Here is a 144,179-nt window from a genome sequence, read left to right as displayed (position 1 = left end):
TTATTATTTTTGCTGGGTTTTTTATAACCCATATTAGAAACGCGATTTCACTGCGAAGAGTGAAAATATGTAAAATTTTACAGGAATACAAAATCCTTGTTTAAAATGCGTTTTTATTTTGAAGAGTAAAAAAAAATGATTTTTTAAAAGGAATTTTTAGATCCCTTGTTTGAAACACGATTTCACTGCTAAGAGTGAAAAATATTTAATATTTTACAAGGAAACAAAATCCTTGTTTTAAATGCGATTTCACTAAGAAGAGAGAAAAAATTATTAATTTAGCTGGGTTTTTTATAACCCATGTTAGAAACGCGATTTCACTGCGAAGATTGAAAATATTTAAAATTTTACAGGAATACAAAATCCTTGTTTAAAATGCGATTTTATTTAGAAGAGTAAAAAAAATGATTATATAAAAGGAATTTTTACAATCCTTGTTTGAAACACGATTTCACTGCTAAGAGTGAAAAATATTTAATATTATAATAGGAAACAAAATCCCTGTTTTAAATGCGATTTCACTAAGAACAGTGAAAAATTATTATTTTTGCTGGGTTTTTTATAACCCATATTAGAAACGCGATTTCACTGCGAAGAGTGAAAATATGTAAAATTTTACAGGAATACAAAATCCTTGTTTAAAATGCGTTTTTATTTAGAAGAGTAAAAAAAAATGATTATTTAAAAGGAATTTTTAGAATCCTTGTTTGAAACACGATTTCACTGCTAAGAGTGAAAAATATTTAATATTTTACAGGGAAACAAAATCCTTGTTTTAAATGCGATTTCACTAAGAAGAGTGAAAAATTTATTAATTTTGCTGGGTTTTTTATAACCCATGTTATAAACAATATTTCACTGCGAAGAGTGAAAATATTTAATTTTTTACTGGAATACAAAATTCTTGTTTAAAGTACGATTTTATTTAGAAGAGTGAAAAAATTATAAATTTAAAAGGAATTTTTAGAATCCTTGTTTGAAACACGATTTCACTGCTAAGAGTGAAAAATATTTAATATTTTACAAGGAAACAAATTCCTTGTTTTAAATGCGATTTCACTAAGATCAGTGAAAAAATTATTATTTTTGCTGGGTTTTTTATAACCCATGTTAGAAACGCGATTTCACTGCGAAGAGTGAAAATATGTAACATTTTTCAGGAATACAAAATCCTTGTTTAAAATGCGTTTTTATTTAGAAGAGTAAAAAAAAAATGATTATTTAAAAGGAATTTTTAGAATCCTTGTTTGAAACACGATTGCACTGCTAAGAGTGAAAAATATTTAATATTTTACAAGGAAACAAAATCCTTGTTTTAAATGCGATTTCACTAAGATGAGTGAAAAAATTATTAATTTAGCTGGGTTTTTTATAACCCATGTTATAAACAATATTTCACTGCGAAGAGTGAAAATATTTAAAATTTTACTGGAATACAAAATTCTTGTTTAAAGTACGATTTTATTTAGAAGAGTGAAAAAATTATAAATTTAAAAGGAATTTTTAGAATCCTTGTTTGAAACACGGATTCACTGCTTAGAGAGAAAAATATTTAATATTTTACAAGGAAACAAAATCCTTGTTTTAAATGCGATTTCACTAAGAACAGTGAAAAAATTATTAATTTAGCTGGGTTTTTTATAACCCATGTTAGAAACGCGATTTCACTGCTAAAAGTGGAAATATTTAACATTTTACAGGAATACAAAATCCTTGTTTAAAATGCGTTTTTATTTAGAAGAGTAAAAAAAATGATTATTTAAAAGGAATTTTTAGAATCCTTGTTTGAAACACGATTACACTGCTTAGAGAGAAAAATATTTAATATTTTACAAGGAAACAAAATCCTTGTTTTAAATGCGATTTCAGTAAGAACAGTGAAAAAATTATTAATTTAGCTGGGTTTTTTATAACCCATGTTAGAAACGCGATTTCACTGCGAAGAGTGAAAATATTTAAAATTTTACAGGAATACAAAATCCTTGTTTAAAATGCGATTTTATTTAGAAGAGTGAAAAAATGATAAATTTAAAAGGAAATTTTAGAATCCATGTTTGAAACACGATTTCACTGCTAAGAGTGAGAAATATTTAATATTTTACAAGGAAACAAAATCCTTGTTTTAAATGCGATTTCACTAAGAAGAGTGAAAAAATTATTAATTTAGCTGGGTTTTTTATAACCCATGTTAGAAACGCGAATTCACTGCGAAGAGTGGAAAATTTTTAAAATTTTACAGGAATACAAAATCCTTGTTTAAAATGCGTTTTTATTTAGAAGAGTAAAAAAAAATGATTATTTAAAAGGAATTTTTAGAATCCTTGTTTGAAACACGATTTCACTGCTAAGAGTGAAAAATATTTAATATTTTACAAGGAAACAAAATCCTTGTTTTAAATGCGATTTCACTAAGAAGAGTGAAAAATTTATTAATTTTGCTGGGTTTTTTATAACCCATGTTATAAACAATATTTCACTGCGAAGAGTGAAAATATTTAATTTTTTACTGGAATACAAAATCCTTGTTTAAAATGCGATTTTATTTAGAAGAGTGAAAAAATTATAAATTTAAAAGGAATTTTTAGAATCCTTGTTTGAAACACGATTTCACTGCTAGGAGTGAAAAATATTTAATATTTTACAAGGAAACAAATTCCTTGTTTTAAATGCGATTTCACTAAGATCAGTGAAAAAATTATTATTTTTGCTGGGTTTTTTATAACCCATGTTAGAAACGCGATTTCACTGCGAAGAGTGAAAATATGTAACATTTTTCAGGAATACAAAATCCTTGTTTAAAATGCGTTTTTATTTAGAAGAGTAAAAAAAAAATGATTATTTAAAAGGAATTTTTAGAATCCTTGTTTGAAACACGATTGCACTGCTAAGAGTGAAAAATATTTAATATTTTACAAGGAAACAAAATCCTTGTTTTAAATGCGATTTCACTAAGAAGAGTGAAAAAATTATAAATTTAAAAGGAATTTTTAGAATCCTTGTTTGAAACACGGATTCACTGCTTAGAGAGAAAAATATTTAATATTTTACAAGGAAACAAAATCCTTGTTTTAAATGCGATTTCACTAAGAACAGTGAAAAAATTATTAATTTAGCTGGGTTTTTTATAACCCATGTTAGAAACGCGATTTCACTGCTAAAAGTGGAAGTATTTAACATTTTACAGGAATACAAAATCCTTGTTTAAAATGCGTTTTTATTTAGAAGAGTAAAAAAAATGATTATTTAAAAGGAATTTTTAGAATCCTTGTTTGAAACACGATTACACTGCTTAGAGAGAAAAATATTTAATATTTTACAAGGAAACAAAATCCTTGTTTTAAATGCGATTTCAGTAAGAACAGTGAAAAAATTATTAATTTAGCTGGGTTTTTTATAATCCATGTTAGAAACGCGATTTCACTGCGAAGAGTGAAAATATTTAAAATTTTACAGGAACACAAAATCCTTGTTTAAAATGTGATTTTATTTAGAAAAGTGAAAAAATGATAAATTTAAAAGGAAATTTTAGAATCCATGTTTGAAACACGATTTCACTGCTTAGGGAGAAAAATATTTAATATTTTACAAGGAAACAAAATCCTTGTTTTAAATGCGATTTCACTAAGAAGAGTGAAAAAATTATTAATTTAGCTGGGTTTTTTATAACCCATGTTAGAAACGCGATTTCACTGCGAAGAGTGGAAAATTTTTAAAATTTTACAGGAATACAAAATCCTTGTTTAAAATGCGTTTTTATTTTGAAGAGTAAAAAAAAATGATTTTTTAAAAGGAATTTTTAGAATCCTTGTTTGAAACACGATTTCACTGCTAAGAGTGAAAAATATTTAATATTTTACAAGGAAACAAAATCCTTGTTTAAAATGCGATTTCAGTAAGAACAGTGAAAAAATTATTAATTTAGCTGGGTTTTTTATAACCCATGTTAGAAACGCGATTTCACTGCGAAGAGTGAAAATATTTAAAATTTTACAGGAATACAAAATCCTTGTTTAAAATGCGATTTTATTTAGAAGAGTGAAAAAATGATAAATTTAAAAGGAAATTTTAGAATCCATGTTTGAAACACGATTTCACTGCTTAGGGAGAAAAATATTTAATATTTTACAAGGAAACAAAATCCTTGTTTTAAATGCGATTTCACTAAGAAGAGTGAAAAAATTATTAATTTAGCTGGGTTTTTTATAACCCATGTTAGAAACGCGATTTCACTGCGAAGAGTGGAAAATTTTTAAAAATTTACAGGAATACAAAATCCTTGTTTAAAATGCGTTTTTATTTTGAAGAGTAAAAAAAAATGATTTTTTAAAAGGAATTTTTAGAATCCTTGTTTGAAACACGATTTCACTGCTAAGAGTGAAAAATATTTAATATTTTACAAGGAAACAAAATCCTTGTTTTAAATGCGATTTCACTAAGAACAGTGAAAAAATTATTAATTTAGCTGGGTTTTTTGTAACCCATGTTATAAACGCGATTTCACTGCGAAGATTGAAAATATTTAAAATTTTACAGGAATACAAAATCCTTGTTTAAAATGCGATTTTATTTAGAAGAGTAAAAAAAATGATTATATAAAAGGAATTTTTACAATCCTTGTTTGAAACACGATTTCACTGCTAAGAGTGAAAAATATTTAATATTATAATAGGAAACAAAATCCCTGTTTTAAATGCGATTTCACTAAGAACAGTGAAAAATTATTATTTTTGCTGGGTTTTTTATAACCCATGTTAGAAACGCGATTTCACTGCGAAGAGTGAAAATATGTAAAATTTTACAGGAATACAAAATCCTTGTTTAAAATGCGTTTTTATTTAGAAGAGTAAAAAAAAATGATTATTTAAAAGGAATTTTTAGAATCCTTGTTTGAAACACGATTTCACTGCTAAGAGTGAAAAATATTTAATATTTTACAAGGAAACAAAATCCTTGTTTTAAATGCGATTTCACTAAGAAGAGTGAAAAATTTATTAATTTTGCTGGGTTTTTTATAACCCATGTTATAAACAATATTTCACTGCGAAGAGTGAAAATATTTAATTTTTTACTGGAATACAAAATTCTTGTTTAAAGTACGATTTTATTTAGAAGAGTGAAAAAATTATAAATTTAAAAGGAATTTTTAGAATCTTTGTTTGAAACACGATTTCACTGCTAGGAGTGAAAAATATTTAATATTTTACAAGGAAACAAATTCCTTGTTTTAAATGCGATTTCACTAAGATCAGTGAAAAAATTATTATTTTTGCTGGGTTTTTTATAACCCATGTTAGAAACGCGATTTCACTGCGAAGAGTGAAAATATGTAAAATTTTACAGGAATACAAAATCCTTGTTTAAAATGCGTTTTTATTTAGAAGAGTAAAAAAAAAATGATTATTTAAAAGGAATTTTTAGAATCCTTGTTTGAAACACGATTGCACTGCTAAGAGTGAAAAATATTTAATATTTTACAAGGAAACAAAATCCTTGTTTTAAATGCGATTTCACTAAGATCAGTGAAAAAATTATTATTTTTGCTGGGTTTTTTATAACCCATGTTATAAACAATATTTCACTGCGAAGAGTGAAAATATTTAAAATTTTACTGGAATACAAAATCCTTGTTTAAAATGCGATTTTATTAAATAGAGTGAAAAAATGATAAATTTAAAAGGAATTTTTAGTATCCTTGTTTGAAACACGACTTCACTGCTAAGAGTGAAAATATTTAATTTTTTACAAGCAAACAAAATCCTTGTTTTAAATGCGATTTCAGTAAGAACAGTGAAAAAATTATTAATTTAGCTGGGTTTTTTATAACCCATGTTAGAAACGCGATTTCACTGCGAAGAGTGAAAATATGTAAAATTTTACAGGAACACAAAATCCTTGTTTAAAATGTGATTTTATTTAGAAGAGTGAAAAAATGATAAATTTAAAAGGAAATTTTAGAATCCATGTTTGAAACACGATTTCACTGCTTAGGGAGAAAAATATTTAATATTTTACAAGGAAACAAAATCCTTGTTTTAAATGCGATTTCACTAAGAAGAGTGAAAAAATTATTAATTTAGCTGGGTTTTTTATAACCCATGTTAGAAACGCGATTTCACTGCGAAGAGTGGAAATTTTTTAAAATTTTACAGGAATACAAAATCCTTGTTTAAAATGCGTTTTTATTTTGAAGAGTAAAAAAAAATGATTTTTTAAAAGGAATTTTTAGAATCCTTGTTTGAAACACGATTTCACTGCTAAGAGTGAAAAATATTTAATATTTTACAAGGAAACAAAATCCTTGTTTTAAATGCGATTTCAGTAAGAACAGTGAAAAAATTATTAATTTAGCTGGGTTTTTTATAACCCATGTTAGAAACGCGATTTCACTGCGAAGAGTGAAAATATTTAAAATTTTACAGGAATACAAAATCCTTGTTTAAAATGCGATTTTATTTAGAAGAGTGAAAAAATGATAAATTTAAAAGGAATTTTTAGAATCCTTGTTTGAAACACGATTTCACTGCTAAGAGAGAAAAATATTTAATATTTTACAAGGAAACAAAATCCTTGTTTTAAATGCGATTTCACTAAGAAGAGTGAAAAAATTATTAATTTAGCTGGGTTTTTTATAACCCATGTTAGAAACGCGATTTCACTGCGAAGAGTGGAAATTTTTTAAAATTTTACAGGAATACAAAATCCTTGTTTAAAATGCGTTTTTATTTTGAAGAGTAAAAAAAAATGATTTTTTAAAAGGAATTTTTAGAATCCTTGTTTGAAACACGATTTCACTGCTAAGAGTGAAAAATATTTAATATTTTACAAGGAAACAAAATCCTTGTTTTAAATGCGATTTCACTAAGAAGAGAGAAAAAATTATTAATTTAGCTGGGTTTTTTGTAACCCATGTTATAAACGCGATTTCACTGCGAAGAGTGAAAATATGTAAAATTTTACAGGAATACAAAATCCTTGTTTAAAATGCGTTTTTATTTAGAAGAGTAAAAAAAAAATGATTATTTAAAAGGAATTTTTAGAATCCTTGCTTGAAACACGATTTCACTGCTAAGAGTGAAAAATATTTAATATTTTACAAGGAAACAAAATCCTTGTTTTAAATGCGATTTCACTAAGAAGAGTGAAAAATTTATTAATTTTGCTGGGTTTTTTATAACCCATGTTATAAACAATATTTCACTGCGAAGAGTGAAAATATTTAATTTTTTACTGGAATACAAAATTCTTGTTTAAAGTACGATTTTATTTAGAAGAGTGAAAAAATTATAAATTTAAAAGGAATTTTTAGAATCCTTGTTTGAAACACGATTTCACTGCTAGGAGTGAAAAATATTTAATATTTTACAAGGAAACAAAATCCTTGTTTTAAATGCGATTTCACTAAGATCAGTGAAAAAATTATTATTTTTGCTGGGTTTTTTATAACCCATGTTAGAAACGCGATTTCACTGCGAAGAGTGAAAATATGTAAAATTTTACAGGAATACAAAATCCTTGTTTAAAATGCGTTTTTATTTAGAAGAGTAAAAAAAAAAATGATTATTTAAAAGGAATTTTTAGAATCCTTGTTTGAAACACGATTGCACTGCTAAGAGTGAAAAATATTTAATATTTTACAAGGAAACAAAATCCTTGTTTTAAATGCGATTTCACTAAGAAGAGTGAAAAAATTATTAATTTTGCTGGGTTTTTTATAACCCATGTTATAAACAATATTTCACTGCGAAGAGTGAAAATATTTAAAATTTTACTGGAATACAAAATTCTTGTTTAAAGTACGATTTTATTTAGAAGAGTGAAAAAATTATAAATTTAAAAGGAATTTTTAGAATCCTTGTTTGAAACACGGATTCACTGCTTAGAGAGAAAAATATTTAATATTTTACAAGGAAACAAAATCCTTGTTTTAAATGCGATTTCACTAAGAACAGTGAAAAAATTATTAATTTAGCTGGGTTTTTTATAACCCATGTTAGAAACGCGATTTCACTGCTAAAAGTGGAAATATTTAAAATTTTACAGGAATACAAAATCCTTTTTAAAATGCGTTTTTATTTAGAAGAGTAAAAAAAATGATTATTTAAAAGGAATTTTTAGAATCCTTGTTTGAAACACGATTACACTGCTTAGAGAGAAAAATAGTTAATATTTTACAAGGAAACAAAATCCTTGTTTTAAATGCGATTTCACTAAGAAGAGTGAAAAAATTATTAATTTAGCTGGGTTTTTTATAACCCATGTTATAAACAAGATTTCACTGCGAAGAGTGAAAATATTTAAAATTTTACTGGAATACAAAATTCTTGTTTAAAGTACGATTTTATTTAGAAGAGTGAAAAAAATATAAATTTATAAGGAATTTTTAGAATCCTTCTTTGAAACACGACTTCACTGCTAAGAGTGAAAAATATTTAATATTTTACAAGGAAACAAAATCCTTGTTTTAAATGCGATTTCACTAAGAAGAGTGAAAAAATTATTAATTTAGCTGGGTTTTTTATAACCCATGTTAGAAACGCGATTTCATTGCGAAGATTGGAAAATTTTTAAAATTTTACAGGAATACAAAATCCTTGTTTAAAATGCGTTTTTATTTAGAAGAGTGAAAAAATGATAAATTTAAAAGGAATTTTTAGAATCCTTGTTTGAAACACGATTTCACTGCTTAGAGAGAAAAATATTTAAATTTTAAGAGGAAACAAAATCCCGGTTTTAAATGCGATTTCACTAAGAACAGTGAAAAATTATTATTTTTGCTGGGTTTTTTATAACCCATGTTAGAAACGCGATGTCACTGCGAAGAGTGAAAATATTTAAAATTTCACAGGAATACAAAATCCTTGTTTAAAATGCGATTTTATTTAGAAGAGTGAAAAAATGATAAATTTAAAAGGAATTTTTAGAATCCTTGTTTGAAACACGATTTCACTGCTTGGAGAGAAAAATATTTAATATTTTACAAGGAAACAAAATCCTTGTTTTAAATGCGATTTCACTAAGAAGAGTGAAAAAATTATTAATTTAGCTGGGTTTTTTATAACCCATGTTATAAACGCGATTTCACTGCGAAGATTGAAAATATTTAAAATTTTACTGGAATACAAAATTCTTGTTTAAAATACGATTTTATTTAAAAGAGTTACAAAATTATAATTTTAAAAGGAATTTTTAGAATCCTTGTTTGAAACACGATTTCACTGCTAAGAGTGAAAAATATTTAATATTTTACAAGTAAACAAAATCCTTGTTTTAAATGCGATTTCACTAAGAAGAGAGAAAAAATTATTAATTTAGCTGGGTTTTTTGTAACCCATGTTATAAACGCGATTTCACTGCGAAGATTGAAAATATTTAAAATTTTACAGGAATACAAAATCCTTGTTTAAAATGCGATTTTATTTAGAAGAGTAAAAAAAATGATTATATAAAAGGAATTTTTACAATCCTTGTTTGAAACACGATTTCACTGCTAAGAGTGAAAAATATTTAATATTATGATAGGAAACAAAATCCCTGTTTTAAATGCGATTTCACTAAGAACAGTGAAAAATTATTATTTTTGCTCGGTTTTTTATAACCCATGTTAGAAACGCGATTTCACTGCGAAGAGTGAAAATATGTAAAATTTTACAGGAATACAAAATCCTTGTTTAAAATGCGTTTTTATTTAGAAGAGTAAAAAAAAAATGATTATTTAAAAGGAATTTTTAGAATCCTTGTTTGAAACACGATTTCACTGCTAAGAGTGAAAAATATTTAATATTTTACAAGGAAACAAAATCCTTGTTTTAAATGCGATTTCACTAAGAAGAGTGAAAAATTTATAAAATTTTGCTGGGTTTTTTATAACCCATGTTATAAACAATATTTCACTGCGAAGAGTGAAAATATTTAATTTTTTACTGGAATACAAAATTCTTGTTTAAAGTACGATTTTATTTAGAAGAGTGAAAAAATTATAAATTTAAAAGGAATTTTTAGAATCCTTGTTTGAAACACGATTTCACTGCTAGGAGTGAAAAATATTTAATATTTTACAAGGAAACAAATTCCTTGTTTTAAATGCGATTTCACTAAGATCAGTGAAAAAATTATTATTTTTGCTGGGTTTTTTATAACCCATGTTAGAAACGCGATTTCACTGCGAAGAGTGAAAATATGTAAAATTTTACAGGAATACAAAATCCTTGTTTAAAATGCGTTTTTATTTAGAAGAGTAAAAAAAAATGATTATTTAAAAGGAATTTTTAGAATCCTTGTTTGAAACACGATTGCACTGCTAAGAGTGAAAAATATTTAATATTTTACAAGGAAACAAAATCCTTGTTTTAAATGCGATTTCACTAAGAAGAGTGAAAAAATTATTAATTTAGCTGGGTTTTTTATAACCCATGTTATAAACAATATTTCACTGCGAAGAGTGAAAATATTTAAAATTTTACTGGAATACAAAATTCTTGTTTAAAGTACGATTTTATTTAGAAGAGTGAAAAAATTATAAATTTAAAAGGAATTTTTAGAATCCTTGTTTGAAACACGGATTCACTGCTTAGAGAGAAAAATATTTAATATTTTACAAGGAAACAAAATCCTTGTTTTAAATGCGATTTCACTAAGAACAGTGAAAAAATTATTAATTTAGCTGGGTTTTTTATAACCCATGTTAGAAACGCGATTTCACTGCTAAGAGTGGAAATATTTAAAATTTTACAGGAATACAAAATCCTTGTTTAAAATGCGTTTTTATTTAGAAGAGTAAAAAAAATGATTATTTAAAAGGAATTTTTAGAATCCTTGTTTGAAACACGATTACACTGCTTAGAGAGAAAAATAGTTAATATTTTACAAGGAAACAAAATCCTTGTTTTAAATGCGATTTCACTAAGAAGAGTGAAAAAATTATTAATTTAGCTGGGTTTTTTATAACCCATGTTATAAACAAGATTTCACTGCGAAGAGTGAAAATATTTAAAATTTTACTGGAATACAAAATTCTTGTTTAAAGTACGATTTTATTTAGAAGAGTGAAAAAAATATAAATTTATAAGGAATTTTTAGAATCCTTGTTTGAAACACGACTTCACTGCTAAGAGTGAAAAATATTTAATATTTTACAAGGAAACAAAATCCTTGTTTTAAATGCGATTTCACTAAGAAGAGTGAAAAAATTATTAATTTAGCTGGGTTTTTTATAACCCATGTTAGAAACGCGATTTCACTGCGAAGATTGGAAAATTTTTAAAATTTTACAGGAATACAAAATCCTTGTTTAAAATGCGTTTTTATTTAGAAGAGTGAAAAAATGATAAATTTAAAAGGAATTTTTAGAATCCTTGTTTGAAACACGATTTCACTGCTTAGAGAGAAAAATATTTAATATTTTAAGAGGAAACAAAATCCCGGTTTTAAATGCGATTTCACTAAGAACAGTGAAAAATTATTATTTTTGCTGGGTTTTTTATAACCCATGTTAGAAACGCGATGTCACTGCGAAGAGTGAAAATATTTAAAATTTTACAGGAATACAAAATCCTTGTTTAAAATGCGATTTTATTTAGAAGAGTGAAAAAATGATAAATTTAAAAGGAATTTTTAGAATCCTTGTTTGAAACACGATTTCACTGCTTAGAGAGAAAAATATTTAATATTTTACAAGGAAACAAAATCCTTGTTTTAAATGCGATTTCACTAAGAACAGTGAAAAAATTATTAATTTAGCTGGGTTTTTTATAACCCATGTTATAAACGCGATTTCACTGCGAAGATTGAAAATATTTAAAATTTTACTGGAATACAAAATTCTTGTTTAAAATACGATTTTATTTAAAAGAGTTACAAAATTATAATTTTAAAAGGAATTTTTAGAATCCTTGTTTGAAACACGATTTCACTGCTAAGAGTGAAAAATATTTAATATTTTACAAGGAAACAAAACCCTTGTTTTAAATGCGATTTCACTAAGATCAGTGAAAAAATTATTATTTTTGCTGGTTTTTTTATAACCCATGTTAGAAACGCGAATTCACTGCGAAGAGTGAAAAATATTTAATATTTTACAAGGAAACAAAATCCCTGTTTTAAATGCGATTTCACTAAGAACAGTGAAAAAATTATTATTTTAGCTGGGTTTTTTATAACCCATGTTAGAAACTCGATTTAACAGCCTAGAGTGAAATTATTTAAAATTTTACAGGAATACAAAATCCTTGTTTAAGATGCGATTTTATTTAGAAGAGTGAAAAAATGATAAATTTAAAAGGAATTTTTAGAATCCTTGTTTGAAACACGACTTCACTGCTAAGAGTGAAAAATATTTAATATTTTACAAGGAGACAAAATCCTTGTTCTAAATGCGATTTCATTAAGAACAGTGAAAAAATTATTAATTTAGCTGGGTTTTTTATAACCCATGTTAGAAACGCGATTTCACAGCGAAGAGTGAAAATATTTAAAATTTTTCAGGAATACAAAATCCTTGTTTAAAATGCGATTTTATTTAGAAGTGTTAAAAAATGAGAAATTTAAAAGGAAATTTTAGAATCCTTGTTTGAAACACGATTTCACTGCTTAGAGAGAAAAATATTTAATATTTTACAAGGAAACAAAATCCTTGTTTTAAATGCGATTTCACTAAGAACAGTGAAAAAATTATTAATTTAGCCGGGTTTTTTATAACCCATGTTAGAAACGCGATTCCATTGCGAAAAGTAAAAATATTTTAAAATTGACTGGGATTTGAGAATTCGTGTTTAAAACGCGATTTCACTTAGAAGAGTGAAAATATAAAATATATGACTCGGATATTATAATCCTTGTTTTAAATGTGATTTCACTACTAACAGTGAAAAAGTCTTTAATTTAGCAGGGATTTTTATTATCCATGTTTTAATCGCGATTTCACTGCGAAAAGTGAAAATATTTAAAATTTTAACTGGATACAAATTCCTTGTTTAAAATGCGATTTTACTTAGAAGAGTGAAAATATTTTAAAATCAACTGTAATTTTTAGAATAATAGTTTAAAATGCGACTCCATTGCGAATTGTAAAAATTTTTAAAATTGACTAGGATTTGAGAATCCTTGTTTAAAACGCGATTTCACTTAAGAGAGTGAAAAAATTAAAAATAAGACACGGATATGATAATCCTTGTTTTAAATGCAATTTCACTACTAACAGTGAAAAAATCATAATTTATGTAAGACTAGCTGACCCGGCGAACTTCGTACCGCCTAACAATCAATGAAATTACAGTTTACTTACACCATTTATAAATCAAGAGCGGCTGTATCGTTTTTAATCATGTTTAATTTATTATAATAAAATAAGGATACAAATTCAATAAAACTACGTAAATGAGTACCAAAATTGCTTGTCAGAAAGACATTATCTTTATTGAATCTACATAGGGTGAATCGGAGCACGTTTACGCGGATTTTTTTCAACAAATTTTCTTACGTTTTATCTCAAGAAATTTTGGGCATTGTGGTTTTATAAAGCAGTTCATGAAATAAAAATTATACGCATTCAGTTGTTGGCTATTTGCGTTATTAGCTGTAAAAAAATGTTTTTAGGTCCAAGTCTGTTGCATACACTTGGCCCATTCAGGGAGCAGGTTGACACGACCCCTGACCGACGCTTGACTGATGCTCAAAATCGTGCAAGAAAAGCCCCTATGAAGCAGCATTCGCATTAAATGACTTAAGGCGCGCCAGTTTTAGTATCTCTGTTTGGAAAAAATGCACTGCGTAAACGTACTGCATGCGTAAACGCACCACGGTGAGCCCTTCACATTCGGGTTTAATGTCTTGCGTCAAGCACCTTTTGAGAAACAACAGTTTCTGTTTTGTTATCAGGCGCAAGATGAAGCTAAATAAATATAGCGAAGCAAAGCAGTGACGCAGCGAGGGAAGGTTTTGGGGGATAAACCCCCCCCCCAAGAGCTTAGAGAATTTTTTATTATTATATTTTATAATTTTTTATATTTTAGATTTTGTTATTAATATTTGGGGGACGGATGACTAACAAACAAAACATATTTAACTATTCACACAGCCACAAAACCCTCTATTTTGAACCATTTATCTTAAAAAATTGTCTGGGGGAAGTGCCCCCACACTTCCCGCTTACCTTAGCGAGTTTTCTATACCCTACAGACCCGTGGTATTAGCTGCGCCCAAAACCCCCTATCCTAGCTACGCAATTGAAGCGAAGGAAGAAATACAGAGGATGGTTTATCGACTCGTGAACATTGCACGCTAAATTGACCATGAGAAAATCATGGATTTTCATTAGCACATGAGCACAAACAACACAAAAACTGAAAGAATGACCATGCGATTTTTTAATCGTTATCACGAATGCAAAACGAATTGTAAATTGAATATGTTTAAGCTCAAAAGGGTTGGATTTGAGAATCCTTGAATTGGTAAAAAAGAATTGGTAAAAATATTTTCAATTTGACTGGGATTTGAGAATCCTTGTTTAAAACTTGATTTCACTTAGAAGAGTGAAAATATATAAAAAATGACTCGGATATGATAATCCTTGTTTTAAATGCGATTTCACTACTAACAGTGAAAAAAATATAAATTTAGCAGGGATTTTTATAATCCATGTTTTAATCGCGATTTCACCGCGAAGGGTGAAAATATTTAAAATTAAACAAGGATACAAATTCCTTGTTTAAAATGCGATTTTACTTAGAAGAGTGAACATTTTTTAAATTCAACTGGAATTTTTAGAGTCATAGTTTAAAACGCGATTCCATTGGGAAGAGTAAAAATATTTTAAATTTGACTGGGATTTGAGAATCCTTGTTTAAAACGTGATTTCACTTGGAAGAGTGAAAATATTAAAAATATGACTCGGATATGATATCACAGCTGTACAAAAAAAAATTTTTTTGTTGTTGCCGGAGATATTTCAACGAATACTGGGTATATTTGGTATGCTGAATCTGAATCTGAAATATGACTCGAATATGATAACCCTTGTTTTAAATGCAATTTCACTGCTAACAGTGAAAAAGTTATAAATTTAGCAGGGATTTTTATAATCCATGTTTCAATCGCGATTTCACCGCGAAGAGTGAAAATATTTAAAAATTTAACTGGATACAAATTCCTTGTTTAAAATGCGATATTACTTAGAAGAGTGAAAATATTTAAAATTATACAGGGATACAAATTCCTTGTTTAAAATGCGAATTCACTTAGAGGAGTGAAAATATTAAAAATATGACTCGGATATGGTAATCCTTGTTTTAAAAGCGATTTCACTAATATCAGTGAAAAAATTATAAATTTAGTAGGGATTTTTATAATCCATGTTTTAATCCCGATTTCAATACGAAGAGTGAAAATATTTAAAAATTTACTGGGATAAAAATTCCTAGTTTAAAAAGCAATATTACTTAGAAGAGTGAACATTTTTTAAATACAACTGGAATTTTTAGAATCATAGTTTAAAACGCGATTCCATTGCGAAGAGTAAAAATATTGAAAAAATGACTCGGATATGTAAATCCTTGTTTTAAATGCGATTTCACTACTAACAGTGTAAAAATCATAATTTAGCTGGGATTTTTGTAATCCATGATTTAATCGCCATTTCATCTGCGAAGAGTGAAAATATTTAAAATTTTACAGGGATACAAATTCTTTGTTTAAAATGCGGTTTTACTTAGAAGAGTAAACATTTTTTAAACTGGAAATTTTATAATCATATTTTATAACACATTTCCATTGCGGAGAGTAAAAATATTTTAAATTTGACTGGGATTTGAGAATCCTTGTTTAAAACGCGATTTCACTTGGAAGAGTGAAAATATTAAAAATATGACTCGGATATGATAATCCTTGTTTTAAATGCGATTTCACTACTAACAGTGAAAAAATCAAAATTTACTGGGAATTTTATAATCCAAGATTAGATCGCGATTTCACTGCGAAGAGTGAAAAAATTTAAAATTTTACAGGGATACAAATTCCTTGTTTAAAATGCGGTTTTACTTAGAAGAGTGAACATTTTTGAAACTGGAATTTTTATAATCATATTTTTAAAACACATTTCCATTGCGATTAGTAAAAATATTTTAAATTTGACTGAGATTTGAGAATCCTTGTTTAAAACGCGATTTCACTTGAAAGAGTGAAAATATTAAATATATGACTCGGGTATGATAACCCTTGTTTTAAATGCGATTTCACTACTAACAGTGAGTAAATTCTAATTTTGCTGGTATTTCTACAATCCATGTTTTAATCCCGATTGCACCACGAAGAGTGATAATATTTAAAATTTTACAGGGATACAATTTCCTTGTTTAAAATGCTGTTTTACTTAGAAGAGTGAACATTTTTTAAACTGGAAATTTTATAATCATATTTTTTTAAACTTTTCCATTGCGAAGAGTAAAAATATTTTAAATTTGACTGGGATTTGAGAATCCTTGTTTAAATCGCGATTTCACTTGGAAGAGTGAAAATATTAAAAATATGACTCGGATATGATAACCCTTGTTTTAAATGCGATTTCACTACTAACAGTGAATAAATTATAATTTTGCTGGTATTTTTTTAATCCATATTTTAATCCCGATTTCACTACGAAGAGTGAAAATATTTAACATTTTACAGGGACACAAATTCCTTGTTTAAAATGCGGTTTTACTTAGAAGAGTGAACATTTTTTAAACTGGAAATTTTATAATCATATTTTTAAAAGCTTTTCCATTGCGAAGAGTAAAAATATTATAAATTTGACTGGGATTTGTGAATCCTTGTTTAAAACGCGATTTCACTTGGAAGAGTGAAAATATTAAAAATATGACTCGGGTATGATAACCCTTGTTTTAAAGGAGATTTCACTGCTAACAGTGAAAAAATTATAATTTTTCTGGTATTTTTATAATCCATGTTTTAATCCCGATTTCATCTGCGAAGAGTGAAAATATTTAAAATTTTACAGGGATACATATTCCTTGTTTAAAATGAGGTTTTACTTAGAAGAGTGAACATTTTTTAAACTGGAAATTTTATAATCATATTTTTTTAAACTTTTCCATTACGAAGAGTAAAAATATTTTAAATTTGACTGGGATTTGAGAATCCTTGTTTAAAACGCGATTTCACTTGGAAGAGTGAAAATATTAAAAATATGACTCGGATATGATAACCCTTGTTTTAAATGCGATTACACTACTAACAGTGAAAAAATTATAATTTTGCTGGTATTTTTATAATCCATGTTTTAATCCCGATTTCACTACGAAGAGTGAAAATATTTAAAATTTTAAAGGGATACAAATTCCTTGTTTAGAATGCGGTTTTACTTAGAAGAGTGAACATTTTTTAAACTGGAAATATTATAATCATATTTTTAAAAACTTTTCCATTGCGAGGAATAAAAATAGTTTAAATTTGACTGGGATTTGAGAATCCTTGTTTAAAACATGATTTCACTTGGAAGAGTGAAAATATTAAAAATATGACTCGGATATGATAACCCTTGTTTTAAATGCGATTTCACTACTAACAGTGAATAAATATTAATTTCGCTGGTATTTTTATAATCTATGTTTTAATCCCGATTTCACTACGAAGAGTGAAAATATTTAAAATTTTATAGGGATAAATTTCCTTGTTTAAAATGCTGTTTTACTTAGAAGAGTGAACATTTTTTAAACTGGAAATTTTATAATCATATTTGTTTAAACTTTTCAATTGCGAAGAGTAAAAATATTTTAAAATTGACTGGGATTTGGGAATCCTATTTTAAAACATGATTTCACTTGGAAGAGTGAAAATATTATAAATATGACTCGGATATGATAACCCTTGTTTTAAAAGCGATTTCACTACTAACAGAGAAAAAATCATAATTTATCTGGGATTTTTATAATCCATGTTTTAATCCCGATTTCACCACGAAGAGTGAAAATATTTAAAATTTTACAGGGATACAAATTCCTTGTTTAAAATGCGGTTTTACTTAGAAGAGTGAACATTTTTTAAACTGGAAATTTTATAATCATATTTTTAAAAACTTTTCCATTGCGAAGAATAAAAATATTTTAAATTTGACTGGGATTTGAGAATCCTTGTTAAAAACGCAATTTCACTTGGAAGAGTGAAAATATTAAAAGTATGACTCGGGTATGATAACCCTTGTTTTAAATGCGATTTCACTGCTAACAGTGAAAAAATTATAATTTTGCTGGTATTTTTATAATCCATGTTTTAATCCCGATTTCATCTACGAAGAGTGAAAATATTTAAAATTTTACAGGGACACAAATTCGTTGTTTAAAATGCGGTTTTACTTAGAAGAGTGAATATTTTTTAAACTGGAAATTTTATAATCATATTTTTTTAAACTTTTCCATTGCGAAGAGTAAAAATATTTTAAATTTGACTGGGATTTGAGAATCCTTGTTTAAAACGCGATTTCACTTGGAAGAGTGAAAATATTAAAAATATGACTCGAATATGATAACCCTTGTTTTAAATGAGATTTCACTACTAACAGTGAATAAATTATAATTTTTCTGGTATTTTTATAATCCATATTATAATCCCGATTTCACTACGAAGAGTGACAATATTTCAAATTTTACAGGGATAAAAATTCCTTGTTTAAAATGCGGTTTCATTTAGAAGAGTGAACATTTTTTAAACTGGAAATTTTATAATCATATTTTTTTAAACTTTTCCATTAAGAAGAGTAAAAATATTTTAAATTTGACTGGGATTTGAGAATCCTTGTTTAAAACGCGATTTCACTTGGAAGAGTGAAAATATTAAAAATATGACTCGGATATGATAACCCTTGTTTTAAATGCGATTACACTACTAACAGCGAAAAAATTATAAATTTGCTGGTATTTTTATAATCCATGTTTTAATCCCGATTTCAATACGAAGAGTGAAAATATTTAAAATTTTACAGGGATACAAATTCCTTGTTTAAAATGCGGTTTTACTTAGAAGAGTGAACATTTTTTAAACTGGAAATTTTATTATCATATTTTTAATAACTTTTCCATTGCGAAGAGTAAAAATATTTTAAATTTGACTGGGATTTGAGAATCCTTTTTTAAAACGCCATTTCAATTGGAAGAGTGAAAATATTAAAAATATGACTCGGATATGATAACCCTTGTTTTAAACGCGATTTCACTACTACAGTGAATAAATTTTAATTTTGCTGGTATTTTTATAATCCATGTTTTAATCCCGATTTCACTACGAAGAGTGAAACTATTTAAAGTTTTATTGGGAAAAAATTCCTTGTTTAAAATGCAGTTTTACTTAGAAGAGTGAACATTTTTTAAACTGGAAATTTTATAATCATATTTTTTTAAACTTTTCCATTACGAAGAGTAAAAATATTTTAAATTTGACTGGGATTTGAGAATCCTTGTTTAAAACGAGATTTCACTTGGAAGAGTGAAAATATTAAAAGTATGACTCGGGTATGATAACCCTTGTTTAAATGCGATTTCACTGCTAACAGTGAAAAAATTATAATTGTGCTGGTATTTTTATAATTCATGTTTTAATCCCGATTTCACTACGAAGAGTGAAAATATTTAAAATTTTACAGGGTTACAATTTCCTTGTTTAAAATGCTGTTTTACTTAGAAGAGTGAACATTTTTTGAACTGCAAATTTTATAATCATATTTTTAAAAACTTTTCCATTGCGAAGAGTATAAATATTTTAAATTTGACTGGGATTTGAGAATCCTTGTTTAAAACGCGATTTCACTTGGAAGAGTGAAAATATTAAAAATATGACTCGAATATGATAACCCTTGTTTTAAATGAGATTTCACTACTAACAGTGAATAAATTATAATGTTTCTGGTATTTTTATAATCCATATTTTAATCCCGATTTCACTACGAAGAGTGAAAATATTTAAAATTTTAGAGGGATACAAATTCCTTGTTTAAAATGCGGTTTTACTTAGAAGAGTGAACATTTTTTAAACTGGAAATTTTATAATCATATTTTTTTAAACTTTTCCATTGCGAAGAGTAAAAATATTTTAAAATTGACTGGGATTTGGGAATCCTATTTAAAAACATGATTTCACTTGGAAGAGTAAAAATATTAAAAACATGACTCGGATATGATAACCCTTGTTTTAAATGCGATTTCACTACTAACAGTGAATAAATTTTAATTTTGCTGGTATTTTTATAATCCATGTTTTAATCCCGATTTCACTACGAAGAGTGAAAATATTTAAAATTTTACAGGGATACAATTTCCTTGTTTAAAATGCGGTGTTACTTAGAAGAGTGAACATTTTTTAAACTGGAAATTTTATAATCATATTTTTTAAAACTTTTCCATTGCGAAGAGTAAAAATATTTTAAATTTGACTGGGATTTGAGAAACCTTGTTTAAAACGCGATTTCACTTGGAAGAGTGAAAATATTAAAAATATGACTCGGATATGATAACCCTTGTTTTAAATGCGATTACACTACTAACAGCGAAAAAATTATAAATTTGCTGGTATTTTTATAATCCATGTTTTAATCCCGATTTCACTACGAAGAGTGAAAATATTTAAAATTTTACAGGGATAAAAATTCCTTGTTTAAAATGCGATTTTACTTAGAAGAGTGAACATTTTTTAAACTGGAAATTTTATAATCATATTTTTTTAAACTTTTCCATTGCGAAGAGTAAAAATATTTTAAATTGACTGGAATTTGAAAATCCTTGTTTAAAACGCGATTTCACTTGTAAGAGTGAAAATATTAAAAATATGACTCGGATATGATAACCCTTGTTTTAAATGCGATTTCACTACTACAGTGAATAAATTTTAATTTTGCTGGTATTTTTATAATCCATGTTTTAATCCCGATTTCACTACGAAGAGTGAAAATATTTAAAATTTTACAGAGATACAAATTCCTTGTTTAAAATGCGGTTTTACTTAGAAGAGTGAACATTTTTCAAACTGGAAATTTTATAATCATATTTTAAAACACATTTCCATTGCGAAGAGTAAAAATATTATAAATTTGACTGGGATTTTAGAATCCTTGTTTAAAACGCGATTTCACTTGGAAGAGTGAAAATATTAAAAATATGACTCGGATATGATAACCCTTGTTTTAAATGCGATTTCACTACTAACAGTGAATAAATTATAATTATGCTGGTATTTTTATAATCCATGTTTTAATAACGATTTCATCTGCGAAAAGTGAAAATATTTAAAATTTTACTGGGATACAAATTCCTTGTTTAAAATGCGGTTTTACTTAGAAGAGTGAAAATTTTTTAAACTGGAAATTTTATTATCATATTCTTAAAAACTTTTCCATTGCGAAGAGTAAAAATATTTTAAATTTGACTGGGATTTGAGAATCCTTGTTTAAAACGCGATTTCACTTGGAAGAGTGAAAATATTAAAAATATGACTCGGATATGATAATCTTTGTTTTAAATGCGATATCACTACTAACAGTGATTAAATTTTAATATTGTTGGTATTTTTATAATCCATGTTTTAATCCCGATTTCACTACGAAGAGTGAAAATATTTAAAATTTTACAGGGATACAAATTCCTTGTTTAAAAATCGGTTTTAGTTAGAAGAGTGAACATTTTTTAAACTGGAAATTTTAAAATCATATTTTAAAAAAACTTTTCCATTGCGAAGAGTAAAAATATTTTAAATTTGACTGGGATTTGAGAATCCTTGTTTAAAACGCGATTTCACTTGGAAGAGTGAAAATATTAAAAATATGACTCGGATATGATAATCCTTGTTTTAAATGCGATTTCACTACTAACAGTGAATAAATTCTAATTTTTTGGTATTTTTATAATCCATGTTTTAATCCCGATTTCACTACGAAGAGTGAAAATATTTAAAATTTTACAGGGATACAAATTCCTTGTTTAAAATGTGGTTTTACTTAGAAGAGTGAACATTTTTTAAACTGGAAATTTTATAATCATATTTTTTTAAACTTTTCCATTGCGAAGAGTAAAAATATTTTAAATTTGACTGGGATTTGAGAATCCTTGTTTAAAACGCCATTTCACTTGGAAGAGTGAAAATTATAAAAATATGACTCGGATATGATAACCCTTGTTTTAAATGCGATTTCACTACTAACAGTGAAAAAATTATAATTTTGCTGGTATTTTTATAATCCATGTTTTAATCCCGATTTCATCTGCGAAGAGTGAAAATATTTAAAGTTTTACAGGGATACAAATTCCTTGTTTAAAATGCGGTTTTACTTAGAGGAGTGAACATTTTTTAAACTTGAAATTTTATAATCATATTTTTAAAAACTTTTCCATTGCGAAGAGTAAAAATATTTTAAATTTGACTGGGGTTTGAGAATCCTTGTTTAAACCGCGATTTCACTTGGAAGAGTGAATATATTAAAAATATGACTCGGGTATGATAACCCTTGTTTTAAATGCGATTTCACTACTAACAGTGAATAAATTTTAATTTTGTTGGTATTTTTATAATCCATGTTTTAATCCCGATTTCATCTGCGAAGACTGAAAACATTTAAAATTTTACAGGGATACAAATTCTTTGTTTAAAATGCTGTTTTACTTAGAATAGTGAACATTTTTTAAACTGGAAATTTTATAATCATATTTTTAAAAATTTTCCATTGCGAAGACTAAAAATATTTTAAATTTGACTGGGATTTGAGAATCCTTGTTTAAAACGCGATTTCACTTGGAAGAGTGAAAATATTAAAAATATGAGTCGGTTATGATAACCCTTGTTTTAAATGCGATTTCACTACTAACAGTGAAAAAATTATAATTTTGCTGGTATTTTTATAATCCATGTTTTAATCCCGATTTCACTACGAAGAGTGAAAATATTTAAAATTTTACAGGGATACAAATTCCTTGTTTAAAATGCGGTTTTACTTAGAAGAGTGAACATTTTTTAAACTGGAAATTTTATAATCATATTTTAAAACACATTTCCATTGCGAAGAGTAAAAATATTATAAATTTGAGTGGGATTTGAGAATCCTTGTTTAAAACGCGATTTCACTTGGAAGAGTGAAAATATTAAAAATATGACTCGGATATGATCACCCTTGTTTTAAATGCGATTTCACTACTAACAGTGAATAAATTATAATTTTGCTGGTATTTTTATAATCCATATTTTAATCCCGATTTCACTACGAAGAGTGAAAATATTTAACATTTTACAGGGACACAAATTCCTTGTTTAAAATGCGGTTTTACTTAGAAGAGTGAACATTTTTTAAACTGGAAATTTTATAATCATATTTTAAAACACATTTCCATTGCGAAGAGTAAAAATATTATAAATTTGAGTGGGATTTGAGAATCCTTGTTTAAAACGCGATTTCACTTGGAAGAGTGAAAATATTAAAAATATGACTCGGATATGATAACCCTTGTTTTAAATGCGATTTCACTACTAACAGTGAATAAATTATAATTTTGCTGGTATTTTTATAATCCATATTTTAATCCCGATTTCACTACGAAGAGTGAAAATATTTAACATTTTACAGGGACACAAATTCCTTGTTTAAAATGCGGTTTTACTTAGAAGAGTGAACATTTTTTAAACTGGAAATTTTATAATCATATTTTTAAAAACTTTTCCATTGCGAAGAGTAAAAATATTATAAATTTGACTGGGATTTGAGAATCCTTTTTTAAAAGCGATTTCACTTGGAAGAGTGAAAATATTCAAAATATGACTCGGGTATGATAACCCTTGTTTTAAATGCGATTTTACTACTAACAGTGAATAAATTATAATTTTGCTGGTATTTTTATAATCCATGTTTTAATCCCGATTTCACTACGAAGAGTGAAAATATTTAATGTTTTACAGGGATAAAAATTCCTTGTTTAAAATGCGGTTTTACTTAGAAGAGTGAACATTTTTTAAACTTGAAATTTTATAATCATATTTTTAAAAACTTTTCCATTGCGAAGAGTAAAAATATTTTAAATTTGACTTGGGTTTGAGAATCCTTGTTTAAACCGCGATTTCACTTGGAAGAGTGAATATATTAAAAATATGACTCGGATATGATAACCCTTGTTTTAAATGCGATTTCACTACTAACAGTGAATAAATTATAATTTTGCTGGTAATTTTACAATCCATGTTTTAATCCCGATTTTACCACGAAGACTGAAAACATTTAAAATTTTACAGGGATACAAATTCTTTGTTTAAAATGCGATTTTACTTAGAAGAGTGAACATTTTTTAAACTTGAAATTTTATAATCATATTTTTTTAAATTTTCCATTGCGAAGAGTAAAAATATTTTAAATTTGACTGGGATTTGAGAATCCTTGTTTAAAACGCGATTTCACTTGGAAGAGTGAAAATATTAAAAATATGACTCGGGTATGATAACCCTTGTTTTAAATGCGATTTCACTACTAACAGTGAAAAAATTATAATTTTGCTGGTATTTTTATAATCCATGTTTTAATCCCGATTTCACCACAAAGAGTAAAAATATTTAAAATTTTACAGGGATACAAATTCCTTGTTTAAAATGCGGTTTTACTTAGAAGAGTGAACATTTTTCAAACTGGAAATTTTATAATCATATTTTAAAACACATTTCCATTGCGAAGAGTAAAAATATTATAAATTTGAGTGGGATTTGAGAATCCTTGTTTAAAACGCGATTTCACTTGGAAGAGTGAAAATATTAAAAATATGACTCGGATATGATAACCCTTGTTTTAAATGCGATTTCACTACTAACAGTGAATAAATTATAATTTTGCTGGTATTTTTATAATCCATATTTTAATCCCGATTTCACTACGAAGAGTGAAAATATTTAACATTTTACAGGGACACAAATTCCTTGTTTAAAATGCGGTTTTACTTAGAAGAGTGAACATTTTTTAAACTGGAAATTTTATAATCATATTTTTAAAAACTTTTCCATTGCGAAGAGTAAAAATATTATAAATTTGACTGGGATTTGAGAATCCTTTTTTAAAAGCGATTTCACTTGGAAGAGTGAAAATATTCAAAATATGACTCGGGTATGATAACCCTTGTTTTAAATGCGATTTTACTACTAACAGTGAATAAATTATAATTTTGCTGGTATTTTTATAATCCATGTTTTAATCCCGATTTCACTACGAAGAGTGAAAATATTTAAAGTTTTACAGGGATAAAAATTCCTTGTTTAAAATGCGGTTTTACTTAGAAGAGTGAACATTTTTTAAACTTGAAATTTTATAATCATATTTTTAAAAACTTTTCCATTGCGAAGAGTAAAAATATTTTAAATTTGACTTGGGTTTGAGAATCCTTGTTTAAACCGCGATTTCACTTGGAAGAGTGAATATATTAAAAATATGACTCGGATATGATTACCCTTGTTTTAAATGCGATTTCACTACTAACAGTGAATAAATTATAATTTTGCTGGTAATTTTACAATCCATGTTTTAATCCCGATTTTACCACGAAGACTGAAAACATTTAAAATTTTACAGGGATACAAATTCTTTGTTTAAAATGCGATTTTACTTAGAAGAGTGAACATTTTTTAAACTTGAAATTTTATAATCATATTTTTTAAAATTTTCCATTGCGAAGAGTAAAAAATTTTAAATTTGACTGGGATTTGAGAATCCTTGTTTAAAACGCGATTTCACTTGGAAGAGAGAAAATATTAAAAATATGACTCGGGTATGATAACCCTTGTTTTAAATGCGATTTCACTACTAACAGTGAAAAAATTATAATTTTGCTGGTATTTTTATAATCCATGTTTTAATCCCGATTTCACCACAAAGAGTAAAAATATTTAAAATTTTACAGGGATACAAATTCCTTGTTTAAAATGCGGTTTTACTTAGAAGAGTGACCATTTTTCAAACTGGAAATTTTATAATCATATTTTAAAACACATTTCCATTGCGAAGAGTAAAAATATTATAAATTTGAGTGGGATTTGAGAATCCTTGTTTAAAACGCGATTTCACTTGGAAGAGTGAAAATATTAAAAATATGACTAGGATATGATAACCCTTGTTTTAAATGCGATTTCATTACTAACAGTGAATAAATTATAATTTTTCTGGTATTTTTATAATCCATATTTTAATCCCGATTTCTCTACGAAGAGTGAAAATATTTAACATTTTACAGAGACACAAATTCCTTGTTTAAAATGCGGTTTTACTTAGAAGAGTGAACATTTTTTAAACTGGAAATTTTATAATCATATTTTTAAAAACTTTTCCATTGCGAAGAGTAAAAATATTATAAATTTGACTGGGATTTGAGAATCCTTGTTTAAAACGCGATTTCACTTGGAAGAGACAAAATATTCAAAATATGACTAGGGTATGATAACCCTTGTTTTAAATGCGATTTTACTACTAACAGTGAATAAATTATAATTTTGCTGGTATTTTTATAATCCATGTTTTAATCCCGATTTCACTACGAAGAGTGAAAATATTTAAAGTTTTACAGGGATACAAATTCCTTGTTTAAAATGCGGTTTTACTTAGAAGAGTGAACATTTTTTAAACTTGAAATTTTATAATCATATTTTTAAAAACTTTTCCATTGCGAAGAGTAAAAATATTTTAAATTTGACTGGGGTTTGAGAATCCTTGTTTAAACCGCGATTTCACTTGGAAGAGTGAATATATTAAAAATATGACTCGGATATCATAACCCTTGTTTTAAATGCGATTTCACTACTAACAGTGAATAAATTATAATTTTGCTGGTATTTCTACAATCCATGTTTTAATCCCGATTTTACCACGAAGACTGAAAACATTTAAAATTTTACAGGGATACATATTCTTTGTTTAAAATGCTGTTTTACTTAGAAGAGTGAACATTTTTTAAACTGGAAATTTTATAATCATATTTTTAAAAATTTTCCATTGCGAAGAGTAAAAATATTTTAAATTTGACTGGGATTTGAGAATCCTTGTTTAAAACGCGATTTCACTTGGAAGAGTGAAAATATTAAAAATATGACTCGGGTATGATAACCCTTGTTTTAAATGCGATTTCACTACTAACAGTGAAAAAATTATAATTTTTCTGGTATTTTTATAATCCATATTATATCCCGATTTCACTACGAAGAGTGAAAATATTTAACATTTTACAGAGACACAAATTCCTTGTTTAAAATGCGGTTTTACTTAGAAGAGTGAACATTTTTTAAACTGGAAATTTTATAATCATATTTTTAAAAACTTTTCCATTGCGAAGAGTAAAAATATTATAAATTTGACTGGGATTTGAGAATCCTTGTTTAAAACGCGATTTCACTTGGAAGAGTGAAAATATTCAAAATATGACTAGGGTATGATAACCCTTGTTTTAAATGCGATTTTACTACTAACAGTGAATAAATTATAATTTTGCTGGTATTTTTATAATCCATGTTTTAATCCCGATTTCACTACGAAGAGTGAAAATATTTAAAGTTTTACAGGGATACAAATTCCTTGTTTAAAATGCGGTTTTACTTAGATCAGTGAACATTTTTAAACTTGAAATTTTATAATCATATTTTTAAAAACTTTTCCATTGCGAAGAGTAAAAATATTTTAAATTTGACTGGGGTTTGAGAATCCTTGTTTAAACCGCGATTTCACTTGGAAGAGTGAATATATTAAAAATATGACTCGGGTATGATAACCCTTGTTTTAAATGCGATTTCACTACTAACAGTGAATAAATTTTAATTTTGTTGGTATTTTTATAATCCATGTTTTAATCCCGATTTCATCTGCGAAGACTGAAAACATTTAAAATTTTACAGGGATACAAATTCTTTGTTTAAAATGCTGTTTTACTTAGAAGAGTGAACATTTTTTAAACTGGAAATTTTATAATCATATTTTTAAAAATTTTCCATTGCGAAGACTAAAAATATTTTAAATTTGACTGGGATTTGAGAATCCTTGTTTAAAACGCGATTTCACTTGGAAGAGTGAAAATATTAAAAATATGAGTCGGTTATGATAACCCTTGTTTTAAATGCGATTTCACTACTAACAGTGAATAAATTATAATTTTGCTGGTATTTTTATAATCCATGTTTTAATCCCGATTTCACTACGAAGAGTGAAAATATTTAAAATTTTACAGGGATACAAATTCCTTGTTTAAAATGCGGTTTTACTTAGAAGAGTGAACATTTTTTAAACTGGAAATTTTATAATCATATTTTAAAACACATTTCCATTGCGAAGAGTAAAAATATTATAAATTTGAGTGGGATTTGAGAATCCTTGTTTAAAACGCGATTTCACTTGGAAGAGTGAAAATATTAAAAATATGACTCGGATATGATAACCCTTGTTTTAAATGCGATTTCACTACTAACAGTGAATAAATTATAATTTTGCTGGTATTTTTATAATCCATATTTTAATCCCGATTTCACTACGAAGAGTGAAAATATTTTACATTTTACAGGGACACAAATTCCTTGTTTAAAATGCGGTTTTACTTAGAAGAGTGAACATTTTTTTAACTGGAAATTTTATAATCATATTTTTAAAAACTTTTCCATTGCGAAGAGTAAAAATATTATAAATTTGACTGGGATTTGAGAATCCTTTTTTAAAAGCGATTTCACTTGGAAGAGTGAAAATATTCAAAATATGACTCGGGTATGATAACCCTTGTTTTAAATGCGATTTTACTACTAACAGTGAATAAATTATAATTTTGCTGGTATTTTTATAATCCATGTTTTAATCCCGATTTCACTACGAAGAGTGAAAATATTTAAAGTTTTACAGGGATAAAAATTCCTTGTTTAAAATGCGGTTTTACTTAGAAGAGTGAACATTTTTTAAACTTGAAATTTTATAATCATATTTTTAAAAACTTTTCCATTGCGAAGAGTAAAAATATTTTAAATTTGACTGGGGTTTGAGAATCCTTGTTTAAACCGCGATTTCACTTGGAAGAGTGAATATATTAAAAATATGACTCGGATATGATAACCCTTGTTTTAAATGCGATTTCACTACTAACAGTGAATAAATTATAATTTTGCTGGTATTTCTACAATCCATGTTTTAATCCCGATTTTACCACGAAGACTGAAAACATTTAAAATTTTACAGGGATACAAATTCTTTGTTTAAAATGCGATTTTACTTAGAAGAGTGAACATTTTTTAAACTTGAAATTTTATAATCATATTTTTAAAAATTTTCCATTGCGAAGAGTAAAAATATTTTAAATTTGACTGGGATTTGAGAATCCTTGTTTAAAACGCGATTTCACTTGGAAGAGTGAAAATATTAAAAATATGACTCGGGTATGATAACCCTTGTTTTAAATGCGATTTCACTACTAACAGTGAAAAAATTATAATTTTGCTGGTATTTTTATAATCCATGTTTTAATCCCGATTTCATCACAAAGAGTAAAAATATTTAAAATTTTACAGGGATACAAAATCCTTGTTTAAAATGCGGTTTTACTTAGAAGAGTGAACATTTTTCAAACTGGAAATTTTATAATCATATTTTAAAACACATTTCCATTGCGAAGAGTAAAAATATTTTAAATTTGACTGGGATTTGAGAATCCTTGTTTAAAACGCGATTTCACTTGGAAGAGTGAAAATATTAAAAATATGACTCGGGTATGATAACCCTTGTTTTAAATGCGATTTCACTACTAACAGTGAAAAAATTATAATTTTGCTGGTATTTTTATAATCCATGTTTTAATCCCGATTTCACCACAAAGAGTAAAAATATTTAAAATTTTACAGGGATACAAATTCCTTGTTTAAAATGCGGTTTTACTTAGAAGAGTGAACATTTTTCAAACTGGAAATTTTATAATCATATTTTAAAACACATTTCCATTGCGAAGAGTAAAAATATTATAAATTTTAGTGGGATTTGAGAATCCTTGTTTAAAACGCGATTTCACTTGGAAGAGTGAAAATATTAAAAATATGACTCGGATATGATAACCCTTGTTTTAAATGCGATTTCATTACTAACAGTGAATAAATTATAATTTTTCTGGTATTTTTATAATCCATATTTTAATCCCGATTTCACTACGAAGAGTGAAAATATTTAACATTTTACAGAGACACAAATTCCTTGTTTAAAATGCGGTTTTACTTAGAAGAGTGAACATTTTTTAAACTGGAAATTTTATAATCATATTTTTAAAAACTTTTCCATTGCGAAGAGTAAAAATATTATAAATTTGACTGGGATTTGAGAATCCTTGTTTAAAACGCGATTTCACTTGGAAGAGAAAAAATATTCAAAATATGACTAGGGTATGATAACCCTTGTTTTAAATGCGATTTTACTACTAACAGTGAATAAATTATAATTTTGCTGGTATTTTTATAATCCATGTTTTAATCCCGATTTCACTACGAAGAGTGAAAATATTTAAAGTTTTACAGGGATACAAATTCCTTGTTTAAAATGCGGTTTTACTTAGAAGAGTGAACATTTTTTAAACTTGAAATTTTATAATCATATTTTTAAAAACTTTTCCATTGCGAAGAGTAAAAATATTTTAAATTTGACTGGGGTTTGAGAATCCTTGTTTAAACCGCGATTTCACTTGGAAGAGTGAATATATTAAAAATATGACTCGGATATCATAACCCTTGTTTTAAATGCGATTTCACTACTAACAGTGAATAAATTATAATTTTGCTGGTATTTCTACAATCCATGTTTTAAAACCGATTTTACCACGAAGACTGAAAACATTTAAAATTTTACAGGGATACATATTCTTTGTTTAAAATGCTGTTTTACTTAGAAGAGTGAACATTTTTTAAACTGGTAATTTTATAATCATATTTTTAAAAATTTTCCATTGCGAAGAGTAAAAATATTTTAAATTTGACTGGGATTTGAGAATCCTTGTTTAAAACGCGATTTCACTTGGAAGAGTGAAAATATTAAAAATATGACTCGGGTATGATAACCCTTGTTTTAAATGCGATTTCACTACTAACAGTGAAAAAATTATAATTTTGCTGGTATTTTTATAATCCATATTTTAATCCCGATTTCACTACGAAGAGTGAAAATATTTAACATTTTACAGGGACACAAATTCCTTGTTTAAAATGCGGTTTTACTTAGAAGAGTGAACATTTTTTAAACTGGAAATTTTATAATCATATTTTTAAAAACTTTTCCATTGCGAAGAGTAAAAATATTATAAATTTGACTGGGATTTGAGAATCCTTGTTTAAAACGCGATTTCACTTGGAAGAGTGAAAATATTCAAAATATGACTAGGGTATGATAACCCTTGTTTTAAATGCGATTTTACTACTAACAGTGAATAAATTATAATTTTGCTGGTATTTTTATAATCCATGTTTTAATCCCGATTTCACTACGAAGAGTGAAAATATTTAAAGTTTTACAGGGATACAAATTCCTTGTTTAAAATGCGGTTTTACTTAGAGGAGTGAACATTTTTTAAACTTGAAATTTTATAATCATATTTTTAAAAACTTTTCCATTGCGAAGAGTAAAAATATTTTAAATTTGACTGGGGTTTGAGAATCCTTGTTTAAACCGCGATTTCACTTGGAAGAGTGAATATATTAAAAATATGACTCGGGTATGATAACCCTTGTTTTAAATGCGATTTCACTACTAACAGTGAATAAATTTTAATTTTGTTGGTATTTTTATAATCCATGTTTTAATCCCGATTTCATCTGCGAAGACTGAAAACATTTAAAATTTTACAGGGATACAAATTCTTTGTTTAAAATGCTGTTTTACTTAGAAGAGTGAACATTTTTTAAACTGGAAATTTTATAATCATATTTTTAAAAATTTTCCATTGCGAAGAGTAAAAATATTTTAAATTTGACTGGGATTTGAGAATCCTTGTTTAAAACGCGATTTCACTTGGAAGAGTGAAAATATTAAAAATATGAGTCGGTTATGATAACCCTTGTTTTAAATGCGATTTCACTACTAACAGTGAAAAAATTATAATTTTGCTGGTATTTTTATAATCCATGTTTTAATCCCGATTTCACTACGAAGAGTGAAAATATTTAAAAGTTTTCCGGGAAACAATTTCCTTGTTTAAAATGCGGTTTTACTTAGAAGAGTGAACATTTTTTAAACTGGAAATTTTATAATCATATTTTAAAACACATTTCCATTGCGAAGAGTAAAAATATTATAAATTTGAGTGGGATTTGAGAATCCTTGTTTAAAACGCGATTTCACTTGGAAGAGTGAAAATATTAAAAATATGACTCGGATATGATAACCCTTGTTTGAAATGCGATTTCACTACTAACAGTGAATAAATTATAATTTTGCTGGTATTTTTATAATCCATATTTTAATCCCGATTTCACTACGAAGAGTGAAAATATTTTACATTTTACAGGGACACAAATTCCTTGTTTAAAATGCGGTTTTACTTAGAAGAGTGAACATTTTTTAAACTGGAAATTTTATAATCATATTTTTAAAAACTTTTCCATTGCGAAGAGTAAAAATATTTTAAATTTGACTGGGATTTGAGAATCCTTGTTTAAAACGCGATTTCACTTGGAAGAGTGAAAATATTCAAAATATGACTAGGGTATGATAACCCTTGTTTTAAATGCGATTTTACTACTAACAGTGAATAAATTATAATTTTGCTGGTATTTTTATAATCCATGTTTTAATCCCGATTTCACTACGAAGAGTGAAAATATTTAAAGTTTTACAGGGATACAAATTCCTTGTTTAAAATGCGGTTTTACTTAGAGGAGTGAACATTTTTTAAACTTGAAATTTTATAATCATATTTTTAAAAACTTTTCCATTGCGAAGAGTAAAAATATTTTAAATTTGACTGGGGTTTGAGAATCCTTGTTTAAACCGCGATTTCACTTGGAAGAGTGAATATATTAAAAATATGACTCGGGTATGATAACCCTTGTTTTAAATGCGATTTCACTACTAACAGTGAATAAATTTTAATTTTGTTGGTATTTTTATAATCCATGTTTTAATCCCGATTTCATCTGCGAAGACTGAAAACATTTAAAATTTTACAGGGATACAAATTCTTTGTTTAAAATGCTGTTTTACTTAGAAGAGTGAACATTTTTTAAACTGGAAATTTTATAATCATATTTTTAAAAATTTTCCATTGCGAAGACTAAAAATATTTTAAATTTGACTGGGATTTGAGAATCCTTGTTTAAAACGCGATTTCACTTGGAAGAGTGAAAATATTAAAAATATGAGTCGGTTATGATAACCCTTGTTTTAAATGCGATTTCACTACTAACAGTGAAAAAATTATAATTTTGCTGGTATTTTTATAATCCATGTTTTAATCCCGATTTCACTACGAAGAGTGAAAATATTTAAAAGTTTTCCGGGAAACAATTTCCTTGTTTAAAATGCGGTTTTACTTAGAAGAGTGAACATTTTTTAAACTGGAAATTTTATAATCATATTTTAAAACACATTTCCATTGCGAAGAGTAAAAATATTATAAATTTGAGTGGGATTTGAGAATCCTTGTTTAAAACGCGATTTCACTTGGAAGAGTGAAAATATTAAAAATATGACTCGGATATGATAACCCTTGTTTGAAATGCGATTTCACTACTAACAGTGAATAAATTATAATTTTGCTGGTATTTTTATAATCCATATTTTAATCCCGATTTCACTACGAAGAGTGAAAATATTTTACATTTTACAGGGACACAAATTCCTTGTTTAAAATGCGGTTTTACTTAGAAGAGTGAACATTTTTTAAACTGGAAATTTTATAATCATATTTTTAAAAACTTTTCCATTGCGAAGAGTAAAAATATTATAAATTTGACTGGGATTTGAGAATCCTTTTTTAAAAGCGATTTCACTTGGAAGAGTGAAAATATTCAAAATATGACTCGGGTATGATAACCCTTGTTTTAAATGCGATTTTACTACTAACAGTGAATAAATTATAATTTTGCTGGTATTTTTATAATCCATGTTTTAATCCCGATTTCACTACGAAGAGTGAAAATATTTAAAGTTTTACAGGGATAAAAATTCCTTGTTTAAAATGCGGTTTTACTTAGAAGAGTGAACATTTTTTAAACTGGAAATTTTATAATCATATTTTTAAAAACTTTTCCATTGCGAAGAGTAAAAATATTATAAATTTGACTGGGATTTGAGAATCCTTGTTTAAAACGCGATTTCACTTGGAAGAGTGAAAATATTCAAAATATGACTAGGGTATGATAACCCTTGTTTTAAATGCGATTTTACTACTAACAGTGAATAAATTATAATTTTGCTGGTATTTTTATAATCCATGTTTTAATCCCGATTTCACTACGAAGAGTGAAAATATTTAAAGTTTTACAGGGATACAAATTCCTTGTTTAAAATGCGGTTTTACTTAGAGGAGTGAACATTTTTTAAACTTGAAATTTTATAATCATATTTTTAAAAACTTTTCCATTGCGAAGAGTAAAAATATTTTAAATTTGACTGGGGTTTGAGAATCCTTGTTTAAACCGCGATTTCACTTGGAAGAGTGAATATATTAAAAATATGACTCGGGTATGATAACCCTTGTTTTAAATGCGATTTCACTACTAACAGTGAATAAATTTTAATTTTGTTGGTATTTTTATAATCCATGTTTTAATCCCGATTTCATCTGCGAAGACTGAAAACATTTAAAATTTTACAGGGATACAAATTCTTTGTTTAAAATGCTGTTTTACTTAGAAGAGTGAACATTTTTTAAACTGGAAATTTTATAATCATATTTTTAAAAATTTTCCATTGCGAAGACTAAAAATATTTTAAATTTGACTGGGATTTGAGAATCCTTGTTTAAAACGCGATTTCACTTGGAAGAGTGAAAATATTAAAAATATGAGTCGGTTATGATAACCCTTGTTTTAAATGCGATTTCACTACTAACAGTGAAAAAATTATAATTTTGCTGGTATTTTTATAATCCATGTTTTAATCCCGATTTCACTACGAAGAGTGAAAATATTTAAAATTTTACAGGGATACAAATTCCTTGTTTAAAATGCGGTTTTACTTAGAAGAGTGAACATTTTTTAAACTGGAAATTTTATAATCATATTTTAAAACACATTTCCATTGCGAAGAGTAAAAATATTATAAATTTGAGTGGGATTTGAGAATCCTTGTTTAAAACGCGATTTCACTTGGAATAGTGAAAATATTAAAAATATGACTCGGATATGATAACCCTTGTTTGAAATGCGATTTCACTACTAACAGTGAATAAATTATAATTTTGCTGGTATTTTTATAATCCATATTTTAATCCCGATTTCACTACGAAGAGTGAAAATATTTTACATTTTACAGGGACACAAATTCCTTGTTTAAAATGCGGTTTTACTTAGAAGAGTGAACATTTTTTAAACTGGAAATTTTATAATCATATTTTTAAAAACTTTTCCATTGCGAAGAGTAAAAATATTATAAATTTGACTGGGATTTGAGAATCCTTTTTTAAAAGCGATTTCACTTGGAAGAGTGAAAATATTCAAAATATGACTCGGGTATGATAACCCTTGTTTTAAATGCGATTTTACTACTAACAGTGAATAAATTATAATTTTGCTGGTATTTTTATAATCCATGTTTTAATCCCGATTTCACTACGAAGAGTGAAAATATTTAAAGTTTTACAGGGATAAAAATTCCTTGTTTAAAATGCGGTTTTACTTAGAAGAGTGAACATTTTTTAAACTTGAAATTTTATAATCATATTTTTAAAAACTTTTCCATTGCGAAGAGTAAAAATATTTTAAATTTCACTGGGGTTTGAGAATCCTTGTTTAAACCGCGATTTCACTTGGAAGAGTGAATATATTAAAAATATGACTCGGAAATGATAACCCTTGTTTTAAATGCGATTTCACTACTAACAGTGAATAAATTATAATTTTGCTGGTATTTCTACAATCCATGTTTTAATCCCGATTTTACCACGAAGACTGAAAACATTTAAAATTTTACAGGGATACAAATTCTTTGTTTAAAATGCGATTTTACTTAGAAGAGTGAACATTTTTTAAACTTGAAATTTTATAATCATATTTTTAAAAATTTTCCATTGCGAAGAGTAAAAATATTTTAAATTTGACTGGGATTTGAGAATCCTTGTTTAAAACGCGATTTCACTTGGAAGAGTGAAAATATTAAAAATATGACTCGGGTATGATAACCCATGTTTTAAATGCGATTTCACTACTAACAGTGAATAAATTATAATTTTGCTGGTATTTTTATAATCCATGTTTTAATCCCGATTTCACCACAAAGAGTAAAAATATTTAAAATTTTACAGGGATACAAATTCCTTGTTTAAAATGCGGTTTTACTTAGAAGAGTGAACATTTTTCAAACTGGAAATTTTATAATCATATTTTAAAACACATTTCCATTGCGAAGAGTAAAAATATTATAAATTTGAGTGGGATTTGAGAATCCTTGTTTAAAACGCGATTTCACTTGGAAGAGTGAAAATATTCAAAATATGACTCGGATATGATAACCCTTGTTTTAAATGCGATTTCATTACTAACAGTGAATAAATTATAATTTTTCTGGTATTTTTATAATCCATATTTTAATCCCGATTTCACTACGAAGAGTGAAAATATTTAACATTTTACAGAGACACAAATTCCTTGTTTAAAATGCGGTTTTACTTAGAAGAGTGAACATTTTTTAAACTGGAAATTTTATAATCATATTTTTAAAAACTTTTCCATTGCGAAGAGTAAAAATATTATAAATTTGACTGGGATTTGAGAATCCTTGTTTAAAACGCGATTTCACTTGGAAGAGTGAAAATATTCAAAATATGACCAGGGTATGATAACCCATGTTTTAAATGCGATTTTACTACTAACAGTGAATAAATTATAATTTTGCTGGTATTTTTATAATCCATGTTTTAATCCCGATTTCACTACGAAGAGTGAAAATATTTAAAGTTTTACAGGGATACAAATTCCTTGTTTAAAATGCGGTTTTACTTAGAAGAGTGAACATTTTTTAAACTTGAAATTTTATAATCATATTTTTAAAAACTTTTCCATTGCGAAGAGTAAAAATATTTTAAATTTGACTGGGGTTTGAGAATCCTTGTTTAAACCGCGATTTCACTTGGAAGAGTGAATATATTAAAAATATGACTCGGATATGATAACCCTTGTTTTAAATGCGATTTCACTACTAACAGTGAATAAATTATAATTTTGCTGGTATTTCTACAATCCATGTTTTAATCCCGATTTTACCACGAAGACTGAAAACATTTAAAATTTTACAGGGATACATATTCTTTGTTTAAAATGCTGTTTTACTTAGAAGAGTGAACATTTTTTAAACTGGAAATTTTATAATCATATTTTTAAAAATTTTCCATTGCGAAGAGTAAAAATATTTTAAATTTGACTGGGATTTGAGAATCCTTGTTTAAAACGCGATTTCACTTGGAAGAGTGAAAATATATAAAAAATGACTCGGATATGATAATCCTTGTTTTAAATGCGATTTCACTACTAACAGTGAATAAATATTAATTTCGCTGGTATTTTTATAATCCATGTTTTAATCCCGATTTCACTACGAAGAGTGAAAATATTTAAAATTTTACAGGGATACAATTTCCTTGTTTAAAATGCGGTTTTACTTAGAAGAGTGAACATTTTTTAAACTGGAAATTTTATAATCATATTTTATAACACATTTCCATTGCGATGAGTAAAAATATTTTAAATTTGACTCGGATTTCAGAATCCTTGTTTAAAACGCGATTTCACTTGGAAGAGTGAAAATATTCAAAATATGACTCGGGTGTAATAACAAGTTTTTAAAATGCGATTTCACTACTAACAGTGAATAAATTATAATTTTGCTGGTATTTTTTTAATCCATGTTTTAATCCCGATTTCAGCTGCAAAGAGTGAAAATATTTAAAAATTTTCAGGGATACAAATTCCTTGTTTAAAATGCGGTTTTACTTAGAAGAGTGAACATATTTTAAACTGGAAATTTTATAATCATATTTTTAAAAACTTTTCCATTGCGAAGAGTAAAAATATTATAAATTTGACTGGGATTTGAGAATCCTTTTTTAAAAGCGATTTCACTTGGAAGAGTGAAAATATTCAAAATATGACTCGGGTATGATAACCCTTGTTTTAAATGCGATTTTACTACTAACAGTGAATAAATTATAATTTTGCTGGTATTTTTTAATCCATGTTTCAATCCCGATTTCATCTGCGAAGAGTGAAAATATTTAAAATTTTACAGGGATACAAATTCCTTGTTTAAAATTCGGTTTTACTTGGAAGAGTGAACATTTTTTAAACTGGAAATTTTATAATCATATTTTTTTAAACTTTTCCATTGCGAAGAGTAAAAATATTTTAAATTTGACTGGGATTTGAGAATCCTTGTTTAAAACGCGATTTCACTTGGATGAGTGAAAATATTAAAAATATGACTGGGGTATGATAACCCTTGTTTTAAATGCGATTTCACTACTAACAGTGAATAAATTATAATTTTGTTGCTATTTCTACAATCCATGTTTTTTAATCCCGATTTCACCACGAAGAGTGAAAACATTTAAAATTTTACAGGGATACAATTTCTTTGTTTAAAATGCGGTTTTACTTAGAAGAGTGAACATTTTTTAAACTGGAAATTTTATAATCATATTTTTAAAAACTTTTCCATTGCGAAGAGTAAAAATATTTTAAATTTGACTGGGATTTGAGAATCCTTGTTTGAAACGCGATTTCACTCAGAAGATTGAAAAAACTAAAAATATTACTCGGGTAAGATAATCGGTGTTTTAAATGCGATGTCACTAATAGCAGTGAAAAAATTATAAATTTAGCGGGGATTTTTATTATCCATCTTTGAAACGCGATTTCACTATGAAGAGTGAAATTATTAAAAAATTTACAGGGATACTATAACCTTCTTTGAATTGCGTTTTATATAGGAGAGTGAAAAAATTAATAATTTAACTGGAATTTTTATAATCCTTGTTTAAAACGCTATTTCACTGCGAAGTGTGAAATAAATTTAAAGTGCGACTTGGAATTTAAAAGAATGCTGTCATCCATACATACACTTGACAGTTGAATGAATACACGATACTACTCATTGGATGAGGAATTAACCAATTGGAACACACTTTTATAGAATGTCAATGTTTTTGTATTTCAACTTTTTAAATACTGAATGAACTTTGATTTTAAATGTTTTTATTATGAATTTAGGTATTTACATAGTGTAGTAATTTTTTTTTTTTAAGTTTTAATTTTATACGTTTTAATGTGGAGAAATTCTAATTTTTCGTTATTTTTTATTTTTTTAATTATCAAATACTAATTAGTGTCCGAGTTTCATCCAGGTAACTTAAAAAAGATCGAAATAAATTACGGCGAAAGAATACCGTACTCAAGTATCTCAATTCTTAAGGCCGTTTTACACGGTACACGGAATTGCGCAGTCTGACGTACGTGTGAAGGCGCAATCAAAATTGCGTCGTGTAAAGCGGTGAATTGCTAGAACACATGCGAGAATGCATGGATGCGAGACGGCAAAATAGCCCCTGTTCTAATTTCGTTAATGCATTCGCGCAATTCCGCGCCATTTTAGAAATTAATGCATCTCTAACATGCGCAATTCCGTGTACCGTGTGAAACGGCCTTTATGGAAGATAAGACGGATACGGAAGTTATCAATAAATATTTTTGATGCATCCAAGGTGCACTAAACAGTGCCTCGGGCAGGAATAGGGGGTACGGATATTTTTTTCTGCCTCAGAGTACATATCGTGAGCTAATTTTTGTGAAGGTTCCGCAGGGAAAACGGTGTAACTTTGGTGAAGAAGCATTAGACGTCTGCAGGAATATATTGAACGAAGAGTGATTATTTGTGGTTTCGAGTCCTAAGTACCGTGGTGATCCATAAAACGAGTACCATTGGTTTTTGGAAAATTGAAAAAACTTTTTTTGCGAGCCCAAAAAACGCAGGTAGCTTGTCACTGAGAGACATGCGTTTTTTTCCTAGTTATAACACAATAACCTTTTGTGTTATTTATGGGAATTTCCTTCTAGATTTCAGATTCCTTTAGGATAAGGACATTCTTGTTCAATTATATTATATGGAACAAGAACGTCGTTATATATAAGATATAGTTTTCAATGTTGCATTATAAACTTCTGGATGTTTTCGCTCCACAAATGAGTTTCAAAAGCGCGCCATTATGAAGGATGTTTTTTCAATGCTCGCTCAGCAAAGCACCATATAAACCACCTTTGTGCCGATAAAAAGATATATTTCAACGCATTGCGGCCGGATTGTTAAACAGTGTGAAACATTACGTCCATTCGCATTCGAAACAAAAGAAGAGACATGCTGACTCCTGGAGGTGTTCCGATCCATGGTGTAACGTTTTAAGAATATCCACTAGTAACTAAACAAATAATTTCGGTACAATTCAAAAACAAGCTCTATGTTTTGAAACTTGGGAGCAAAAAAACAACATCAAAAAGTGTTAAACAGTGTGAAACATTACGTCCATTCGCATTCGAAACAAAAGAAGGGACATGCTGACTCCTGGAGGTGTTCCGATCCATTGTGTAACGTTTTAAGAATATCCACTAGTAACTAAACAAATAATTTCGGTACAATTCAAAAACAAGCTCTATGTTTTGAAACTTGGGAGCAAAAAAACAACATCAAAAAGCCACCATTACTATCACAATCCCATTTATATTATCCGTACTACCACTCACTGAACCACCGCCATGAACTGCACCAGTGTGGGGGTCTTGAGTTCTGCCGTATTCCTTTCCTCCCGTTCTCTTCTCCTCTCGTAGTCGCCTCCTTTTCTCTGCGTTCTCTTATTCTCCCTGCCGATTTTGAATTCTGTCGTATTTCTTCCTCCGGTCTCTCAATACACCACTACTTTAACTTATCTCCCAATCTCTTACAACACGTCTATCTCTTCCTTCACGTCCATATCTTCCTTCTCTCCATACACGACTCCCTTTTTTCGTTCACAACAATCTCCCCGTCCCTCACCACCATTGTTAGTTTTAAATTATATACAAACAACATGGTGGCTTGGTTACATTATGTTACAATGGCAACGCCTGTCATCTCAGCGCTGATGCCGCCCAACTGCTCGTTGAACAATTTCAATGCGTTATTTTCGATCACCCCCCGTGAAATACCTACCTCGGGCTGTGCGACTTCCATCTGAAATGAAGATTTTACTCGGAGGGAAATAAAATTGATGCAAAAAACATCTCTGTTTTTGCAAATGTACGCTTCCCTTTCGGTTTCATGTGTTTTTGGTTTTTTGATTCAAATAAAATTATGCACAGTTTAAAAAAAACAAATCGTATTTTTGGCCCTCCTGAAAAGTTTCTAAAAGTTTGAGATATGAGCCGTTAGATTAGCCATCAATACGTCAAGAGGACGCTAAAAGTGTGCTAAATATTTACACATGAAATTATTTTTAAGCAATCACTTCATCTTCTGTTCAATTACCCTTGGGTGGTAATTTTTTTCCACCCTTGTATGCGGATTTGGTATATTTGCCAACTACAGTGAAATGTCTTTGTAACGAAATCCTACTGACAGCCGAAACACACTCGTTAAACTGATATATCGTTAAATCGAATTATACGGGATGGAGAATAATTTCGCTTTACTGAAAATGTCGTCACACTGCCGTTCGTTATAAAGACATTTCACTGCAATTGAGCACACACACTAAGTAAATTTCCATTTTTCAACCTTCTGCACTTACCTCTCATTTACAGTCGGAATATTATGAATTAGAAAAGGAGAATGAAATAAAAATGCAATCAATGTAGAAATAGGATATATATATGAATATATTTTCAAAATCTCATACAATTCAGGATAGACAAAAAAGAGGGTAAAATTCATAGTTTATTTACAGGGGAATAATCACAACAAACATGACTTTCAAGAACATGATGTAGCAAAATCATGTTCGATCGTGATCACGAGGTTACAATGCACAAAAGAAAGCTTTGAACATTTGCCCACCTTCTTAAGTATCGTACCGACACAAATATAACAAAACACATACATCACAGTATACAAAAGGATAAAATGACTCTCGGTAGTGTATCAAACCACTTTTACAATCACACCGCCAATACTGTATATAAAAAGCCCAAGCCAGTCCACACATAAATCGTTGTTTTAAGGTCCTCTGAGACTTACTGCACTGGTAATCTGCAATTTAATTCAATTCACGGTCACACAAAGCCTGTGGCAGAGTAAATGAAAAATAGTAACCTCGAAAAATATATCGCTTATTCTAATTTTTATAGCCATGAAATAAGAGGATACTATAGACTCGTTATTACGAAGTTCACGGGACCGAAAAACCGGAGGTTCGTAATAACGTTGTTCGTATTAACGAGAGCCTACTGTATCAGTTATTTTAGCCAGTCACTCTTAGCTTCTTGCATAGCGTGTTGACACAAATGCAAAAAAACTGTACCAATCACGCATTACATTGTTATAAAACCTTAACAGGTTAATCAATATGATGATTATATATTCTGAGCACAAACAAAATAAAGGTACTCAAATAATATGAATACTATTAACTTTACATGATCTAATCCAGCAAGTAATGCATGTATTACAAATAATAATGCAAACAAATTTAATCGAATATTACTCATAAAAAGTATTCCTATCTTTTGGTCCATACAAATATGATGACTAGTGAACTTTGTAGGAAGGGATATTACTATTATTATTACAATGATTAAATTCCACAGAGGACCTTAATGGATGATACTGTGAACAGTGGTGAATACTGAAGCAATGCATCCCTCAAAGCAAACATGAGCGTGCCATTACAGATTGCTTGATTGGTTAGTTTCCTCAAACAGCAGCACAAGGCACACAATTGCGAGGATATTGGAGAGTTTCCACATCGAATAAGATTCAAAATGAATTTCAAACTCCAAAAGAGTGGTTTCACATTTTTTTAATTGCCTAAATCACACAAAGCTTGTGGCAGAGTAAATGGAAAATAGTAACCTCGAAAAATATATCGCTTATTCTAATTTTTATAATCAGGAAAGAAGAGAATAAAGTAAACTCTCGTTATTACGAAGTTCACGGCATCGAAAAACCGGAGGTTCGTAATAACGTTGTTCGTATTAACGAGGGTCTACTGTATCAGTTATTTTAGCCAGTTACTTCTGGAATATGTAGTCCTCGCTTTCAGATTTTTAAATGACGACATTATTTTTCGGGATTATATGATAAGTGAAAATTTTCAATGGCTCAAAAATGCGACAGGTAAGTATTCATTCTGGGAAAAGCCAATGCGATGTCATCCTGGTTCTGGCTGCCGCCGTGGGAGGTGACCTTGGTGCGAGGCTATGAGCACTGATATGATGCAGGCTGCTAGCAGGTAGCGCTTGGCTTGAATAAGGATTATTAATACCCTATCAATGAAGGAAACTACCCTATCACCCCCCATATGCATTTACAAAGCGTCAGAAAGTCAGTTAACTCCGCACAGCAGACAGCACCTTTCGGTTTTGAATTCGTTAGATAATGCTTGTCAATATGTTTGTACATATACTTTTAATTAATCGATGTTAAAAATTGCACATCAGCTGAAACAATTTAACTAAAATATCACGACTTTGTACTTTCTTGGAAATATCATAAGTTACTCTTATATTTTTCAAACTTTATTCTTGTTACTACTGTTCAATTTTTTTGCTGTGCCATTTTTTTATTTTTTAAGAGTACACGAGTTTGTTTGGGTTGTATCCAATCTGGCTAGGTATAACTCCAATGGCCTTTTTTTTACTTGGGCATTTGTAATGTTTTGAATTGGGAAGACATACAAAAAAGATTATAAAAAATGAAAAGTTTGTCTGATTTTGTAATTAATGATTTGCCCACAAACTCTAAAGTATTATTTATGTACTTACAGACTTTTTTTGGACAGTAATTATTTTTCTATCCATCTATCGATCTTAATTAAAAATGGTCAATCAATCCTAATGATATCATATTATCTTTAAAGTATAGAGTTGGTTAATTCATGAATATATGAGGACTTTCCGAAAAGTAATATTTGGTATTTTGGTTAAAGTAATATTTCCGAAAAGTAATTTGGTATTGTGTAGCAGCACCTAGAGTGCTAGCTTGCATGTCATACATTATACACGGTAGATTGTTAAAAATAAGCGCTGCAATTGAAAATACCACCAGTTGTGCAATGATTCGACACTGATGCTTAACTGCGTTAACTAGTGGTTGAACTTGTAGACGGCAGACTTCTACTACAAGGGTATTGAAAAGCTTGTGTGACATAATGATAAATGCCTTAATTGAAAAGGTGATTATGTAAAAAAATAGCACATGAGTTTACCTTTAAAATTTATGTAATAATCAAGGTTATTTTCACCTATTTTTTCATTTCAAAATGTCTGTTTCTTATGCATTACGCTCATATTTTAGCAAGTGATATTATACTATCTTTTTACTATTCTTCATAAAATGGCGGAGAGTTAACATTGGTTCAATAATCGAGGCAAAATATCGCTTGAACAAAATGAAAGAAATTTTTGATACTCGGATAAGTTATGGTGAAAAATCATTCCAGGGAAATTGCTATGAGCAAGGCAATACAGTCCTATACTACAGTCCGGCTGCCGAAAGTTGTCCGTTGACTTATAGAAGGGTCTAGTTCAGGGTAGGGGGCAAGGTTGCAAAGTTATACGAAAGGGGAACGTCCACGTCAAATGTGAACTGAAGGCTTCTGTGAAGAAAGGAGCCGGAAGGGACGACGAGCGTGAAGGACCCAAAGCAAGAATCCCTTTTATTGGTGATTCGAAGAAAGGACTCGTTTTAGGAAGCTCATATGCACGTGACAACGTTGTACGACTACGTGAGGGAGTGAGGTGCGTTTGGGTGAAAACTATTGGCTGCAAACCGTGCTGGCACAGGGTTATTCACCCCTCCTTTTCCACTGTCATCGGACGACTCTCTCTGGCCAATATTTAAACCAACATCCAAGCCACTACGCCACCTTGGTTTGACAAGGTTCTAACTGACATTTGTGCAAAATTTGGTGTTTTCATTCAAGATAACTAAGTTTATGTTTCTCTATGTGTTGCACCGATTTTTATTCCTCTATGTAAAATAATAACAGATTTAGAACAAAGTTCCAACTGCAAGGAGAAAAAACTAATATTTGGTGTGAAAAGGTTCTAACTGCATTTCACTTATTTTCTTACTCATATAAACGTGTGAAAAAATAAAATAAATAACATATTTTCTTAGAGTAATAATTACTAGCGTATCTAGTGGATCACTAGTGTATGTGCCAAAAATCAAAAATAAATTCCTTTTAATAATAGAAATAGAGCATTTCAAAACTTTGACAAGATTTTTCTCAAAACCAGCTGATGGTCAGTTAGAACCTTGTCAAACCAAGGTAGCGACTATCTAAACTGAAACACTGCTTGAGGAAACTTAACCAGACAAGAAATGAAATAAGAACATGGTCGCTTCCCAGAAACGAGAATAAATACGGATAACTCATCAAGAACAACAAGCACATTGACAGATAAAGAATACAACGAGACAATCGGAAGGGACAATAAAAAAAAAGAATTTAAACAACAAAATAATCAATCTGCGAAGACGAACCCTTTCCAGAGAATTCCGATCAAATGTAATTTTATCATAAAGCGCCACTTCAATTAAAATTCAAGCAGCGTATATTATCTTGAAGTTTGCAGGACACTTTGCGTCAACAATTGACTGCACCTCTAATTCTTAATTTTAACCACGATGTCCATATAATCTAAGTAGAAAAATTCATGCTATAATTCTCGGTTTTCCAAGGAAATTTTACAAAATCCCAGATTAATCTTGAGTGATTACTGCAATGGATATGAATTTTAAAACACCCAAAATAACTTCAAAATATTGTTAAACAATATTATGTTTACTTATTAACAGGGACAAAGAATAAGTTAGATAGCACTGAATGATTATTCTCATAAATGACCTTCACACCAAGAGTTCGAATTTAAATTATGCTCATGCTTCATTGCGGGGAATATTGCAAAATATCGATGGCCAAGTTCTAACGACACGTATCTCAAAAATAGCAAATTTTCTTGAGAGCAAGCAAGAAACGATTTACAGTGGAACCTCGTTAAAGCGAGTACGGGCTATAGCGACACCCCCGCTATTACGAGAGATAGCCGATGCACCGTCAATTGACCCTATAATAAGAATGTTCAAAAATACGTTTTTACGAGACCCTTTCGGTGTTGGCTCTCGCCATAGCGAGGGTTTCACCGTCGGAAGACTTTCATCAAGACTCCTTAACCTCTGTAACTGCTAGCGATCTGTTAGAAATGAAGTTAATGGAGTGCTCAGTCTCAAATTTATGTGGTAAACTGTAGTTCGATAAATATAATGATGACGAAACAATGCTTTGCATGATTTTTATTCAGTGCGGCGCTTATAAATTGTTTGAATAGTTAGTCGTTATTTGAGTAAGGAAATTTAGTGATGCAAAAAAACATCGCCATTCGTCTGGATTTATGCTTACGTTTATCGGATAGATGTTTATCTGTCGCCGCACCACTCCTGTTCCTGTATATCTGTTCGCAACAGGTATATTGGCTATTATTTGCTCCACCTCCGGTAAAGCGACAATTCGCTATAGCGAGTGTTTATTAGTGCACCGTGGGGTGTCGTTATATCGAGGTTTCACTGTATATTTTTAATTGTACACTGAAATTAAAAACCAAAAATTCATAAAACTGAAAAAGAAGCATTAATTTACAAACAACAAGATGTTTTTTTCCTTGTATTTTATTTTTTTAACGTCATTACACTTTCTTTTAGATACCTGTCCCACGCCGGCCAAATTACGAGATGTGTGTTGTGAGAATTTAGCCATCGATATACTAGCCCAGTGAGAAATGGGTGGTGGAGTCCACGTGGAACCCACGTGGAATCCACGTTGAGTGGTGGATATTTGGTGGTGGTGGATATTGAGTGGTTGGACCCACGTGGAATCCACGTTGATTTCAAGTGGATTTGTGGTGATTAGCATTAAATGTTAAACAGAATTTCTAATTTGTGGAACTTAACTTTCTGGTGACATTGCCTCATTTATAATCCTGAAACCACGCTAGTTATGTGAAAATTTATCGCACATTCTATTTTTATATAATTCGTGGAAAGGCAGCCATGAGAGCACATGAAAAATCGTAGACACATATATAGAAGTTTTAGATATAGAGTGGTTGAGGTTTTAATGGTTTTAGGACAGCACCTACTGCTGTTTTAATTTTTCCACCAAATTTCCACGTGGATTCCACGTTGATTCCACGACCAAAAACACGTGGTATCAACGTTAATTCTCCACGTGGGTTCCACGTGGATTCCACCAACCATTTCTCACTGGGAGTGAACCTCACGCAGTTATTTAAAAATCTGAGACACAGAAAATTGTTGAAAAAGACGCTGTTTTCATATCCTGAAAACATCAATAGGACAATGCATGCAAGTTTAAAACCAATAAAAATAAAACATCAAATATGAACGGTCATGAAAGGGAATGACGCACCATCTTAAAAAGGCACACAAATAGTTATGTATCACATTGACACGTCCACCTTATCTACTCGGGAATAGAGAAAGATATATATAATAGGTTTGGGAAAAATAAATCCATTATTTTGCCGATAGGCCTTAAGGCCGTATCACACTAGCGACTGCGACCGCCGCTGCGACCGCGACTGCGGCTGGCCCGTCGACCAATCAGAGCGAGGCAGTCGACGCTGCGACTGCGACTCAGAAGAATAGCCGACCGGCTATTTATCTGAGTCGCAGTCGCAGCCAATCAGAGAGCTCTATTTCAATCTCGCGTGCTTGCGGTAGACGTGTTTGTTTTGGTTACCGTAGCGAGGGAAGTTCAAGAAGGTTATAAGATAACGCTGAGATAATTTCGGACTTTTAAAGTGAAGATGGAAGCCCAGTATATTGGATATTGCACCCGAGTACACAGGTGAATGAAAATGAAGTACGTTTTAACATATTTTATTAGGAACATTTTCAACAATTGCTGCTCTCTATCTATTCTTTGGGCTTTCGTAAACAAACAAGCCACAAGCATAAACGTTCATGCGTGCGCATGCGCGACCGTGGCGTCGGCCGCAATGTGTGATGGGGTGCAGTCGCAGCCGCAGCCGAAATCGCGGTCGCAGCGGCGGTCGCAGTCGCTAGTGTGATACGGCCTTTAGTATCCATATCTCGTGAAGTGCAGGTGGTCCTCGACTATTGAACACTCGAAATTTGTACAATTCACACTTTCGTACGTTCCAAATTGACACCTTGTACTTGACTTTTGTATGCATAATTCGGACTTCCTAATATTTGTCCGTAATTTTTTGAAATTCCTGCGATTTTTACCAACATTCAACAGTTTCATATGGCAGTCTATGCGGACAATACGAATGTATACAATCAAGGTCAGCGTTAACTTCAATCAAGGTGATTTTTTTATAGAGACACTGCCTGCCTTAATAGGCTCCTTTATCAAGAGAAGAAGAAAGCTGTAGTCCCAGCCTTCATTGGAGACATTTTTCAAAAAAGTTGACCAGACGCCATCACACAGCTTTCAATAAAATTACTAAATGAAAGTGCTTCTTTCTAAAAGTGTTTTACCGTTTGAGTGCTGTTTAATTCATGTACGACATTTAAACCTTCAGCTACGATTGTGCATGGAATATCATTCGCATTCTATGTCTTTTGTCTTTTTTGAATAACATGGCAAAGATAAGCAACCGCGAGATACACTGAGTTATGCCGAGGAAAAAGAGGTGTAACAATTCACAGGTATCACGAGTTGAGGTTTCAACAATTGCATTTTGATATGCTTTTTGATTTATGTCTTTTTATTTATATTGGACATTATAAGTGGAATGTCAACTTAATCACCATGAGGAAGTGTCAGTCTATACTCAACGGAACCTGTCTTTTTACAACTTTTATTTACATTTCCTGCAAATTTTCAAAAGAACTTGCATTACACAAGGATTTTCATTAATTTATAATTAAACATTAGTTAATAAAAATAAAATCTCTACCAGAAATATGGTTTTAGTATGTATATTTCGCTCTATTGGAATGTAACCCCTGATTAGTATGCAATTCAATGGTTCGACATTCGTACATTCGACTTTCGCACACATTTTCAGGAAAGCACTGTCGGGGACCACCTGCATTGATAAAACGATTTCAAACGCATGCTCCCCATCGAGGTGACACTTCAAAAGTAAATAAATTATTTTGCTGTTTTTTGTTTGGTCCAATCAAATGTGAGTTACAGGAAGTTAAAAATGGAAGTGAACAAAGAGAAAATTCATTATATTTTACAGGTTTTTTTATATGAAGGCAAAAATGCAAGCCAGATGGCTGAAATCGTGAATGGTGTTAATGCATCCCTATACTGTAAACACCAAATTACGTGCGATTTTGGTTTTGTCGATTACATTCCGCCAATATCTCACACTGAAAAATTTCCAGAGTAATTGATAGGCATCGAGAGAAGACTGCAAAAATCGATGACTAAAGTTTTTCGCCGACAATAAGGATGAAGACTTCAATGAGAATAGGATTATGAAGCTACTTTTAAAACGTTAACAAATAGCAGAACAATTTGTAGTGCATTGGACCAAAATCGGATCTTCCAAAACATGAAAAATGAAGTCTCGGAGTTCACAAAAAATAATGGATTTCATTTTCCCCAATTTATTTTTATTTATTTCATTTTCCCCAATTTGAGATAGAGTACGTATGAAGTATGAAGTATATAACCATACAAAAGTTATCATAGAAAGAGTTCAATCGTTGACATGGCCACAGTAACCTTCTAAAATATAATATCTCTTCGAAAATAAAATCTCACGACACCTTTGCACCCATTTTCAAAGATCAGTGTCAGTGAGTGTATGAGGAAAACCTCACGTGACGAGATAAGATTGAGCAAGGAAGTTCAAAAAAGCCCCTCCGCAAAATATTTCGATGAGACATACTACGCAAGCATTGAGATTACTATGAGAAGGTGAAGGTTATGTACAGTAGATTCCAGTTAATTGGGACATTCCGGGACTTGCGCACTTTGCCCCAACTAAGCGGCTGCCCCAATTAGGTGAACTCTCTCGTATATGGGCATAAAAACTTTGAAATGGTAGAAGAAAAGACAAAAGAATGTTTATAATGCAATCTAAGTTTATTAAACTATTAATTTGATTAATAAATCAGCGAGTTTAGCTATTTTATTATCATTTTTAAGAATTATAACAATTAAGTTGAAAATATTTTTCACAGCCTCGGGCGACGCCGAATGAATGTCTTTTTTCTAAGTCCTATTAAAGAAAAGTCCTATCCTCTTGCGGATAATACAACAAAAAGAGCTTTCAAAATAGGGCACGAATAGGGGCATTTGTGAAAAATAAGAGTAAATCAAAGGAGGAAAATATAAAAAAATAGTATTCTGAAAACAAAAATTTTAATTTCGTCGCGAGTATAGAGTCTATGTCGCCGACTCATGGACCAATAAAGCGGCATGCTGTCCCAATTAAGTGGAGAATACTCTGGGATATTCCTATCTATTGGGTTCTGTTCTTCAAGATGTGCCCCAATCAAGCGGCTGCCCCAAGTAACCGGTGGACCCATTCAACGGAATCTACTGTATTGTGGTGAAATCAGTCCGAATCTTATTTTTAACATTGGCATCAACTTCAACGGTAAACCTTGTTTTTAGTCAAGTTTAGAAACGTGATTGTTGTTTGAGGGGATATGGTTCTTGAGATTTTGAGAATGAGCCCTTGAATGTAGCGATCGAGTTTCACAATACTTTTTAACAAGATGGCTCACAAGAAATATGATTTCATATATACCGTATAAGCTTGTGTAAGAGGCGCACACGTGTAAGAGGCGCACCCCTATTTTGAGGATCGAAGCTATAAAGAAAAAAAATTTGCGACATTTTTTTATCCTATCGTGCCGTGTTGCAGTCGTATGCCTGGAATTTCGACAGTTATCGAAATGTCCTCTTTCAGTACTATTTGAAAGAAGAAATTTTGATAACTGCGGCGGCATAAGAGGGAGTAGAAAGAGTTCCGATCCTCTCTTTGCATACGCCATCGCTCTACGTTGCTTGTCCTACTCACGAACAATTTTGTTTAAAAGCTCTCGCAGGAGTATTGCAATAGAATTGCAGCCGTGGAAAATTTTAAGGCAAAACACGACAGGCAAATGGCATGAGCTTTCCCAAGAGATTGAACAACAATCGGGGCAATCTCAGCGCCGTAGGATAATAACCACGTCGTAGATTTAAGGCCCCTTGCACACGCACCGATTTTGGACGGCCGGTAAAATATCGGCCGTCCACATTCCAATAGTGAACAATGGGAGAGTATTGGAGCTTGCACACGTACCGACCACACGCCGGCACCGGCAAAATGCCGGTTAGCTACCGGCTATTGTCACTGTGGATCGCCGACGCCGGCTCAAAAACTTAGCAACGTATCGTTTGACCGGTAAAAATCCGGCGTGTGTGCAAGCATCGCTTCGCCGGTAAAATATCGGCCAATATTTTACCGGCCGTCCAAAATCGGTGTGTGTGCAAGGGGCCTAACGGAACTACACTCGGCTCTCCATCAACTAATGCCTCTGCCGTTTTTTTTCCTTTCCGAGACTCCACAGGAAAATATCAAGTTACAGGGGAACAATGGAAACGTGTTTCATCCCTACCCCATTCCACCAACTGACCTTTTTCGGTCTACCAGGTTCAATTCCCCGAGTTTCTGGAGGTCAAATGTTACGTGAGTCACCTGAGTTCTGAGCTCGAAGATATCTCGATATCTTTCAGCAATTATATGACACGCACGAGGTTCTAAAAAGAATTAGACCTAACGCGACGTATATCTTACAGCATTTAAGTTTTTTGAGCTCTAATTGATTGACACAAAGATTTATAGCTAAAATAAGGCTACTAATATTCAACATAGTCCAAACAGCACAATTTCGGAAGAAACAAGCGTAGCATAAGCGCATTCAAACAAGACGAGACGGACTGGAAACTCGGGCAACGCAAACTGCGTATATCACATTGCTGCGCCTTCGCCCCTTCGCTTTAAAGGCAACGACGTCACATGCAAGATCGGACGTGTTCTTCCCTTGCTCCTTCGCTCGTAGCTTTAAATACGGAGGGGAGGGAGCCCTCTTCCCCTCGACCTCTCCTTCAGCGCTCTTCACTTATAAGCATTTCCGATTTCTTCTATCCACAATTAAGTCCAACAATGAGCACACTCGTTCGAATTTTTTCAACCGCAGGTTGTGACACCAATATTATTATATGCAGTATAAATGCCGCGGGATGCCCACTCGTGGCAATAAATTTAGCGCGCGCTCCGGAGCGAATCACCCCGCGCGATCTTTTCAATGTTCACCTCTGGGGTACCGACGTGACGGCGCGATGCTTGCAAGAAATTCAAACAGGAGCATTTTAAAAATATGTCACTAAGGGAGAAACTCCCCTGCCTGCCGCTTGATTTTGACCCAGGGTTTCAGATGACTGACTCACGCTGAAAACCAAGGCCACTCAGTTCCCCTTGAACTTGCAACCGGTGAAGGGGAGGGGTGGAAGATAAGAAGTTTGTGTAAGAGGCGCACCCCCATTTTCGGCTGCAATATCTGGGAAAAAAGGTGCGCCTCTTACACGCGCTTATACGGTAATTTTGGCGGAAATAAAAAGAAAAATTTGGTACGTCTAAGTAGTAGCGACGGATCAATTTGACTCTTCGATTGTATGCCAAGAATCGGAATCGAAAAAAGAATCATTAACCCATAACCAGTGACGTGCGGTCTGGTAGACCGCAATAAATCGAAAATTCATAAAATGTTGCAACGCCATTGTTATCGTTTTGTTTAATTTTTGTTTGAATGCTTACCTATTTTAAAACTTATATTAAAATTTTTACACTCCCAACACGAACCGATTTGTCATAAAAAATGGTGATTTGAAGCAGGCTCAAAAAACTGATGCCAAAAACACTAATTGAGTTATAATCATTATATTTATGTATCAATATTTTGCCAGATTCAAAAAAGGCCTTAAATATTAAAGTTGGAAGGCTAAGTAGTAGGTAGCCATGAAATTTATCCCGCTTATTCCTTTTCTCGATGCATTCTTAGTAAGTGACGTGCGGTCTCACAGGCCGCTAATCGAATTGAAATTCAAATTTACAAAATTTAATAAAAGGAACGTTACATTTTAAGAGTGGGATGTCCTTGTCATGCAAAGATATGAAGCTAACGAGAATTTTGAAATCTTAATTTTGAAAATATTCATAATTTTAGAAACGCAGTAGTCTCTCGGACCGTACGTCACCGGTTAAGGGCTAACGAGATGGCTCACAAGAAATATGATTTCATATATTATTTTGGCAGAAATAAAAAGAAAAATTTGGTGCGTCTAAATAGTAGCGAGAATCAGAATCGAAAAAAAGAGTAATTAAGTAAGCGAAAAATCAATTCTGATTCCAGTCGTACTTCAAACCACAAATTTATACATGACCGTGCTTCCAATGGTCTTTTGAATTTTCGCACCACATATTGGTTAAAAAACAGAACAGATTCGAATTAAGGTAGTGACCATTTCTTCCGTGGTATAGTCCCGTAGTGACGTTAAAGATACACACATTTTCAAGGTTCACACTGTGGTCGTCGACTTCTACTGAGCGTTTTAATGTTGACAGTGTGCAATCGTTTTCATATTGATCCCATAAATGATCAAATTGCCATGCGTAACCACTGCCGCACAAGAATTTCCCATGGTGGAACTTTATAATCTACAGTGAGTCCTCATTCTATGTCACCCCGTTTAAATGTCATTTCGCGATAACGTCACCAAAATTTTGAGACCATCATTCATTTATCGCACCTACGCTTCGCGATAACGTCAAGTCTTTTAAATTTCGCACGAAAAGAAAAAGGCGAAGCGGCGGGCGTTGCAGGTTGTTCGCTTTGTGGGCGGCAATACATTCAGTCTAAACAAAGTGTAAAATGGTGTGTTTATTGCTAATTGCGATTATGGTTTTAGCAGAAATTTCTGCAAAATGAATTCTTAGGTAGGTGCGCAAGGTTTTACTTGACATAATGGTTTTCAGGAACCTAAAAAGTGATTTCAAGGCATTTTTCCGCGTAGAACTCGGAGATTTTGTCGTCACTTTTTTGCAGAGTTCACAATAATTTTGGTTCCTGTAACTGCGACCATGTTTCAGCGATGATGATGCCCAGGCGACGCTCGCCCAGGCGACCACCGTAGCGAAGCCGAAAAGCAAATGCTGGATGATACAAAAATGGAGAAGGATTTACGTCACTGCTGCTATTGTCGTCGATGAAGACAGGAACTCGTATTTATGCAATAGTTTGGCATTCCCACCATAAAAAATGCCCCACATATGATATGCTAACGTTTTTTTCTCGCAGGAATTGCGAGGTCTAGGAGCCGATATTCACTTTTTACATTGTTTCTTATGGGATATTATGCTTCGATTAACGTCATTTTGTTAATCGTCACATTTTTTCAGGAACGGTAAGTGACGTTAAACGAGGACTCACTGTAATCTACCTCAAAGTTGTTAAAACATTTTTTAAAAACGACATAGATCCCTAGATATTTTTCTTGAGCTTCCAAATCCGCTTAAAATTTATTAAAACAAAGTTAATAAACAACGTAAACCTCAGATATTCAAAATCTACCTCATATTGACTAAAATAATTTTAATAAAAAACATAGATCCTCAGATATTTTTCTTGGAGCATATGGCATCACAACCGATGGAATCAGTATGGGTTTAACACTAGAACCGCGGACGAGACATTTTTGTCCCATCCCCCTTTGCAAATGTTGTTGCCATTCATGTACTAATGGTTTGATCCCTTTGAAATTTACTGACTTTCACTCATCTTTTATGGTCTTTCGAATGGTTATATCGAAAATATTGTACTATGTTTGGTTCGCGAGAAAAACGACGATGTACCTAGAACCGCGGGATGGGACTTTTTTGTCCCATATGGGGAAAACATACAATTTCAGTATTTTTTTGTACACTTATTTTGTATTTATCAGAATAACAGTTTATTACGAAGGGGATCGATGCACAGATACCGTTATTCTGCCAGTTAGAAGCGCAGAAGGGAATAATCTGTGCACTGCGCCGGCCGCCTACTCATGCAGCACCATCCGCGTCACCTCTGCCCGGCGCGTCTGCAGGTCTGAGCTTCCAACCAACACGTCAAAATAACTTTACTCTATTCCTAGTTATACTTAATAAAACGTTTTAAACATTGCCGAAACACGTGTTTTGTTCACACAAACCACAAAAAAACCGTCAATTATACTTAAACATGACAGGATCAACGTATTTTGTCAATGGGACAAAAAAGTCCCATGCCGCGGTTTTGGTGGGGTTCGGAAAGTTCAGCGGTTCTAGTGTTAAAGTCAAAGGGTGCTCTCTCACATAGATGTATTGTAAAAGCTCAAAGACTTCCATTACTGAGGCCATTGTTAAATTTACACATAAAAAACTTCGTTCGCCAACACACGATGGACATGGCCGAAATCTCACCTCGCCACAGACATTGCTGCAGCCACCTTCACGTATTGGATTCACGTATCACTAACACGGTACAAAAGAGCATTGCTTCACTCATAAATACAGTAGAGGACCTCAAATACGGAATCCTGAAACGTGGAAAACCAGAAATCCGGAATGGCTCACGGCTTACTTACATTACGGCTACATTATACCATTTTTCTGAACTGACGGCGGCTGACCTTGAGCTTGCTCGAGACCCACCCACTCTTCTAGCCAATCAGAGAAGAGCGACAGGAGAAAGTGTGTAAGAGCCCGCAGTCTCTCTCCGAACTCCGTGCAGTGCAGATCGCACTCCAGCTGGCAGTGTTGCCAAATCGAATAGCTCAGCGTTCATCCGAGAATCTTCCCCCGCCCCCAAAAGTACCGTTATTATCAAGGCTGGCAACGCCGGTCGGCCGGATGGAGGGGAGCGGAGAGGCGGAAGGGGCAGCGCTTCTGATTGGCTTCTTGCTACTTTCCACCCAGCCGCCATCAGTTCGGAAAAATGGTATAGCATCTACTTAGAGGTGGCATAGGTGACCACATGTAAACCCTTCGCTATTGAAAAATACGAGTGATGAAACAAGCCATCAGCTTCACTCTCCTTTATTACATGACTTAGAGAAATGGAGAATTCGCCTGTCCTGCCTTAAATCAAAGAGGAGTCATTAAAAATGGGAAATACCTTTGGGAAGGCACTCAAGAACAGAAATGCAGAAACCCTATTGGTCCCAGGCTTTCCGGATTTGAGGTCCTCAACTGTAATTCCAACTACCTCAAAGACTTCCATTATTGAGGCCATTTCCATTTTCATTTCCACTTCCATTATTGAGGCCTAATGTGGCCACCTTCACATTGGATTCACGTATCACTAACACAATACAAAACAGCACTGCTTCACTTATAAATAATTCCAACTACCTCCACAAGGTGGCAGCTCAGTCACCTTTCAGTCAAAAGCAAATGTATCAAAAGAACAACGATGCTCCAGCAAAAAGCAATCACATGGTACACCAACAATAACGGTTCATTACTCATTGGGTTGGTGTACTATATATACACATGTACAATAGCAATCTGAAAGACGCAGAGGCGATTTCAAGGCAAATAGACGAACACGTTGGTTCGCTCAACGAGAAGAGTGAAAGGACACGTCAGACTGGGTGAAATGGCTAAAAAAGAGAGAGGCCATTTCACGAAAGCAAAAACAATGGAAAAAAGATAAAAACAGACATTCCATCAAACACATAAACATTAGCATACTCACTCTTAAACAGCTGTCTGCGGAGAACCTTTCAAGGAACGAATCTCAACGAGAAACGCATCCAAATAAAACACCAATTCACACGGCATTCTTCCCGTCGTCCTCACAAACTCACGCTTGCTCAGTCTACAAACTGGACGAGAACGACTGCTGCTTTTTAAAAAAAATATCTCTCTCCCCCCCCAAAAAAAAATAATTGCACTCGCACAATCTTCATCTGTACATTTTCGTTTCACTGGGAAGTGTTTAGCTTGCGTCAAAAAAAAAAAGACAGCACAGAGTACGCAAGGATAAAGAGTTTTTTTTTTAGAGTTGCAAACAAGAGTGGCACGCCAACTAATTGTCTGGAAAGAGGGAGCTGTAAGGTGGAGGTGGTTCTTGCGGTGGAGCGCTAGGCATGACTGGGCCTTGCATCGCGGCAGACTGTTGCGCTGCTGGCGGTTGTACCGGATACGGCGTCCCGGTTCCTGGGTACGGGTAGGGAGCTCCGATGTTGCTGGGGTATGCCGCACCAGGCGCAACCGCAAACCCAATCGGCTGACCACTGCCTCCCCCTTGCGGATAGGGTTGATTCGGCATGGGCTGACCCGGCATTCCTGGTACGACCGTCGGTTTCGGCACCAGCGGATCGCCGCGACGATCCGAAGACTGCCCCATGGCACTCAGCGGCACGCCCATGTAATCTACAACGAATCATAAAAAACACAACAGTAAGCTAGTAATAATTTGTACGGATTCGTATTCATTGCATGCTATATACAGTAAAACCTTTTCACATTGTAATGGAGGGGACCAAAATTTGGGCAATTCGATGTATGGAGGTTCACTATAGAGAGGTTTTAGTGATGGGCACCATTTTTTCATATCCTTTGGAAATGAAAGGCACTACTGTCTTAATAAACCATTATATTTACGTGTTTAAACAAACATGCACGCATCAGTGAACATATAATTATTATTTAATAATTGCGGAAAGCGAGCGCTATTGCATGATTTTTACCATGATTTGAGAGGAAACGATGTGATCTCTCTTAAATCAACAGTCACTTAAAAAGATTTGGATACTTGAATACCTTTTTTCTTATTTACTGTTTGGTGTGATCTCTATGGAACAAATTGGCCATAACTAATGGTTAACGTGAAAATTAAAGTATATTAAAGGTGTAAAAAAAAATACAGGTGAAACATTTATTGCAAAAAATGTCATTCCATGTACGTAATCACGGCTGCATTAATAGTCTCTTGTTGTCTCGGTACAATTTGCAGAGGTAGTTAGGCCGTCTCGGGGATGTCTCCTTGGTATGATAAGTGGAGGTTTTACGAGATGAAGAGGTTCAGTACAAAGAGGTTTGCCTATAAATTTACATGTAATTCTGATGAGACCGTAGGGGTGGTATGAAGTATGGAGGTTTATGATTTAAAGAGGTTCACTACATAGAGGTTTTACTGTATTACGAAGCTCATTCAGCAAGTCCTTAGAATTTCTGAGAGATTGCACTCTTAATATAATAAATTTATTTTTCCCAGAAATCAACACTCTTGACTAGTCAGCTGTTCCAGTTTTAACTGTATCGATGCCATAGTTTCATTGTCTGCAATTACCTGCGTCTGCAAGACGAAGCAACAGTACAAAATTCAAATCTGTTGTACACTCCTGGCTAGCATCTAAAGCACTGTACTCCGTTAGTGAGTTTTATACTCAGGCAGCAGATATGGTTTTCTGAATAATCCTGCTCTTTATTTAAGTTGCAAATTGTAATTATATGTATGTAACAGTGAAATGACGAGGTCAAGTGTAAATTATTTACTTAACGACCAATAAATCTATTACTATTATTATTGTTGTTGCTGATTGTAAAGAACAACTTTCATTTGTTTTTATGTTGGAGGTTTTTCCTTCACCCTCCAAAAGCTCTGCAAAAACACCATACAAGCGACAGGCGGGTACTGCGCAGGTAGGGGCAATTGCGCTTCCTCCGCACCACACGCTCAAGTAATTTCTTAACATAAGTTGTTAGTTCAAAAGGTTAGTTGCAATCTCATTAACTACACTGCCTCTATTTATTCTCCTGCAAAGTTTCAAATTCTCCACTGTGGAGCAACAGCCAGAAAACTTTACGAATAGCTTCAGCATTGACATGTCTTCACCTCTATGCTGATAAAATGAGAAATTTTATGTAATGCATTGTGGCTAGAGTGTGTATCAGTGTGAAAAATTACGTCCATTCCCGTTCAAAACAAAAGAAGAGACATGCTGACTTCTGGAAGTGTTCTGCTCCATGGCAACGCCTGTCATCTCAGCGCTGATGCAGTCCAACTTCTTGAGCAATTTCAATGGGACATTTTCGATCACCCCACCGTGCAATGCAGACCTAGTACTGCGGGACTTCCATCTTCAAGACAAAGGCATAATTAATCGGAAGTCATTGGCGGAAAAATTCCATGAAGGAGATATAGTGAAGCTTGTCCACAGGCACGACCAATAGGGTGGTTTCCTTCATCAAAGAAAACGAAAGGCATTGATTGCGGTTCGTTACCCACCATTAGTGCATTCATAACATACAAAATTATTTCATTTTAGAAATCCCAGTTTACACGAATGGCAATGGTCCATTTTTAACCTCATTTGAAAAGGGCCAGATTGGCGCCCATGCGATGCCACTCCACGTGACGTCACAGGGACCTAGTTTCTATACGAGAGGATAGGAGTTATACATTGTCTGAGGTTACCAATGCATGCATGAGGCGCAGAGCTCAGGGAAACATGTCTTAATAGTCACCTATTAAAACTGGCTAAGGTCGGAAAGTTTTCTTCGTTTGATAAGGTATTAATAAACCTTTTTTAAGCCAAGCGCTACCTTTCAGCAAGGTACTCAGCTATCCGCTAGCATCCTGCGACGTATCAGCACTAAGCCTCGCCTCAAGGTCACCTCACCGGGTGGGAGGGGGAACCAGAAATACGACGTACGGAGATATTTCCCGGCATTCATACTTAAGCGTCGCGTTTTCGCGCGCTTGAAAATTTTCACTTTTCATTTATTCATTTAAAAATAGGTATAGTCATTTAAAAATATAAAAGCGCGAAATACGTACTCCAGGAGTAATAATCTTTCGATTAAGGCAATAAAAAAATAATAGGAAACCACCCTATTCCTCAATCGCCGAGGTGATTATGTCAAAAGGACAACACAAGCGTGCTCAAAATTTAGCAATGAAATAATTTTTAATCAATCACTTCCTCTTCCGATCATGACCTACCGGAGGTTGAAAAAAAAATGGCCCTCGTACAAATCGATAAAAGTGAGTTTCCTGAGGAGATCAAATACTCATTGTTAAAAGGGTTTGATGCCGAAAGAATTAACCTTTTCCCTACCGTACACGTATATACACGTGTGGACGTTTCCTGACCCGGGAGACCATGGGCGTATATGTACGTGTGAGATTTTCCCGGTCAAGAATACGAAACCCGTATATATACGTTTTCTAGCTCTCCCCCTTTCAGGACGGTCGTGGGTTTAGGTCGCCTTTGTCTCGGGACCCAACGCTTCGGGGTTTAGGATTAACCCTCCGAATCCGGGAGCAGGTACCCGGACCCTTCGTCTTTTATAACCCCTCTCAGCGGCAAGGGACAGCGGTCATACAATTGTTATAGAGTCAATTTTCGAAATAAATATTTGTTCATTTCTCAAGAAATATAAACTAAGAATTGAATTGTTTGTCTTTTGAGCAGCGTTTAGAATTTTTAAACGAAATTCTACGACAAATATTAACTTATATCTCGAGTTATGTATAAACATCAACATGGAAATTGTTGCTGCGTTAAATGCTTTGATAATGGCCTTAGAACTTCGTTTAAAATTTGACAATGCTCAGATAAAAATTAGGAATTATATTCTTTGTCTGTAATTTACGTGCAAGCAACAATTATCCATTTGCTAAATACATATAAGCAATACATAAGTTGACCGCGAACCAATGCCGCAGGTATGGTCGTAAACCCGGAAAGGAGGGAGCATAACTACTCTCGGAGTCCGAGATTATGCGGAGTCCCACCGTGGAGGGGTCAAAAAAGGTTCAGCGAGACCCTTCTTAACGAATGCCCTCCAAAAATGCTCCGTACCACGAGAAAGAAGAGTCTCTTGGGGCTCGGTACAGCAGTCAAGCTAAGACGAAAACTCCGCGGTCTCGAAAGGGTTAAATCCGAGCTGCATGAAGTTCATGTTACATCCGCTCTTGTGTTTGCAGCAATTTACAATTGGGTAAGTGAATTAAAACGTGGCCGTACGTACAAAAAATTGAACTTCATTCCAGGCACCCAGTGGAAGTGTCTACCAGTTTTCCTGGATATCAAGGGTTGGTGAATTTTGGAAGTGTCTACCCCTGAAATGACTGGCAAAACCCACAATATAAAGCAGACTTCTGATTATCCGGCTGTGGTATATCTGGGTTGCATATTATCCATGCATGGTTTTCACTCTGGCTCGGTTTTTTCCGCGATCTTTATAAAAAAATAAAATCGGACGCATAATCATCGGCATAATCATCGGATTTGAATAGTTTTATAACACAAAACATCAGATGCAGGAAAACTCTCTAAGCCACCAATATTCATGGTAACATTATTAGGTATCCTTGCGAAGCAAATAGTGAGCCAATATGAACCTTGTACATTGTGATCATTACCAACAGCAAAAGTAAACTTAAAACCAAATAGAGTTCCAATGGTATCAGCAACCCAAACATTAACCGCTCCAGCATGATTAGCATTCAACACAGTACAATCCTTGATGATTCTCTCCACTGGTCTCCGAGGAGCCCATCTTCTTACAGAACGATACTTAGGCATGTTGTACCAACACTGACGTCACAAAGGACACTCAGCTCTCTCAGAGAGAGAGAGGCCACTCTTATCTACAACGGATGTAGCGAGCAGCGCCGAGGCGGCCAGTGGGATGGGGACCAGAAACTGACGTCACCATAGGGAATTAACATGGAGTTCTGGACTTTAACTTTTCACGAAACCTTGAAAAATTTCTAAGTCCGAATTTCCCGTACGTACATAAGTTATTCTAGTGTACATAGGAGGCAAAATTTTTCTAAGTCCAGAGATTCCAAGATGGCACTGGGCGCAACGACAAATGACAACACGCTATGCGCATGGAAATGAAACAACGAAATTACATGAACTATTTATTAACCTTTAACATAAAATTGAACATCACCAAAAACTCCAACGGAAGCAGAATCTGGAGTTAAATTACTTTTAACAAATACAATTAAACGATCTTCAGGTTTAAATCTCATACACCTTTTAGAAGTTAATACATTCGAGGAAACAGTAGTACAATGCATACAAGGCTGGGGATCAATCATAAATGCTAGGATAAGGGGCTTATTATTTCTGCTAAAATCCCCTTCGTTAAACGTTAGCGATCGCACGCTAGCTGCATTCACGGGAGCACCGTGTTCCTGTTTTCCAAGCCTCGCAGTGCACTACAGCGCTCCGTGATCACGGATACACGTCCCGCAGCAGTTGCAACCCAGGCAACTTGTGCCAGATGCGACTACGTGGCGTGGTGCCTGACGGTGTAGTTTCCGATGTCGAGCAGTGGTTTCGAAGCATTCGTGCAAACCAATTTTCTGTATCAATGATCACACAGCCACGGATGTGTGGTTTTCAAAACCAGGCCTTACATGGAGCATTAATAATACAAGTACAACCACGTTATCGCCACTAAAAAGATGGTGAACTGGCAAAGAAAGCTCTCAATTAGTCCAGGAAGCACTCTAAAATAACAGAATAACTGCATAAATAATAATGTATTGTTTGTTTTACTTTAATTGTGAACATAACAAGACGTTAAAGAGAAAGTTTGGATTATTTGTGTTTTCCAATTATTCATGCCGTATCTCCCCATCGTTAATCCGGATAATCGGATGAGTGTTGTATTAGGGAAAACTAACTCTGAGGAAGGTGGTAGTTTATTTTTATAGAGACTCTTTCCTAATTTGGGCAATATTCGTGTTAAATACTTCATCAAGGAATATCAAGAAATATTCATCACTTGACTGTGTCACACTAGACCCAGGAAAATTACATCCACAACTTCATAGATCTCGAATCGTGTCTAGATGAGCTTTAGACTCATTTCTTCGTTAGGAAGAACCAACTCTTGAGGAAGATGGTAGCGTCACTGAAAATTTAAAAATCCTGTGTCTCTTTTTCACTGTGTATTTTATACAGTGTGTTTCCCAACTTGGGCAATATTTGTGATAAATACTTCATGGAGGAATATCAAGAAATATTCATCACTGTACTGTGTCGCACTGTATCGCAAGCCCAGGAAAATTACGTCTACAACTACAGACATCTAAAACCGTCCCAAGACAAGCCTTTTAAACTCAATTTTTTTCATCACAACCAACCAGCATTTCACAATGGATTCAACTAACTACGGATTATGCATGCAAAGCGAGATGATTTTGCACGTGCAATTTAAAATGTCACAGATTTCCTTTCCACTCGCACAATATATCACCAATTATGTATTGTAAAGAGGGAAAGACAACGTAAAGAAGAGACTAGCATGATTTTCAAAATGCTAGAGCCATAACCACCTTACTCAGAGCAGCAGACTCCCAATTATCCAGATGTGGTATGTCCGTGTTGCGGATTACCCGTGCATGATTTTCACTCTCGCTCAATATTTTCCGCGATCTTTATGAAAAAATAAAATCGGATGCAAAATCACCGGAATTATGCGTTATTACTATGACACCGTGCTTATTATTTCCCGTTAGAATCCCCTTTGTAAAACAGAAGCAATTGCACGCTAGCTACATTCACAGGAGCACCATGTTCCTGTTTTCCAAGCCTCGCCGTGTGCGACCGCACTCCGTGATCACGGATACAGGTCCTGCAGCATTTGCAACCCGAGCAACTTGTGCAAGAGGCGACTACATGGTATGGTGCCTGACAGATGTAGTTTCCGACATCGAGCAATGGTTTTGAAGCATTTGTGCAAACCACTTTTCCGTATCCGTGATCACAAAGCCACGGATGTGTGGTTTACGAAACCATTACTTACATGGAGCATTAATAATACGAGTACAACCATGTTATCGGCGCTAAAAAGATCGCGAACTGGAAGAAGAATGCTCTCATTGAGTCCGGCAGGCACTCAAAATAACAGAATAAGTGCGCAAATTATAATACAGTAGATTCCGTTGAATGGGTCCACCAGTTACTTGGGGCAGCCGCTTGATTGGGGGCACATCTTGAAGAACAGAACCCAATAGAGGAATATCCCAGAGTATTCTCCGCATAATTGGGACAGCATGCCGCTTTATTGGGCCGTGAGTCAGCGACATAGACACTATACTCGCGACGAAATTAAAATTTTTTGTTTTCAGAATACTATTTTTTTATATTTTCCTCCTTTGATCAAGTCTTATTTTTCACAAATGTCCCTATTCTTGCCCTATTTTGAAAGCTCTTGTTGTTATACTATCCGTAAGAGGATAGGACTTTTCTTTAATAGGACTTAGTAAAAGACATTCGTTCAGCATCGCCCGAGGCTGTGAAAAATATTTTTAACAAAAATGTTATAATTCTTGGAAATGGTAATAAATTAAGTAAACTCGCTGATTTATTAATCAAATAAATAGTTTAATGAACTAATGTTGCATTATAAACATTCTTTAGTCTTCTTTCTACCATTTCAAAGTTTTTTATGCCCATATACAAGAGAGTTCGCCTAATTGGGGCAAAGTGCACAAGTCGCGGTATGTCCAAATTAACCGGAATCTACTATATATTGTTTTTTTAGGTAAATTATGAACATTACAAGACATTTAAGTCAAAGTTTGGGTTATCTGTGTTTTGCGATTATCCGTGCCGTCTCTCCCCGTCATTAACCTGGATACTCGGGAGTGTACTGTATATGTAGTTGGATTGACTTGTGATAGGTGACCGCGATACACGGAGCTGCTAAAATGTAAAAATTTCAAGAGAGTGTTGATTATGTGGTTATTTTTCAACTGTTAAAGTCCACAAGCATTGTGATAAGCCACTCTTGAAAATACAACGCAGATTCTTTAGATAAATATATAAAGATATTCCACTTGCAAAACGAATGTCCATAATGCAGTTTCTAAAATACTGAATTGTAACGATTCCTCTAATTTCTTTGGTCTTAAAAAATAGTTATTCTCAAGATATTCCAATTTGCAAAAAAGATTTGGCATATTTGCTATCATAATCGTATCGAATTATCAAGTATACTGACACGTGCATTGAAAATACGCAATCCGATTGATTTACCTTCCAATCTTTGATCATCAACACTAAAATTCCTGGTCGACTATGTACCTGCATGCAAAATCCTATGTTATAACGATTCGATATATTTTAAGAAAAAGCATATTCGATATGCATCAATCGTGAGACTACATGCAAAACATATTACCTTTGGGAATTGTGAGGAATACCAAGATGTACCAAGTACCAAATTTAATTGGTCCAACGGATACACTATTCAACTTGTGCCAATGTTATGAATTTGTTATAACAATCGAATCCATTCTTCGATTATACTGGCATTTGTATTGTTGAATCCGCAATGCTATTCATTTAACTTACAGTCTATGGCTATCTTCCACATAATTATATTGGTCAACTATGTCCTTGGATGTAAAATCCTATATGTTATAGCAATACGATATATTTTAAGAAAAAGTAGATTCGATTAATACCGAACGTGAGACTATACACAAAATATGTTTCATTTGGGCATTGTGAGGAATACCAAGATGTACCCATTTGCCAAATTTCATTGGTCCAACGTATAAACTAATCAAGTTTTGCAAATTTGCGTATTTGATAGAATAATCGAATCGATCCTGCGATTACACTGCCATCTGTACTGTAAAATCCGCAATGCTATTGGTTTAATTTTCAGTCTGTGTATCTACTATACAATACCTGGCCAACTATGCCCTTGGATGTAAAATCCTATATGTTATAGCGGTTCGATATATTTGAAGAAAAAGCATATTCGATATATATCGCACGTTAGACAACATACAAAGCATATTACCTTTGGGAATTGTGAGGAATACCAAGATGTACCAAGTACCAAATTTAATTGGTCCAACGGATACACTATTCAACTTGTGCCAATGTTATGAATTTGTTATAACAATCGAATCCATTCTTCGATTATACTGGCATTTGTATTGTTGAATCCGCAATGCTATTCATTTAACTTACAGTCTATGGCTATCTTCCACATAATTATATTGGTCAACTATGTCCTTGGATGTAAAATCCTATATGTTATAGCAATACGATATATTTTAAGAAAAAGTAGATTCGATTAATACCGAACGTGAGACTATACACAAAATATGTTTCATTTGGGCATTGTGAGGAATACCAAGATGTACCCATTTGCCAAATTTCATTGGTCCAACGTATAAACTAATCAAGTTTTGCAAATTTGCGTATTTGATAGAATAATCGAATCGATCCTGCGATTACACTGCCATCTGTACTGTAAAATCCGCAATGCTATTGGTTTAATTTTCAGTCTGTGTATCTACTATACAATACCTGGCCAACTATGCCCTTGGATGTAAAATCCTATATGTTATAGCGGTTCGATATATTTGAAGAAAAAGCATATTCGATATATATCGCACGTTAGACAACATACAAAGCATATTACCTTTGGGCAGTGTGAGGATTACCAAGATGTGCACATTCGCCAAATTTCATTGGTCCAACGGGTATACTTTTCAAGTTATACCAATTTGTGTATATGCTATAATAATCGAATCGATTTTTCGATCAACTTACATCTGTATGGTAAAGTCCGCAATCCTATAGGTTTAAAATCCAGTCTATGGGTATCTACTATTTAATCCTTAGTCAACTATGTCCTTGGATGTAAAATCCTACATGTTATAGCAATTCGATATATTTTAAGAAAAAGTAGATTCGATATATATCGAATGTGAGACTACGTACAAAACAAATTTTCATTGGGCATTGTGAGGAATACCAATATGTACCCATTCACCAAATTTCATTGATCCAACGGTAAATCTATTGAAGATATGCCCATTTACGTATTTGCTATAATAATCGTATCGATTTTTCGATCATACTGACATCTGTACTGTAAAATCCGCAAGGCTATTGGTTTAAAATCCAGTCAATGGGTATCTACTATTTAATCCCTAGTAAACTATGTCCTTGGATGTAAAATCCTACATGTTATAGCAATTCGATACATTTTAAGAATAAGTAGAATCGATATATATCGAATGTGAGACTACGTACAAAACAAATTTTCATTGGGCATCGTGAGGAATACCAATATGTACCCAATCACCAAATTTCATTGATCCAACAGTAAATCTATGGAAGTTATGCCCATTTACGTATTTGCTATAATAATCGAATCGATTTTTCGATCATACTGACATCTGTACTGTAAAATCCGCAATGCTATTGGTTTTAAATCCAGTCCATGGGTATCTACTATTTAATCCCTAGTAAACTATGTCCTTGAATGTTAAATCCTACATGTTATAGCAATTCGATATATTTTAAGAAAAAGTAGATTCGATATATATCGAACGTGAGACTGAATACAAAACATACTACCATAAAGTATTGTGAGGAATACCAAGATGTACCTGTTTACCAAGTTTCATTGGTCCAACGTATATACTTATCAAGTTATGCCAATTTGCGTATTTGCTATACTAATCGAATCGTACTTTAGACACTGCTGACATCTGTACTGTAAAATCCGCAATCCTATTGATATCCCTTCTATGGTCACTCCCTTATCCCTGCCTTCTCTAATATCCCCGCTTTCAAAATTTAGCCTATGTTCTTATATTGGTGACGTAATTGGACGGGATGCGTGTATTTCTTACGGGGGCCTAATACAAAAAGATATAAATTCAAATCGATGTATCTTCATTAGGAAACATAATTCATCTAAATAATTTATGTGTGCGCATAATTCATTTTTTTCCTTACATATTGTTAAAATTTTTATTTCCGTAACTATGTAAATAAGCCCAAAAAATGGCTCAATCGAATACAACCTTGTATCGATCATAACTTCGAGTCTAATCAATCGATTCGCCTGATTTAACTTTTGTCGGATGAATGACATTTTCAGTCGTATTTTGTATGACATTCATGTTCAAAACTTGATTAATAAAAAAGTTATTAGCGATTAAAGCGTATCCAAGGAGATACGTATCGATATAACTCGCACATGAATCGGTCGAGCGGAATTATCACCATTGCAAAAGTTGACTATTTTAATGATGCTATTACCCTGAAAATTTCATTCCTCTAGCTGAAATGGTTGCTAAGATATTCAAGATTGTATGCTCCACAAAAAAATGGCGACAATGATTTTTCGCTTGCAGGACATTTATCGGAATTTAATTATTAATTAACCAAGAGGGATACGGAGAAAGTGAGCTCAAACGTAAGGGTTCGAAGAACCCTTTTACGGTTTTTCCAGAAGATTCCAAATTTTCATATGGCACATGTCTCAACGCCGAAATCCAATATTAATAATTCGACCACCTCTACAATGGAACGTCGAAATCGTTTATTCCTCGGAATTGTTTCGACATATGAAAATTCCGAGATAGCCAAAAAATCAACCAAAAAATCTAGTATCTTGCGTTTCAAGGAATTTGTCCTGCGATGATTGCAAGTTGGTCAAAAAAATTCTTTACGTAGTGCCATAAGAAAAGCATGGGGCACTTCCAAAAAATCATAAAAAATACTAAATATTAATTCATCGCATTGACAACCACACCAAAAAATCTAGTTTACTTCAAGGGAATCTCATGTTCCTCACATATTTAAAAATACATTAAAAAAGCGAAAAAGTTTCAGTCCCATAAGGCTCCCATGTTAATTCAAGTCGATATATCTCGAAAAGTTATCGACTTTTTAAAGATTTCAGATTTTTCCTCCCGATGAATTTTTTTTTACTTTTACGTCCAATAAGCCAAATATCCACACCTACCACAGTTTGGGCTACTAATTTGTGTCAATCACCCAATCAGTGAATTAGTTTGCAGCTATTATAGGGAACGAGTCGATTGGGTGCTTGAATTATTCAAGCGGGTAATTAGGAGGGTGGGAACATTGTTGTGTCACGTGTTGTCGAGTATTGTGTCCATAAGTATTTAAAATATTCAAAAATTTCCCTGCCGGTTTTTGAAAGGGTAAGGAACTTAATTGTTTACTTTTAAAATTATTTGTTATTTTCAATATGATTTCATTTGACGGATAGTTCATTATTTGAATAGGCTAAGTTTAGCACTGAGACATAATTGGAATAAGGTTTTTAAAATTTCAAGACAGTGATGATTTTGTGGTTATTTTTCAACTCTTAAAGTCCAAAAGCGTTGTGATAAGCGAAACTTGAAAATGAAACGCAGATTCCTTAGATAAATATATAAAGATATACCACTCGCAAAACATATGTCCATAATGCAGTGTGTAAAATACTAAATTGTAACGATTCCCCAAATTTCTTTGGTACTAAAAAATAGTTATTCTCAGGATATTCCAATTTCAAAAAAATAGCTTTGGCATATTTGCTATCATTATCGTATCGAATTATCAAGTATACTGACACGTGTATTGAAAATTCGCAATCCTGTTCCAGTCTTTGATCATCAACACTAAAATTCCTGGTCGACTATGTACGTGAATGCAAAATCCTATGTTATAACGATTCGATATATTTTAAGAAAAAGCATATTCGATATGCATCAATCGTGAGACTACATGCAAACCATATTACCTTTGGGAATTGTGAGGAATACCAAGATGTACCAAGCACCAAATTTAATTGGTCCAACGGATACACTATTCAACTTGTGCCAATGTTATGTATTTGTTATAATAATCGAATCCATTCTTCGATTATACTGGCATTTGTATTGTTGAATCCGCAATGCTATTCATTTAACTTACAGTCTATGGCTATCTTCCACATAATTATATTGGTCAACTATGTCCTTGGATGTAAAATCCTATATGTTATAGCAATACGATATATTTTAAGAAAAAGTAGATTCGATTAATACCGAACGTGAGACTATACACAAAATATGTTTCATTTGGGCATTGTGAGGAATACCAAGATGTACCCATTTGCCAAATTTCATTGGTCCAACGTATAAACTAATCAAGTTTTGCAAATTTGCGTATTTGATAGAATAATCGAATCGATCCTGCGATTACAATGCCATCTGTACTGTAAAATCCGCAATGCTATTGGTTTAATTTTCAGTCTGTGTATCTACTATACAATACCTGGCCAACTATGCCCTTGGATGTAAAATCCTATATGTTATAGCGGTTCGATATATTTGAAGAAAAAGCATATTCGATATATATCGCACGTTAGACAACATACAAAGCATATTACCTTTGGGAATTGTGAGGAATACCAAGATGTACCAAGTACCAAATTTAATTGGTCCAACGGATACACTATTCAACTTGTGCCAATGTTATGAATTTGTTATAACAATCGAATCCATTCTTCGATTATACTGGCATTTGTATTGTTGAATCCGCAATGCTATTCATTTAACTTACAGTCTATGGCTATCTTCCACATAATTATATTGGTCAACTATGTCCTTGGATGTAAAATCCTATATGTTATAGCAATACGATATATTTTAAGAAAAAGTAGATTCGATTAATACCGAACGTGAGACTATACACAAAATATGTTTCATTTGGGCATTGTGAGGAATACCAAGATGTACCCATTTGCCAAATTTCATTGGTCCAACGTATAAACTAATCAAGTTTTGCAAATTTGCGTATTTGATAGAATAATCGAATCGATCCTGCGATTACACTGCCATCTGTACTGTAAAATCCGCAATGCTATTGGTTTAATTTTCAGTCTGTGTATCTACTATACAATACCTGGCCAACTATGCCCTTGGATGTAAAATCCTATATGTTATAGCGGTTCGATATATTTGAAGAAAAAGCATATTCGATATATATCGCACGTTAGACAACATACAAAGCATATTTCTGTTGGGCAGTGTGAGGATTACCAAGATGTGCACATTCGCCAAATTTCATTGGTCCAACGGGTATACTTTTCAAGTTATACCAATTTGTGTATATGCTATAATAATCGAATCGATTTTTCGATCAACTTACATCTGTATGGTAAAGTCCGCAATCCTATAGGTTTAAAATCCAGTCTATGGGTATCTACTATTTAATCCTTAGTCAACTATGTCCTTGGATGTAAAATCCTACATGTTATAGCAATTCGATATATTTTAAGAAAAAGTAGATTCGATATATATCGAATGTGAGACTACGTACAAAACAAATTTTCATTGGGCATTGTGAGGAATACCAATATGTACCCATTCACCAAATTTCATTGATCCAACGGTAAATCTATTGAAGATATGCCCATTTACGTATTTGCTATAATAATCGTATCGATTTTTCGATCATACTGACATCTGTACTGTAAAATCCGCAAGGCTATTGGTTTAAAATCCAGTCAATGGGTATCTACTATTTAATCCCTAGTAAACTATGTCCTTGGATGTAAAATCCTACATGTTATAGCAATTCGATACATTTTAAGAATAAGTAGAATCGATATATATCGAATGTGAGACTACGTACAAAACAAATTTTCATTGGGCATCGTGAGGAATACCAATATGTACCCAATCACCAAATTTCATTGATCCAACAGTAAATCTATGGAAGTTATGCCCATTTACGTATTTGCTATAATAATCGAATCGATTTTTCGATCATACTGACATCTGTACTGTAAAATCCGCAATGCTATTGGTTTTTATTCCAGTCCATGGGTATCTACTATTTAATCCCTAGTAAACTATGTCCTTGAATGTTAAATCCTACATGTTATAGCAATTCGATATATTTTAAGAAAAAGTAGATTCGATATATATCGAACGTGAGACTGAATACAAAACATACTACCATAAAGTATTGTGAGGAATACCAAGATGTACCTGTTTACCAAGTTTCATTGGTCCAACGTATATACTTATCAAGTTATGCCAATTTGCGTATTTGCTATACTAATCGAATCGTACTTTAGACACTGCTGACATCTGTACTGTAAAATCCGCAATCCTATTGATATCCCTTCTATGGTCACTCCCTTATCCCTGCCTTCTCTAATATCCCCGCTTTCAAAATTTAGCCTATGTTCTTATATTGGTGACGTAATTGGACGGGATGCGTGTATTTCTTACGGGGGCCTAATACAAAAAGATATAAATTCAAATCGATGTATCTTCATTAGGAAACATAATTCATCTAAATAATTTATGTGTGCGCATAATTCATTTTTTTCCTTACATATTGTTAAAATTTTTATTTCCGTAACTATGTAAATAAGCCCAAAAAATGGCTCAATCGAATACAACCTTGTATCGATCATAACTTCGAGTCTAATCAATCGATTCGCCTGATTTAACTTTTGTCGGATGAATGACATTTTCAGTCGTATTTTGTATGACATTCATGTTCAAAACTTGATTAATAAAAAAGTTATTAGCGATTAAAGCGTATCCAAGGAGATACGTATCGATATAACTCGCACATGAATCGGTCGAGCGGAATTATCACCATTGCAAAAGTTGACTATTTTAATGATGCTATAACCCTGAAAATTTCATTCCTCTAGCTGAAATGGTTGCTAAGATATTCAAGATTGTATGCTCCACAAAAAAATGGCGACAATGATTTTTCGCTTGCAGGACATTTATCGGAATTTAATTATTAATTAACCAAGAGGGATACGGAGAAAGTGAGCTCAAACGTAAGGGTTCGAAGAACCCTTTTACGGTTTTTCCAGAAGATTCCAAATTTTCATATGGCACATGTCTCAACGCCGAAATCCAATATTAATAATTCGACCACCTCTACAATGGAACGTCGAAATCGTTTATTCCTCGGAATTGTTTCGACATATGAAAATTCCGAGATAGCCAAAAAATCAACCAAAAAATCTAGTATCTTGCGTTTCAAGGAATTTGTCCTGCGATGATTGCAAGTTGGTCAAAAAAATTCTTTACGTAGTGCCATAAGAAAAGCATGGGGCACTTCCAAAAAATCATAAAAAATACTAAATATTAATTCATCGCATTGACAACCACACCAAAAAATCTAGTTTACTTCAAGGGAATCTCATGTTCCTCACATATTTAAAAATACATTAAAAAAGCGAAAAAGTTTCAGTCCCATAAGGCTCCCATGTTAATTCAAGTCGATATATCTCGAAAAGTTATCGACTTTTTAAAGATTTCAGATTTTTCCTCCCGATGAATTTTTTTTTACTTTTACGTCCAATAAGCCAAATATCCACACCTACCACAGTTTGGGCTACTAATTTGTGTCAATCACCCAATCAGTGAATTAGTTTGCAGCTATTATAGGGAACGAGTCGATTGGGTGCTTGAATTATTCAAGCGGGTAATTAGGAGGGTGGGAACATTGTTGTGTCACGTGTTGTCGAGTATTGTGTCCATAAGTATTTAAAATATTCAAAAATTTCCCTGCCGGTTTTTGAAAGGGTAAGGAACTTAATTGTTTACTTTTAAAATTATTTGTTATTTTCAATATGATTTCATTTGACGGATAGTTCATTATTTGAATAGGCTAAGTTTAGCACTGAGACATAATTGGAATAAGGTTTTTAAAATTTCAAGACAGTGATGATTTTGTGGTTATTTTTCAACTCTTAAAGTCCAAAAGCGTTGTGATAAGCGAAACTTGAAAATGAAACGCAGATTCCTTAGATAAATATATAAAGATATACCACTCGCAAAACATATGTCCATAATGCAGTGTGTAAAATACTAAATTGTAACGATTCCCCAAATTTCTTTGGTACTAAAAAATAGTTATTCTCAGGATATTCCAATTTCAAAAAAATAGCTTTGGCATATTTGCTATCATTATCGTATCGAATTATCAAGTATACTGACACGTGTATTGAAAATTCGCAATCCTGTTCCAGTCTTTGATCATCAACACTAAAATTCCTGGTCGACTATGTACGTGAATGCAAAATCCTATGTTATAACGATTCGATATATTTTAAGAAAAAGCATATTCGATATGCATCAATCGTGAGACTACATGCAAACCATATTACCTTTGGGAATTGTGAGGAATACCAAGATGTACCAAGCACCAAATTTAATTGGTCCAACGGATACACTATTCAACTTGTGCCAATGTTATGTATTTGTTATAATAATCGAATCCATTCTTCGATTATACTGGCATTTGTATTGTTGAATCCGCAATGCTATTCATTTAACTTACAGTCTATGGCTATCTTCCACATAATTATATTGGTCAACTATGTCCTTGGATGTAAAATCCTATATGTTATAGCAATACGATATATTTTAAGAAAAAGTAGATTCGATTAATACCGAACGTGAGACTATACACAAAATATGTTTCATTTGGGCATTGTGAGGAATACCAAGATGTACCCATATGCCAAATTTCATTGGTCCAACGTATAAACTAATCAAGTTTTGCAAATTTGCGTATTTGATAGAATAATCGAATCAATCTTGCGATTACAATGCCATCTGTACTGTAAAATCCGCAATGCTATTGGTTTAATTTTCAGTCTGTGTATCTACTATACAATACCTGGCCAACTATGCCCTTGGATGTAAAATCCTATATGTTATAGTGGTTCGATATATTTGAAGAAAAAGCATATTCGATATATATCGCACGTTAGACAACATACAAAGCATATTTCTGTTGGGCAGTGTGAGGATTACCAAGATGTGCACATTCGCCAAATTTCATTGGTCCAACGGATATACTTTTCAAGTTATACCAATTTGTGTATATGCTATAATAATCGAATCGATTTTTCGATCAACTTACATCTGTATGGTAAAGTCCGCAATCCTATAGGTTTAAAATCCAGTCTATGGGTATCTACTATTTAATCCTTAGTCAACTATGTCCTTGGATGTAAAATCCTACATGTTATAGCAATTCGATATATTTTAAGAAAAAGTAGATTCAATATATATCGAATGTGAGACTACTTACAAAATAAATTTTCATTGGGCATCGTGAGGAATACCAATATGTACCCAATCACCAAATTTCATTGATCCAACGGTAAATCTATTGAAGTTATACCCACTTACGTATTTGCTATAATAATCGAATCGATTTTTCGATCATACTGACATCTGTACTGTAAAATCCGCAAAGCTATTGGTTTAAAATCCAGTCAATGGGTATCTACTATTTAATCCCTAGTAAACTATGTCCTTGGATGTAAAATCCTACATGTTATAGCAATTCGATACATTTTAAGAAAAAGTAGATTCGATATATATCGAATGTGAGACTACGTACAAAACAAATTTTCATTGGGCATCGTGAGGAATACCAATATGTACCCAATCACCAAATTTCATTGATCCAACGGTAAAGCTATTGAAGTTATGCCCATTTACGTATTTGCTATAATAATCGAATCGATTTTTCGATCATACTGACATCTGTACTGTAAAATCCGCAAGGCTATTGGTTTAAAATCCAGTCAATGGGTATCTACTATTTAATCCCTAGTAAACTATGTCCTTGGATGTAAAATCCTACATGTTATAGCAATTCGATACATTTTAAGAAAAAGTAGATTCGATATATATCGAATGTGAGACTACGTACAAAACAAATTTTCATTGGGCATCGTGAGGAATACCAATATGTACCCAATCACCAAATTTCATTGATCCAACGGTAAAGCTATTGAAGTTATGCCCATTTACGTATTTGCTATAATAATCGAATCGATTTTTCGATCATACTGACATCTGTACTGTAAAATCCGCAAGGCTATTGGTTTAAAATCCAGTCAATGGGTATCTACTATTTAATCCCTAGTAAACTATGTCCTTGGATGTAAAATCCTACATGTTATAGCAATTCGATACATTTTAAGAATAAGTAGAATCGATATATATCGAATGTGAGACTACGTACAAAACAAATTTTCATTGGGCATCGTGAGGAATACCAATATGTACCCAATCACCAAATTTCATTGATCCAACAGTAAATCTATGGAAGTTATGCCCATTTACGTATTTGCTATAATAATCGAATCGATTTTTCGATCATACTGACATCTGTACTGTAAAATCCGCAATGCTATTGGTTTTAAATCCAGTCTATGGGTATCTACTATTTAATCCCTAGTAAACTATGTCCTTGAATGTTAAATCCTACATGTTATAGCAATTCGATATATTTTAAGAAAAAGTAGATTCGATATATATCGAACGTGAGACTGAATACAAAACATACTACCATAAAGTATTGTGAGGAATACCAAGATGTACCTGTTTACCAAGTTTCATTGGTCCAACGTATATACTTATCAAGTTATGCCAATTTGCGTATTTGCTATACTAATCGAATCATACATTAGACACTGCTGACATCTGTACTGTAAAATCCGCAATCCTATTGATATCCCTTCTATGGTCACTCCCTTATCCCTGCCTTCTCTAATATCCCCGCTTTCAAAATTTAGCCTATGTTCTTATATTGGTGACGTAGATAGACGGGATGCGTGTATTTCTTACGGGGGCCTAATACAAAAAGATATAAATTCAAATCGATGTATCTTCATTAGGAAACATAATTCATCTAAATAATTTATGTGTGCGCATAATTCATTTTTTTCCTTACATATTGTTAAAATTTTTATTTCCGTAACTATGTAAATAAGCCCAAAAAATGGCTCAATCGAATACAACCTTGTATCGATCATAACTTCGAGTCTAATCAATCGATTCGCCTGATTTAACTTTTGTCGGATGAATGACATTTTCAGTCGTATTTTGTATGACATTCATGTTCAAAACTTGATTAATAAAAAAGTTATTAGCGATTAAAGCGTATCCAAGGAGATACGTATCGATATAACTCGCACATGAATCGGTCGAGCGGAATTATCACCATTGCAAAAGTTGACTATTTTAATGATGCTATTACCCTGAAAATTTCATTCCTCTAGCTGAAATGGTTGCTAAGATATTCAAGATTGTATGCTCCACAAAAAAATGGCGACAATGATTTTTCGCTTGCAGGACATTTATCGGAATTTAATTATTAATTAACCAAGAGGGATACGGAGAAAGTGAGCTCAAACGTAAGGGTTCGAAGAACCCTTTTACGGTTTTTCCAGAAGATTCCAAATTTTCATATGGCACATGTCTCAACGCCGAAATCCAATATTAATAATTCGACCACCTCTACAATGGAACGTCGAAATCGTTTATTCCTCGGAATTGTTTCGACATATGAAAATTCCGAGATAGCCAAAAAATCAACCAAAAAATCTAGTATCTTGCGTTTCAAGGAATTTGTCCTGCGATGATTGCAAGTTGGTCAAAAAAATTCTTTACGTAGTGCCATAAGAAAAGCATGGGGCACTTCCAAAAAATCATAAAAAATACTAAATATTAATTCATCGCATTGACAACCACACCAAAAAATCAACCAAAAAATCTAGTTTATGTCAAGGGAATGTCATGTTCCTCACATATTTAAAAATACATAATAAAAGTGAAAAAGTTTTAGTCCCATAAGGCTCCCATGTTAATTCAAGTCGATATATCTCGAAAAGTTATCGACTTTTTAAAGATTTCAGATTTTTCCTCCTGATGAATTTTTTTTTACTTTTATGTCCAATAATCCATGTACCCACACCTATCACCAGTTTGGCTACTAATTTGTGTCAATCACCCAATCAGTGAATCAAATTGCAGCTATTATAGGGACGTTAACGAGTCGATTGGGTGCTTGAATTCTTCAAGCGGGTAATTAGGAGGGTGGGAATATTGTTGTGTCTCGTGTTGTCGAGTATTGTGTCCATAAGTGTTTAAAATATTCAAAAATTTCCCTGCCGGTTTTTGAAAGGGTAAGGAACTTAATTGTTTACTTTTATAATTATTTGTTATTTTCATTATGATTTCATTTGACGGATAGTTCATTATTTGAATAGGCTAAGTTTAGCACTAAGACATAATTGGAATAAGGTTTTTAAAATTTCAAGACAGTGCTGATTTTGTGGATATTTTTCAACTCTTAAAGCCCAAAAGCGTTGTGATAAGCGAAACTTGAAAATGAAACGCAGATTCCTTAGATAAATATATAAAGATATACATACCACTCGCAAAACATATGCCCATAATGCAGTGTGTAAAATACTAAATTGTAACGATTCCCCAAATTTCTTTGGTACTAAAAAATAGTTATTCTCAAGATATTCCAATTTGAAAAAATAGCTTTGGCATGTTTGCTATCATTATCGTATCGAATTATGAAGTATACTGACACGTGTATTGAAAATTCGCAATCCTTTTCCAGTCGTCGATCATCAACCCTAAAATTCCTGGTCAACTATGTACGTGGATAGAAAATCCTGTATGTAATAACGATTCGATATATTTTAAGAAAAAGCATATTCAATATATATAGATCGTGAGACAACACGCAAAGCATATTTCCATTGGGCATTGTGAGGAAGACCAAGATGTACCCAATCACCAAGTGTCATTGGTCCAACGTAAATACTAATCATGTTATGCCGTTTCGCGTATTTGCTACAATTATCGAATCGATCTTTCGATAAAACTGCAATCTGCACTGTAATATCCGCAAGGCCGTGGATTTTAATTCCAGTTAATAGAAATCTTCTCTATATTTCCTGGTCAACTATGTCCTTGGATGTAAAATCCAATATGTTATAGCAATTCGATATATTTTAAGAAAAAGTAGATTCGATATATATCGAACGTGAGACTAAACACAAACAATATTTCAATTGGGCATTGTGAAGAATCCCAAGATGTACCCATTAACAAAATTTCATTGGTGCAACGTATATACTAATCAAAATATGCTAATTTCAGCATTTGCTATAACTATCGAATCGATCTTTCGATTATACTGACATCTGTACAGTAAAATCCGCAACGATATTGATTTTATTTCCACGCCATGGTCATCTTCTATATAACTGCTGGTCAACAATGCCCGTGGGTGTAAAATCCTAAATGTTATAGCTATTCGATATAATTTGTGAAAAAGCAGATTCGATATGTATCGAATGTGAGACTAAATGCAAAAAAAATTTCCATTGGGCAATGTGAGGAATACCAAGATGTACCCATTCACCAATTTTCATTGGTCCAACGTATATACTAATCCAGTTATGCCAATTTGCGTATTTGCTACAATAATCGATTCGATCTTTCGATTATACTGACATCTGTAATGTAAAATCCGCAATGACATTTTTTTTTAATATCCAGTCTATGGTCATCTACTATATCATTCCTGGTCAAGAATGCCCGTGGGTGTAAAATCCTATATGTTATAGCTATTCGATATATATTGTGAAAAAGCAGATTCGATATATATCGAATGTGAGACTACATGCAAAACATATTTCCATTGGGCAATGTGAGGAATACCAAGATGTACCCATTCACCAATTTTCATTGGTCCAACGTATATACTAATCCAGTTATGCCAATTTGCGTATTTCCTACAATAATCGATTCGATCCTTCGATTATACTGACATCTGTAATGTAAAATCCGCAATGACATTTTTTTATATCCAGTCTATGGTCATCTACTATATAATTCCTGGTCAACTATGTCCTTGGATGTAAAATCCTATGTGTTACAGCAATTCGATATATTTTAATAAAAATTATATTCGATATATATCGAGCGTGAGACTACATACAAAACAAATTTCCATTGGACATTGTGAGGAATACAAAGATGTACCCATTCACCAAATTTCATTGGTCAAACGGAAACACTATTGAAGTTATGCCAATTAACGTATTTGCTAAAATAATCGAATCGATTCTTCGATCATACTGACATCTGTACTTTAAAATCCGCATTGCTTTTGGTTTAACTTACAGTCTATGGGTATCTACTATATAATTCCTGGTCAACTATGTCCTTGGATGTAAAATCCTATGTGTTATAGCAATTCGATATATTTTAATAAAAATTATATTCGATATATATCGAGCGTGAGACTACATACAAAACAAATTTCCATTGGGCATTGTGAGGAATACAAAGATGTACCCATTCACCAAATTTCATTGGTCCAACGGAAACACAATTGAAGTTATGCCAATTAACGTATTTGCTATAATAATCGAATCGATTTTTCGATCATACTGACATCTGTACTTTAAAATTCGCAAAATTTTTGTTTTTTTTCTGGTCTATGGGTATCTACTATATATTTCCTGTTCTACTATGTCCTTAGATGTAAAATCCTATATGCTATAGCAATTCGATGTATTTTAAGTAAAAGTAGATTCGATATATATCGAGCGTGAGACTATATACAAAACATGTTTCCATTGCGCATTGTGAGGAATACCATGATGTACCAATTCACTAAATTTCATTGGTCCAACGTATACACTTATCATTTTATGCCAATTTGCGTATTTGCTATAAAAATCGAATCGTACATTCGACCTTACTGCCACCTGTATTGAAAAATTCGCATCCTATTGATAACCCCTCCATTCGATGGCCATACCCTTATCCCTGTCTTCTCTACTATTCCCGCTTTCAAAATTTCGCCTATGTTCTTATATTGGTGACGTATATAGGGCGATGCGTGTATTTCTTACGGGGACCTAATACAAAAAGATATAAATTCATATTGATATATCTTCGTTAGGAAACATTACTCATCTAAATAATTTATGTGTACGCATAATTCATTTCTTCCCTTACATATTTTTATAATTTTTATCCCCGTAACTATGTAAATAGGTCTGAAGAATGGCTCAATCGAATGCAACCTTTTATCGATCATTACTTCGACTGTAATTGCTCGATTCGCTTGATTTAACTTTTGTCGAAGAAAAGACATTAACAGTAGTATTATATATGACTTTCACATTCATGCCTTGATTTAGAAAAAAGTTATTAGCGATTTAAGCGTAACCAAGGAGATTGGTATCGATATAACTCGCACATGAATCGATCGAGCGAAATGGTCATCATTGCAAAAGTTGACCATTGTGATAAAAGTATTACTCTGAAAATTTCATTTCTCTAGCTTAAACGGTTGCTAAGATATTCAAGATTGTATGCTCCACAATAAAATGGCGACAATGATTTTTCGCTTGCAGGACATTTTTCGGTATTTAATTATTAATTAACCAAGAGGGATACGGCGAAAGTGAGCTCAAACGTGAGGGTTCGGAGAACCCTCTAACGGTTTTTCTTGGAGATTCCAAATTTTCATATGGCACATGTCTCAACGCCGAAATCCAAGATTGAAAATTCGACCACCCCTACAATGGAAAATCGAAATCGTTTATTCCTCGGAATTGTTTCGACGTACGAAGATTCCAAGATAGCCAAAAAATCAATCAAAAAATCTAGTATCTTGCGTTTCAAGGAATTTGTCCTGCGATGATTGCAAGTTGGTCAAAAAAATTCTTTACGTAGTGCCATAAGAAAAGCATGGGGCACTTTCAAAAAATCATAAAAAATACTAAATATCAAATCATCGCAATGACAACCACACCAAAAAATCAACCAAAAAATCTAGTTTATGTCAAGGGAATGTCATGTTCCTCACATATTTAAAAATACATTAAAAAAGTGAAAAAGTTTTAGTCCCATAAGGCTCCCATGTTAATTCAATTCGATATATCTCGAAAACTAATCGACTTTTTTGAGTTTTCAGATTTTTTCTCCCGATGAATTTTTTTTAACTTTTACGTCCAATATTCCATATACCCACACATATCACAGTTTGGGCTGCTAATTTGTGTCAATCACACAATCAATCAATTACTTTCCAGCTTTAATAGGGACGTTAATGTACTGTAGTGTTCAATAATAAAAAAATCAAATTGCGTGATACAGTTGAGGCCACAGGCACATCAAAATGCGCAATCGCTTTAAGTTTGCACTAAAAATTGGGTGTGAAAAAAATCTCTGCGATATGGCTGCTGCATTTGCTCGCTGTGGAGAATAATAGAAAATACACCAACGGATGAAATTCGCCATGAAAAAATATTTGTCTAAAACGAGATTCGAACTCTGATCTCCCTATTGCCGGTTAGGTGTGTAGGTATGGGCAAAAAATACCGGTATTCGGTAGTACCGAGTACTATTTTTTTTCTACTTCAATATTACCAACCAGTATTTTTTTGGCGGTACTACCGGAGTATCCGTACAAGAAATACCGGTACTTCGATGGCTCTGCCATCTTATGTGTTATCAATCAACTACCTACCCAGCTACTTGAACAATTGAGTTTTGATAATATATCAAGCGAAGCAGGCCATTTCCAAGAAATAAAACTTCATCGCTATCACCCTTCTCACTATTAGAGAATCTAGCCTTCGGGTATTTTTCCGATAAATTTTCGTAAAAAAAATCCAGTTAATAATTTTGTCAGCGTATTCTTTCTGTATGTTACGCTAATTTGCCGAAATACCGGATAATTAGGGTAAGACAAGCGTTAAATCTCAACTTATTAACATATTTTATCAATTGTGAAAGTACCGGTATACTGGTATTTTTCGCCGGTACTACCGGGAGAGTACTATTATTGCTTTTTAATACTCATCACAAAAATACCGGCACATTTTTAAGGACCGCCCATGTCTACAGATGTGCTGGCCAGTTCCACCACCAAGCCATATTCTCGGAGCGAACTTCGGGATGGGTTCTTCCGAACAAGATGTTGACGTCACAAGTTCACACTGTGGCACATGTGGGGAGGGTCGTGCTTACTAAGTCACTGTCGGGTTGAAAAACCCTTATTTTGTTGCTGGTGTGCGACGACGAATTCAGAAATGGTTCCTAAACCAATCCTGGAGTTTTCTCAGAGAAAATGGCATGGTAGTGTAGCTGGCTAACATGCCAGACTGGCAATCGGAAGATCTAGGTTTGACTCCCGGCTAAGTGAAATATTTTTTCATGGCGAACTTCATCCGTTGGAGTTTTTACCTTTGTACCTGTGCACGTGACTGCATACAAAGTCACTTGTAATTGCAGTGCAGTTCATGAAAGGTGTAATAAATGAGAGTCAGATTACTTGAATCTGACTCTTATTTACTCATTCCGTCCAGGACGTTCAGGAAAAAAATGACGAGAATTCTCGCCATCCGTACGCAACATGTTAAGGTTTTCACGGGTGAGTGCGGGCCCTGTTTAAGTTCCATTCATTACAAAATTCACCGTACTCACAAGATTGGACCCCCAGCGACTTTAACTTGTATCCTAACTTGAAGAAATGGCTTAGCAAACAAAGTTTTACGTCTAAGGAGTAGGTCATCGCCCAAAAATATTCCTATTTTGAGGAGATACGTGAATTCTACTTATCGGTCGGCTAAAAACGCTTGGAAAAGTGCTATTAAAAAATTTACGGAGCTGAAAGGACTCAAAGTCGAAAAATACAAAAAATTAACCCAAAAACAATTAGTTTTTCTAAAATCTTATTGAATGCCCTCGTAGCATTTTTCTTGACGAGAGTTATATATGGACTACGAAAAGCAGCAGAGAAGTTATCGGACAACTCTCACCGACCGGACTGTATGCAAGGAATCGAGGAGTATGATTATCCTGCAGAATGCAACACTGCATTAGACTTACGAGCTAACTCACGGTTGTGACGAATTAATCTAGCCGGGCTTGCGACGCATCCAGAGCTGAAAAAATAGGTCCCCACAGTGACGGAGAATGGGCAAAATGCTGAACATTTCCTAAATTCACACCGGATTCAATGATACAGTAAAACCTCTATGTAGCGAACCTCTTTACGTCATAAACCTCCATATTTCATACCACCCCTACGAACCCATCTGATTTACATGTAAATTTATAGGCAAACCTCTTTGTAGTGAACCCCTATATCTCGCAAAAACCTCCACTTATCATACCAAGGATACACCCCCGAGAGGCCTAAACTACCTCCACAAATCGTACCGAGGCAACAAGAGAACATTAATGCAGCCGCGATTATGTACATGAAATGACATTTTCAGCAATTAATGTTTTACTTGTTTTTCTTTTACACCTATAATGTGCTCTAATTTTCACGTTAACCATTAGTTATGGCCATTTTGTTCAATATAAGAGCATACCTAACAGTAAATAAGAAAAAAGGTATCAAAATATACTAATCATTTTAATCGACTGTTGAATTAAAAGAGATCACATCATTTTCTCTCAAATCATGGTAAAAATCATACGATAGCGTTCCCTTTCTGTAATTATTAAATAATAAATATGTGTTGACTAATGCATGCATGTTTATTTAAACACATAAATATAATGGTTTAAAAGGCAGTACTGCCTTTCATTTTCCGAAGGATATGAAAAAATGGTGTCTATCACTAAAACCTCTCTATAGTGAACCTCCATACATCAAATTGCCCAAATTTTGGTCCCCTCCATTGCGATGTAAAGAGGTTTTACTGTACTTGGTTCAGATTATCCTGCAGAATACAACACTGCGTTACACTTACGTGCTAACTCACTGTTGTGACCATGGCCCTTATATACTGGTTGCCAATCTCTGTCTCGGGAGTGTTGCCTCAACGTACGCATGTTTTGACCCGGTTGTCATTTGTTTACTGCTAACTCCAGTAAGTGGACGAGTTTCTTATGTTTTCATACCGTTCTGTTTATGTTAATGGTCCACTGTGCTACATCTTTGAATAAGTCTTTAGGAGATGAAATAAATTACCAAATAAAAAATGTGGGGTGCCATTACAAAAAGACATACCGCTGTTCATATCTTGTAAATAACAAAGCTACAAGGAAGGCAGTCATACTGATTAAATGTCCCCCTGACGGCTAATGAACATTTGAATGACACATTTTTGAAATTGCATCTCGACAAAAAGTTATTACGGGTGGTCAAGATAAATGGGACACCCTGTACAGTGAGTCCTCGTTCTACGTCACCCCGTTTAACATCATTTCGCGATAACGTCACGAAAATTTTGAGACCGTCACTCCTTTATCGCACCTTCGCTTCGCGATAACCTCAAGGCTTTTAAATTTCGCGCGAGAAAAAAACGGGAAGCGGTGGGCTTTGCAAGTTGTTCGTTTTGTGGGCGGTAATACAGTCAGTCTAAACGAAGTGTAAAACGGTGTGTTTATTGTTAATTGCGATTACGGTTCTGGCAGTTTTTCTGCAAAATGAATTCTTAGGCAGGTGCGCAACGTTTTACTTGACATAATGGCTTTCAGGAACCTAAAAAGTGATTTCAAGGAATTTTTCCGTGTAGAACCCGAAGCTTTTGTCGTCACTTTTTTCGCTGTGTTCACAATAATTTTGGTTCCTGTAACTGCGACGATGTATCAGCGATGATGATGCCCAGGTGACGCTCGCCCGGGCGACCACCATAACAAAGCCGAAAAGCAAATGCGGGAAGATACAAAAATGGAGAAGGATTTACGTCACTGCTGCTATTGTCGTCGATGAAGACAGGAACTCGTATTTATGCCATACTTTGGCATTCCCATTGTAAAAAATGCCCCAGATATGATGCGCTAAAATTTTTTCGCGTAGGAATTATGAGGTCTAGGAGCTGATATTCACTTTTAACATTGTTTCTTATGGGATATTATGTTTCGATTACCGTCATTTCGTTTATCGTCACATTTTTCAGGAACGGTAAGTGACGTTAAACGAGGACTCACTGTATATTTTGGGGAGATTCGGACCCTTCTGGGCCACCCCCCCTAGCTTTGCCAAGGCTTGAAAAACAGGAACAAGGGGCACCCGAATGTGGGTAGCACGCGATTGCTCCCATTTTACATAGGGGAATCTAACGGAAATATGTAATAAGCCCCGTGTATCTTAGCATTCAAATGCAGTAATTCTGGTGATTCTGCGTCCGATTTTACTTTTTATTAACCTTTTCGCGCCGAACTCCTTCGCGGGATGTTGCTTTTGGCTCTACGAAGGGTTTGAGATTTTCTTTTTCGTCCCGTTTGGAGTTTTTTTCGGCTTGGGACTGACCAGGTAGTCGCTTCCTCCCCTTAATGACCTTTCCTAGCGGGGCCCTGGACCCTTTCCTCGGCAACTGGGCAAATATAATTCTCGACCCTTTTCCCCGAAGGCAGCCCATCCCGGCGTACTTTTGCGGTCAGTTAATTGTTGCCAGTGCAATTTTAATTTTTTTAACTGTTACTTTTGCATTAAATGTCAGTTCATCAATGTATTCCTTTCATTTTGCAAAGCCTGTAGAACTTTTAAACGAAGTTCTACGGTTATTTTTAGGGTTTTCAGCAAAACGGCACTATATCATAGCCAAATGAGCTTTTCCGAGAAGAGGGAGGTTATCATCTTCCACGTACATATTTCAGTTGGAGAATACTTACACCAATGAGAGTACTTACAATATGAGAGTAATTACCTGGGTAAAGCAGTTCTTATTCCTGCAATGGTATGGAATGCTTCTCACAACATGTGTCTACGTAAAACATTCAGTATTGGTACTTTAAATTTACGAATTTTTAGTATATGCATTAATCAGTATTTATAGCGAAATTCGTTTATAATACCTTTGTATTCAAAGGTTGGCAAGAGGTTATTAAAAATAGCCGCTGTAATTTTGGCTCACGACAAAGAACTGAGAGAATCAAATTTTATTACATTACGAGGGCTTTTTTTCATAGAAGTTAAATCGGATATTCTATCGAATTTCACCGCAAATGTACACTTATAATGTAGCTAACAGAGTGACGTATATTTTTAGATGTAAATCATTACAATATCGCCCCTATAAACTTGCTAGTAAGTGATAAAAATAACAATTAAACATCAAATTTAGCGTCTCCAAAAACTGTTCTAGGTGATGATCAACTCCGTTAATATGAACGCTAGAATTCCGTTTAAAATTTAGAACGAATCAGCAGAACATACAGAATGTAATTCCTCGCATTGATTTTCAAAAAATGCAACATTTACGTTTTTAGTTATTCCACCTAATAAACAATAAGTGACCATGAGCACCTTCCTTGAGTGGGACACTGAGAGCCGGAATGGGCCGAGGTAATCCCCACACTGACAATAGGAAAGGGTCGGACCTCTCGAGCCGAGGGACCCTAATGGCGGTTGGGACCCACTTGGCATGCTTGACTGCGAAACCGTGAAAACACGGCCTTTGGCCTTTTGCTTCGAAAAATTCCAGCCATGAAAAGCCGGGCTTCCTTCTTTAGCATCAGAAAATTCACGCCGTGAAATCACGCCCTGCGTAGGGAAGAGGTTAACATTGTAGAAAACACTAAGAGTGAAAATAATGCACCGATAATCCGCAACACTGTATTTAGTCTGAGTCTACTGTATTTAGTAGAGCAGTAATCAATGTTCGAGCTAGGTATTCAGTAAAGAATAATGTATTCGTATTCAGTATTCAAATTTGAGAAATGTGCTACTCGATCCATCTCTACTAGCAATGCAATAATAAGAAGATATGCTCACCTCCATTGCCCCCTTGGGCAGGGTATGTGGAAACCCCTCCCGACGGTGACCTGTCCCTCCGCTGGCGACGGCTGCGCTTGAGCAGGAAGCAAACGCACGCGCCAATGGTGACGATGATGGCTATCGCAAACACCGACGACGTGGCCGCAATCCCAGGAGCCACGCCCCCAGAGTCCTTCTGCGAAGTCGAGTGGCCGAGGATGTGCGCTGAAAAGCAAACAAAAGAATAGCTAGGCACTCCAAATCCATACAAAATGTGGAAAGCTTCAGTGAAAGTCATTCCCTGGGAAATTTCAACTGCAATTATCCCCTTCCATGTTGAATAAAAACTTTTGGGCTATGTCGCCGTGCCAATTACTGGGTGGCCCCAACGTTTCCCGACCAATGCTGGTCGCTTCCTCAAGAGATTCTAAAGCGGTGGGAATTTAAATTTCAAAGGCCTGGTTACACGGTGCACTAACCCGTACGGGTTAATGTATGAATGCGTGTCTGTTTGCATGTCTGAATTCATGGACGTTTGCGTGAACGAGAAGCATGAATGAGCGGTTACACGGTACATGCGTTCGCACAAGTTTTCACACATTTTCTCGTAACGCGAGGCGTTTAGTTTTTGTTGCCACCAGGTGGCTCTGTTATGAGTTCAACTTGTGCGAATGCATGAACGAAATTAGAACAGGTTCTATTTTCCGTTCACGCATTCATACATTTTGGGGTGGTTACACGGTGAATTTGTCCGTTCATTCTCGCATTCATACTTTTAGACATTAACCCGTACGGGTTAATGCACCATGTAACCAGGCCTTTATGTATAGGTATCTGTGTCAGTAGGTGGGGGGAGGGGAGAGGGAGGGAGGTTGGAGGAGTGGGTTGCTGCTTGTTTTTCCTCACTACGGGTTGAAAACTTCTTGGACAATCTTCTCGCCTCACATGCAGATAAAACATATCTTTTAAAATACCGTCAAGGATAGAACTCCACTGCAAGTGGAAGGGGTCTACCGAAGTCCTTGCCAGACCTGCGGGAAGAACTACATCGGCGAAACAGGCAGGTCGGACAAAACACGCCAAGAGGAGCACGATAGAGCGATTCCAGGGTTACCACTCTAACCAAATTATAAAATTCACGGTTTTTTTCCAGGTTTTCACGGTCTAAATATCATCAAATTCACGGTCTGTTGATAAGCCATTTTAGGCAGAAATATTGATCACATAACAATCACCGCCTGCACGTTAACTAAAAATGTATTGACCGCGACAGGTGCCGTGAATTCAAACGTAGAATCGTAAGTGCTATTTCTCATTACATCACCTATCGATATCAAAACTTAGCTTAAGGTTGTGAGTGGCAAAATGGAGGGAGCAGTGAGGGAGGGAAGTAAAGAAGCGTCTGATTTTTCGCCAGGGTCAATGAACACTTTGTTACCAGTCTTCCAATCACAGGCTCAAGATCAATGGTCGCGTTCAGCAGACTCAACAGTTGCGGAACCGGTGAGACAATTTCTGCTGAACGCCCTTGGTAGCTCACCGGTGTTACTGATCAGACGCCATTTTTTCCACCGGAGAAAATCACCGATCACTGATTGGAACATGTTGAGAATCAATATGGCTGTGCCCAGTACTAGCACATCTTCTGGTGCTATAGTTGCAAAAATATATGCGTACGGAGGAATGACATATGAAATTCAGGATACTGAAGCAAAACAAGTAAAACTGGCTTCAGGTTTGTCATCGACTAAGTAAGCTATCATCCTGAAAACGAGGGACTATCCTTTCGTAATAGTTTTCATTCCGCGGCCTATTTCTTCTGAGGCGTACGGCTTAGGGATTTCTTCTAAAGAATCTCGTCTCGCGTTGAATTAAACCGAACAAATTGTTCACAGTATCATCGTCTCCTGCAATTAAAATCGCCAGCACTTCTACAGGTATTGCATTACCGCCCATTTTGAATGTTTCTGCTATTTGGTCACGTGACTGATCACTGCTCAGCAACCGTTCACCAGATCGCAACGACCGGTCGCTCACCGGTGAGGGATCTCCTGATCCCGGTGAGTATCTGCTGAACGCGACCAATGTGTCTCGTCATGGCACAAGGACCAATAATTGCACTTCGGATATACGTGCGGAGATAAATGTGTGGACATTGTCTGTATGTGGCTCGGCCTTGAAACATGATTGAAATATCTTTTTTTCTTTTGATCTGTCAACCATTGTTTCACAATCAAGTTTGCGACATTTTTTAAGTTTTATGATGAAATTCACGGTTATTTCCAGGTTTTTTTCACAGTAGGCAAAATTCACAGGTTATTCATAGTTTTTTACAGTTTTCACGGTTGAGTGAGACCCCTGCATTTTAGTCAGACATATTGATCACGTAACAATCACGCACGTTAACTAAACATTTTTATTAAACGCGGCAGACGCTGTGACTGCAGACACAGCAATGAAGGTGCTATCTCTCATGGCGTCACCTATCGTTAGCTAAATTCAGGGCCGGCTAAAGAGTGTGTGAGTGGGAAAATGGAAGGAGCAGGGAAGAGAAGGAGTGTCTGATTTTTCGCCATTTTTAATGAACACTTTGAGTCACTAGTCCTCCAATCACAGGCTCAAGATCAATGTGTCGTCATATGGCACAATGCACCAATAATTAATTGCACTTCGTATATACGTGAGGAGATAAATGTGTGGACAGTGTCTGTATGTGGCTCGGCCTTGAAACATGATTGAAACATCTTTTTTTTTCTTTTGATCTGTCAATTTTAGTTTTTTTTCCAGCCTTTATATCAACTCACCAACCTGTCTGTTTGTTTGTCTGGTACAAATCTTGTAACTCAAATTTGACTCACTTCCTGTGAAGCAAAAACGCTGAAATTTTGCACACTTCTTCATTTCCGATGACAATACATGAAAATATAACTTTTTCTCTCCAACCCCCCTTTAACCACCCCCCAGTCAACCTATAGCCCCCCAAAACATGTTTTTGATCTAAGAAGTTCCAAATGGTCGATTTTCGTGTTTTGTGACCACAGTAAAAGTTATCCACCATAAAATTTCCCATCTTTTGACATACATTTAATTTGTGAAAACTGTACAACAGCTAATTATGATCTTCATATATTTATTAACAATTGTAAGGTTTTGTAAATGTTTGAATATTGTTTTACAGTTACATAAAACGTACGGGGTGGCATTTTTAACATAGGGGTAGGCATTTAAAAGCATAGGGGTGGCATTTTGAAACATAGGGGGCTTACCATTCACTGAAAATTTAATAAATATAGTGACTTTTTTAATACGTCACTTTTGGTTTTTCGGGGTCACTGAGTTTTTTTGCTTTGTGTCATATATAAACGTTGCTCATCCCCTGTAATCTAAATATAAAGGCTGGTTTAAAAAAAAAAAATTTTTATTATCCATAAATTTGAGAGATTTTTAAGGTTTTGTGATGAAATTCACGGCTTTTTCCAGGTTTTTTCACTGTAGACGAAATTCACGGCTTACTCACGGTTTTAAGGTTTTCACGGTTGAGTGGGAACCCTGTATTCGACTGGGGCATTCAACAAAGGCCACGCATGCTGGACCACATCATCGACCTCAAGGAAGTCAAAATCCTCGCCAAAGTTAAAGGTTTAAAGCCACTCATACTAGGCCACACAATCGTCCTGAGGGAAGCCAAAATCGTTGCCAAAGTAAAAGGTTTAAAACAGAGACTGGTCAGAGAAGCCATTCAGATATCCAAAAAAGAAAAGAACAATTTCAACAGGGACACCGGCGAAAGATCCACAGAGAAAAAAATCATTCGCCTTGACCGGGATTCGAACCTGGATCCCCCGATTTCCAGTCGAGTGCTTTAGCCAGTTAAGATACCGAGGCGTCATTCTTCCCTGTGGATATTTTGCGGACACTACCGGAGAAGATGTTGCTGGACTGCTGAGCATATGATGCCACAAGCAGTCCAAATCGTGCGCACAGTGCCATAGCCGGAGCCAGTCCAGCAACACCTTGTCCCGTAGTGTCCGAAAATATCCACGGGGAAGAATGACGCCTCGGTAGCTTAACTGGCTAAAGCACTCGACCGGAAATCGGCGGATCCGGGTTCGAATCCCGGTCAAGGCGAATGATTTTTCCTCTGTGGATTTTTCGCACGATTGTGCATTGCGGGTGACTCCCGTAAAAGTTATCTTTATAACTAGGTATATTTTAAGTATACTTTAAAACTAGGGACACCGGCATTAAAATTAGCCGTACTTGGCAACCCGTAATCAGCAGTGACAATCAACAGCCCACTCCTCCAACCTCCTGCTACCCTCCCCCCACCACCTGACATAGATACCTACATACAGTAAAACCTCTTTACATTGTAATGGAGGGGACCAAAATTTGGGCAATTTGATTTATGGAGGTTCATTATAGAGAGGTTTTAGTGATAGGCACCATTTTTTCGTATCCTTTGGAAATGAAAGGTACTACTGTCTTTTAAACCATTATATTTATGTGTTTAAACAAACATGCATGCATTAGTGAACATTCATTTATTATTTAATAATTACAGAAAGGGAGCGCTATCACATGATTTTTACCATGATTAGAGAGAAAATGATGTGATCTCTCTTAAATCAACAGTTACTTATAAAGATTTGGACAGTTGGATACCTTTTAACTTATTTACTGTTTGGTATGATCTCTATGGAACAAAATGGCCAAAGCTAATGGTAAACGTTAAAATTACAGCATATTAAAGGTATATAAGAAAAAAATACAGGTGAAACGTTTATCACTGAAAATGTCAATCTATGCACGTAATCGCAGCTGCATTAATGGTCTCTAGTTGTCTCGGTACGATTTGCGGAGGTAGTTAGGCCGTCTCGGGGTGTATCCTTGCTATGATAAGTGGAGGTTTTTTTACAAGATAAAGAGGTTCACTGCATATCGAGGTTGCCTATAAATTTACACGTAAATCTGACGGGACCGTAGGGGTGGTATGAAGTGTGGAGGTTTACGATGTAAAGAGGTTCACTACATGGAGGTTTTACTGTATATGAATTTAAATTCCCAACTCTTCAGAATCCCTTGAGAAAGCGACCAGCATCGGTCCGGAAACGTTGGGGCCACCCAAAAATTGATAGCCATAGCGACATCACCCAAAAGTTTTTTATTCAACATGACGAGCACCCGCGAAAGTTTTAACGAAGTATCCACTCCAATTTATTTCCTGGAATCATGCCCCCAGCCTCTTATTTCTTTCTTTCTTTGGTTCTTTTTTAATGGAATGGTAGGCATAGGCAGTCCCCGACCTTCGCACACAATGCGTTCCTGAGAATGTGTGAGAAAGTGGAATGTACCAAAGTCGAACCATAGAGTTCCATACTAATGAGGGGTTACGTCCCAAAAGAGCAAAATATACAACATAAAACGTCATTTTTTAAACAGATTTTACTTTTACTAACGTTCAATAATAGATTAATAAAATTCCTCACATTACTGAAATGACACATTGCAATATTTCCACTTATAGATTTATTTTACGCTACGCGTTTCGTCGTTACAACGACATTTTCAAGTGTGTTAAACTTTTCAAGTTACACTTGAAAAGGTCGTTGTGACGACGTAATGCGCAGTGTAAAATAAATCTATAAGTGGAAATATTGCAATGTGTCATTTCAATAATATTATGAACTTCCACCACATCGTGCCTGACATCATACAAAAAATTCCTCACATTACACAGCACACTCCCCATTATCCTAATGGCTAACGATGTGGAGAGACGGCACGAATACTCGGAAAACGCGGATAACCAAAACTTTCACTTAAATGCCTTGTAATGTTCATAACTTTCGTAAAACAAACAATATACAGTAAAACCTCTATGTAGTGAACCTCTTTACATCATAAACCTCCATACATCATACCATCCCTACGGTCCCGTCAGATTTACATGTAAATTCATAGGCAAACCTCCTTGTAGTGAACCTCTTTATCTCGTAAAACCTCCACTTATCATACCATGGAGATATCTCCGAGACGGCTTAACTACCTCCGCAAATCATACCGAGACAACTAGACACCATTAATGCAGCCGCGATTATGCACGTGGAATGGCATTTTCAGTGATAAATGTTTCACCCTTATTATTTGTTTCTTATATACTTACCTTTAATATGCTGTAATTTTCACGTTAATCATTAGTTGTGCCCATTTTGTTCCATATGAGAGCATACCTAACGGTAAGTAAGAACAAAGGTATCTAACTATCCTAATCATTTTAAATGACTGTTGAATTAAGAGAGATCTCATAATTTTCTCTCAAATCGTAGTAAAAATCATGTGATAGCACACGCTTTCTGTAATTATGTGTATAGGTAATAAATATATGCTCACTAATCCATGCATGTTTGTTTAAACACATATATATAATGGTTTAAAAGACAGTAGTGTCTTCTATTTCCAAAGGATATGAAAAAAATGGTGCCTATCACTAAAACCTCTCTATAGTGAACCTCCATACATCATAATGCCCAAATTTTGGTCCCCACCGATACGATATAAAGAGGTTATACTGTATGTATTTCATTTATGCAGTTATTCTGTTATTTTAGGATGCTTACCTAAATCAATGATAGCTTTCTTTGCCAGTCTGCGATCTTTTTAGCAGCAATAACATGGTTTTACTCGTTATATTAATGCTCCATGTAAGACCTGGTTTCGAAAACCACACATCCGTGGCTTTGTGATCACGGATACAGAAAAGTGGTATGCACGAAAGCTTCAAAACCACTGCTCGATGCCATTAACTACATTGTCAGGCACCACGCCACGTAGTCGAGTCTCGCACAAGTTGCCCCCGTTGCAACCGCTGCGGGACGTGTATCCATGATCAAGGAGCGTGGTTGGGAGCTGCGAGGCTTGGAAAACAGGAACACAGTGCTCCTGTAAACGCAGCTAGCTTGCGATCGCTTCCGTTTTACGAAGGGGATTCTAACAGAAATAATAACCCCCGTGTATCCTAGCATTAAAATGCAGCAATTCCGGTGATTTTGCGTCCGACTTTATTTATTTTTTAAAATAAAGATCGCGGAAAATATTGGGTGAGAGTGAATATCATGCACAGATAATCGGGAGCTGTACTTCCATATGAAACAGTTGAATGTTGGGATGCGCAGTTAACATTTTGGGAATTTAAAAAAATTAAAGACATCATTTCATTTACTGTTTTTTTTCCAGGTTTTCACAGTCTAAATGTCTTCAAACTCATCGACAGTTGAGCCATTTTAGGCAGAAATACTGATCACGTGACATTCATCGGCCGCACACTAACTAAAAATGTAACAAACACAACAGGTGCCGTGAATGCAAATGTAGCAATGAAAGTGCTATCTCTCATGACGTCACCTATCGTTAGCAAAATTCAGGGCCAACTCCAGGTTGTGAGTGGGAAAATGGAGAGAAGCAGGCAAGTGAAGAAGTAGTGTCTGATTTTAATGAACTCTTTAGTTATCGGTCTTCCAATCACAGGCTTAAGTTCAATGTGTCGTCATGGCATATTGACCAATAATTGCGCTTTGAATACACGTGTGCAGATAATAAATGCGTACACAGTGTCTGCGAGTGAATGACCTTGAAATATTTATTTTTTTTCAAACAACCGGATACAGCTCTTATTGGCCATTTTACACCGGGTTGTTCAACAAATGTAACAAGTAAACGTACACAAACACCCATGCCCTGGACTGGGGAAACCTACCCAGGCGTGACTCAAACCGGCGACCTCTCATTTGGCAGGCGAGAACGTTACCCCGCTGCCACCGAGGACGGCAATATATGATCAACACATCAATTTTTCTTTTGACCTGTGAATCAAGTTTGAGATTTTTAAGGTTTTATGACAAAATTCACAGCCATTTCCAGGTTTTTTTCACGGCAGACGAAATTCACGGCTTTAACCCTTTCGCGCTGGACCTTCGTTGAGGGAAATTCTTCCTCAATAAGAGTCTTTTGAAAGTTTTCTTTACTCCCCTGTAGTAAGCTTTTCTGCGTCGACTGAAGGTAGTGGTTCCCTCCCTAACCATTTTTGGACCCAACTCAGCGGGGCACGCTGATCCCTTTCCTCAGCCTCTGTCCCAGACCCTAGAAAGATTAAAAGCCCCTTCCTCGCACGAGTCCACCGTCAACTGGCTAAAATATTAATGCAAAATATATGCAAATATTTGTTGTTCGCATCGATTTTTTTACATTCAAAATGAATTTTGTGTTTTTTTCTGAGTGTGCAGAAATTTTAAACGTATTTCTAACGTTGATATAGACGGATTTAATATATGTACTAGTTGTTCTATAAATCCGTTGATATTAACGTTAGAATTTTGTTTGAAATTTCCATGTGGTCAGCAAGAAAAGATGAATTCATTTCTAGCATTGGATTTCAAAGGTAAGCCATAAATATTTTTATGGAAAACACACTGCAAGTAACAGTAGTTGACCGCGTGGAGGGGATAGGAGAGGGTCGACTTGAGCGGCAGAAGATGGGACTGGGCTCGCGCTAAGGCGGATCACGAGAGGCGACCGCGTCCGTGGGACTATTTTGTCCGCCACGGTCACTTTTTTCGACCTGTGCCGCACAGGCATGGCATTCGTTGCTTAGGTTAGGAAAATTAACGCCGCACAGGTGTGGCATTCGTAGTTTATGGAAGAAACTCCTCGCCACACGGGTGTGGCATTCGGTGCGAATGGGTTAAAGGTTTTCACGGTCGAGTGGGATCCCCGCCTACAGTGAAAAAAAAAGAATCATTCGCTTTTCGCTGCAATTTGATTAACTGATTGGGTGATTGACACAAATTAGCAGCCCAAACTGTGATGTGTGTGGGTATTTGAAATATTGGACACAAAAGTAAAAAGAAATTCATCAGGAGGAAAAATCTGAAATCTTAAAAAAGTCTATTAGTTTTCGAGATATATCGACTTGAATTAACATGGGAGCATTATGGGACTAAAACTTTTTCACTTTTATTTTGTATTTTAAAATGTCTGAGGAACATGAGATTCCCTGGACAAAAACTAGATTTTTTGGCTGATTTTTTGATGTGGTTGTCGGTGCGATTAATTGATATTTAGTATTTTTTTTGATTTATTGAAACTGCCCCATGCTTTTCTTATGGCACTAACTTAAGAATTTTTTTGACAAACTTGCAATCATCGCAGGACGAATTCCTTGAAACGCAAGATACTAGATTTTTTGCTTGATTTTTTTGCTATCTTGGAATTTTCGTACATCGAAACAATTCCGAGGAATAAACGATTTCGATTTTCCATTGTAGAGGTGGTTGAATTTTCAATCTGGATTTTGGCGTTGAGACATGTGCCATGTGAAAATTTGGAATCTCCTATAAAAACCGTTTAGGTTGCTTCGCGCCCTAATGTTTCAGTCTACTTTCCCCGTAACCCTCTTGGTTAATTCATAATTAAATTCCGAAAAATGTCCTGCACGCGAATCCGGATTTTTCTCTGTTGGTTTTTCAATCTAAAGATTTGATTATTGGATCTTTCTTCCTCATAGAATGGTCCTCCAAGATCGTTAGAATATTAATTGCTTATGCTTGGTTTCGCTAATAGTAGGACCCGCCCGCCTCTGTGACGGTTCGGGATTCCTCGTCCCTTTCCTTCCTTCCCTATCCCCTCCCAGGAGGCGTCGTCGGGCTCCTATCGCGGCGGCCCCTCCTTCCTTGTTTCTTCCAGTCTTTCCCCGGAAATTCCCACTTTTATCACCATACATTAGGGCGGATCGCAAAAATCGATTTTTTTCAAATCCATCTGGCCCAGTGAAAAAAAGTTGTGGGACCGATCAAAAATAAGGCCTGAAAAATTTGAGACCTGTACGTGGACCCCTGACCCTCGCTCAAATGCAATTTAGGGGGGGAGGGTCAAACTTCGAAAAATACAATATTTTATGGTCATTCCCTATAGATTTTGCCGAGTTACTGCCCTTCTAGGGCAAAAATTTCGTGCATTTTGACGTATCTACCACCGTTTAGCCACAAAATGCCTAATTTGAGTCCGCGTCCGCGAAGAAAATATTCCAACGCCCACGCAGCGTCGTGGATACAAGAGCCGCAGGCCGATCCCTTCCCCTCCACGCTCGCTTCTCCCCCTCCCATGCCTCTAATACAGCAAAATTCATCCCGCGCATGCTGCTAGGAGGTCGTTTACCTTTGATAATATAAATCAGAAGATGGTAGAAGGTAAAAAGCGATGCGTAGTGAGATGACTTGTCCCTTATTTGGCGCCTCGTCGGCGTTAAACAAAACGATGCGAACCAACTATTAGAGAAGTGATGAAATAATTTTAGACCTGCGCACGCAGGAAAGGAGACTACGGTCTTGAAGACGCCTCCCGAGTGGCTATGAAGGTTTGGGAACTTAGGTTATGCATTTCTATTCCGGTATTGTCCGACAGCTGTGACTAAATTGATGAATAAGGGTGAAGGCCGCCGGCGTACCCTCCCCGCTCTAGAAGGTAAAAAGCGATGCGTAGTGAGACGACTTGTCCCTTATTTGGCGCCTCGTCGGCGTTAAACAAATCCATGTTACCAACTTTTAGACATGTGATGAAATAATTTTAGACCTGCGCACGCAGGAAAGGAGACTACGGTCTATGAAGACGCCTCTCGAGTGGCTATGAAGGTGTGCGAACTATGGTGACGCGCTTCTCTTACATTATGAATGTGACTAAATGGATTTAGTGGTACCACAGGAAGTACTAAAACTTACGGAAAATCGTAATAGGCCAAAAGTGGGTTTTATTGAAGTATAAGACTCAAACAATTTTAAAGGAACATTTTAAATTATGCGATATTTTTGCGTGTAAGTGCATGGAGGAGCATAAGGTTCCCCCAATGAGAAGTATTTTGAGAGACAATCTGACGAAAAGAAAGATGATGGCTGCTGGATTGAACCCTAAAGAAACTCGGCAACTGAGGAAAAAAGGGAATCAAAGGAGAGTGTTGAGTCGACATCGTCAATTCTTGTACGGGAAAATTTTATCAAAAATTTTCTTCAGCAATTCATCCGAAGAAAATTAAACTGGCGAGAAATTAGCTGATTTGTATCTCTACTTTCCTCATGAAATAAACATTAAGGACTATAACCTCAAAATGGAACTTCTTCGGGGAAAATGCGTCTGCCAACCGTGATAGAGGTATATGCAAGAACCAAGCAACAGCTATGCTCGTTCCCGCAACTTTAGCTAACGCAAAAGTCATAACTTCGTAAGATACATCAAAGCTAGTGTACCAGAATTACTTACGTATACAGAAAAATATGCTAAATCCTGTAAATAAGAAAAGAGGGGCGTCGTCAAAGGGTTCCATTTAATTGGAATGAAAGACTATACTCTTGTCTGATGAAAAAAGGCAAGATGACTTATCAATACAAGTTTAGAGGGGAATGTGTGGTGTTAGTTGAAGAAACAGGGTCCCACTTTTGGAGGTTTGCCTCCCCCGTCGGAGGATTAGCAAAAGTTATAAAATCTGCGATTATCGATTCCTTTCCGAGTGAAAATTAGATACACAGAATTAAAAAGGATTTGATTATGATGGTACCAAGCGAATACCGTCCAAAAAGGAGGCATCATCCCTTTGCAATAAGCATAATTCCAACATCCCTTGCAGTGTGGGTAAACTCTTCTCGGGATTCCCACCGGGTTAATTTTTCCATAATGGCCAACATTTCAAGCTCCGACTGGGGGCTCATCCTATGGGATAAATTTTGTCGAACCCCGAAAAGAGTTTACCCACATCATTCGCCGGGAAAGCATCAAATCGTATTTCATCCCTTACAGTGGTCTTTTTGCTAATTGCACTATGTTGACTTGGATTTGCGACAGGAACGTTGGGAGGGTAATCTAGGGACCCAATTTGCGTTTCTGCAAGGATGCGTTTGGCGACCAATCCGAGATTTTTTTAATTGCGGGATTTTAATGTCGACATAAAGGCTGATGATATATTGGAAAGAGACTCTGGTTCCTTCGGCTATATCTGAGCTTAGCGCTGTGGAATTTAAAAATCTATTGATGAAAGTTCAAATTTAAATTTCAATATTCCTTTTATTATACATACGGACGAGAGATTCGCGAAAGAATTTACCAAAACTTTGTTGACAGCAGCAAAAGACGAGGAATGACACTAACATAAGAAATACAGACTGGAAAGCAGGTAATTGAGTAATTCCTTCGTGATTGTTCCTCACTGGACGATGCTGATACATCAAATATTAATAAGACTAACGAAGAAAGACGCACTTGGGGTGAATTTTGTTGCATCTGGGGCGTTCGAGAGGAGAGCGGGGAGGGTACGCCGGCGGCCTTCACCCTTATTCATCAATTTAGTCACAGCTGTCGGACAATACCGGAATAGAAATGCATAACATAAGTTCCCAAACCTTCATAGCCACTCGGGAGGCGTCTTCAAGACCGTAGTCTCCTTTCCTGCGTGCGCAGGTCTAAAATTATTTCATAACTTCTCTAAAAGTTGGTAACATCGATTTGTTTAACGCCGACGAGGCGCCAAATAAGGGACAAGTCGTCTCACTACGCATCGCTTTTTACCTTCTACCATCTTCTGATTTATATTATCAAAGGTAAACGACCTCCTAGCAGCATGCGCGGGATGAATTTTGCTGTATTAGAGGCGTGGGAGGGGGAGAAGCGAGCGTGGAGGGGAAGGGATCGGCCTGCGGCACTGGTATCCGCGACGCTGCGTGGGCGTTGGAATATTTTCTTCGCGGACGCGGACTCAAATTAGGCATTTTGTGGCTAAACGGTGGTAGATACGTCAAAATGCACGAAATTTTTGCCCTAGAAGGGCAGTAACTCGGCAAAATCTATAGGGAATGACCATAAAATATTGTATTTTTCGAATTTTGACCCTCCCCCCCTAAATTGCATTTGAGCGAGGGTCAGGGGTCCACGTACAGGTCTCAAATTTTTCAGGCCTTATTTTTGATCGGTCCCACAACTTTTTTTCATTGGGCCAGATGGATTTGAAAAAAATCGATTTTTGCGATCCGCCCTACCATACATGTTTATAGTAAGACGGAAATATGATCGCACTTTTAAGGATCAATGAGAATATTTAATGATCAGTTGTCATGCAAAGCCAATACCGCTGTGCAAATATTTAACTAGTTTTCTTTCAAGATAAACCTAATTATGCATTCATGTTAGCTCTATACAGTGCAACCTCGATATAACGACACCCCACGGTGCACTAATAAACACTCGCTTTAGCGAATTGTCGCTTTACCGGAGGTGGAGCAAATAATAGCCAATATACCTGTTGCGAACAGATATACAAGAACAGGAGTGGTGCGGCGACAGATAATCATCTATCCGATAAACGTAAGCATAAATCCAGACGAAAGGCGATGTTTTTTGGCATCACTAAATTTCCTTACTCAAATAACGACTAACTATTCAAACAATTTATAAGCGCCGCACTGAATAAAAATCATGCAAAGCATTGTTTCGTCATCATTATATTTATCGAACGACAGTTTACCACATAAATTTGAGACTGAGCACTCCATTAACTTCATTTCTAACAGATCGCTAGCAATTACAGAGGTTAAGGAGTCTTGATGAAAGTCTTCCGGCGGTGAAACCCTCGCTATGGCGAGAGCCAACACCGAAAGGGTCTCGTAAAAACGAATTTTTTAACACGCTTATTATAGGGTCAATTGATGGTGAATCGGCTATCTCTCGTAATAGCGGGGGTGTCGCCATAGCCCGTACTCACTTAAACGAGGTTCCACCTTATTTTGGTTTTGTCTCCCGCTGTTTTGGTGAAATTGACGATGTGCTTAAACAGCACTATGTGCGAAGGAGAAGCTACCATCAATGAAATGTGGCAACTAGCATGCCGGCTAACCTTACAGAGTGAAAAATCCACAGTGGAAACGAGACTCCGCAGTCAGTCAGTTATTCCGCAGTATGATATTCTTCCTTGGGATAATATTGTTTTTCATTTTTTCTTTTCTTCTATGAATATAATATCACGCTGAACTTTTATAAGTTGTACAATAACCTTCTCAAACATATTCTTGGCTCAAACATATTGTTGCAGAAAATTGAGTTTAAAATTGTATTAAATTAGAGTGTTATACCAATCTGTCATTTATTTTTTTGAAAATATTGTTTGTGTGACACCATTGTCATAATAAATTGTCGCCTTAATTTCTTGTAATAATTAGTCAGTTATATCGCAGTATGATACTTTTCCTTTCGTTAGTAATGTTTTGCCGAATTGTCTGTAAGTTAACGGCGGTCTGCAACGAGTGAATCTTTTGTATTTCTTATCATTTTTTCTTTTCTTTTATGATTGTAATGTCATGCTGAACTTGTAAAAGGTGTACAATAATTTTCTCATGGGCCACAAGGCCCACGAAATAAACGAATTTATTATTATTGTTCCTTCCAGTCCTTCCCCTTCTGCGTGCAGAGGAAAAAAGGTCGCGCTTAGAGTCCCTGCCCCAGGAGTGTAACCGGCGAGCCCACCCTGGAGTCTCGTTTCCACTGTGGATTTTTCTCTCTGTAAAGTTAGCCGGCATGCTAGTCGCCATATTTCAGTGCTGTGGTCTTCTACGAAGAGAGCCATGTAATGCACTCACCAGTAAGATTGGATTCTCTCGCTTGCAAGCAAGATCCCTCGTCGATGCAATTGCCAAACGGGCAATTGACGACGCCATCGTTCACCATCAGCCTCGAGATGCACAGCCCATATCCGCAGTGGAACAGCGTGGATGGAACGCGGCTGCCATCACAGTCTGAAAATGGAATAGAATTAGTTATTGGTCAACTTCAAAATTATAGCAATTCCGATTCTGATTTGGATACTGCACAGCAATTTGATCATCCATAGTAATGATAATAATAAAATGCCTTTATTCGGGCGAGGTTGAGACTGAAAAGTCCCCTCTTCCACCTAACCCCTCGATAACGTCAATGCAAGCATATTAAAAAATGGTAGACAAACGTTTACAATACAAAGAATATACAATATACACTGTTCGTGAAATGTCAAAAAATATAAACAACTATATGTGAAAATTTTGTGTAAAAAAGATTTAAGTTTGTGGGAAAAAACATGAGGATGAGGGTGTAATGTCCTTCAGCGAAAAAACCCACTGCAGGAAAACGCCCACACAAGAAGGGGGGCGTGAAAAACCTGCGGAAACCTACTGAGTGAAAGCTAATGTCATGTTATATGCAAAATACAACATAGTTCATGAGATGCATAGGATACACAAATATTACACATGCAATTAAGATATAACATATATATATACAAGCATTCAGTGATGCGTATCACTTTGTCGCAGGCGCTGCTCAGTGTCATGTATATTTACCTACTTGTTGTGAGGTGAAAAGTGCTTTGTGTAGCCTCCTCTTAAAAGAGGCCAATGATGATGAGTTCCTAATTGAAAGGTTAAGATTATTCCATTCCCTACATGCAGTAACGGTAAATGATTTGTAGTAAATGACAGTTTGGTGATGAGGTATAACAAGATTGTGATTCCCTCTTGTGTTTGTCATATGGACAGTGTCAAGACTCCTGAACTCGCATGATAGTTAAGGGGGTGCTTTTGTGTTTAGACTTTGATACTGGTCAACGGCGTGACAATTGGGGGGCGAAGAGGGGATAGATTCCCCCCCACCAGGCCTCAGAAAATTTTACAGTATTGGTATGTACTAATGGTTTCCCTGCTGCGATGATTTTCCGCAGAATTAACGGTGAAACTTAATTTTTAAGTGCCAAAATAGCGTAAAATGTTTTTCCAGGCATGAACTTGTGTGTGAACCTAATATTTATTTTTTCAAGTAAATAAATACTTGAAAACATATTATTTTTTCGTTTAATGTTACCTAATAACATGCTAAATAAGGCAAATTGAAAATATTGGCCTCCGAAAAATTCGCTTATGGCAAAAAATTAATTATCCGAACCATACCAATCCGAACAAAAGACAGGTAAAAGTATTTGGTTAGTACGTTTGAAAAAATTGCGCTTTCCTGGTTAGTACGCTCAATAGGGTGGTTTCCTTCATCAAAGAAAACGAAAGGCTTTGATTGCGATTCGTTACCCACCATTAGTGTATTCATAATAAACAAATTATTTTGTTTTAGAAATACCGGGTTAGACGAATGGCAATGGTCCATTTTTATCCTCATTTGAAAAGGGCCAGATTGGCGCCCATGCGATGCCACTCCACGTGACGTCACAGGGACCTAGTTTCTATAGGAGAAGATAGGAGTTATACATCGTCTGAGATTACCAATGCATGCATGAGGCGCAGAGCTCAGGGAAACATGTCTTAATAATCACTTATTAAAACTGGCTAAGGTCGGAAAGTTTTCCTCACTTGATTAGTTCTTAATAATCCTTATTTAAGCCAAGCGCTACCAGTCAGCAGGGTACTAGGCTAGCCGCTAGCAGCCTGCGTCGTATCAGCGCTAAGCCTCGCCTCAAGGTCATCTCGCAGGGCGGCAACGGGAACCAGAAATACGTCACGCGGAGAGATTTCCCGACATTCATACTTAAGCGTCGCGTTTTCGCGCGCTTGAAAATTTTCACTTTTCATTTAATCGCGAAAAATAGGTATTGTCATTTAAAAATCTAAAAGCGTGAAATACGTACTCCAGGAGTAATAATCTCTAGATTTAGGGAATAAAAAAATAATAGGAAACCACCCTATTGCTAGCCGTGACGCAACCCGCAATTCGTTCTCTAGTATCTTCTTTAGGGTCGTAAACCTACAAATTCAGGATTTAATTTAATTATTATTAGCCATTGAAATTCTTGCATTCATTCCACATCTCTTTCTACGACCGTGATCTATCCAAATGCATTTCTCAATTCTTGTGATGCGATGAATAATAAAATGCGGATATTTTTCGGGAATGTCTGACTATGCAACACTGCAGCCAATGAGAGGCCCCAATTTTTCCCACCCCGAGCTCCTCACCTTCTGTTGCCTTTGCAGTGACACACTCTGCACAAATTTTGCGAGTGGGCAGTTGCTGCTATTGCACGAGTTATCATGGCGAGGGCAGTTAAATTACAATTCAAATGGAGAGAAAACGTATAGTGAAGCAGATTACGACTTTAGAAAAGATTGAAATTCTCGAGGAAGTGGACCAAAATCCACTCGTAAAGCGAGTGGAATAGGGTAGTTTCCTTCATCAAAGAAAACAAAAGGCATTGATGGCGATTCGTTACCCACCATTAGTGTATTCATAATACACAAATTATTTGGTTTTTGAAATACCGGTTTAGACGAATGGCAAGGGTCAAATTCTATCCTCATTTGAAAAAGGCCAGATTGGCGCCCATGCGATTCCACTCCACGTGACGTCACAGGGACCTAGTTTCTACACGAGAGGATAGGAGTTATACATGGTCTGAGGTTACCAATGCATGCATGAGGCACAGAGCTCAGGGAAACATGTCTTAATAATCACCTATTAAAACTGGCTAAGGTCGGAAAGTTTTCTTCGCTTGATAAGGTATTAATAAACCTTTTTTAAGCCATGCGCTACCAGACAGGAAGGTACTCAGCTACCCGTTAGCATCCTGCGTCCTATCAGCGGTCAGAGCCTCGATCAAGGTCACCTCACAAGGCGGGAGGGGGAACCAGAAATGCGTCGCACGGACTTTTTCCCTTCATTCCCCCTTACGCGTCGCGTTTTCGCGCGCTTGAAATTTTTCACTTTTCATTTGATCGCGAAAAATAGATATCGTCATTTAAAAATCTAAAAACTTGAAATACATACTCCAGGAGTAATAATCTTTCGATTTAGGCAATAAAAAAATAATAGGAAACCACCCTATTAGCGCAAAGATTAAACATTCATGCATCCACATTAAGCACAATTGCAAGAAACCGCAAAAAAAAAATTATAAGTCAGTGTGACAAAAGGCAAAAGCGTGTTCGTGATGGGAAATTTCCAGAATTGGAAGATGTTCTTCTTAAATGGTGCAAACACACCAAAATCAAATGCGCCGTTCGATGACTCCATTATTAAAGAAAAGGCAATCTATTTGGCTGTGAAAATGGGCATTGAAATTTTTCCATGCCTCCAATGGCTGGATAAATGGTTTTAAAAAGAGATATGGATTAGTTTACAGATGTGTGCTAGGTGAGGCAGCCAGTGTTAACCTTGACGTCGTTGAAACTTGGAAAAATAGAAGCCCACCAAAGTTACTATAAGGTTACAGCCTCGATGACATTTACAATGCCGATGAGAGTGGTTTATTTTTCCAGCCTTTATATCAACTCACCAACCTGTCTGTTTGTCTGGTACAAATCTTGTAACTCAAATTTGACTCACTTCCTGTGAAGCAAAAACGCTGAAATTTTGCACACTTCTTCATTTCCGATGACAATACATGAAAATATAACTTTTTCTCTCCAACCCCTCAATTTGTGAAAACTGTACAACAGCTAATTATGATCTTCATATATTTATTAACAATTGTAAGGTTTTGTAAATGTTTGAATATTGTTTTACCGTTACATAAAACGTACGGGGTGGCATTTTTAACATAGGGGGGTGGCATTTTTAACATAGGGGTAGGCATTTAAAAGCATAGGGGTGGCATTTTGAAACATAGGGGGCTTACCATTCACTGAAAATTTAATAAATATAGTGACTTTTTTAATACGTCACTTTTGGTTTTTCGGGGTCACTGAGTTTTTTTGCTTTGTGTCATATATAAACGTTGCTCATCCCCTGTAATCTAAATATAAAGGCTGGTTTTTTAAAAAAAATTTTTTATTGGCGGTTTTTTAATTTATTACCAGATCAAACGCACGCATTTAAAGGAGAAAAAGGCCACGGTGGAAAACCCGTCAAAGCCCACGGGTGCCATATGGCACCCAGTGCAGTGCTGAGCCAATACTCCTCCAATGCATTTAATATGTGAATTTTAGTGTACATTTCGGTACACATACTGAGTAGAAGGTTTCCTCTATTATTCAGTCAGCTTGAATTGTGTTCATTGTATTGAGCTTACATGTATCTTATTTTTAACCTTTTCGAGACAGCGGAGTTTTCGTCTCAGCATGACTGCTGCACTGAGCCCCAAGAGACTCTTCTTTCTCGTGGTATGGAGCATTTTTGGAGGACATTCGTTAAGAAGGGTCTCGCTGAACCTTTTTCGACCCCTCAACGGTGGGACTCCGCATTATCTCGGACTCCAAGAGTAGTTGTGCTCCCTCCTTTCCGGGTTTACGACCATACCTGCGGCATTGGTTCGCGGTCAACTTATGTATTGCTTACATGTATTTTGCAATTGTTGGTTGCACGTAAATTACAGACTTTGAATTGAATTTCTCATTTTTATCTGAGCATTGTCAAATTTTAAACGAAGTTCTAAGGTCATTATGAACGCATTTAACGCATCAGCAATTTCCATGTTGATATTTATACATAACTCGAGATATGAGTTAATATTTGTCGTAGAAATTAGTTTAAAAATTGTAAAAGCTGCTCAAAAGACAAATAATTCAATTCTAAGTGTATATTTCTTGAGAAATGAACAAATATTTATTTCGAAAATTGACTGTATAAACAATTGAATGACCGCTGTCCTGTACCGCTGAGAGGGGTTCTAAAAGACGAAGGGTCCGGGTACCTGCTCCCGGATTCGGAGGGTTAATCCTAAACCCCGAAGCGTTGGGTCTGAAATAATAACAGGGACTTCGCATTATCTCGGACTCCGAGAGTAGTTGTGCTCCCTCCTTTCCGGGTTCACCGGGTTTAAATTCACATATTAAATGCATTGCAGGAGTATTGGCTCAGCACTGCACTGGGTGCCATATGGCACCAGCGGACATTGACAGGTTAAGAGTGGGAAAATGGAAGGAGCAGGGAAGAGAAGGAGTGTCTGATTTTTGTCAGGGTTAATGAACACTTTGAGTTACCAGTCTTCCAATCACAGGCTTAAGGTCAATGTGGCATGGCATGTCATGTGTGTTATGGCACACGGACCGATAATTGCACTTCGAATATACATGCGCAGATAAATGTGTGGACAGTGTCTGCACGTGATACGGCCTTGAAACATGATCGAAGTATTGATTTTTCTTTTGATCCGTCAATCGTAGTTCCACAATCAAATTTGAGATTTTTTTAAAACCCTTTCGCTGCTGTTCAATCTGCGAAAACCTTGTCCTCACATGCAGCGAAAATGTTAAAATGCGTTTTGTGGGCCCATGGTGCACGTACTTCCAGGATGGGTGTGGTACACCCTCCCAAGGGTCGCTAATCTGGGACCCTTTCCTCGACGAACTCACCCACGCAGGACCCCTTCTCATCGACCCTACCAGAGGGGGCCCTACCTCCGGAAAAGTGAAGCGCTCTGACTGAAATTTGAAAATCAATCAATCAATCAACACGATCATCGCAAAATGATTGTTTTCATCGCACTCCAGCCAATCAAGCAATCAAGTACGTCTTTTAATCGTGTTTCTGCGATGAATAATAACGGTTTTGTTAACTTTGCAAAAAATGTGGCTGCGGACAACCCGGAAAGTGTCCATTTTAGCAAAGTTAACAAAATCGTTATCTTTTCATCGCCTGAAACACGGTTCAAAGACGTACTTGATTGCTAGACTGGCAGGAGTGCGATGAAAACAATCATTTTGCGATGATCGGGTTGATTGATTGATTGATTTTCAAATTGCAGTCAGAGCGGTCACTTTTCCGGAGGTAGGGCCCCCGCTGGTAGGGCCGATGAGACGGTCCTGCATGGGTGAGTTCGTTGAGGAAAGGGTCCTTGATAAGTGGGCCCCTTCAAAGTGCTTCGGCGAAAGTGCTGACTGCATGGCAATGAGGAAGAAAAAGTACGTCCACCGCAGTCTGCCGTGCAGACGTACTAGGTACGTCCACAGCAGTGAAAGGGTTAAAGGTTTTACTACTGTACTGATTGTACTACAGTGGAACCTCGTTAAAGCGAGTACGGGCTATAGCGACACCCCCGCTATTACGAGAGATAGCCGATGCACCGTCAATTGACCCTATAGTAAGCGTGTTAAAAAATTCGGTTTTACGAGACCCTTTCGGTGTTGGCTCTCGCCATAGCGAGGGTTTCACCGCCGGAAGACTTTCATCAAGACTCCTTAACCTCTGTAATTGCTAGCGATCTTTTAGAAATGAAGTTAATGGAGTGCTCAGTCTCAAATTTATGTGGTAAACTGTCGTTCGATAAATATAATGATTGACGAAACAATGCTTTGCATGATTTTTATTCAGTGCGGCGCTTATAAATTGTTTGAATAGTTAATTGTGTTTTAAGTAAGGAAATTTATTGATGCAAAAAACATCGCCTTTCGTCTGAATTTATGCTTACGTTGATCAGATATAAATTTCCTTGTCGCCGCACCACTCCTGTTCCTGTATAACTGTTCGCAACAGGTATATTGGCTATTATTTGCTCCACCTCCGGTAAAGCGACAATTTGCTATAGCGAGTGTTTATTAGTGCGCCGTGGGGTGTCGTTATATCGAGGTTGCACTGTATTTCGATTGAAGCAATAAAAAGACAATAGGAAACCACCCTATTGTAACGCAGTGCTTCATTCTGCTGGATAACCAAACTTGTCGATGCCTTGCATAGCTTTACGAACTTAAGATTCCTGAAAGATACGTTCATACGAACTTCGTTATTACGAACCTCGGACGTTTTTCTGGTCCCGTGAACTTCGTGACAACGGGAGTCTACTGTATCCCTCCCATTCTCTTAAAAACGCTCCCAGGAGGAGCAAAATGTCGAGCAGAAAATGTTACCAATGCAGCATTTCCCAGAAGGAACTTAACGCATAGATAACACAGGCCAACAAAAAAATTTTGTTTGAAAACTTTTTTTATTTTAATAGCTGATCTTTATAGATTTTTATGTGCCGAATCCAAACCTGGCCTTAGTTTTTTTGTATCACCCAGTTTCCAAGCAATATGTATTTAATATTTAGTCTAATACCCCTATACGATATACAGGGAAATCAACGAAACACTGTGTTACGTCGTAAAATTGCTTGCATTTACTGTTCACTACATCATGATAAAATTGTTTGTATTTACTACAGCGTGATAATACAGGGTTCACTTGTCAACTGGAATTGGTCTACATTTTCTTTCCCTTTTTTCCTTGAAGCTTCTTGTGTAGCTGTTTCTGTGATGAACCGCTTGCTGAACTTCTCGGTGAAGTACCAACAGTAATCCCCCATTATCTTCGTTCATTAGGCCTACTTTTTCAATGTTATTATAACTATAAAAAAGCTGTTAAATTAAAAAAAATATTGCTTGATTTCATAAATTTAACTGTAAAATGTGAATAAATGGTGGGCGACACAACTTTAAAACCATCATGTTTGGATTCAGCAACTTTAAAAATATAAGAATAAGCCACAGTAGATTCCGTTCAATGGGTCCACTTGGGGCAGCCACTTAATTGGGGCAGATCTTGAAGAACAGAAGCCAATAGATAGGAATATCCCAGAGTATTCTCCGCTTTATTGGGACAGCATGCCCCTTTATTGGTCCATGAGTTGGCGACATAGACTCTATACTCGCGACGAAATTAAATGTTTTTTCTTTTTTCAGAAAACTATTTTTTTTCCTCCTTTGATTTATTCTTATTTTTCACAAATGCTCCTATTTTCGCCCTATTTTTAAAGCTCTTGTAGTTATATCATCCGCAAGAGGATAGGACTTTTCTTTAATAAGACCTAGTAAAAGACATTCATTCAGCGTCGCTCGAGGCTGTGAAAAATTATTTTAACTAAATTGTTATAATTCTTAAAAATGATAATAAATTAACTCGCTGATTTATTAATCAAATTAATAGTTTAATAAACTTATGTTGCATTGAAAACATTCTTTAGTCTTCTTTCCATCATTGCAACGTTTTTTTATGCCCTTATACAGGATTTATGTCCCAATTAACCGGAATCTTCTGTACTTTCAGTAAAAAAAGTTGTTTCATTGTCGGCCTGTGTAATGTGTGATACAAAAATTCCATGAATCCAAATTTCTCCGAGCTCACCTTGGAAAGCAGTGTACGCCACGACCAACTGCAGCGTGTCGTCTCCCTTGAGAGCCCGATTAGCCACGTACATGTACGTCTTGAGCTCGCCCTTGGGGTCGACGGAGGCACCTCGGGACGCGAGCACTCGCCACGGGTTGTGCGTCGACTTGAATATGTTCATGAAGAGGGAGAGGCCAGTGGATGGCGCTGTCGTGGGGGGGGTCGGGGGCAGGAGGGGAGGGACGGCAGGGGAGGCAAAGTTGAGGTCTCGGTTCACGGGAATGCCAAACAGCATCGAGCCGCAAATGTGTCGGTTGGAGTCCGACGTCCCATCCTCCCGGAACTGAAAACAAAAAAAAATTACATGATATATTGTGATTAGAGACAGGTGAAAATTGCACTTTCATTTTTATTTTATCGTACTTTCAATAACAGTTTATCACAATTTGTAGCGTCTATTTTTTATTTTTATAATGAGGTAGATGAAACACAAAACGAACAACCTGTAACGCCAGCCGCTTTGCCTTTTTTTTCGCGCGAAATTTAAAAGCCTTGACGTTATCGCGAAGCGTAGGTGCGATAAACGAATGACGGTCTCAAAATTTTCGTGACGTTAAATGGGGTGACGTAGAACGAGGACTCACTGTATATGACAAAATACAGAATATTTTAAATAACTATGCAGTAGAACAATAATAAATTAAGGAATAAGACATATAGTGGCGGAGGTGTAGCTTTGCCCGCGCCCACTTGAAGTTCGCGGCCACGTAGAGTCAGCCAGCCAACTAGCAGCTGGCCAGTCGCTCACATGCTTTAAAGCAGTGAGTGACGGCAGAGCATTTGAACTGCGCTCGGCAACAAAATGTATAAATTTTGCCGTCGAAAAGGCTAATTTGCGTAAAAATATCATAACAGTCCAGTCATCGCATCTATGTCGCAATTTATCGCATTTGTGATTTTCACGCATCTCTAGTCATGATGTTATCTATATGGGAATTTCCAAGAAAATGTCTGTTTAAAATGAAAAAAAATACCTGTTTGAAAATGAAGGTTTATACATTTTCATTGTTAAACTTGCAGTTAAACAAGAGGGGTAACGAAAGACGTGGGGTCAGGGTACCTGCTCCTGGATTTCAAGGGTATACATATATATAATATAATTTATTGTTCTCAGATTTTTACATCCGATGGAACATTTTTATATAAACAGTTCATAGCTCAGCAATCAGTTAACAAATATAATAATCATTTGAACCAATTAACAAAAATGAGCATATACAAATATTTCAAGATATTCAAATACAACAGAAGAAAATAATTTGAACCAATTTACAAAAATAACATATACAAAAATTTCAAGTCAATCAAATACAGTGAGTCCTCGTTTAACGTCACTTACCGTTCCTGAAAAATGTGACGATAAACAAAATGATGTTAATCGAAACATAATATCCCATAAAAACAATGTAAAAAGTGAATATCGGCTCCTAGACCTCACAATTCCTACGCGAAAAAAATGTTAGCGTATCATATCTGGGGCATTTTTTACGATGGGAATGCCAAACTATGGCATAAATATTAGTTCCTGTCTTCATCGAGGACAATAGCAGCAGTGACGTAAATCCTTCTCCATTTTTGCATCTTCCCGCAATTGCTTTTCGGCTTCGCTATGGTGGTCGCCCGGGCGAGCGTCGCCTGGGCATCATCATCGCTGAAACATCGTCGCACCTACAGGAACAAAAATTATTGTGAACACGGCGAAAAAAAGTGATGACAAAAACTCCGAGTTCCACACGGAAAAATTCCTTGAAATCACTTTTTAGGTTCCTGAAAACCATTATATTAAGTAAAACCTTGCGCACCTACCTAAGAACTCATTTTGCAGAAAATTTGCTAAAACCGTAATCCCAATTAACAATAAACACACCATTTTACACTTCATTTAGACTGACTGTACTACCGCCCAAAAAACGAACAACCTGCAACTGGGATTTCTAAAAATCAAATAATTTGTATATTATGAATATACTAATGGTGGGTAACGAATCGCAATCAATGCCTTTCGTTTTCTTTGATGAAGGAAATTACCCCATTCGGCTAGTTTAACGTATGTAAAATGAAAAAGTTTGATATTAGGCAAAGATATACTCACATGTTCTTCAAAGGACTTTTTTGAATGTACTAGCCACAATTGAAAATTGAAATTTGTCAGGTTTTAGTTTGTGGCATAATTTTTGACCAATTCTTACAACTCCATCAGATGGTCCCTATCCACGTCCAGTTGCACTGAACAACCACCTATGACTTTCTTCCTGTTTAAGACTTTTCCCCAATTCAAACATCTGAAATCTGCTTCGCGTTTTTCCTCGCGCGAAATTGAAAAGACTTGAGGTTATTGCGAAGCGAAGGTGCGATAAACGAATGACGATCAAAATTTTCGTGATGTTATCGCGAAATGACGTTAAACGGGGTGACGTAGAACGAGGACTCACTGTACAACAGAAGAAAATAATAAAAGGGTAAAATTACATGATCGGGCAAAATCCCGAAAGGAGAGTTGAGGAGGAACTGAGCATAAGTACGAGACTAATTAATATTTGGTGCACAATTAAGTTCCCGCTGTTTTTTGAACGAAAATACAACTTAAAGAATTCAATTGATTCGGCTTTTACTTAGTGAAAATCCATCTTGAAATGAAAATACGCAGCCTTGGTATCTTTTCACTGGAAAATTATTTATAGGTTCGACGCTGAGGCGTCATTATAGAGTACTTGAGAATGACGCCTCAGCGTCGAAACGAGTCGTACCAATAAATAATTTTCCAGTGAAAAGATACCAAGGTTGTGCATTTTCATTTAATACAACTTTATTGTGAAAAAATGGTTATGAATGAATCATTCAAAGTATTGCCCATCGCTAGCTACAACTTTTCCACATCAATGTGGCAGAGGCCAATACCGTAACGGTAAAAATGTTCATTTTTTGAGGCAACCCACGAATCATGCCATTTTTTTGGTGTCCTCGTATGAACACAACTGCAGATCTGCCAGACCTTGTACCATATAACAGAACAAGAAATAATCGGACGGCGTAATATCTGGGAAATACAGCGGGGGGTCAGGACTTCCCATTTGAGCGTTTACAGGTAGGTTTTACAGTAAAACCTCTTCACATCGAAATGGAGGGGACCAAAATTTGGGCAACTTGATGTATGGAGGTTCACTATAGAGAGGTTTTAGTGATAGGCACCATGTTTTCATATCCTTTGCAAATGAAAGGCACTACAGTGAGTCCTCGTTTAACGTCACTTACCGTTCCTGAAAAATGTGACGATAAACGAAATGACGTTAATCGAAGCATAACATCCCATAAGAAACAATGTAAAAAGTGAATATCGGCTCCTAGACCTCACAATTCCTACGCGACAATATGTTAGCGTATCATATCTGGGGCATTTTTACGGTGGGAATGCCAAACTATCGCTTAAATACGGGTTCCTGTCTTCATCGACGACAATAGCAGCAGTGACGTAAATCCTTCTCCATTTTTGTATCTTCCAGCATTTGCTTTTCGGCTTCGCTATGGTGGTCGCCCGGGCAAGCATCGCCTGGGCATCATCATCGCTGAAACATCGTCGCAGTTGCAGGAACCAAAATTATTGTGAACACGGCGAAAAAAGTGACGACAAAAACTCCGAGTTCTACTCGGAAAAATGCCTTGAAATCACTTTTTAGGTTCCTGAAAACCATTATGTCAAGTAAAACCTTGCGCACCTACGTAAGAATTCATTTTGCAGAAATTTTTGCTAAAACCGTAATGGCAATTGAGAATAAACACACCGTTTTACACTTCGTTTAGACTGACTGTATTACCACCCACAAAACAAACAACCTGCAACGCCCGCCGCTTCGCCTTTTTTTTTTGCGCGAACTTTAAAAGACTTGACGTTATCGCGAAGTGTAGGTGCGATAAACGAATGGCGGTCTCAAAATTTTCGTGACGTTATCACGAAATTACGTTAAACGGGGTGACGTAGAACGAGGACTCACTGTACTGTCTTTTATACCATTATATTTAAGTGATTAAACAAACATGCGTGCATCAGTAAACATATATTTAATAATTACAGAAAGCGAGTGCTATCGCATGATTTTTACCATGATTCAAGAGAAAACGATGTAATCTCTCTTAATTCAACAGAATTCAATTCAACAGAACAGACAGTTTAATATACACAGTAGTATGACGAACGATCGGAAAACTCCGACCACAGTCAAGAAGTAAGAGTTGCATTTTCATTTTATAAATCAGAGGCGATATAAGGAATATAATTCTTGATTATTTACGTACACCGTTTGAGACTAACAACGGGAGACCACGAAACTTGCTCCGCCTTTTTCAATGCCATATTTTTTATGGCCTTCGGATTGGTGAACACATCCCTGAACTAGTAGTGGTTCCGTTGAATGGGCCTTAGTTTGGCTGTAATTAATTAATTTTCATAAGGTACTTTTCACATATACAGGCGGTCCCCGACTTTCGTACACAATGCGTTCCCGAAAACTTGTACGAAAGTCGAATGTACGAAAGTCGAACCATTGACTTCCATACTAATTAGGGGTTACGTTCCAAAAGAGCGGAATATACGTACTAAAACCTTTTTTTTCACGGAATTCATTTCAATTGACTTAATTTTTATAATATGTTAATAAAACTCCTCAAATAATCTAATTTCTTTCGAAAATACGCAGAAAAAGCAAATAAAAGTTTAAAAAAACAAGAACTCCGTTGGCTATCGAGTGAAACTTCCTCTTGGCGTTTAAGTTGACATTCCACTTATTACGTCCACTATAAATAAAAGGACATATCAAGAAGCATAACAAAATGTATTTGTTGAACCCGCACTCTGGATACCTTTTAATTTTTACACCAAAATTCGCTATTTGGCAGGTGACATTCACGATCGCGTATATTCCGCATGTTATTCAAATAGGACAAAAGACAAACGGAATTCGGGTGATATTTCATGCAATATCGTTGCTGAAAGTTTACATGAATTAAACAGCACTCAAACGAAAAAACACTTTTAGAAAGAAGGTCTTACTAGTTTTATTGAAAGCTATTCAATGATGTCTAGCCAACTTCTTTTGAAAAATATCTTCAATGAAGGCTTTCTTCTTTTCTTGATAAAGGAGCCTATAGCAGGCAGTCTCTCTCCCAAATAAATCACCTAGATTAGAGTCAATTACCAACAATTCCCTTCATTATATACGTTCGTATTGTTCGCATATACTGCCGATACTGCCATTTGAAACAATTGAATGTTGGGATAGGCAATAAACATCGTGGTAATTTTAAAAAAATTACAGACCTACGTCCGAAAGTCCGAATTTAGCGTACGAAAGTCGAGTAAAAGGTGTCAATTTTGAATGTACGAAAGTGCGAATTGTACGAAAGTCGAGTGTACGAAAGTCGAGGACCGCCTGTACCGCGTATAGTTTCATGATATCGCACCCCTCAGCAGGAGGGTCAGGTGGGGTAGTGGTTAGTGATTACGGCTACCACCCAGGGGACCAGGGTTCGGGGCTTCGTGATGGCTGTATATTTTGCTGTCTTCATTGTGATCGTAGCATAGACATTGTGATATGCAGGGCTTGATGTGGTTATTAGTCCAGGAAATGAAGCTCATAAAAGTGAAAAACCTTGCAATTTTTTCAAACTGAATCGATTTGCACCAAAATTTGGGATTAGACTAATTATACCCCCTACTTCAAATTCTATATTATGCCGAAGGGCGCTTTTTATTTTTTAGGGGTGAAAACTACCCCTAAAATCTGTAACTTAAAAAATTATTTTTTAAAGCTAAATACGTGTAAAATTTAGTTCAAATTATATGTATAATTATTTTTTTATGTTTGAAAAATAATTTTAAGGTGTTTCAACCCATAATAATCAACCATTATTGGGGGTTAATGTAAAAAAGAATTTTCAAACTGAATCGATTTGCATAAAAATTTGTGTTTATACTAATCATACCTCCTTTAAAAATGTTTTTCAAACCGAATCGATTTGCAAAAATATTTCGGATTAGACTAATCATACCCCGATCTTCAAAATCTATATTATGCCAAAGGGCGCGTTTTATTTTTTAGGGGTGAAAACTACCCCTAAAAGCTGAAACTTAAAAAGTTATTTTTAATGCTAAATACGTGTAAAATTTAGTTCAAATTATATGTATAATTATTTTTTTATGTTTGAAAAATAATTTTAAGGTGTTTCAACCCATAATAATCAACCCTTATTGGGGGTTAATGTAAAAAAGAATTTTCAAACTGAATCGATTTGCATAAAAATTTGTGTTTATACTAATCATACCTCCTTTAAAAATGTTTTTCAAACCGAATCGATTTGCAAAAATATTTCGGATTAGACTAATCATACCCCCTTCTTCAAAATCTATACTATGCCGAAGGGCGCGTTTAATTTTTTAGGGGTGAAAACTACCCCTAAAAGTTGGAACTTAAAAAGTTATATTTTAAAGCTAAATACGGGTAAAATTTAGTTTAAATTATTTGTATAATTATTTTTTTTGTTTGGAAAAGAATTTTAAGGCGTTTCAACCCATAATCATCAACCCTTACTGGGGGTTAATGCAAAAAAAATTATTTACCCTAAAAATAAAAATTATGTATCACATTGTATCTTGTTATTCACTTTCTTACTCCTTTCATTATGTATTCACTTTTTTCTCTCATGATTTTAATCACAGCACAGAAAAGGTATAACAATAGTATAAACAGAACAAACTTCGTAATGGTAACATAAACAAATAAATGTACATTTATGTAGACATTACATGAAACACAATCAAACGGAGACTGTATGGCTTCCAGTCTTCCCACCACATGCATGCTCACAGGTCACTGTGAGCGAGAGCACACATACTCACATATGTGTATGTATATATACATCTTATGGGTATGTGTGTTTATTTTGTAGCAAATTTGATTGTATTGTTAGCTTATAACGTAAAATACACGAAGAATATGCTGATTATGAGGAATATTATGCTCTGAATTGTGGATTTCGAATTTTTCGAAAATAAATTTGATTGGTATTTCAAACATAGCTCCTTTATTTTTTATGATAGAAAGTTCATTTAAATTGTATTTTGTAGGGTTTTTACTGACTACAAGGTCATGCGAATTAAATTTTTTCGAGTCATTAATTTTGAAAGGGGAGGGATTTAAGGGTTTAAATAAGGTGGAGCTCCCTTGGAAATAGAGGTTTTAATTATCAATATCTCACCAAATATTTATTATATAGAAAATTTAAACACACCAAAATATTTGAAAATAAAGGAGCTACAATTTATCACTCGTGCATTTTTTTCATATCTCCAGCTTTTTTGGAGTTATTTTGAAAAAAAGAGCATTTTTAACGAAATTGTAAAAAATGACTTTTCACTTTTTCCTTCAATTTTTTCAAAATTTAGAGTTTTAAATTAAAAAAACTTCTAGGATCAATTAACAATACTTAAATAAAGAGAAATACTGAAGGGCATTGATCAATTTTGTCTAGCGTGGTAATAAGGAGTTGTTTTCACTGATTTTTTCGTACAAAAAAGTAGGGACTGATCTTATTTTTAATCATAACTCGCTCAAATTTCATGATAAAAAATATTTTTTCCTATTATAAGAAAGTTTTTTAAAAACACTTTAAAACATATTACATAATCTTTCCTCGAAAATTACATTTTTCCCGCTATTTAGTATTGAATCTTTCAAATTTAGCGTATGACAAACAATAGATAACCATCAACAAGTTGTAGATCGGTCCGAATTAGTCATAAAGGAAATCTAAAATAAGATTTTTATTAAATTTTTTACAAGCTACAGTTTTGTAATCCACAATTTCCTAATAAAATAAATACTTTTCAAGTTATTTGCCTATAATCGATTAAAATCGTTGATTTTTTCGTCAAAAAACTATTACTTTCAATCGCAAATAACTAAAAAATATTAATTTTACGCAAAAAATTGAAATAACATTTTATTCTTAGAATGTATTTTTCTATCGATTCCTGTGGTCAAAATATAATTAAAAATTTCCACCCCCGAGATGGGGTGGAAACCACCCCCAGGGTAAAAGCGCCCGTCGGCATGATATAGATTTTCATTCTTGGTATATTCCCTACTTATTATGAAAATTTCAAGAAAATCGATTCAGTTTGAAAAAATTGCAAGCCAAAATGCTTCATTTCCTGGACTATATGTAGGACGAGTTCGGTTGGTGTAGGGGCTGATGATGTATCCAGGGTCGATTGACAATACGGCCCTTAGGATGAGCCGACTGTACGCTGTACAATTGGCTGGTCTATTGAAGGGATCCGTCGTGGTATACTTTCAAAAACAAACTGATGGGCTTATTTTTCTCTGCAGGTGATCTTGAAGACAATCGAGGAGGAGATTGGGGAGGGGGCGTTAACGACCCACAGCTCATTTGATGAGGACACGACTGGATTGCTGGATCTCGCGGACGCCAAGGTAAGAACAACTGAACTCAGGTCATTTCATCTTTGCAAGAACAGTAAAACCTCTATGTAGTGAACCTCTTTACATCATAAACCTCCATACATCATACCACCCCAACGGTCCCATCTGATTTACATGTAAATTTATAGGCAAAACTCTTTGTAGTGAACCTCTTTACATCATAAACCTCCATACTTCATACCATCTCTACGGTCCACTCAGATTTACATGTAAATTTATGGGCAAACCTCTTTGCAGTGAAACTCTTTATCTCTTAAAACCTCCACTTATCATACCAATGACATACCCCCGAGACAGCCTAACTACCTCTGCAAATCGTACCGAGACAACAAGAGACCATTAATGCAGCCGTGATTACGTACATGGAATGCCATTTTCAGCAATAAATGTTTCACTTTTTTTTATATACCTTTAATATGCTGTAATTTTCGTGTTAATCATTAGTTGTGGCCATTTTGTTCCATATGAGAGCATACCTAACAGTAAATAAGAAAAGAGATATCCAACTATTCTAAACATTTTGAGTAACTGGGTCATTCCATGTCAACTCAACCAATTTTTGGGGGGTCCCACGCCCACCATCTCAGATTTTGATAATTTTTTCCCTGTTGTTAGTTTCAACCTTAGTTAAGAAAAATCCAAAATATTAAAGACCCATTGCAAGTATTTTCCAAGATATGAGTGTTTGAAGTCAATGAGGCACACACAAAAATTCTGCGCACCGGTCAAATTATTCAAAACTACCATATTTGTGCCCCTGTAAAACCTAAACCAAACGAGTGAAGCTAGTAAAAATTTTAGAGGCTATAAACATGCTGCTATAGTTTTCAAAAATGTTATCAAAACGATTTTCACTTGACAACTTTTTTTTCTATAAATGTTCAAAAATTGCACTTTTGACAAATTTCGATAAAAAAGTGATGTGAAATATTTCTAAACCTGCCGCGTGAACGGCGGTGAAATACACAATAATTGCCATGAGAAAAATTCCCCTGGACCGGAAATCGAACCACGGACCTTTGGCTTTCCGGGCCACTGCGCAGACCACTACGCTATCCAGGTTCCTTAATTCTCATGGCAATTATACCGAGGCTCATGGTACTAGGTGTTAGGCCCTCGCGGTCCATCAAGGATGGCAACGCGAGGGAGAAAGGACTTCCAAGAAGCCACAACCGGTTGAGAGCCTCAAACCTGGGCTAAAGCCGCGCAAAGCGGTATGTGAAATATTTCTAAACCTGCCGCGTGAACGGCGGTGAAATATACAAGAATAAGCCTCGGTATAATTGCCATGAGAATTAAGGAACCTGGATAGCGTAGTGGTCTGCGCAGTGGCCCGGAAAGCCAAAGGTCCGTGGTTCGATTCCCGGTCCAGGGGAATTTTTTCTCATGGCAATTCTTGTATAAAAAAGTGACATTTTCAAATACTTGTAAAAATCACATATATCAAATGAAAGCCATAAAAATCTCTGTAAGCATGGTAAAGACTCAGTCTTAGTGTTAGTCATACTCAAATTTGAAATTTTGACTGGGGAACAGCTAAGACTTTCAGACCTTGTATTAACATGCTTCAATGTATCTTCATGCTTGATACAATGAGGTGGGCAGTATGCATCTTCAACCTGAATGTCCTCAAAACTTGAAACCAATGCTAAACATCAAGGGTATAAATTTTGACCAGGTTTCACAGATTTTCCGCTGTGCATTTAAATTTTTCTTGCACACTAATTTCCCATAAGCTTTTTCTGAGTGGTCTAGAATGTGCCCCAAATGGAATGCAGCATTATAGTGAGAATGCATATTTTTCCAAATATACACACTTGTGGAGGAGACAAACCTAACAATCTGGTGAGACAGTTCCTGTAGAGGAGATATGACGAAACCCCCTTCTCCATACTAAGTTACCTTTCAATTCCAATCAAAGATCATTTATCTAGCACAGTCCTTGTTCTTGAGTTTGAGTGGTCTAGTGACATTTGTCTTCCAAAAGTTTTTAAGTAAAGCAGATATCAAAACCCTCCATTACATAAAACATGGAAATTCAAACTAAAAAGTTTCACAACCTCCAGGGATGTCCAAATTCATAAAATTAGTAGTCGACACACCAGAACTCTAATCTTCAATGTCAAAGACTCATGGTCTAAATAATGTCTACTCTGTGTTGAGAGCTAAAGCATAGCAACATGAAACTTGGGATTCCATTGAAAGTAACTAACATATTGAAAGTGCTCAAACTCAAAAGCAGACTTGAACTACAAGTGTCTAAACGTCTCCACTTCCCATATATTTTCATCATACACCTGGATATTATGTCGCTGCTGTGTATGAAAACAGATGGTACATTGGCTGTGTTGTTCAAACAGTTGAGGATGGTGAAATTCTTGTGAATTTCATGACACCAGATGGTAAGGCTAGGTCAAAAATTTTGCCAAAACATTTGGATTAGTGCTGGATAATGTTGAATGACGTGTTAATGCATGTACCAGAGGGTAAGACCATCACAGGAAGGTAATGTACCTTACCAGATTCCACAGTCACTGCAATTGAGAAGGCCTGGGATGCTTACCATCAGGCTTAGAGGTCAGAGGTATGTACTTATCCTTCAAATAGGTACATATTCAACCAGTTTTTGCCTAATTGCAAATATCTAGTAAATCCATATATTTGCTAAAATGTTTCCATTTTATACTATTTGGAAATTAAAAATAGATTGGTTCCTAAATTTAAAGAATGATAGGGGTTTACAGGAACTTTGATACTCAAATACAACTCCCCTTTTGGGGGAAGCCCTGAAACATAAGTGAAGTAGCCCGCCATTTTACAACCATCATTAAAATAAATCATAGAAGCACTATCCATCATGGGAGCAACTTCAGGTTTAATTTTCCTGAAAGAGGGAGTATAGAGCAAGTTACATTAAAAAACTCAGTCACCTAATTGGTGTCCCTTTTTTGTTATTAGAAGTTGAAAAAGTGGCATTTTTCAACAAAAAACACTAGCGGAATGATGATTTTCATAAGATTTATTAACAAATAAATCCCAAATTGCCCAAAACCTCACTCTATATTAAAGTTGGTGGTCTTTACCATGCTTACAGAGATTTTTATGGCTTTCATTTGATATATGTGATTTTTACAAGTATTTGAAAATGTCACTTTTTTATCGAAATTTGTCAAAAGTGCAATTTTTGAACATTTATAGAAAAAAAAGTTGTCAAGTGAAAATCGTTTTGATAACATTTTTGAAAACTATAGCAGCATGTTTATAGCCTCTAAAATTTTTACGAGCTTCACTCGTTTGGTTTAGGTTTTACAGGGGCACAAATATGGTAGTTTTGAATAATTTGACCGGTGCGCAGAATTTTTGTGTGTGCCTCATTGACTTCAAACACTCATATCTTGGAAAATACTTGCAATGGGTCTTTAATATTTTGGATTTTTCTTAACTAAGGTTGAAACTAACAACAGGGAAAAAATTATCAAAATCTGAGATGGTGGGCGTGGGACCCCCCAAAAATTGGTTGAGTTGACATGGAATGACCCAGTTACTCAAAATGTTTAGAATAGTTGGATATCTCTTTTCTTATTTACTGTTAGGTATGCTCTCATATGGAACAAAATGGCCACAACTAATGATTAACACGAAAATTACAGCATATTAAAGGTATATAAAAAAAAGTGAAACATTTATTGCTGAAAATGGCATTCCATGTACGTAGTCACTGCTGCATTAATGGTCTCTTGTTGTCTCGGTACGATTTGCAGAGGTAGTTAGGCCGTCTCGGGGGTTTCTTCTTGGTATGATAAGTGGAGGTTTTACGAGATGAAGAGGTTCAGTACAAAGAGGTTTGCCTATAAATTTACATGTAAATCTGACGGGACCAGAGGGTTGGTACGAAGTATGGAGGTTTACGATGTAAAGAGGTTCACTACATAGAGGTTTTACTGTATATTCCATAATTATTTAAGTGTTTTCTAATGTAATATACTTGAATGTATATGGAATAAAGTTATATTATATTATTATTTAAGTGAAAGTTTGGGTTATCCGTGTATTTCAATTATTCGTGCCGTCTCTCCACATCGTTAGCCATTGGGATAAACAGGAGTCTGCTGTACTAGAAATCACAGCTAAAAAGACACAATTTAGGACCATAATCAAATGATTAATAAACACTTTAACTTAATTTACTGTGCAAAACTGCACACAATCTCCTATAAAAACGTAGGAGAAAAATAGATTTCAAAGACCTTGGGTGCCTATTGAATCCTGGGACTTGCACTAGGTATCTTGGATGGTGAGGACCTCACCGAAAATGAAATCATTAGGGTGAAGTACCCGAGAAATTTCTCAATTCAAATGATTTGATGACGGTTCCTTTTGAAATTTAATAATGCACTTTCCTGTGATGTCAATACTCCTGGAAATGAAATGTATCTGCTCTTTGGACTGAGTTTAAAAGGAATGTAGAATGTAATAGCGTGCAATGGGTCATGCAGTTTTTTTAATTAAAACTCCCACTGCTCGAATAGTTCAGATAGCACGAAATTAGCAGTACGTGGGGGAGTACATTCACATGATTGCTTATGTGTTTCCTACTCTAAGAGCCAGTAGCATACACTATACAGGCGGTCCCCGACTTTCGTACACAATGCGTTCCCGAAAACTTGTACGAAAGTCGAATGTACGAAAGTCGAACCATTGACTTCCATACTAATTAGGGGTTACGTTCCAAAAGAGCGGAATATACATACTAAAACCTTTTTCTTTCACGGAATTCATTTCAATTGACTTAATTTTAAAAATATGTTAATAAAACTCCTCAAATCATCTAATTTCTTTCGAAAATACGCAGAAAATGCAAACAAAAGTTTAAAAAACAAGAACTCCGTTGGCTATCGAGTGAAACTTCCTCTTGGCGTTTAAGTTGACATTCCACTTATTACGTCCACTATAAATAAAAGGACATGTCAAGAAGCGTAATAAAATGTAGTTGTTGAACCCGCACTCTGGATAACTTTTAATTTTCACACCAAAATTCGACATTCGGCAGGTGACATTCGTGATGGCATATATTTCGCATGTTATTCAAAAAAGACAAATGGAATTCGGGTGATATTTCGTGCAATATCGTTGCTGAAGGTTTACATGAATTAAACAGCACTCAAACGAAAAAACACAATTAGAAAGAAGGTCTTACTAGTTTTATTGAAAGCTATTCGATGATGTCTAGTCAACTTCTTTTGAAAAATATCTTCAATGAAGGCTTTCTTCTTCTCTTGATAAAGGAGCCTATAGCAGGCAGTCTCTCTCCCAAATAAATCACCTAGATTAGAGTCAACTACCAACAATTCCCTTCATTATATACGTTCGTATTGTTCGCATATACTGCCGATACTGCCATTTGAAACAATTGAATGTTGGGATGCGCAATAAACATCGCGGGAATTTAAAAAAAATTACAGACCAACGTCCGAAAGTCTGAATTTAGTGTACGAAAGTCGAGTAAAATGTGTCAATTTTGAACGTACGAAAGTGCGAATTGTACGAAAGTCGAGGACCGCCTGTAATGTACTTTCCTGTGATGTCATTACTCCTGGAAATGAAATGTATCTGCTCTTTGGACTGAGATTAAAAGGAATGTAGAATGTAATAGCGTGCAATGGGTCATGCAGTTTTTTTTAATTATAACTCCCCCTGCTCGAATAGTTCTGATAGCATGAAATTAGCAGTGCGTGGGGGAGTACATTCACATGATTGCTTATGTGTTTCCTACTCTAAGAGCCAGTAGCATACACTATAGTGAGATAATGCATGCTCCAATGTTGTGCTTCTCAAAGCACAAATACAAGATGAAAGACAAGTGTATACATGGCAACACAGTTCACGTTTGGACTGCGGGAACAATTTCAAATGTTTTGAACGTCTCTCCGCATCATTAGCCCCGTTAGATCGGATCTGATACAAAAAGTGCCCGGTGATTGGATCAGAAGAGGATCGAAACATTACGAGAAGACAAATCACCCATCTTGCGAGTTGAAGGTCCCAGCGCTGCATTCGCGGAAGAAAGCAGTTGAAGAACCATTCCCCGGTAGATTCTATCGACTCTTGGTAAACTTTCATGAGACTCTTCTCGTTGATGAGCAGAAATTCGAAGATTTGGGTAATCATTTGCATGAACCGTCATGAAAAAACGTTAAAACGGGCAAAAAAAATCTTGCCCGGGAATAATTTTTACGACCATAAATGCGGAAAAACGCAAAAGGCGGAAACACTAAGTACGGATAATTTTTACATTGTCCTAATAGGGAATGATTCGGGACCACAAAAAATAAATGCTAAACGCGAAAAAAACATTAAATGCGAAGACATTAAATCCGGATCCGACTGTATACTGTTTGTTTTACGTAAGTTATGATCATTCATTCATTTTATTTGCCTAGAGATCAATTACATCAATGTGCATTGATATAAGACACGTCAAGAAAATTGGACATGTCCAATAATTACATAATATAAAAATACCTTAATTATATTTACAATGACATAATACACTCATTCGACTCCCAAGTACAGTGAGTCCTCGTTCTACGTCACCCCGTTTAACGCCATTTTGCGATAACGTCATGAAAATTTTGAGATCTTCATTCGTTTATGGCACCTTCGCTTCCCAATAACGTCAAGTCTTTCAAATTTCGCGCAAGAAAAAAACTCGAAGAGGCGAGCGTTGCAGGTTGTTCGTTTTGCGGGCGGTCATACAGTCAGTCAAAACGAAGTGTAAAACGGTGTGTTTATTGCTAATTGCGATTACGGTTTCAGCAAATTATCTGCAAAATGAATTCTTAGGTAGGTGCGCAAGGTTTTACTTGACATAATGGTTTTCAGGAACCTAAAAAGTGATTTCAAGGAATTTTTCCGTGTGGTACTCGGAGTTTTTGTCGTCACTTTTTTCGCCGTGTTAACAATAATTTTGGTTCCTTTAATTGCATCGATGTTTCAGCGATGACGATGCCCAGGCGACGCTCGCCTGGGCGACCACCATAGCGAATTCCCATCGTAAAAAATGCCCCAGATATGATACGCTAAATTTTTTTCACGTAGGAATTGTGAGGTCTAGAAGCAGATATTTACTTTTAACATTGTTTCTCATGGGATATTATGTTTCGATTAATGTCATTTCGTTTAATGTTTAATTAATGTCGTTTCGTCACATTTTTCAGGAACGGTAACTGACGTTAAACAAGGACTCACTGTACTCATTTACGGAATAAAATAGGTTTTAAGTAGAAAATCCCTTACTTTTCTTCTAAAAACACCGATAGTTTGAATTTCCTTCAATCCAGAGGGGCAATCTGTTGTGCAATTTAATACCCATGTATTCCGGACCCAAGGAAACCCCTTTGGTTCTAGCGTGTGGTGTATGGAAATTGCCCTTGCCTCTAGTGCCATGATTATGAATATTTGAGTTTTTAACAAAGGTGAAATATTTGCATTTTACACAGGTAACTAAGGCTAATACATACATACATGGAAGAGGAAGTATACCAAGTCTTTTGAATATTGGGCGACAGTGAGCCCTATAGTGTTCTTTACCAATTAGACGCACAATTCTCTTTTGGATCACAAAAATCTTTAGAGCCTGGCCTGATGATCCCCAGAACGCAATTGTCTGCACCACTCTGGAGTCAAACTCTCCATAATACAATGCTAGCAGCACCTCAAGTGACACTGTAACTCTAATAGTCCTTATCAAAAAACAAAGAGAACTGAACTTACTGACTAGATTATTCACCTGCGGCTCCCAAGAAAGATGTTTGTCTAATTGGAGACCAAGAAATCTGAAGGTATCAACTTGTTTCAGCTTCTCGCCGTTTAAGTCAAATATGAGCTCTCTCTTCGGTGCATTAATTTTTGAGAAACGGATGAACTGTGATTTGTCCACATCGCAAGACATATAAAGGAAGGTTTGGGTTATCCACATTTTTCCGAATACACGTTCCGTCCCTCCCAATCAATAGCCCGGATAATCGGGAGAAATTTGATATATTTTATAGATATTTGTAAATCAATACACAAATATCTACAGTGCAACCTCGATATAACGACACCCCACGGTGCACTAATAAACACTCTCTATAGCGAATTGTCGCTTTACCGGAGGTGGAGAAAATAATAGCCAATATACCTGTTGCGAACAGATATACAGGAACAGGAGTGGTGCGGCGACAGATAAACATCTATCCGATAAACTTAAGCATAAATCCAGGCGAAAGGCAATTTTTTTTGCATCACTAAATTTCCTTACTCAAATAACGACTAACTATTCAAACAATTTATAAGCGCCGCACTGAATAAAAATCATGCAAAGCATTGTTTTGTCAATCATTATATTCATCGAACGACAATTTACCACGTAAATTTGAGACTGAGCACTCCATTAACTTCATTTCTAACAGATCGCTAGCAGTTACAGAGGTTTAGGAGTCTTGATGAAAGTCTTCCGGCGGTGAAACCCTCGTTATGGCGAGAGCCAACACCGAAAGGTTCTCGTAAAAACGAATTTTTTAACACTCTTATTATAGGGTCAATTAACGGTGCATCGGCTATCTCTCGTTATAGCGGGGGTGTCGCTATAGCCCGTACTCGCTTTAACGAGGTTCCACTGTATATCGCATTTTTTGATTTTCACGCATCTCTAATCATGATGTTATATGGAAATTTCCTAAAAAGAAATCCTTATTTATATTAGGTGCGCAACTAACTTCCCGCAGTTTTTTTTTAATAAAAACACAACTTTATCGAGAAAACTAGCTCTAGAGCCATCTGTTAACAAACAGTGGGAACTTAGTTGTGCAACTAATAAAAGTAAGGGTCGTTAGCTTGTACTTAACCCTTGGTTACACGCCAAGCAGGGATTTTGCCAAATTTTTCGAAAATTCAAAATAGGGCACTTACTGCGTATGCATCACTGGTATTCTATTTCTGTACTTTTCCCTTTACATTATCGTCTCCCATTCCTTAAGAAAAATTATTCATAGTATTTATCAAGATTTTTGCACATGGAGTATGCTTTATTTTTGTTTATAAATGAAAGAGAAAATTTTTTTCAGTGGTTTAATAGGGTGGTTTCCTATTATTTTTTAATTGCCTAAATCGAAAGATTATTACTCCTGGAGTACGTATTTCCCGCTTTTAGATTTTTAAATGACGATATCTATTTTTCGCGATTAAATGAAAAGTGAAAAATTTCAAGCGCGCAAAAACGCGACACGTAAGTAGGAAAGTCCGTGCGACGCATTTCTGGTTCCCCCTCTCTCCTTGTGAAGTGACCTTGATCGAGGCTCTGAGCGCTGATAGGACGCAGGATGCTAGCGGGTAGCTGAGTACCTTGCTGGCTGGTAACGCTTGGATTAAAAAAGGTTTATTAATACCTTATCAAACGAAGAAAACTTTCCGACCTTAGCCAGTTTTAATAGGTGATTATTAAGACATGTTTCCCTGAGCTCTGTGCCTCATGCATGCATTGGTAATCTCAGACGATGTAAAACCCCTATCTACTCGTATAGAAACTAGGTGATGTCACGTGGAGTAGCATCGCATGTGCGCCAATCTGGCCTTTTTCAAATGAGGATAAAATTTGACCCTTGCCATTCGTCTAAACCGGTATTTCAAAAACCAAATAATTTGTGTATTATGAATACACTAATGGTGCGTAACGAATTGCAATCAATGCCTATCGTTTTCTTTGATGAAGGAAACTACCCTATTATTACAAGTTATCCAAATGCATTAAAATACCCTACAATTTTTATCGCAAATGCCGTAAATGCGATATAGATGCGATGTGCGCAAATAAATGCGACATAGATGCGATGACTGGACTTTTATGATATTTTTTACTCAAGTTGCAACCCAGGTTACTTGTGCGAGACGCGACTACGTGGCGTGGTGCCTGACAATGTAGTTTCTGACGTTGTGCAGTGGTTTTGAAGCATTTCGAAGCAGAACCAATTTTCTGTATCCGTGATCACACAGCCTCCGATATGTGGTTTTCGAAACCAGACCTTACATGGAGCATTAACAACACGAGTACAACCACATTATCGCCACTAAAAAGATCATGAACTGGTAAAGAAAGCTCTCAATGAGTCCGGGAAGCACTCTAAAATGACAGAATACCTGGATAAATAATAACATATTGTTTTTTACGTAAATTATGAACATTACAAGACGTTAAAGAGAAGTTTGTGTCATCCGTGTTTTCCGATTATGCCTCTCGCCATCATCAGCCCGGATAATCACGAGTGGACTGTATTATACTCATTTCGGAAATAAAAATCAGTCCGTGATTTCATTGATTTCATACACCACCCAACGCTTGCAGTGAGCTCACCTTGATGTGGTCGATGCAGTCTTCATGCACACGCAAGCGCAGCCTCTGGATGACGGCCACAACGCCAAGGCCGCGCCCCTTGGCCTCCACCTCCCATCGACACGAGAAGCTGTGCGCTCCGGGCCAGTTGCCGAGGAGACGTCCTCCCTCCCGGACGAGCAGCGGCCGAGTGAGCGATATGGGCAGCTCCCTCTTTCCCATGCGAGAGCACACCCGATCGCTTGCTATGTCATCTGCAACGTGGAAACAGAAAATGAAATTCACAATTCGGAAACAAGTGAGTCCCTAAGGAACATATCGATGGCTATATCAGGGCCCACCTGCGAAGAAGCAACAATTAGGAGAGGAGTGAGACAAGGCTGTGCATTGTCACTCGTAATTTTCAATGTTTAGATTGAGAAAGCCATTAATGAAATCAAAGAAAAGGCATTGGGAGTGAATATCCACCGAGAAAAAATTAACATGCTAAGATTTGCCGATGAGAGCTTACATGTTATAGCAGAAACAGAGAAGGATTTCAAAAATATTCTGGTTAATATGGTTACGGTAATGGGTGAATATCAACTGAAAATAAGCACGAAGAAAACAAAGATAAATTAGTATGCAGCAGAAGAGAAGAAGTCAAGACTAACATTAAAATAGGGAAGCAAAAACTGATAGAATTGGATTAATTTGGTTATTTTGGAAGCAAGATAACTAGTGACGGGAGAAGCAAGAAAGAAATTATCAGCAGAATGACTCAAGCGAAGAGGGTATTCCACCAAAAGAGAGACCTGCTTACAGCGTGAAACTTAAATATGGAAGTAAGGAAACAATTCGTAAGAACCTACATTTGGAGTATGCTCCTATACGGCAGTGAGGCATGGACAATGACCGCAGCGGAGAAAGCAAGGATAGAGGCCTTTGAAATGTGGTGCTACAGAAGAATGATGAAAATCAAATGGATCGACCGAGTTAGTAACGAGGAAGTCCTAAGAAGGGTAGGAGAGAATAGAAGCCTCATGAAAACCTTAACAAGAAGACGGAACAACCTTATAGGCCACATCTTGAGACATAATGGCCTGATGAAGACAATCGTCGAGGGACAAGTGGAAGGCAAGAATGGAAAAGGGAGACCTCGAACAAAATATATGGAGCAAGTAAAGAAGGATGTGAAAGAGAAGAAATACGTAGGAGTGAAAAGATTAGCTGATAGGAGAACTGAGTGGAGAGCTGCGTCAAACCAATCTTAGGATTGTTGACCAGTGGCGATGAGCTTAAACAAAGTGTAATAGCATTAGAAAATAAAATTCAAGCAAAAGACAACTCTTTGTTGGAAAAAGTATGCTTCTTTTTCAGTTTTATAATTTTTTTTGTTTTTTATTTTAGCATAAAATTAGAAGAAATCAACCTCTTTGACTCTCCTGAAAAGTTACTATTTTTGAGACATGTATTGTTAGAACTTAGCCTTCGATATATGATTTTACAAATCTCAGAGTCAATTTAAGTATAACGGGGTTATACTCTCTTCTCTTTATCTCTGCGGGTGAACTGGTGTGGCCAAAGCAAGTTGAGATGAGGGGAGGGAAAGTTTCTCAACACGTGACTTTCCTTTAGCCAATCGGCAGACGACAGGGATGGCCTCAGTGAGTCACTCTCAGACCTCCGTCGAGTTAACAGCGTGACTCTGCTTGTGGAGCAGTGCTGCCAAACCTCACGCATTCTCCTTGTATGTCTTTACGTATGCCTTCCACCAACAGTGCCTCATTCCGTGAGATAGCTGAAAATCTAATGGGCTTCCGCGAAAGGATTATCCTCAACACTTTCCAAACGAGTAGGTATATTGTCTCTGCGCCGACGTTTTCAGTGACATGATGTTACATGTCTCGTTGTTGTTCTCGGAGAAGTTTTACGTGTAGTGCCCTTTTGAAGGAGGCGAGTCATGATGATTTACGTAGCCGTGAGTCAATGTTGCTCCTCTTGCGGCCTGCGGTCAGAAGGAATGATTTATTGAACCCGACAGTCCGGTGGTGAGGAAGAATGAGTTTTTCATTTTCCCCTCGTATTTCAGTCCTGTACTCTATTAAGAGTTTGAAATTCATCTCTGAGATACACTGGTGTATTTGCTTGTAAAATTTGATAGAGAAGAAGAATGATTGTACGTTAATTAAATATGAACAAAATGCAGGCATTGAAAGCAAGTGGAGGTGAGGGGAGGGAACGATTCTCGACATGTGACTTTGCCTCGGCCAATAGGAAGACAGCAGGAATGGTCTCAGTCAGTCGCTCACAGACCTCCGTCGAGTTAATATCATGAATCTTCTCATGGAACAGTGTTGCCGAACCTCACGCATTCTCCTCGTATGTCTTTACGTATGCCTGCCACTAACAGTGCCCCATTCCGTGTGGTAGCTGATAATGTCATGGGCTTCTGTGAAAGGATTACCCTCAATACCTTTCAAACCAGTAGTTATACATACCTATTTTCTCAGGCCCATAATAAGGTGGTTTCCTAATATTATTTTATTGCCTAAATCAAAAGATTATTACTCATGGAGTACATATTTCACGCTATTATATTTTTAAATGTCGATATCTATTTTTGCGCGATTAAAGGAAAAGTGAAAAAATTCAAGCACCCAAAAACTAAGTATGCTAAGCTAAGTATGGATGCTGGGAAAAGCCCGTGTGACGTCTGGCTGCTGCTGTGTGAGGCCACCTGGGTGCGAGGCTATGAACGCCGCTATGATGGAGACTGCTAACCGTATGCGACCTTACTTTGCCTTAGGCCTGGGAATTTCATCCCTTCTCTCTTTGGTGTGAGTTCCAGAAAGGTAAAGAGCCTTTGATCCTTCCATATTAATTTGCAGCTTGAGTTAAACCAATGCGCCTGGCACCCAAGGCAAGAACCCACACTGCAATAGCCGTGTTCGATTCCAGCCTTCATGAGGGGGGTCGAACACTACAATTCCAGCAAAAGCGTGTCCCTAACGAACACACATGATTTTACATATCTTAGAGTCAGGGCCGGATTAAGCAGTAAGCAAAGTACAGTAGAACCTCTGATAACGACGACAATCCGTTTCAGAAAGCTGGTCGCTATCCGAAATGTTCGCTATCCGAAACAATAGGGTAGTTTCCTTCATCAAAGAAAACGAAAGGCATTGATTGCGATTCGTTACCTACCATAAGTGTATTCGTAATATACAAATTATTTGATTTTAGAAATACTGGTTTAGACGAATGGCAAAGGTCAATTTTATCCTCATTGGAAAAAGGCCAGATTGGCGCCCATGCGATGCCACTCCACGTGACGTCACAGGGACCTAGTTTCTATACGAGTAGATAGGAGTTTTACATCGTCTGAGATTACCAATGCATGCATGAGGCACAGAGCTCAGGGAAACATCTCTTAATAATTAGCTATTAAAATTGTCTATGGTCGTAAAGTTTCTTTCGTTTGATAGGGCATTAATAATCCTTACTTAAGCTAAGTGCTACCTGCTAGCAGGGTACTCTGCTACCTGCTAACAGCCTGCGTTGCATCAGCGCTCAAAGCCTCGCCCCAAGGTCACCTCATTTGCGGCAGCGGGAACCTGAATGAAGCTGAGCCAGAGCCGTCGTGTTCTCGCCCGCTTGAAAATTTTCACTTTTCATTTGATCGCGCAAAAATAGATGTCGTCATTTAAAAATCTAAAAGCGTGAAATATGTACTCCAGGAGTAATAATCTTTTGATTCAGGCAATAAAAAAATAACAGGAAACTACCCTATATTCCCCACAAGAAATAAAGGAAATAGGAACAATTGGTTCCTAGCTCCTCCATAGCACACGTGTTCAACTCATCTGAAGGCTGTTTCAACTCGGCTTTTGACTGATTTAATTCGTCTTATTAGTTCAAGTGATCGCTAAAGGGACAAGAGTAACTTCTGAAATTTCTCTGGAATCCACCAGCACGCTGTGCATCCGTTATGAGAGTGTATGTGTGTGTGTAACTGGATCAGGATGTACAGTGGAACTTGGTTATAACTTCATCAAAGGGACCAGAAGAATTTTAATGTTATATCCGAGTGACGTTATAAAAGAAGCAGCCTTAAAATCTGAGTGAAAGGACTAGTGATGGGCATTGTGCGAGTCTTCTTCTTCTTCTTCTTCCTTGGCACCACAGCCCGGTATGGGCTTTGGCCTCCCTCAAGACGCCTGTCCATTCTCTCCTGTTCTGCACTTCCTCCCACCATCTGACAATCCTCATAGCCTTCATGTCTTCTTCCACATCCTGCATCCATCTTTTCCTCGGTCTTCCTCTTTTTCTCTTTCCATCCATATTTCCATGTAGAATCTTCTTAGGCATCCTTTCTTCACTCATTCTTTTTACATGACCTAGCCAAGCTAGCCGTTGGGTCTTCACAAACCTCACTATGTCTTCGCCTCGGATAATATTTTCTATTTCCTTGTTTGCTCTTATCCTCCAAGTTACCCCATCTGTCACGGGACCATATATCTTTCGCAAAACCTTCCGTTCAAATATCCGCAGAGCTTGCTCGTTTCCAGCGGAGATGGTCCACGTTTCTGCTCCATATGTCACGACCGGTCTGATAAGTGTCTTATAGATCTTGAATTTCATCTCCTTAGATAGAAGAGATGACTTCAGGAGCTTAATATTAGCAAAGTAAGCCCTATTTCCAGCCATTATCCTCTTGTTGATCTCTTCTGTCATTGCGTTCTTACAGTTTAAATTAGTACCAAGGTAGCTGAAATATTTTACATTTTCAAAGTTGTACTGCCCAAATGTAACGTTTTGAGTCCATCTTCTGTCATCCGTGGTCGACATTCTCATGTATTTCGTTTTTCTCTCATTGATTCTGAGCCCTATATTCTTACTCTTCTGTTCTAAGATTTTGAATATTTCTTTCAGAGAATCCATATTCCGTGCCATTAGAACTATATATATCGTCGGCATAGGCACATGCCTGAGTAGATTTATGCACAATTGTCCCCTCTAACCCCAGTTCTTTCATGGCTTCATGTAGACACAGATTAAATAGCATTTTGCGAGTGAGTCAGCTCAAATGTGCGACTCAGCAGATAGAGCTGTGAGGCGAGAGAGTCTTATTTGGTGAGTCACGACTCCCTCCCCTTCGCAGACCGCACACGACTCCCTCCGCGCACACTGTGCCAGGCCTGGAATAGGGTGGTTTCCTATTATTTTTTTATTGCCTAAAACGAAAGATTATTACTCCTGGAGTACGTATTTCACGCTTTTAGATTTTTAAATGACGATATCTATTTTTCGCGATCAAAAGAAAAGTGAAAAATTTCAAGCACGCGAAAACGCGACGCGTAAGTAGGAATGATGGGAAAAAGTCCGTGCGACGCATTTCTGGTTCCCCCTCCCGCCTGGTAGGTGACCTTGATCGAGGCTCTGAGCGCTGATAGGACGCAGGATGCTAGCGGGCAGCTGAGTACCTTGCTGGCTGGTAGCGCTTGGCTTAAAAAAGGTTTATTAATACCTTATCAAACGAAGAAAACTTTCCGACCTTAGCCAGTTTTAATAGGTGATTATTAAGACATGTTTCCCTGAGCTCTGTGCCTCATGCATGCATTGGTAGCCTCTGACGATGCATAACTCCTATCCTCTCGTGTAGAAACTAGGTCCCTGTGACGTCACGTGGAGTGGAATCGCATGGGCGCCAATCTGGCCTTTTTCAAATGAGGATAAAATTTGACCCTTGCCATTCGTCTAAACCGGTACTTCAAAAACCAAATAATTTGTGTATTATGAATACACTAATGGTGGGCAACGAATCGCAATCAATGCCTTTTGTTTTCTTTGATGAAGGAAACTACCCTATTGTGCGAGGAGAAGCCAAGACTCCCGGCGCTCACGACTCCCTCAGCGCGCAATGCGCCCGTTAGAGTCGTGTGCGGTCTGCTGAGGGGAGGGAGTCGTGTGCTGTCTGCGAAGGGGAGGGAGTCGCGACTCACCAAATAAGACTCTCTCGGCCCACAGCTCCATCTGAGCCTGTTGGAGTGGTGAGCGGTGGAAGTCGGACTCCTTGCGCACACGACTCCTTCCACAGACATTTCTCGTCTGAGACTCATCGAACGTTTCGCGGGTCAAATGGAGCACATGGCACTTTTCGCGGGTAGCCCACTGTAGTGATGAGCGATATATCGCTAACTGTGATTGAATCACCGTTACTGAAAAGTAGCAGTCACTGTCGGTGATTCAATATTCGAAATCACTGTGATCGGTGATTCAATCACTGGATTCGGTGAAGATAGCTCTGGCTGCTACCAAGTGATATGCGATATATCGCCACCTGTGATTGAAGAGAAGTAGCCGATCACGGCCGGTGACTAAATCACCAAATACTACTCGAAATCACTGCGACTGTGAATACGGTGAAGTTAGCTTCGGCAGCTACCATGATGCTATCAATAGTAAAATAAGGATGTCTTATTCATCTTTTATGATAAATTTGACATTCTGTGCGAAATATACAGCTAAAGCTTTGACTTATGAAGGTTTGATTATAAATATGTATAAAAAAAGATTGACCCTTATCAATTCTTTTACCACATCAGATTTACGTAATTAGTGTAATATAAACTCGGAATCAGAACTATTCCCTCAAAAAGATATTTTGCCTAATTTTACAATTTTCTATGAGTTTATTCGTTCGTATTAAGGAGAGCTCATTCCTTGGAATTGGACAAAGTAGCAGGAATGGCAGCGCCACAAATCACCGATGGCTTTTAAGAGTGATTCACCTCGGTGATTGCAATCACAGTTAAGAATCACCGTTACTGATGAGTAGCAGTCACAGGTAACGAAGTGATCGGAAAATCACAGTTCCGCTCATCACTAGCCCACTGATCACCTTTTCAGACTGCTTGAAATATTCTCCTGATTCATTTTGTGGGTATTACTCAAAAGAATCTCACGTGACCCTTATCGTAATTCTCTCTCCTGCATGTTCAATGCATCGTGAAAGAAAAATGGCGGAAGACGCTCGTGTAAAAGTTTTCGGCAACGGCAAATTTAGGAAAATAATACGGGACAAAAATGAAAATTTGTTCTCACACAAACAACTAAGATGAATCGATGAAATTAATTATGAATTGTGAACATGATCATGTAGTTCCGGAGAGAATATTTTGTTACAACAGAATTGTTTAAATTGCCGTCATCTATAAGCACAGGAGACGGAATACATTTTCCGTCTTCCATGAAAGATATAACGTATCGGCAGAAATGGTTCCTCAGTTATATCACCTGTTAAACATCGTGACTATTAAACACGTGATTGATTTGAATACAATTTTTCAAATTGTGATCTAGGAAATATTACACTTTAAATTTTTTTTTTACATTTTCGCTTAGAAATCCCTCCTCACCACCTTCCCCTCTTCCCCATTCTTCCACTCCCCTATTTCCCCCTCCCCTCAACCCAAAAGCGCTATGCTGAGTCGCACTGTGCGAGCGGCTCTCAGGAGTGTGCTATGAGCGGTGAGGCAGCTCCACAAAAACAGTGTGCCTGTGTCAGTGACCAAGTACAGTGAAACCTCGATATAACGACACCCCACGGTGCACTAATAAACACTCGCTATAGCGAATTGTCGCTTTACTGGAGGTGGAGCAAATAATAGCCAATATACCTGTTGCGAACAGATATACAGGAACAGGAGTGGTGCGGCGACAGATAGACATCAATCCGATAAACGTAAACATAAATCCAGACGAAAGGCGATGTTTTTTTGCATCACTAAATTTCCTTACTCAAATAACGACTAACTATTCAAACAATTTATAAGCGCCGCACTGAATAAAAATCATGCAAAGCATTGTTTCGTCATCATTATATTTATCGAACGACAGTTTACCACATAAATTTGATACTGAGCACTCCATTAACTTCATTTCTAACAGATCGCTAACAATTACAGAGGTTAAGGAGTCTTGATGAAAGTCTTCCGGCGTGGAAACCCTCGCTATGGCCAGAGCCAACACCGAAAGGGTCTCGTAAAAACCTATTTTTTAACACGCTTATTATAGGATCAATTGACGGTGCATCGGCTATCTCTCGTAATAGCGGAGGTGTCGCTATAGCCCGTACTCGCTTTAACGAGGTTCCACTGTAGAATATAGGGTGGGAAGGGATAAGACCCAGGTATGCGGGACAGCCCCCGCTCCCTTCAGACACCAATTAAACAAAAGAGTTGCCTCCCGTCACCAGCTCAACGTCCAGCTTGTGACCTGTTTTTGCTGTTGACGTTTCCACACATGGTTTCTATGAACTTTGAGACATAATACAATCACACTGCCACTTTTGCAACCTAAGAATCGCAACATTTTTGACGCTATACCCGAGCGTCGCAATATTTGTCGACGATATAAACAGGTTTTCGTACAACATAAAATGTTCAATTTTGGCTCGTCTGTATAAAATGCGACATTAAACCCGAGTTGACGTTACAGCCGATGCCGTTATAACCAAGTTCCACCATATTTATAAATGCATAGCCGGCAACATTGTATTACTTTGCATCCATTGGGGATCGCACAGCACCGAACACAAACATGGCCGCTACACATATGTTTGTTAACCGAAATTTTGTTCGCTATCCGAGGCAGATTTTTAGCGAAATTTTTGGTCGTCATCTGAATTGTTCGTTATCAGAGGCACTCGCTAACAGAGGTTTCATTGTACGAGGCCTTGTAGGGTGCCAAGCCAAAAGTTCTAAAAATATCACATTCAATATAGAAGAGCAAGCAGGTAACAAGCTCACTCTGACATTTAAGCCTCGACCCATATTCCAAGAGTAGTTTGATTTGGAGCGTAGCTCTCTACAGCGCGGAAACATGGACACTGAGGAGAGAAGACGAGAGAAGATCGGAGGCAATCGAGATGTGGGTATGAAGAAGAATGGAGAGGGTGAAATGGACAGAGAGGAAAAGGAACGACGAAGTGCTGGACATGGTGGGTGAGGAGAGGCAGCTTTTAGATGAGATACGGAGGAGACAGAAGGTATGGATGGAGTTAGCGCTTAGCGGTGAGGGGATGTTGAAAATGGTGTTAGAGGGTAGAATGTTAGGGAAACGAGGGGAAGGAAAAGAATAGGATTTCTGATAGATTGAAAGGGATTAGGTCTTACAGTGAAGTAAAGAAGGCAGTGCTGGAAGGAAAGGGAGGCTGCCAGATCACTTCTTGAACACTCCATGGAAACCTAAGTTAATCGGTAGAATACTATAATAATAATAAAAATTTGGATTTATTTTAAAATGTAACCAAAGAGAATACCTATTACCTTTAAGGTTATATTTGAGGGAGGCGGGGTAGGAATGTTGCTCGCTTACACTAGAAAAACGTCTAGAAACAGCCCTGCTTAGAGACATCAAGTAGTACAAATCAGTGCACAGCGAGGGGGTGGTTTTGGGGGATAAACCCCTCCCCCCCAGAGCTCACAGAAATTTTTAAGTTAAATCTGTTTTACTTGATTGGATTAACCCTTAACCGGTGACGTACGGTCTGAGAGACCGCTGCGTTTCCAAAACTATGAATATTTTCAAAATTAATATTTCAAAATATCTACAATTCTCGTTAGCTTCATATTTTTTCATAACAAGGACATCCCACTCTTAAAAATTAATGCTCCTAATATTAAATTTTGTAAATTTGAATTTCAATTCGATTAGCGGTCTGTGAGACCGTACGTCACTAGCATAAGAAAGCATCGAGAAAAGGAATATGCTGGATAAATTTCATGGCTACTTACTACTTAGCCTTCCAACTTTAACATTTAAGGCTTTTTTTTAACCTGGCGACATATTGATGCATAAATAGAATAACTATAACTCAAGTGTTTTGGGCATAAGTTTTTTGAGCCTGCTTCAAATCACAATTTTTAATGACAAATTGGTTCGTATTGGGAGTGTAAAAATTTAAATATAAGTTTAAGAATAGTTAAGTATCCAAACAAAAATTAAACAAAACAATAACAATGGCGTTGCAACATTTCATGAATTTTTGATTTATTGCGGTCTCCAAGACTTCGCACGTCACTGGTAGTGTAATAAATATTTCACGTCACTGGTTAAGGGTTAATATTACTTATAGAAAGTGTGAGATATAATCAAATAACCCCCAGAAGGCCGTAAAAATCACCATTTTGAACCATTTATCTTCATTTTTTCCGGGGGAAGGCCTCAGCACCTCCAGCTTATTCAGGCGGGTATGCAACACCCCAAGCACCCCAGCATTAGTTTCGCCTGAAACCCCCCCTAGCCTTAATTCCTAGCTCTGCCCCTGGTACAAACATACAATAGGAATCGTTTACATGATGCATCAATATCACAGAATCCGACATAATATTAGGAATGGGTCAAATCCACAATTTTCACGAAATCCAAAATCAAACCTTTCAGAGAATTGAATCAAATCTATGTTCACAAAATTCTTCAAGCTTTAAAAATTTACTGACAGCATTGGGGTAAATTTCTTTGAAAAATGTAATATATTTTCTTTTCACGTTAAATAATGCTTAGGTTCTCACACTTGAAAAAAACTAATTGTCGTGAAATATTCAAGGAATTGTTTCACAGTGGTACGATAGTTTTATGCATTCATTTCAATTTCTATGCACGCAGCATCACATTATTACAACTTCAGTCGTCATTAAATATTTCTCCCACATTGTCATTCTTCACGGTATTGTTATTGATATTTGCATGATTGGTTACTTGGATACCATATTTGAGCTTCCAAAATTGCTCCTCCGTCATGTACTCGTGTTTGAAAACATTTACAAGATTCGACGGTAGGTATATCGCAATAGCTTCATTAGCATTTGTGCATCTTCCAATTATATGATTTTCAACGCCGGTGCGGTCTAAATTTTGAGGTCCTTTCATTGCCATCATGAAAAACAGAAACGGAAAAAAACAAGGAGGGATATTTTTTGGAAGACTAATTATAAAGGTGTTAACCATCGTACGACTGAAAAAAGCAAGGCTACTGCGTAGTCAGTAACACATCCTCAATGGTACATGAAACCCATTCCGAATTGCTCATTATCTTATCTTCAAGAACCCCTAAACAGCTGATGTGTTTGATCAGGACAAGGACGACACTATCTGCGATAATAACGCGTGAATTTGCCATAACTTCACGGCACAACAGGTGTGTATTCATCGATATCTACTTTCACCAAACGGAGTGAATAGACGCACAATGGCTACTCATATAAGAAATCACTGACATGAAATACCTCACTAATTCAATGAAACAGGAATTTCTCTCTTCGCTATAGCTTCGGGATAGTCACACAAATGAATAGTGAGCAATTTTTATTCGCGAGTAGGTGTCCATTTCGACAGGAAAATAACACAAAAACAAATGCATTCGAGTACAAACAAATTATTAACAGAACTTATGATTAGTGGGAATCAATTGTCAACATTTAAAACACCTAATTTTACGTCGAGCTGCAATGGAACGGCTTTTATCGAAAACTAATTCCGACTGTTAGCACCAAGTTAAGTCTTTTTATACGAAGAGTTATTTCCTGGGTGTACGGACATTTAACGGACAAAAATCTAACAAATCAATTCACACACACACCGGAGACGATATTATAAAAATTACATCAGCGTCCTTCGAGGAGGAAATGGTCTATATTGAGTCACAGCTTCCCTGAACATACACATACTTGGTATGCACTGCACATACCTTTCATAATAAGGAATCGACACCGTCAGCACGGTAACTAACATTTCGCACGAGCGTAATAACTATGAAGAATGAATATTTACTCACAGTCAGCGTACGTCAAGGATGCCGGGCGGGCAAATATCGTCAAAATAAGCGCAGGTAAGCACATCAACAAACGACTGGCAGCCATGTTGAAACCGCCGTGTGTGAATCAGTGCATGCTATCCCATAATGCCCAGCGGCTCCTTTATTATTTTTTTTCTCTTCCCCACCCTCCGTGAAGTCCCAGCGGCACGGACAGGGTGACGAGTTGTTCCCGGTCAGCGCTCCTAGTGGCCAGGTGGGGAACTTGTAATGACGTCACGTCCACTGGCGTCACCCACAGCAACCCCCCGCCATAACCCACAAACTTGAATTACAAGGAAGCGAAGAGAGGAAATCACGCCAGGTGCCGTGACTCATTGCCATCGGGGTCACGTACGGCGGAATTCTTCGATTTCACCGTGACATTCAATATGCCATTGACGTCCTCGGTGGCACTCTCTCTCTCTCTCTTTAAAAAAAGTAAGCGGTTGACGACTCAACGATTTCGTCACCTGCTACTGCGCTGTTTTTAAAGACTGCATCGGCTTAATCAATTGAGACAACATCCTGCCTTTAAACATAAGCCAAGGACGTGGAATTTCGCTTTGATGAGAAAAGCGTACGCATAGAAAATGAGAATAGTGTTTATCCGCCTTGATGATGAAAATTGCACTGCGGTTTAGCTAGTTTGTTCTGTGCGGACGATGTCGAAGCGACATGTTTTACTTTCTTGCCCATGGTATAGTGACATAGCTTTTGTTTTTCAGAGGTTATTGTGATTTTCATCGCAGGTCTTAAATTATGCATGGTTGAATCTCATTCCATTTGTCTTAATCACGATAAAATTCGTTGTTTCTGTGGTGGCTTCATTGATTTTCTCGAAGCCTGGATGGGCAATACAACGCTCAAGTCCATAAAGCGACAAAGAGCAGTGCTATCTAAAATAACAAAGGCACTTGATCATGAGAGAAAAGTTACAAACGAGCGAAAATTGAAGGATCAAAAAATCGAAAAAAAGAGACTGAAAAATCTCGTGAGAAATATACTATGAAAACTGAAAATTTCACTGCTGATAGAGTTTAATAATGTATATAAAGGTCCTATTATCTATTTGGTGAATTTTTTCTTTGAGACCGCACTGAAATCCAGAAAAAAAACTAAAATGACCTTTTCGAGTAATTCTTTCAAAAAATCATTAGATTCTTACATCTTCTGACGCGTTTATTTACGTAATCTTGTTACACTGACATGAGTATGCTGTAAATAAAGCAAATGATGAAAGCGTAGAATTTTATAATTGCAAAAAAACTTTGGCTATAATCATCTAAGTATTTTCTATATTAATCCATTCATGTAGACTTTCCGATAGACGCGAACGTTGTGGGGCCCTTATTATAAGATATGAATGAATATTAATTCTCCATATGAGTTTCAGTCCCATATCTATTTAAATGACGTAAAATGAAAATCAAGGTTGCCACGGAAGCATAAATATAACCAAATGCTTACATTACCATACAGGTACCTAAATTACGTAATACTATGAAAATAATAAATTGTTTTACTCCAAAAAGAGAAAAGTACAGAATAGAATTCATTACATATACAAAGGAGTATATTAGGCATATTCAGTTACTGTTGGATTTTAACAATTACTGTTGGATTTTAACAGTTACTGTTCGATTTTCTACAGTTACTGTTGGATTTCAACAATTACTGTTGGACTTCAGCCGTTAGGGCCCCCGCGCACTGGCAACTTTTTCAAAGCAACTAATTAGTTGCTTTGTGGAAGTTCAAATGAAACACACGGCATTGACTGTGGCCCCGCGCACGGGCGACTTTTTAGTTGCCGCAACTAAATAATTGCGTCCGGACCTATTCTGAGGGTGATTAAATTGTTGCCGGTAGGAATAGATCGCGTGGATGTTTACCCAACCCCGCGCACTGTCAACTTTTCAGTTGCTTGACGGCACTTGCTCGCAGCGCATCTTAGGAAGTGTTTTGCAGGTCGCGATTTGGAAAGGTCTCATAGTTTTTAAGTTCTGCGATTATTTACGGTAATTTTAATTACTGAATATGCTCTGCATTTTATTGGGAAGCCTTACATTTACAACTTCACTTCCATTATGTAAATACACAAGAGCCTCAGAATAATTTTACTCACATAGTCACATTACACCTTCCCTTCATTTAACTCCTTTCATTAAATTTTCTTCATCTTGATTTTCTTTTACTCTTGAGATTCATCGTATTTCTTTTCTTCACTTTCCTATTCTCCTCCTTTCTACTTGTCCAACTGCAACTGTTTCACAGCACATTACATGGTGGACCACGGATCTCTATTGTAGAGACTATAATGCTGAGCCTTGGAATTTCTCGCTTTCCATCTACGTTTCTGATCTTGATTCATTTCTTTTTCTTCGTTCAAGTCGACACCTTCAATTATTTCAATCATCTCTGTTGTTCGAAATAGGATTTCTATTTAAAAACACCACATAGGGTAGGTTGATGTGTTCTTCCGCTTCGGTATGTGCGTTACACCTTCACTCGACGCCATCATTTCTTTAATTTTTTCCTTCCGT

At 35.3% G+C, this 144,179-nt stretch overlaps 1 protein-coding gene across 1 annotated transcript; it reads right to left on the bottom strand.

Annotated features, from left to right (window-relative positions):
- Nucleotides 1-42,015: 42,015 nt before the first annotated feature.
- On the bottom strand, nt 42,016-141,793 carry LOC124170012. The gene is made up of 7 exons (XM_046548696.1): nt 141,619-141,793; nt 129,822-130,054; nt 110,895-111,219; nt 102,461-102,616; nt 87,813-88,019; nt 57,155-57,834; nt 42,016-42,403 (listed from the first exon to the last, which is right to left on the bottom strand). Exons 1-6 carry the CDS (start codon nt 141,701-141,703, stop codon nt 57,488-57,490), a joined length of 1,353 nt encoding a protein of 450 aa, XP_046404652.1. The 5' UTR covers nt 141,704-141,793; the 3' UTR covers nt 42,016-42,403; nt 57,155-57,487.
- Nucleotides 141,794-144,179: the final 2,386 nt, after the last annotated feature.

The sequence above is a fragment of the Ischnura elegans genome, chromosome 13 (assembly GCF_921293095.1).
Source record: "Ischnura elegans chromosome 13, ioIscEleg1.1, whole genome shotgun sequence".
In the NCBI taxonomy this organism is placed as follows: Eukaryota; Metazoa; Arthropoda; class Insecta; order Odonata; family Coenagrionidae; genus Ischnura; species Ischnura elegans.
Note: the sequence above shows the minus strand (reverse complement) of the source record. Positions and strands in the feature narration are given on the sequence as shown.

What these genes read in the sequence shown, in the direction of transcription:
- LOC124170012 (XM_046548696.1), bottom strand. Translation starts at nt 141,703, where the DNA reads ATGGCTGCCAGTCGTTTGTTGATGTGCTTACCTGCGCTTATTTTGACG. An exon ending in GAGAGAATCCAATCTTACTG is followed by an intron (nt 88,020 to 102,460) that starts GTGAGTGCATTA and finishes TTTGCTTTTCAG; the next exon opens with CGCACATCCTCGGCCACTCG. An exon ending in TGCCCAAGGGGGCAATGGAG is followed by an intron (nt 57,835 to 87,812) that starts GTGAGCATATCT and finishes GATTCGTTGTAG; the next exon opens with ATTACATGGGCGTGCCGCTG.